Source organism: Erythrolamprus reginae, chromosome 3 (assembly GCF_031021105.1).
Source record: "Erythrolamprus reginae isolate rEryReg1 chromosome 3, rEryReg1.hap1, whole genome shotgun sequence".
NCBI lineage: Eukaryota > Metazoa > Chordata > Lepidosauria > Squamata > Dipsadidae > Erythrolamprus > Erythrolamprus reginae.
Window position 1 is genome coordinate 175493522 of NC_091952.1, and position 119398 is coordinate 175612919.

General features: G+C 40.1%; 1 protein-coding gene across 3 annotated transcripts; it reads left to right on the top strand.

The window, feature by feature from the left end:
* The first annotated feature begins 52690 nt into the window (after positions 1–52690).
* On the top strand, positions 52691–118163 carry DSP (desmoplakin). 3 transcript variants are annotated; one of them, XM_070747220.1, is made up of 24 exons: positions 52691–53652; positions 65715–65817; positions 71226–71374; positions 73238–73409; positions 78190–78318; positions 80157–80207; positions 82150–82311; positions 85118–85222; positions 86316–86411; positions 87262–87387; positions 89428–89580; positions 91391–91545; positions 93541–93667; positions 94931–95135; positions 96569–96741; positions 98816–98982; positions 100317–100455; positions 101272–101465; positions 102207–102369; positions 103917–104000; positions 105898–106005; positions 107063–107161; positions 108597–110891; positions 114355–118163. In XM_070747220.1, the coding sequence occupies exons 1-24, from the start codon at positions 53447–53449 to the stop codon at positions 117538–117540; spliced, it is 8547 nt and encodes a 2848-aa protein (XP_070603321.1). In that variant the 5' UTR covers positions 52691–53446; the 3' UTR covers positions 117541–118163. The 3 variants fall into 3 exon arrangements, with proteins under 3 accessions (XP_070603321.1, XP_070603322.1, XP_070603323.1); XM_070747221.1 differs by having other exon boundaries at positions 108597–109562; XM_070747222.1 differs by having other exon boundaries at positions 108597–109094.
* The last annotated feature ends 1235 nt before the right edge of the window (positions 118164–119398 follow it).

Sequence of the window (119398 nt, forward strand, 5' to 3'; positions counted from 1 at the left end):
ATAAAAAAAGTCAAACAAATCCTCCCAACAACAACCCAGTTCTATACAGTGGGCAGGTTCTCTGTGATGAGAAAGAGAAAGCTGTTTGAATTCTTGCCAACTCCCCATGGGAAGGACTACTGTGGGTGCAGGCATAACTGCAGGCACTCGTGCTACCAAGCAATCCACTGCAATTGCATTGCAAAGTAGAATCAGTGATGTGCCCATTATCTGCAAAACCGTTTAAGCCACTTTTCTCTCCTGGGAAGACCTGGGGAACCTAAGAAGTGAAGTGAGAAGAGGTCACTCCAATAGAAAAACCAAAATGCAACAAAGAAATAGGCACCTTCTTCCATTTGTGGTGGACTTGCCCCAAGGCAAAAGGATTTTGGGGGGAAAAATCATAAGTGGCTATTGGAGATAACCAAAACAGATATAGAATTTACTCTGGAATATACGCTCCTAGGAATAAGAACGAAAAAATATCCCCCCAAAATACAATATATAATTACCCATGTAATCACGTCTGCACAAATATCCTATGCACAATCCTGGAAAAACAAAAAGATCCTGCCAGAAAACAACACCATAGAAAAAATTTACAGATATGCGGATATGGATAGGATGACTATGGAGATTAAGGGAACTAGCAACTCAGAGTATTACGAAATTTGGAATTTTGGGTACGATTGGATTGGTAACAAAGGTAAAGATAGGAATAAAATGTGAATGGATTTATTAAAAGGAATATATAAACATGTAATGTAACATATGTATCTATAAAAAGTGATATAAGAATGTAACAAACATGAAATCCGCATAGAGATGTATTAAATTATCGAAATGTCATTTTTAAAAATTTGGAAAAATTAAACATTATTATTATTATGTCAAAACAACACAGCAAACGAGATCACTGCTGGATTTCATATTTCATCACCAGTCGGGCGCTTCCCAAGCACCTAGGACTGCATGATGTAGCGGCGAATTATGTTTCTCGATCCCAGTAAAGCGGCATTTTGCAATTGACAGATGGAGATTTTGTCAATTCCGATGGTTTTCAAATGTCCACTGAGATCCTTTGGCACTGCGCCCAGCATGCCAATTACCACTGGGATCACTTTCACTGGCTCATGCCAGAGTCGTTGCAATTCGATTTTTAGATCTTCGTATTTCACTAATTTCTCTAGCTGCTTCTCCTCAATTCTGCTGTCCCCTGGGATTACGATGTTGATGATCCATACTTTCTTTTTCTCCACAATCAGGATGTCTGGTGTGTTATGCTTCAGAATTCAGTCAGTCTGAAGTCGGAAGTAGTTTTGCTTGCTCATTTTCGATCACTTTTTCGGGCTTATGATCCCACTAGTTCTTTGATTAGATTAGATTTATTGGATTTATATGCCGCCCCTCTCCGAAAAAAGTCTTTGCCACTGGTAAATGGTAGTTCCGGCACAGGTTCCAGTGGATCATCTGTGCCACAGCATCATGTCTATGCTTGTAGTCAGTCTGTGCGATCTTTTTGCAGCAGCTGAGTATGTGATCGATTGTTTCATCTGTTTCTTTACAGAGTCTGCACTTTGGATCGTCTGTTTTCAATTTTTCAATTCTGGCTTTGACAGCATTTGTTCTAATGGTCTGTTCTTGTGCCGCCAGTATTAGTCCTTCTGTCTCCTTTTTGAGTGTTCCACTTGTAAGCTATGACCAGTTGTTGTTGTTGTTGTTGTTGTTGTTGTTATTATTATTATTATTATTATTATTATTATTATTATTATTATTATTTTAAAAAAGAAAAACCAAGCTTCACAAGCTTTGAAGACCTTCACAACTGAAATGGTAAAATAGATTTCTTGCAGCTTGGGATATATTCACACCTGAGAAATTTAATCAAGGCGGCTGCTGAATTCATAAGACACCAAAACCTAGAGGTCCGGAGGTGATTCTGGAGGGGTGCAGAATCAAGAGAACCCTTCTAGAGCCCCCACTGCTCATACTTTTAATCAAGCAGCTGTTCTGAGGACTGCATGCAATGGTTTTACTAATAGCCTTTCCCCCATCTGCAATGTTTCACTCACAGTTTCATCAGAACACCAGGTGTAGGTGTGCCCCAAGCTATGTTAATTGCTTTGAATTAAAATTGCTGCCTAAGTAGTTTTGGGCAATACCAGAAGAGCTGGTACAGCAGCTCTGGACAAGGCGTGCCCTGTATCATGCTTATCCTATGGCCTGTGAAGACTCTGATTCATGAAAAGCATTCTGCTGCACCAGGGCTGGTTGAAAATAACTTTGAAAATCCAGGTAATATTGTAATCTTGGAAACAAAAGAATTAAAGGTTCGCTTTGCCTAAGTGGGCCCTGCACATACTTGATAATGTTTTTTGCTATGTCCTCATCTCATCCCTAGTTTTAATAGTGAGGAGCTTAAAGGTGACCATAGAAATTGCAGTGTCCTTTTCTCCCAGCATAATATTTACTACAGATAGGAATCTGATATGCTGACAGAGATTAGGATCTGGTAAGATCCCGTGGCTGCTATTCACACAGTCTTCCCTGCTGAGAACGCAGCAGCGACAGCCGTCGTGGAACTTCCAAGATTCGCCCAAGTTCCTTCAACACTCCGTGGCTTGCATTGGCTGCCGATCAGTTTCTGGTCACAATTCAAAGTGTTGGTCATGACCTTTAAAGCCCTACATGGCATTGGACCAGATTACCTCCGGAACCGCCTGGTACCGCATGAATCCCAGCGACCAATAAGGTCCCACAGAGTTGGCCTTCTCCGGGTCCCATCAACTAAACAATGTCGTTTGGCGGGCCCCAGGGGAAGAGCCCTCTCTGTGGTGGCCCCGGCCCTCTGGAACCAGCTCCCCCCCGGAGAGTAGAACTGCCCCCATCCTCCCTGTCTTTCGTAAACTATTCAAGACTCACTTATGCCGCCAGGCATGGGGGAGTTGAGATATTCCTTCACCCTAGGCCATTACAAGTTATGCATGGTATGTTTGTGTGTGTTTGGTTTTATAATAAGGGTTTTTAGTTTTATTAATTGGATTGTTACATGCTGTTTTTTAATCATTGTTGTTAGCCGCCCCGAGTCTACGGAGAGGGGTGGCATACAAATCCAATAAATAAATAAACAAACAAACAAACAAGCAAACAAACAAACAAACAAACAAATAAATAAACAATAAATAAATAAATAAATAAATAAATAAATAAATAAATAAATAAATAAAGTGGCCACTGCTTTCCATGTCTGCTTTAGCATGGACTACAGGAGGATTGAACCTTTGGCTTCTTATAAACCCAGGTTAGAACACTATTATCTGTTTGTTTTTTAAAAAGCACACTGTTTTAGCACTTTCCTGGAACAGCAGTAGACATGTCTTTATACATCAGGAAAGAGTGCTAGTCCTGGGCTGCATAGAAGATTGGTTCTCACCAGAAAAGATGAGTGGATTGTGCCAGCTGCATATTGCTAATTCTGTCACCATTGGTTACGTTATAATTTCCTATGTTTTCTTCTGAAGGTATTTGATGCAGATTGTTTTTTAAAGAGACTTTGTTCATTACTTCTGAAGTCTCACGCATGAGCACTGCAACTGCTACCCTGACTAGTTAACAAAAACCATTACCACGAATCATGGTTACTTTCTTAAGGTATCTTGCCCCCGGTAGGAGGGAATCACAGCATTTTGCCTAGTCTGTTCCACTGATGTCAAGGCTCTCTATGTTTGCTCTAATCCAGTGGTTCTCAACCTTTCTAATGCCGCGACTCCTTAATAAAGTTCCTCATGCTGTGGTGACCCCCAACCATAAGTCTAGCACCAATTCTCCCAACGGAGCTTTAAGCTGATTGGTAGGAAGGTCAGTGGGACACCCCCACTGTAAACACCTGATTGGTCGGATTGTAAAAATATGTTCCAAGGCGCCAGAATAGAAGCTTTAGTTCCTAACACCATGGGAAATTTGTCTTAGGCCACCCCTGTGAAATGGTTGTTTGACCCCCAAAGGGCCCCAACCCCCAGGTTGAGAACCATTGCTCTAGTCTTTTCTCTTTTTACAATTTTGAGTTTCCCAAGAGACATGTCTCTTAATATTCCCTTGTCCCAATTTGGTATAACTTTGTACAACATAGGCAACCTCTTTCGTCATGGGTACTATCAATTGTTGGCCTTCTGGAAGGCTTTCCTCTAACAACGTCATAAAAATCTTGACTACTAAAAAACTAGTCTTTGCTCTTCTCTGGTAGCTTGTAGGCTACCATCAAGCCTGGAGGGTCTGCTGTTGGTATTCATATCTGAGTCATGTTGAGTTATTGTCATAAAGTGTTCTGGTGAGACATCTTTAGCTCTTCCCTATTATTACCTGACTGCATTGTCTTGAAAGGAAGCTTATAATTCACTGAGACAAGGCTGGCCCAAGGCATTTTGCTACCTGAAGGAAAGAAGCAAAAATCATCTACTCTAAAAGTAGATTAATACTTAAGTGCGATCAAAGTGTTTTGGGACGTGAAGCAGGAAATTCTCTCCTAGGCAATCTTTTCCTTCTTAGTATTAAAAATGGAATAATAATATTGACTCTTGATCCATCAGATGGAAAATCAATAGTAAGCGCCTCCATTTTGCCTTTTGACTCTTCCAAAAGAAACAATAATTTATTACATGATGGTTTAATGTAAATGTTATCTGAAATATTTGTGGTTAATTGCACGCTGTAGGAGGTTACTGTACCATCTAATGATAGGCCACTGTTTCTTGAGTCCGTAGCCTTGGCTACTGTAGATTTTGTACCTTGTTTGTATAGGTCTGAGGCTGACCCAATAAGGCATTAACCTGTATTGAGAAAGTTTTGTTATTACAGTAAATATTGACAAGTAGATGCTATATCCCATCAACACCAACAAACCCAGGAAATTATTTTCAAATGTAGACACACCAAGATCTTTTTCTGAGCGATCTGGTGCAATAAGAAGGTAGGTTGAAAAAGAACCCTATTTTTATAACTATTTCTGAGACCAGTTTAAAGTAATGGTTCAAAGTCTTAACTACCTTGTGTTCTGACGGGCTCTCTTGATAGAAGCCTCCCGAAAATTCAAAGATACAAATTTCAGACACACACACAGGTTTGAAAATTCTTTTTGTATTGCAAAGAGCACTCTTCCCAAAACAACCAGGTAGTCTGTACAATGTCCCTTAAGCAGTCATTAAGTACTTAGCCAACAGCTGTGGAGAAACTTCACACCACTTCCTCCTCCCAGGAAGGGAGACACACACACACACACACACACACACACACTGCTCTGCTTTGGTTTCAAAGGCGTGAAAAAGCAACAAAGTCCAGCACACAAGATTCCTGACGAAACTGCAACAGATATTCTTCCACAATGGCCAAACCCACATGCTGCTATTTATAGCAGCAGCCCTAATTACTGGAGCCCCACCCAAACACAGGTGGCCTTCCTTATTTCCTGTAATATGTTCTTACTTGGTCTCTTCTATGCATACTTCTGTGCTTGCGTGGGTCCAACATGTCATCATCTGAAGCTATAGAAGATAAGGAAGATTGACTGCCTTGGCTGTGTGCCAAGCCAAGTCACTCCCACCTTCTTCTTCGTCCGAGGAACCTAAACTCTGATCTGATTCTGTCGGCAATAACACAGGCCTGTGACATGTTGAATTTTCCCCTGCATCCACCTCCCCATTCCCTGGGGCAGGAGCTGGGCCAGAGCCAACCACAACACCTTGGGACCACCTTCCCTCACAAACCACCTTCTTCCATATGTATGTATCCATCAGATATCACAGATTTGCAAAGAAGTGAGAAAAGCATTAAAAAACCTTAGCAAATACGTAGGCAGGAACTCAAAACCATGACAAACCCTTCAGAAGAAACAAAGAAATTTAAAATAAAATTTTAATTTATTTTAAAATAAAAAAAACTATGTAGAAAAAAAATACATTTAGTGTGTTAAAGGATAACGCATTTCCGCCATAATTCTATGCAAAGAACTCAAATTCACACAAACATCTCAAGTGACAATTGTGTTCATCACAAAGGTATCAGAAAACAGCTGTTTTTAATGAGAAAATTCTATGTTCATATATTGTACCTAAACGATAACTTACATAACCATCATTTCTTAAAGAAATCACACTGATTCGATTCACACAATACACTGATGTAAACAGTTGTTTTCAATACACAACAGCTAGAGTCATACAAATCAAATTATACTAATATAGGTTATGACCTATAAAGCCCTTCATGGCATCGGACCAGAATATCTCCGGGACCACCTTCTGCCGCACGAATCCCAGCGACCAGTTACGTCTCACAGAGTTGGCCTTCTCCGGGTCCCGTCGACTAAACAATGTCATTTGGCGGGACCCAGGGGAAAAGCCTTCTCTGTAGCAGCCCCGACCCTCTGGAACCAACTCCCTCCAGAGATCAGAGTTGCCCCCACCCTCCTCGCCTTTCGTAAGCTCCTTAAAACCCACCTCTGTCATCAGGCATGGGGGAATTGAGACTTTCCCTTCCCCCTAGGCTTATAAAATGTATGCATGGTATGTCTGTGTGTATGTTTGGTTTCTTAAATAAGGGTCTTTTAAATTAATTTAAATATTAGATTTGATACATTTCATTATTGTTGTTAGCCGCCCCGAGTCTACGGAGAGGGGCGGCATACAAATCTAATGAATGAATGAATGAATGAATGAATGAATGAATGAATGAATGAATGAACGAACGAACAAACAAACAAACAAACAAACAAACATTTGAATTAAATCATTTTTTCTCAAACCAAGGCAAACCATTTCCTCTCAAACAACAGTAAACTATTTTAAAAACATATTAAGGTCGATAAAACTGTAAGCGGCAACAATGAAGAGTTTTCCTGTTGGCATTTTCTCCTATTTGCCTCAATGGCAACCTGTGATCAAAAGTAACATTTTGACATATTTAATTAGAACCGGGACTAATTTTAAAGTAAAGCTCAGAAGCTCAGGCATATTTGCCTTCATGTATTTTGAAAGGGCCACTTAGCTTACAATGTGCGATCTCTGCTTTTCTTTGTTTATGTAGTAAAGGTCAAAGAGAAGGGGCTAAAGAGATAAAGCAGCCTCATTTATGAGTGAATCCCAGGATAATCCTACACACTTTTTTTTTTTTTTTGGCAATCTGACATATTACTCATTTCGTCTAAAGAAGTTCACATTACTTTGAAAATGCAGCTGCCCTTCAGTTAAAAAAAACACACCAAAAACACCCAACAGGCTGGCTCACCCAAGGCAACGTAATTAAGTACGCTACCGAATCTAGCATTTAATTCTTTAGAAGTCAACATCGCACAGTCAAGAAATAAAAATAATCAGCAGATTCATTCTCTGAAAATAGTTTGTGCAACATATTGCTAAGAGGTCTATTGATCATGTTCACCCATCATGTTCAAAGAGGACCTTGACATCTAATATGTTTTGGGGTGTCCATGATGTGTCCGCAGGTGGCCGGTAATATAGATATGGTAATATGGGCACGAAATGTTCTGCCACATGTTGGGCAGAGGTGTGTGGGCACCATGGTAAGAGGTCGACAGACATTCTCAATCATCCATGTCATGGTTGTCCCCAAAGATGCTTTCATTCAAAAAAAAAAAGCAACTGGGCTTTTTTCTTTGAAACTGTTTTGCTTCTCATCGTAGGAAAAAAAAGTTATTGGATGAAACGCGAAATGTTTTCAAAAGGAAAACAAAGTCCAGTTGCCTTTAGGGAAAAGTATCTTTGAGACATATTGGCAAGATGGTATGCTTGGTGTTGAAAATAAGATATTCCACACGTAGCATTGGTAATAAAGGCATGCTTTTGTTCCCATTTGCTTCATTTCAGGAAATGTGAAGACTCAGAAGTGCAGCTTGGATGCTGATGGACCAGCATAAACAACTCAAGGCAGCAGTGGGTGTCACTTACATTTGTTAAGGGTTTGGAATTGTAAACGCACTTGCGTGTGACACTTCTGCACGTTATTTATTATTATTATTACTATTATTACTATTATTACTATTATTACTATTATTATTATTATTATTATTATTATTATTATTATTATTATTATTATTATTATGTCAATACAACACAGCAAACGAGATCACTATGCTGGATTACATATTTCATCACCAGTCGGGCATGATGTAGCGGCAAATTATGTTTGCTGATTCCAGTAAAGCGGCCTTTTGCAATTGACAGATGGAGATTTTGTCAATTCTGATGGTTTTTAAATGTCCGCTGAGATCCTTTGGCACTGCGCCCAGTGTGCCAAGTACCACTGGGATCACTTTCACTGGCTTATGCCAGAGTCGTTGCAGCTCAATTTTTAGATCTTCGTATTTCAGTAATTTTTCTAGCTGCTTCTCCTCAATTCTGCTGTCCCCTGGGATTGCGATGTTGATGATCCATACTTTCTTTTTCTCCACAATCACAATGTCTGGTGTGTTATGCTTCAGAATTCGGTCAGTCTGAAGTCGGAAGTCCCACAGTAGTTTTGCTTGCTCATTTTCAACCACTTTTTCGGGCTTATGATCCTACCAGTTCTTTGCCACTGGTAAATGGTAGTTCCAGCACAAGTTCTGGTGGATCATCTGTGCCACAGCATCATGTCTATGCTTGTAGTCAGTCTGTGTGATCTTTTTGCAGCAGCTGAGTATGTGTTCGATTGTTTCATCAGTTTCTTTACAGAGTCTGCACTTTGGATCGTCTGTTGATTTTTCAATTCTGGCTTTGACAGCATTGGTTCTAATGGCCTGTTCTTGTGCTGCCAGTATTAGCCCTTCTGTCTCCTTTTTGAGTGTTCCACTTGTAAGCCATGACCAGGTCTTTTTTAATTTTTTTAAATTATTATTATTATTATTATTATTTATTATTATTATTATTATTATTATTATTATTATTATTATTAATTAGATTTGTATGCCGCCCCTCTCCGTAGACTCGGGGAGGCTCACAGCAACAGTAAAAACAATGTACAATAACAAATCTAATAATTAAAATATCTAAAAACCCCTTTTAAAAGCAAGACATACACACAAACATACCATGCATAAACTATATAGGCCCGGGAGAGATGTCTCAATTCCCCCATGCCTGACGGCAGAGGTGGGTTTTGAGGAGTTTACGAAAGGCAAGGAGGGTGGAGGCAATCCTAATCTCCGGGGGGAGCTGGTTCCAGAGGGTCGGGGCTGCCATAGAGAAGGCTCTTCCCCTGGGTCTTGCCAGACGACATTGTTTAGTCGACATTAGCACATCAGGGGTGGATTCCACTACTGGTGTGCTGTGTGCACGGCTTCAGTCAGAGGAACTGATATATCCTTAGCTGCCTTTGATTTTATGGATGGTGTGTTTGGGCTGTATGACTGTTTTTAATAGGGTTTTTTAAAAGACTGTTTTAACATTGGATTTGTATATGATGTTTTATTGTTGTGAGCCGCTCCGAGTCCTCAGAGAGGGGCGGCATACAAATCTAATAAATTGTTGTTATTATTATTAATTATTACCTCACGTGCGTGCTACGTCCCAGCCTGTTTCTGCTTCTGCGCATGCACAAGTAACAAAATTTTGTGAGGGGACGCATGTGTGCGAGATTTCAGTGATATTTTTGCTTCTGTGCATGCGCTGAAGCAAAAACCCACCAACATCTCTCTCGCGCACGAGCCTCTGCACAAAATTTTGCTTTTTGTGCATGCACAGAAGCAAAAACACACCGGGATGCGTGCACGCGCAAGATAACTGAAGGAGCGCACGCAGCACAGCGATCGCTACCGTTGCAGCATCCTTTACCATATGGGTAGCAAACTGCTGCTGCCACAGAGCATCTGTGATGATGTCCGGGTGGGTAGGCGGAGCCTCCTACCACCACCACTACCTGTTCGCACAAACTGGGCGAACCGGTAGTAACCCACCATTGATTCAAGGGAGAGAGAGCAAGCAGTGTGGGGACCAGGCAGACTGGATGATTGTTGAAAGCATGTACAGATAGGCAGAGCCATCTGGTTTTGCTGCTCAATACAGTGTTCCGGTGAGGACATTCATTCATTCATCTCCAGCCTCGGTTCTGATGAAATCATTTAAGAGAACTCTCTGTAGTTTGTGGCTCAATCCATGCAGTTTGTTAAGCCTGGTTGGTTTTCATAAAGAGTCAGGGTGGAACAGTGGTTAGAGTGCAGCACCGCAGGCTACTTCAGTTAACTGCTAGCTATAGTTCAGCAGTTCAAATCTCACCACCGGCTCAAGATTGGCTCAGCCTTCTATAATAATAATAATAATAATAATAATAATAATAATAATAATAATAATAATAATAATAATAATAATAATAATAATAAATAATAATAATAATAATAATAATAATAATAATTTATTAGATTTGTATGCCGCCCCTCTCCGAAGACTCGGGGTGGCTCACAACAATGATAAAAACAATATTATACTGGCACAAATCTAATATTAAAAAACCCCTAAAAACCCTATGATAATTAAAAACCAAACAGCACATACATACCAAACATAAATTATAATAAACCTGGGGGAAAGGTGTCTAAAATCCCCCATGCCTGGCGGTATAGGTGGGTCTTAAGTAGTTTACGGAAGACAAGGAGGGTGGGAGCAGTTCTAATCTCCGGGGGGAGTTGATTCCAGAGGGCCGGGGCCGCCACAGAGAAGGCTCTTCCCCTGGGGCCCGCCAGATGACATTGTTTAATCGATGGGACCTGGAGAAGGCCAACTCTGTGGGACCTTATCGGCCGCTGGGATTCGTGCGGTAGCAGGCAGTGGATAAAATGAGGACTCAGATTGTTGGGGGCAATATGCTGATTCCATAAACCACTTAAAGAAGGCTGTAAAAGCATTTTGAAGCAGTCCGAAAGTCTAAATGCTATAATGACTTGAACAAGCTACCATGTCTAGGTTTACACATTGCCTTAAACCAGTGGTTCTCATCCTTTCTAATGCTGCGACCCCTTAATACCTTTCCTCATGTCTGAGTCTAGTCTAGTTATTCTTGTGAGCCGCCCCGAGTCTTCGGAGAGGGGCAGCATACAAATCTAATAAATTATTATTATTATTATTATTATTATTATTATTATTATTAATTCCCCAAACAGAGCTTTAAACTGATTGGCAGGAAGGTCAGAAGGACACCTCCACTGTAAATGCCTGATTGGTCAGATTGTAAACATATGTTCCAAGATGCCAGAATAGAAGCTTTCGTTCCTTACAGCATGGGAAATTTGTCTTTTCCCATGGTCTTAGGCCACCTCTGTGAAATGTTTGTTCGACCCCCAGGTTGAGAACCACTGCCTTAAACAAACAACAAGCCAACCAAATAGGCCAATGTGATGAAGTATGATGATAAGGTGAAATGAAATAATTTAAATCAAATCCATCCCCACCAAAAATTCTCAATTAATGTAAAGTAATGTGTATTTTTCTTATGCAATGGGTTAGATCAGAGCCCTCCAACTTTGGCAACTTTAAGACTTGTGGACTTCAACTCCCAGAATTCCTCTGCCAGCTTTGCTGGCAGAGGAATTCTGGGAGTTGAAGTCCACAAGTCTTAAAGTTGCCAAGGTTGGAGACCCCTGAGTTAGATAACCATATGCAGATTGATCCGCCTGTGTATTCTGTTTTAACAATTTTCACTAGCTGCCTTAAAACCATGTGGAACTTGAGAACAGGCAGACCTCAACAAGAAACAAACTGCAACTGGGTATGGAAAAAAATGTTCACATTTTGTGTTGGAAGAAAGAGCCCAGACATTTGTCTGTATTCTCTGTATCTCTACGGTATGTAGCTCAGCTGTGGGAACTGCAGAGATAAGAAGCTGCTGAAAGCTACAGCAGCAAAGAGAAGGGCTGGGAGCTGCTCTTTGTTTGGAATGAGGGTGTGGCCCTGGAAGGAGTCCAATGCCAGGGATAGGAATTGCAAGACACTGAGATCACCAGACCGAGGAGACTTCTATCTGTGTTCTCCTTAGATCTTATTATGAATGATCCTGACCATTTGCTTCCCACAAGTGATGGGCTCCTACAGGAACGGTCAGTTCCGGTAGCAAAATTTGGAGCTCCACCCCAGAGCACCCAATTTGCACGGAAAGATGTTGAAACAAAATGCATAAGCCACGCCCACAGTGTGGTAGTAAAAATTTTGGTAGCCTATCACTGCTTCTCTCCAAACATGAAATCAGTGATGGGCAGCAGCTGGTGCGGTTAGGTGCTCCATCCTGGTAAGAAACTCTGGGATTCATGTGCAGCTGTGCGCCCCCAACACACGCATGCGCAGCCCCGCATAATGTTGTGATTCCGTCTGAGGCCCCTCAGGGAACGGCTGATCCTCTGCCGGCTTCCTGCTCAGAGGGGGAGGATGAGGAAGAGGAGGTTCAGGCAGACGGGGAGGAGGAATCTCAGGCTGAGGGAGAGGGAGGACAGCCAGAGTCCCCCGAGGGGGAGCTCTCCCCAGCAAGCAGCCTGGATTCCTTAGATGAAAATGCACAAGCAATCATCGATCTCCGGCAGAGAAGAGCAACACAATGAAGGGGACAATTAGCCAGGTACTTTCAGCACTAAAGAGGCAACAGCTGGGTCTGGGTGTGGTGCTCTCTGGAAAGGCTGAAAAGGCAGACCCACCCTTCCTGGCTTGTGGAGTATTATCTTTGGGAGTCCTGGGACCTGGCTGTGATCTTTGGCGTCTTGGAATTCTGGTTTGTGACTTTGAATACTGAAACCTTGGGGGGAAAAGGTGTGGGTCTTATTCTCTACAGTGGTGGGTGTGCCAGCAAGAAGTCTGCTGTATTGTCTGGCCGTCAGGACTCTGCTGTGAAGTCTCATAGCCTGCCTGTTGGGAAGAACAGGTTTTTCCCTGTGTTTATTTTTCAAACTATAAAGTGCCTTTGTTTTTACCAGCATGTCTGGCTGTTTTTTCCAGTTGGTGTTGAAGTCTGGGGGCACCCAGACAGAACACATAATATTTGGCTTCTGCTCATGTGTAGGAAGCAAAATCTTGTGTGAGGAACCTCCCGCAAGTGAGATTTTGGTGATTTTTGCCAATTTTCTGCTTTTGCACATGCCGGAAACAAAAATATTGTCAAAAATCACCAAGATTTGATTTGATTTGATTTGATTTGATTTGATTTGATTTGATTTGATTTGATTTGATTTGATTTGATTTGATTTGATTTGATTTGATTTGATTTGATTTGATTTGATTTGATTTGATTTGATTTGATTTGATTTGATTTGATTTGATTTGATTTGATTTGATTTTTATGCTGCCCTTCTCCTTATATTCAGGGCAGCTTACATGTTAGCAGTAGCACTTTTTAACAGAGCCAGCATATTGCCCCCACAATCCGGGTCCTCATTTTACCCACCTCGGAAGGATGGAAGGCTGAGTCAACCTTGAGCCGGTGATGAGATTTGAACCGCTGACCTACAGATCTACAGTCAGTTTCAGTAGCCTGCAGTACAGCACTCTACCTGCTGCGCCACCCTGGCTTTCGCTCATGCAAGCATCCTCACACAGGATTTCGCTTGCTGCACATGCACATAAGGCAAAACTCACGCCGATGGGCACCCGTGCCCGTGATGGCCAAGAGGGGCCCACCAGTAGTACCATAGATGATTGGCCCTTCACTGCATGAAATGAACCTGTTATCAGCTCTCCTGTTCCTTCTTGGAGTTGGAGTAGAAGACTTCCAAGCTCCTTTCCAATTCTGTTAGCCATGGTGGCGCAGAGGTTAGAATGTAGTATTAAAGGCTAATTCTGTTGACTGTCAGGATTTCAATCCTCACCAGCTCAAAACTTTCACCCTCCTGAGGCAGGTAAAGTGAGGACCCAGAGTAGTGATGGCATACCTGTGGCATGCAGAGCCATATCTGCTGGCACACGAGCTGTTGCCATAGCTCAGCTCCAGCACCTGCCAGCTGATTTTCGGCTTGCGTGAAGGCTCTCAGAGAGCCTTTTCACTTCCAGAGGGCCTCCAGGAGGTGGAGGAGGGCACTTTCACCCACCCCAGACTCCAGGGAACAATCTGGAGCCTGGGGAGGATGAAAAACGGGCCTACCAGGCCAGCGGTGGGTTCCTACTGATGAGGTCTGGTGCGCCGCTCTGCTAATGGCCCGCCTATTGTGCAATTTTGGTGCAACAGCTTTGGTGATGTCTTTGTCAGTCCGTGCATAATGCCATCTTTCCCTCCCCCTAATTTTGGGTGGTGTTTTGGTTCTCTGAGCATGCACAGAAGGAAAATCATCCCTCTACACCAGTGGTCCCCAACGTTTTTTCCACCAGGGACCAGTTTCAGCAAGACAATTTTTCTATGGCCCAGTGGGGGCGGAAAGGGGCGTGGTTGAGGGCGGGATTAAGCATGGGGGTGCTGGTCCTCCCCGCCCCTCTTTCCCGCCATCGTCCTGTGGCCGGCAGAACCTGCCTCCCCAGGCCTCTTGCCCGGCGGGAGGCGAAGCGCTGGAGGGAGGGGGTGGCGGCATGAGGGCCGGCAGCTGCTGACTCCATGGACCGGTGCAACATGCCCCGCGGCCCGGTACTGGTCCGCGGCCCGGTGGTTGGGGACCCCTGCTCTACACCTTTGTGGAAGCAAAATCTTGCTAGGGGATGTATATGCAAGTGTAGCAAGCATGCACATGCACGAAATGTCACAATGCACATGTAGTGCACCAGTAGAAAGGTAAAAGGAACCCAGTCCTGTACCAGGCCCACTGGAAGTCAAGAAGCGGCCCGTTTCCTGCTTCCAGAGGGCTTCTGGGGGCAGGGGAGTTGTTTTCACCCTCCCCAGGTATTGAATTATGGGTGTGGGAACTCACGCGTGTGCGATAACACACACACACATGTGCTTTCCGCATCCAAGGAAAAAAAGTTTTGCCATCACTGACCCAAAGTCTTGGGAGCAATATGCTGTGAAGCGGTATACAGGTGCTATTGCTATTCTGTTATTCTCTCGCTGACGATCCTTCAAATCTTATTATCATATATGGTGGGGTTGTGAAAAAGTTAAAATTTATTGCGATAGAATTAAGGGGTGGTTAGAAGAAATTTTAGACAAGAAACTAGAGAAAAAAACAGAACCTTTTTTACTGGGAATAGCAAGGGAGAAATTTGAAAAAACAGCAATTATATTTGATCCTGCATATAACTACAGCTGCGAGATTAACTTTTGCACAATCATGGAAAAATAATGATTTATCAAAAGAAGCAGAGATTATCGAAAAAATAATGTCGTGTGTTGAAATGGATAAATTAACACAGGAATTAAAAAACAGAGATGACTCAAACTACTATAAACGCTGGGATAAGTTTTATCATTGGATGGGGAAATATGGTGTGTGTGTGGGAAAGATACATGATCAGAACAACAGAACAAACGATTGACAAGTAAGAAAATTAAAATACCCGGGAAAAAGGGGGAAATAGTTAAGATCTTTTTGAGAGAATACTAATGAATAAGCATAAAATAAGTATTACGAGAAATGTAAAACAGATCTGCCATGTAATATCCAATGTTTTAAAATGTTTTTTGTTTGTATTATATGTTTGTAAATAAAAAGTTATATTAAAAAAAAGCCTATGGGGTCTGTTGTGGTTAGCTCTGGCCCAGCTCCTGCCCCAAGGAATGTGGAGGTGGATGTGGGAGAAACATCCACATGCCGCAGGCCTGTTTTGCTCCCGATGGAATCTGCCGATGAAGCCTCCTCTGACCAAGGAAGCGTGAGTGACAGGGAAGAGGGGAGTTTGGCAGACAGCGCAGGAGGAGATCAATCATCTGTATCATCCTTGGATTCTGAACAAGAATTAATGACACATCCACGCATGCGTAGAGTGATGCATAGGAGACAACAACTGAAGGATTATTACAAGAGAAAATGAGGCCACCTGTGGTTGGGTGGAGCTGCTGTAAATTAGTGCTACAGATAAAAGTGCAACCTGGTGTTTTAGCCTCATGGCAATTTATCTGATTCATTGTTTCGTTAAGATCGTGGTTTTTGTGCTGTTCAAGATTGTGTGTGGACTCTCTGTACTTTAGAATTGGACTCAATTTCCCAGTTATTGGGTGAGCAATTGGACTGCATTTAACCTGTGCCTTGTGTGTACCAGAAAATCCATTTGACATTTTAAAAGGGAGCTGTTTCTGTTTTCCTGTTTATAAAAACGTTTGGGTTTTCCTTTTATCGTGTGGTGTGTGTCTTCCTGGACTAATTACTCTGTAATTACGGGCGGTTGAAACACACCGGCAGAACAGTGTCAAGCTGGTGCAGATGTTGGTGATAAATCAACGGCTTGCCACACTAATCTATAGAAGGCTTGATGTTTATGGGAACTTGGGAGGGGTGATTTTCATGAAGGAACAGATGCAGACACAAAGCATTCTTTTGAGTGGTTCAAGGACATCCTATGCCCTCCCACCTGGGTGGAAGCGGAAGGAGGACTGACCATGCTGGTACAATCTGAGTGGGCAACATGACAAGTTTGTGGGTGGGGGCAATGAAGGGCTACCAAAAATTTTACTTCTACACTGTGGGCGTGGCTTATGCAGGATGCTCTGCATTTTCTTTCAACATCTTTCAGTGCAAACTGGGTGCTCTGGGGTGGAGCTCCATTTTCACTACCCCACTGCCTTCCCCCCCATCTGGGCAGCAGCCCACCCCTGGGTGGGGGACAAGGGATGTGAACTTTCAACTGGGTGGAAAACTCAGATTCAGGTTTCCCAGTGCCAGGATGGCTCCAGAAATAAATTGGAACTTTGAAGAGTATTTTGACTTGGACTCTGATTTAGCTTGGATGCTACCTGGGACCTTGACATATGGAATGAACCAAGTACACTGAAGCAGTTGAGTTTGGAAGCTGATTAACTTCTTCTTCAAGTTTGGGGCTTCCGGATATATATTGGATAGAATGACAATAAGACACCACTGACTGGGAAATATTGGCGGTGCAACCCAAGATAGCAATACACTGAAATTTCCTGATGCTGTCTTTATTCAAGCTAAGTTCACATATCATAGTAAAGTATTATTTGTTTAGGTTTTGTCTATTGTATTGTACTAATCCATATATTTAAAAGTCATGATTATGACTTAGTTTTGTTTATTTAATAAACCATGATTAAAAAACTGGCGCCACCTGGATTTTTGTAGCTCAGATCAGGGCTGGGCCATTGCTTAATGGTTTACTGAATAAACAGAATGAAGCCACAATCCCTCATTAATAAATATATGGATTAGTATAATATATAACCTGTTTCACAATTGCCAATAGTTAGAGATAATGAGCCACGGTGGCGCAGTGGTTAGAGTGCAGCACTGCAAGCTACTTGTGCTTATCACTGGCTGCCAGAAGTTTGGCAGATCAAATCTCACCAGGCTGAAGGTTGACCTCCATCCTTCTAAGGTTGGTAAAATGAGGACCCAGATTGTTGGGGAAAATATGCTGACTCTGTAAATCACTTAGAGAAGATTATAAAGCACTAGGAAGCAGTATATAAGTCTAAGTGCCGTTGCTATTGCTATAAGCAATGTACACAATTGGTTTGCAATTGGTTTGCAATTATTTTCAACTGCCTTTCAGATAATCCTATATTTATGACTATAATGAGATCAGAATTTCCATTGCTAAACAAGACAGTCATTAAGTGAGTCACGCCCAATTTTATGACCTTTTTTTGCCATGGCTGTTAAGTGCAGGGCCGCCGATAGGCCAGTACTACCGGTAGTGGCGTCAGGGGCCCAGCCAAATTGAAAAATGGGGAGCCCCAGCGCCCGCCAAAAACTCTCCAATCCCGATTGCGATGGGGAAAAGCGCGCCAAGGCGAGCGAAAGGACCAGAGACACCTCGCCGACCGCGGCCCGCACCTCCCTTCCCACCCCCGCAAGGAAAGAAGGCAGGGAGGCCAGCAGACAGGCAGTGAGCCCCGATGCAGCCGCGGAAGTAGGAGCCACCACGGGGGTGGCTCGGCCTCAGCCCTCCGGAAGCCAAGCCGCGCTGCTGGGGAAGCACAATTGGGGAAGCCGGGAGAGGGCTGAGCCCGGCCGGCTTCTCCGATGGCCTTCTGTCCCCCCGAGGATTGCGAGGGCAAGAGAGCCGCGCCTTTCGGCCTCCAGTGGTGCTGGGCCGGGGGTTTGGGGGGGGGGCTGTGAACACCGCCCACCGCCCGGAGCCAATGGCTTCTTTTTGACGGGCGCCGGCTTACTTGCTCGCCTTCCTGCTGCTGGCGTTGGGAGCAGGTAAGCGCTCGTGGGCGGCCGCCCTGGGGTGGAGGGTGGGAAGGCGGAGGCAAGTGGAGATCCCGGTCCCTCTTTTCATGCATCCGCTCAGTGAGCCTTTCTTTGGAGTTGCCTTTCTTTCTTTCTTTCTTTCTTTCTTTCTTTCTTTCTTTTTCTTTCTTTCTCTCTTGCTCTTTCATTCTTTTTCTTTTTCTTGCTTTCTTTCTTTCTCTTTCTTTCTCTCCTTCCTTCCCTCCCTCCATTTCTTTCATTCCCCCTCTCTTTTATTTCTCTTTCATTCTCTTTCTCTTTCTTTCTTTCTTTCTTGCTCTTTTTCTTTCTCTCTTTTACCTTCCCTCCCTACATTTCTTCTTTTCTTTCTCCTTCCTACTTTCTTTCCTCCCTCCCTTCCTTCAGTCCTTCCTCTCTTACTCTCCCCTTTCATAACTTTCATTGCTTCCTTCCTCTGTTCCTGTCCCTTCCCCCTTTCTTTCTTTCTTTCTTTCCTTCCGTCCTCCTTCCATTTCTTGCTTTCCTTCTCCTTCCTCCCTTCTTTCCTCCCTCCCTCCCTTCTTTCACTCCTTCCTCTCTTACTCTCCCCTTTCACACCTTTCCATGCTTCTTTTGCGCCCTTCCTCTGTTCTGCCCCTTCCCTCTTTCCTTCCTTCCTTCCCACCCTCCGTCCATTCATTCACCCATTCCTCTCTTAATCACCCCTTTTACCCTTCCTTCCTTCCTTCCTTCCTTCCTTCCTCCTTCCTTCCTTCCTTCATAGCTCGCCCTCGCCTTTCTTCCCTTCCTTCCAGATGGGAGTGCCCCCTCAAGACACCCGCCTGACTGCTGGTGCCCTGCTTTTTCTCTCCCCTCGTCCTTTCCAGCTCCTCGCCGGTGGCTGCTGGGTGTGGGATCCCCCTCCCCTCCCCTCGCTAGAAAGCACATGGTTTTGTCAACAAGGCCTCTTCCAAGAAGGGAGAAGTGCCAAGGAGCCGTAAATAAGCCACGCTCCGCCTGATCAATGCCAGGAGGCTCTTTCTTTCCCTCGCCGCTCCCGCTTCTTTCTTTCTCCTGGACGAGTCCACACAATCGGCTTAACCCAGTTCCTGAAATAGTCTATGGCAGTGCTTCCCAACCTTGACAACTTGAAGATATCTGGACTTAAACTCCCAGAATTCCCCAGCCAGCATTCGCTGGCTGGGGAATTCTGGGAGTTGAAGTCCAGATAGCTTCAAGTTGCCAAGGGTGGGAAACACTGGCCTATTGGACTGCCCCGTTTGGCGTAAAGTGGGAAATGATCCCTGGGGGATGGAGTAGCTCGGCGACTTAAAGTAGTTTTAAAATGGCGGGGGGGGGGGCAGACACTTAGGCTGTATGGGGCCCCAAAATTTTTGATGGTGGCCCTGGTTAAGTGAATCCCAATAATTAAATGAACCATACAATTGTTAAGCAAATCTGACTTCCCCCATTGACTTTGCTTGTGAGAAGGTTGTAAGTAACTTTAATATGCTAGGTTTAAATTTATATAAATATATAAATATTTTATTGTCATTGTCAATACAATGAATTGGACCCAGAGACCATACCCACCACACATAATAACCAGAACTAAAATAAAATAAAATCCCCCACCCATCACAAATCCCCCACCCTGAACCACCCAAATATCTGCACAACAGACCAAGTAATACTGTCCAACAGCTCACTGATGGTGACCCTTTAGTTCATTATTAAGTGCGAGTACAGTTCTGGGATAAAAAGTATTCACGAAACGTGTGGTCCGAGTTCTAGTTGTTCTGTACCTTCTGCCAGAAGGCAACAGTTCAACAAGATTGTAAGCAGGATGAGAAGAGTTTCTGAGAACGTTATGCACCTTCCTAGAACAACGAGATGCGAAGATATCATCCAGGGCAAGTAGTTGGAACCCAATGATATTCTGGGCAGTTCTAATGATTCTCTGCAGAGTTTTTTTCTACAGAGCTGCTCCCATACCATGCAAGATACTAGGACAGCAGTAGATGCTGAGATAGATTTATCTTCCTGAGCATTCTCAGGAAGTACAGCCTCTTTTGTGCCTTCTTCACAAGCCTGTTGACATTCACAGTCCATGAGAGGTCCTCTGAGATATAAGTGCCCAGAAATTTAGGCCATTATTCAAAGGTACAGTAGTCCTAATCCTCTTATCCACAAAGTTAATATGATTATTCGGACACCCTTTAGTAGTGGGAGGAAGACAACAGGTGCTGATTTTTGATCTGATAAATATATACTATTTAATTCTACATTACCCCCTTCATCCTTTACTGAGGGATTCCTTTCACTCCAAATTAGAGGGCAGAATAAAGACAAAAAGAAGCTCATCTCAGTTAAAAGATTATTTAATAAATGCATCATTTCACATCCTGTTTTCAAGTATCCTTCCAGAATCCTTCCAGAATTCCACTGAATACTGTGAATACTGTGAATACTGTGAATACTGTGAATACTGTGAATACTGTGAATACTGTGAATACTGGCACAGAATGCCAGTATTCACATGGCCTGCCATACATTCATTTCTAGCAGAGCACTTTATGGGGTTTTTAATTCAAGTGTGACGCTCCATGCTTCAACAAAAAAAATGTTCATATTTCTCTATGAACATGTTTTCCGTGTTTCATGCTCTACCCTATGGTGTATTGGGTTTCTTTAAAAAAAATTTTTTTAAATTAATTTTTCTTTAAGACAAACACAACAAACAACATTTAACATTTAAAGGAGCTAGCATTGCCCCGCTAAGCACAGAGGTCTTACTAATACAGAAAAGAAGACTAATTGTAATTTATATCAATACAGAAAGATAATTCATGGTATACTACTATATTATAACATCTACTTCGGTATTTCCACTTTAACATTATAATTAAAATTATTGGAGTCAATTCGTAATACTAAAAAATTTTCCATAAAATTTCTTCATATACTACTATAATGTAACATCTACTTCTATATTTCCATTTTAACAATATAATTAAGATAATTAGAATCAATTGATAAGACAAAAAAACTTATCCTTAAGGTTTCTTAATATACTACTATACTATAACAGCTACTTCAACATTTTCGTTATGGTTAAAATAATTGAAATCAATTAATAAGGTTAGAAACTTATCCATAAAATTTCAATGTATTATTTATTCAATTTAATAAATTTAAATTTTCTAGAGTTTATTGGTTTTTAATGGATTTAATCTTGGTTGGTTTCCGAGTCTCCGGAGAGGGGCAGCACACAAATCTAATAAACAAACAAACAAACAAATAAATGAATACATTTAATATTTTAATGCTGCACGTGGCCCACGGTTGCTTGACGAAGATGTGTGACGTATACATTTAATAAATAGAAAAAGATAAAAGAATCTCTGTGGGTTTTATTCCACTAGTCATTGCCAACTGTTGGAAGTGATGTTCACCTCCGTTTCAAGGCCACTGAGCAGTGTTATCCTAAGACATTTCCACAGTCAGCATGACAGCATCGGCTGTTGCTACCTTCTCACCAAAGCAGTATTTGTTTATCTACTTCCATTTGCATGCTTCAGAGCTGCTAAGTTGGGTCTCAAACCTGTTTTGTCGAGCTCTCTGGTAGAATCCTCCCAAAAATGCACAGATACAATTTCAGACACACACACGTTTGAAAATTCAAAACAATGTTCTTTATACCGAAAATGCAAATAAACAGAGCACTCTTTTTGTATAGCAAAGAGCACTTGTCTTCAAACAAATTGGTAATTTGTACAAGTCCCTTATCAGTTCTGTGATACTTAGCTTGCAGCTGTGAGGCAATTCACAGTCCTTCTTTCACAAAGTGAAACACACTTTGCTCTGGGTTAGTTTCAAAGCGGGGGAAAATCAGCACACAAAGATCAAAGTCAGTAAAGCAGTCACGAAACACAACGATCAGATAATCCTCCACAATGGCCAAACCCACAGGCTGCTATTTATAGCAGCCTCACTAATTACCACAGCCCCACCCAACCACAGGTGGCCTCATTTTCTTTGATAATAATCTCTCAGTTGTTGTTGCCTATGTATCGCTCTCCCCATGGGTGGCTGTATCATTAACTCTTGTTCTGAATCCAAGGAGGAGCTAGATAATTGATCTCCTTCTGAGCTGTCTGCCACACTCTCCTCCTCCCTGTCACTCGTGTCTTCTTGGTCAGATGAGCCTTCATCATCAGATTCCACCGGGGGCAAAACAGGCCTGCAGCATGTGGATGTCTCCCCCACATCCACAGTCCTTGGGGCAGGAGCTGGGCCAGAGCTAACCACAACAAAACCTAAGTTGTCATCTTTCTTAACCAATGAGACACCACGACACCACTCAAATTTAAACAATAATAATGACTTTTTGTCATGTCATGGCTAAAAGGGTATGATTAAAAAAAAGTCAAAAGGGTGCCTACAACAGTGTTATTGAAGCCTTTTCTGTTTTTATATGCACACAGGGAGACTTGATCAGAGTTTTGTGGTTGCCATTTTTTTTTACCACACTCTGCAAGCACCCCCAAGTGACATCCTTTACTATGGTAGTCTTGGATTTAGACCATTGTTCAAAGATGCAGTAGGGCTTGCAGAGGGATCAGGAATAAGATTTTAGGAAGCTGATGCTCTTCCTTTTCCTTGGCAAATGGGATAAATTAAGCAATAATATGCCGCTAGCTGAAGTTCACACTCTTTGCCAGAAAGAAGTAGAGATTATTATTATTATTATTTATTGGATTTGTATGCCGCCCCTCTCCGCAGACTCGGGGCGGCTAACAACAGCAGTAAAACAGTACAACAAAATTCAATACTAAAAAAACAGTTAAAAACCCATTATATAAAAACCAATCATACATACAAACATACCATACATAAAATTGTGAAGGCCTAGGGGGAAAGTGTATCTTAGTTCTCCCATGCCTGGCGGCAGAGGTGGGTTTTAAGCAGCTTACGAAAGGCAAGGAGGGTGGGGGCAATTCTAATCTCTGGGGGGAGTTGGTTCCAGAGGGTCGGGGCCGCCACAGAGAAGGCTGTTCCCCTGGGTCCCGCCAAGCGACGTTGTTTGGTTGACAGGACCTGGAGAAGACCCACTCTGTGGGACCTAACTGGTCGCTGGGATTCGTGCGGCAGAAGGCGGTCCCTGAGATATTCTGGATATTATGAAACATACACAGACACAAACATAACACTTGTGTGTGATATATGTCTCTAATATAGTAGACCACAAATGGAAACCTATGGTTTCTTACTTGGCTTGTTTTTGCTTGTTTGTTTAAATTACACGGCTGCCCAAGTTGCAAATAGAGTGTCAAGCCGAAGCCATCATTTGGAGTTAGAGACTTTGGCCTGCCACAGTAGACTAGTATTATGGGAACTGGGTGGGTATAGTTGCATGGGAGGGTAAGTTACTAGCCACAACAAATTCCTTTCTTAGAGTCCAAGGTCATCTTTGTTCTGCATCAGCAGATGTAAGGAGGAAATCAGTGAAATCCCTGCACTTGGACTGGTTCTTGTGATGTATCTGAGGGTGTGGGGATGGGGGATTAACCTTAACCTGGGTGGGGAACTGGAAGAAAGTTAGTATTGGAATGGCAACAGCGTGATCAACATGGCTCTGGTAATAAATTGAATTTTGGATGAGAAAATTGTACTGGAATCTGATTTATTTCTGAGATGCTATTTGGGGCACTGGCATAGAGATTTTGAGCAGCTGACCTTGGATTCAAAAGACAAACAATAAACATAAAAAACCCTACAACATCAACCAACCAATGATTCCCGATGGAATCTGCCGACGAAGCCTCCTCTGACCAAGGAAGCGTGAGTGACAGGGAAGAAGGAAGTTTGGCAGACAGCCCAGGAGGAGATCAATCATCTGTATCATCCTTGGATTCTGAACAAGAATTAATGACACATCCACGCATGCGTAGCGGGATGCATAGGAGACAACAACTGAAGGATTATTACAATAGAAAATGAGGCTACCTGTGGTTGGATGGGGCTGCTGTAATTAGTGCTACAGATAAAAGTGCAACCTGGTGTTTTAGCTTCATGGCAGTTTATCTGATTCATTGTTTCATCAAGATTGTGGTTTTTGTGCTGTTCAAGATTGTGTGTGGACTCTCTGGACTTTAGAATTGGACTCAATTTCCCAGTTATTGGGTGAGCATTTGGATTGCATTTAACCTGTGCCTTGGGTATACCAGAAAATCCCTTTGACATTTAAAAAGGGAGCTGTTTCTGTTTTTCTGTTTATAAAAACTTTTGGGTTTTCCTTTTATCGTGTGGTGTGTGTCTTCCTGGACTAATTACCCTGTAATTACGGGCAGTTGAAACACGCTGGCAGAACAGTGTCAAGCTGGTGCAGATGTTGGTGATAAATTAATGGCTTGCCACACTAACTGTAGAAGGCCTGATGTTTATGGGAACTTGGGAGGGGTGATTTTCATGAGGGAACAGATGCAGACACAAAGCCATGTTGGTACAATCTGAGTGGGCAACATGACAAGTTTGTGGGTGGGGGCAGTGAAGGGCTACCAAAATTTTTACTACCACACTGTGGGCGTGGCTTATGTGGGACGCCCTGCATTTTCTTTCAACATCTTCGGTCCCACAGAGTGGGCCTCCTCCGGGTCCCGTCAACTAAACAATGCCGGTTGGCGGGCCCCAGGGGGAGAGCCTTCTCTGTGGCGGCACCGGCCCTCTGGAACCAACTCCCCCCGGAGATCAGAACTGCCCCTACTCTTCCTGCCTTCCGTAAACTCCTCAAAACCCACCTTTGCCGTCAGGCATGGGGAAACTAAACATCTCCCCCTGGGCACATTGAAGTTATATATGGTATGTCTGTATGTGTGTATGTTAGTACAGGGGATTTTCTTAAACTTATAATATTTTAATTAATTGGATTGTATTGGATTGTTTTTCACTTGTTGTGAGCCGCCCCGAGTCTTCGGAGAGGGGCGGCATACAAATCCAAATAATAAATAAATAAATAAATAAATAAATCTTTCAGTGCAAATTGGGTGCTCTGGGGTGGAGCTCCATTTTTGATACCCCACTGCATCCACCCACCCCTGGGCCAATCATATTGATATCTCTAAAAGAACTTCAAGAGGGGCTCATCCAGGAATTTGAGGGATACCAGGTTTTCAAGGGCCAGGGTCATCTGAATCTTGCCTCTCTACTCATAATAACATGCTGAAAATGTAAACGAAATATCTAAGAAGGATTAATGTAGAAATCAGATTATGAAGAGACTTCATGCCACATGCTATTTATCAAGATATTGTTTTGGAAAGAACTTTGTATTTGTATTTGTATTTATTTAGATTTGTATGCCGGCCCTCTCCGCAGACTCGGGGCGGCTCTCTTTAACACTTCTCTGATATGAATACATGTTTGGGTATGCTGTGGGGTGCCCATAACCAAACAGGCAAATGCATTTTTGACCAATTGTAGCTTTTAGATGTCTTCAAGAGCAGCTCTGTACAGAATATATTGCAATAATCCAAGCATGAAAATGAGTCTGAACGGGAATTCCTGAGTCAGGAATGTGATCAAGATTGTGCAAAGGCTGCCCATAGTCACTTTCATGTATGTGATTGGCTGCTATTCAAATATGATGAATGAATGAATGGCTCTCTTGACCAAGGCTGCCAATTACTCTTCAAGTAGGAACCAATGAGTCCAAGAGGACCTCTAAGGTGCACACTAATCCCATCTGAGGAAGTAAGTTCCCATCCAGAATTAAACATGGAAAGTCCCCAGATCTGTTTGCTTGCATGTGGAGGAGAGGTCAAAATTCACAGCCACTTGCCATCTGTTCTTTCCCGTCCAGATAAAGAGTCCAGATCTCATTTCCTCCAGGATCCCCTGCAATTATAAAGCAGTTTCCAAATGGCTTCCTTAGAAAGGGAAGGCTGAAGACAGGAGGAAAATTGTCCAATATCCAGGTAAAGTTTCTTCAGAAGGAACTAGACCAGAGGTGTTAAACTCTATTTCATTGAGGGCTGCATCAGGGTTTTGTTTGATATTGGTGGGGCATGGCCATGGGTGTGGCCAGCTTGACACTCATGTCCGAGGTGCCTTTGGTAGCCCTAGCACTCTGCCGGTGAAAATGGAGTCGGGAAGGATGCATGCAGCCCTCCCAAGCTCCATTTTCGCCTGCAGAGGGTTGCAGGAGGTTGTCGCAGCTGCAAACAGAGTTCAAGAGGGCTGCCTTTTTCATTGGCAGAGGCACCGTGGGTCGGTCCTTCATTGTTTGTGTTGTGGTTGGCTCTGGGCCAGCTCCTGCCCCAAGGACTGTGGGGGTGGATGTGGGTGAATCCTCCCAGTGTCAGAGGCCAGTTTTACTGCCGACTGCTTCGGCAGTGAATGTGAAATGGGATCCTCAGAGGGGGTCAGGGCAGACAGCCCATTAGGGAGTAATTCATCATCATCATTATCCTCACTGGATTCAAATGAAGAGACATTCATTGATGTATGCAGCCGCAGGGCAATGACTAGGAAAGAGCAACTGCATCAATACTTCAGGAGATGAGGGAGTTCACCTATGGTTGGGTATGGTTTGAATAATTGGGGCTGCTGTTAAATTGGCAGCGTTCTGGCCTCTGAGTGTGGAAGTTTATCCGTTCGGTGAAAGAGGAAGTGGCTTTCATCTCAGGATTCTCCAAGGACTCTCTTTGCATTGATACCAGGACTCTGAAACTAAACCATAGTTGAAAACGTTTGAAGGAGAGTGGTTGTGACGTCTTCACAGCTGCTTGTTAATTGCTTTGTGTTTGTTTCTTGTTTTTCACTGCATGCAAGTCTGTTGCTTTGAAGGTGAGCCCTTTGACTACCAAAAGGGTGTTTTGCTTCTATTTTACTTTCAATAAAAACAGTGTTCTTGACTTTTCATGTGTGTGTGTGTCTTACTTTCTACCTTTGCAGTTCACTGGGGGCTCGTGCTGTGAGCCTGGCAGAACAGTTTCCAGCGTGGCCCTGCAGGCCAGATCTAAGCATCCCGCAGGTGGATTTGGCCAGCAGGCCCTGAGTTTGAAACCCTGAGCTAGACCATTTTCTGTTTAAAACCAACATAACCTGCTCTGTCCCTTGTAAATGCAATCACCATTTTAAAACGGAGGGCAGGGAAAAATAATTGTAGGACTCAGTTGCAATTTCCAACCTTTGCATGATATGGGAAATCTACAATTCACTCTTGAAGTTTGCTACTGCTGTTACTCTAAAGCAGGAGTAGGCAATGTGGACTTCAACTCCCAGAATTCCTGAGACAATCATGCTACCTCAGGAATTCTGGGAGTTGAAGTCCACATGTCATAGAAGCTGCCTACCCCTGCTCTAAAGCAACTGTTAAGGAACATATGTCTAATCTGTTTTTCCAGTTCATGTTCCTGACCTTTGACCTCCTAAAATTGGGTTGGCCTGTGAAACAGAGGTCAACACACAATTAATAAAGGCAGGTGTTTTATTGTATCTACACATTAACAGCTTTTGATGAGAAGAGAGGTTTGGTGTGGAAAATATCATGGGACGAGGGAAATAAATGCTCCCTTCTCCAGCTGTTCTGGGCAAGACCTCCCACAACTATTGTAAAAGTTAAAAGAAATCTTAACAGTTAGTTCATAAAGTCACAGAAGAGGCCAGGGGGCCAGCGGACACAATTCTTACCAGTAGCAGCTGCAATGTAGCACCAAGCCAAATGGGAATAGTTCCACTCCCCACCCCTCCCAAAATGAAAGACACTGCAGGCACAATAGTGTGGCCTTTCTTTCCAGAACTTTCTAGAACAATGATGGCAGAATTTATGGCACAGGTGCTACAAATGGCACGCCAAGCCATATCTGCTGGCACGTGAGCCGTTGCCCTAGCTAAGCTCCAAAGTGGATGTGTGTGCCGGCCAGCTGATTTTTGGCTTGCACAGAGGCTCTGGGAGGGCGTTTTTGGCTTCCAGAGAGCCTCCGGAAAGATGGGGGCGGGTGTTCTTACTCCCCCCCAGCTCCAGGAAAGCCTTTGGAGCCTGAGGAGGGCGAAACATGAGCCTACTGGGCCCACCAGAAGTTGGGAAACCGGCCATTTCCAGCCTCCAGAAGGCCTCTGGGGGTATGTGGGAAGCTGTTTTTGCCCTCCCCAAGCATTGAATAATGGGTGTGGGCACTTGCGCATGTAAAATAGCATGTGCACACCCTCTTTTGGCATCCAAGGAAAAAAAAGTTCCCCATAACCGTTCTAGAACTTTTTTTTTGTCCTCCCTTGCGGTAGCTATTTTACATCCATATACACAAGTGCTTGTTTCATTGGTTGCAGCTGGATGGGGAAGCAGGGGACTCAAAACCTTTGAACATCTTAAATTATTACTGGGATAATTCAGAGCTTTGCTCAGTCATTCAAAATAGGCCTGGAAAACATCAGAGGAGCTCCATTCAAGGTGTAAAACCAAATGTCACATGATTTGATCAATTTTACAAATCTTAATCCACCTTCCTTACCTTTTGTGTATGTCCTTAATCCTTTTACATCTTATATTTAATAGTATACATACATTTTTAAAAATTTATTTCATTAACATAATACATTTTCTAAGTAATAACAAAAACATTTGCAAGGTATCTGTTACTTTTTCCTTTTTGTACTGATACTTTGTATTGTATATTTTTAAGTTCTCTTTTGAATTCATTCATGCCATTTATTCCATATTCGTTTCGATTCGTTAATTTTATTTCCCTTAATTGAATTTGTAATTTCATCCATTTCTACACATGTGTATATTTTATCTATTATTAAATTTTCTGTTGGAGTCTGTTTGTTTTTAACTTTGATCATTCCCCTCGCATGCTCCAGCCTTTCTAATCAAAGAGAGGAAGATTTTTACTGGAGAGCAGAAAAGTTGATTTATCTCAGATACAATATCAAAATAGGGACTTTCACCCCGGAAGTAGCCAAGGCTAACATAGCCTTGGCTATAACCCAGCATGACATAGGTTTCTTTCCTCAATTGGCTGTTGCTCATGTCCTTGATTTTTCTGTTTGGTTTACTGGTGAATAATAACAGAGGCCAGAAACTTTGAAACAGTCTTTGAGAAATACCTCTGCATATTTAATTTTCTCTGTGCCAGAGAGCAAACATTTGTCCTTGAGTTGGATAAGCTAGTCATTCTATGGACATTAAAGAACAAGTGCCAATATAGGGTCCTAAAATGAGCTGCTGTAAAAGGACATGACATACCCCCACACCAGAGGGGCTACCCCTCCCTGAACACCCATACACCCCTTCCCCCTTCAGAACTGAACTGGAATGCAAAGTCTCAATATTTGTTTCTTATGTGAGTGTGACCGATTTTTTTTTTAAAAAAACAATGGTTGGACTTTTATACTTTTAAAGTTATGCAGTACAGTGTTCCCTTGATTTTCGCGGGTTCAAACTTCGCGAAAAGTCTATACCACGGTTTTTCAAAAATATTAATTAAAAAATACTTCGCGGTTTTCCCCCCTATACCACGTTTTTTCCCGTCCAATAACGTCATATGTCATCACCAAACTTTTATCCACCTTTAATAAAAAAAATGTAAAATAAACTTTAATAAATAAACATGGTGAGTAATAATCTAAATGGTTGCTAAGGGAATGGGAAATTGTAATTTAGGGGTTTAAAGTGTTAAGGGAAGGCTTGTGATACTGTTCATAGCCAAAAATAGTGTATTTACTTCCGCATCTCTACTTCGCGGAAATTCGACTTTCGCGGGCGGTTTTGGAACGCATCCCCCGCGAAAATCGAGGGAACACTGTATACTTTTTAGCAAGAAAATTGCAAGAACCCTCTTTGCAGGAGTGAATGCAAAGAGGTGTAAAAAGAAAACAAATCAAGACTTGTACATTCAAAACCCTTGTTAAATGTGCATTGCATAGTTGCGGTTGCTATCTTGTGTTTTTTTTTTCCAGCCCCTATTTCAGCGACATGACAAAGGTGACATGACAAACATTTTGGGTCAGACTCCTGACAACAATTCTTCTCCCTGTTTGTATTACCAAAGAAACTGCGAATGAGCAAAAATGCAAGATATGTATGATCCTGCACCACCCAAAACATAAAATGGATTCTCACCGTCTATATCACTATGTGATTGTTGTCGTCTTCAGAATTGTGGTTTGTGGCAACACGAAAGAGAGTGCAACTTGCAAAATGTTATAAGATTGCCACACAATGCAATTGTATTCCAACCATTGCATAAAGTGATCTTTGGACAATCAAACTTCATTTTCAAGGTGCAAGTGCAGAACGTGTCTGTGATTGCAATCTCCAAAATGAGTGTACTACCGGTATCAGCGATTGTGTGAAAACAGTGTTTGCATTTTTGTGAACAAAAACTGCATTGAATTACCATTGTATATGTACAGAATTGTTTCTCTTTTGTTCAGGGAAGAGGGGGCAGTGATGCACTAGCAGGGTTAAATTAGACATTTTTGACTAGCCAAGCCTAAAATGTTTGCTATTTCTGCTCTGCTTGCAGACTTTCTTTTACACCTGGCCTACTTATTGGAGTTTCCTGGCCTTAATTCATTTTATGGATTAGGTGCGGTAATTCAGTGTTTCCCAACCTTGGCAACTTAAAGATATCTGGACTTCAACTCCCAGAATTCCCCAGCCAGCATTCGCTGGCTGGGGAATTCTGGGAGTTGAAGTCCAAATATCTTCAAGTTGCCAAGGTTGGGAAACACTGCGGTAATCCCTATATTGTTCAAGTGGGGACAAAATGAATTCATTTTGTAATGCAACATTCATATCACTCCTTTACTTAGACGTATTCCATTATATTTAATAGGAACTGTAAATGTGTGTAGCAACTATAGCAATAGCGCTTAGACTTGATATACTGCTTCATAATGCTTTTATAGCCCTCTCTAAGCGGTTTACAGAGTCAGCATGTTGTCTCTAACAATCTGGGTCCTCATCTCAGAAGGATGGAAGCAGGGGTGGCCTACTCCCTGGACGATGGGGGGACGCGGGGGGAACGCAGTGGGGTAGTGAAAATGGATCCATCCCAGAGCACCGAATTTGCACTGAAAGATGGTGAAAGAAAATGCATGTGTTAACTATCTGTAAAGGGTATTGATTATATATGAACATTGATATGGAAGCCGTTAGGAGAGATCTGAAACGTTTCAGCCTATTCAATACGAGATACTAGAATTTGGAACAGCTTAAACGGGGTTTTAGCTAATAGTATATTTGTATAGCATTAAAAAATTGGGCAGCTAATTTTATCCAGATGTCAAAAGTGAAGGTGGCAGCATTTGGCTTGTATATTATAACTCCCTGAAATTGATTTAATGTAAAACAATTTGATGTTGCTGTTATAATTTTTATTGTACTATGATTGGAGAGAAAACATTTAAAAAATTATTTGCCGACGAAAGAAAATGCAGGGCATCCTGCATAAGTCGCGCCCACAGTGTGGTAGTAAAAATTTTGGTAGACCTTCACTGGATGGAAGGTTGAGTCAACCTTGAGTCGGTGAGATTTGAACTGCTGAACTGTAGCTAGCAGTCAGCTGAACTAGCCTGCAGTACTACACTCTAACCACTGCACCACCTTGGCTCTTTTATAAGTATAGGTGTCCTTTAAAATATTTAAAGACACTGATCAACTCCAGACAGAGTGATCCAATGGGAAAGGAATGAGGAGTTATTACTAAAATGTCTGGAGGGGATAAGGTTACTTACCCCTCTCCCCGCCCAAAGACAAGATTGCAGCCTCAGTCCACAATGTGGACTAAGGTTAGTTTTTTTCTTTGTAATTATCTGACAGGATTCCCCTTTATACTCAGACACATATAAAATAGCTGAAAATGACCAAATTATCCTTTTAAAGTCAACTATATTAAAAACACAGTTTACTGCATAAGCAACTATTTTGTGTCTTCATATGTTAAACTATCAAATTATTTAAAACCAGACTGTCTGAGCTTACATTAAATTGACACATATTTCTTTTATGAGATTTCTATTCTACCTTTCTTTTGTATGCAGTTGTGCCTCTACTTGAGAACTTAATTTGTTCCACGACCAGGTTCTTAAGTAGAAAGGTTTGTAAGTAGAAGCAGTTTTTCCCATAGCAATCAAGGTAAAAACAAATAATGTGTGCAAACCCATTAGGAAAGAAATAAAAGCTTGGAATTTGGGTGGGAGGAGGAGGAGGGAGAAAAGGAGGAGGATGTTGCAGAAGGAAGAAGGTGAGGTGAGGGGAATAAAAAAAAATCCAAAACTTTAAGGCTTTTTTAAAAAAAGAGGGACTTAGACTACATAAACCTTCCAATATAAGACACTTTTATACAGATGACCTATAGTCCCCTTACCCCATCATGCCAAATTCCGACCAGATGAAATACAGACATCGGATGAAAAGGACAGCACAGGAAGGTTTAAAAAACCTAATTTCCCACGATCTTGTCCCCATTGTAATCCTTGGTATCTATAGCCTGTTTATTTCAGAATTCATGCAAATCCAGTCCTAATTTAAAGAGGAGACTCACTTTTTTTGGGGGGGGGGGGAGAAATGCTTTTGATAGGTATATATTTCACTATTGAATGCTAAATTGATTATCTTTTCCCCACCTTAACATTTTCAAATGCTCTAGGCTGAAATGTTTATTTTTAGATCATCCCTCCACTCAATGTTAATCAGAGGCAAAAATCTTGATGACCTCCAGATGTTTTCTGGCTATTAGCAAGCCAAATGGAGCAATGGGATAAACTTTTGGACATCTGGCATTCTTCGAAATGCCTACTCTTGACTTAAAGGGCTGGTCAAATAAAAACAATAGGAATGTGCTTGGGTTTTTTTTTTAAAAACATGCCTTGCTCCTTTACCTAATTTAATGTACATGATGCAAAGAAGAACACAAATCACCCACCCATTAAAAAAAGGAGACATTAAAAAAATTGCTCCAGGGACCTTAAGTGGATCTGGAACTGGTTTTTCTCAAACTCAAATTTTGGAGAAATATTTCCTTGATAGGTACCACTATGCTGTAGCCATATAGACATTTTGTAATGGTAAATTCATGCAGCTGTTCCTTCCTGAAAATATTTATGCATGTTTTTATTTTTATTATTATTATTATTATTATTATTATTATTATTATTATTATTATTATTATTTCAATTTCTAGGCTACTCAGGAAGACACCTTACAACATAAAAATAAATACATAGACATAGCATATTAGAAATCAAAGTTAAAACTAAACCAATTCAAAGCCCTAAAATCCATTAAAAATATTAAAATTCAATTTAAGCGACCCTAAAAACCCATGTCTTAAAAACCATTCAGTCTCATTCATCCATATCTCAATCATAACATGGGCTGGAGCAGAATATCTATGTTCGACAGCCCAAGGCCTGCCAGCAAAGATATGTCTTTAGTATTTTCCGAAAGGCCGGGAAAGTGGGAGCAGTGCGAATCTCTGGGGGGAGTTGATTTCAAAGTGCTGGAGCCACCACAGAGAAGGCTCTTCTCCTAGGACCCACCAGCCGGCATTGCTTGGCTGATGGAAGCTGGAAAAGGCCAACTCTTTGGGCCCTGACCGGCCGCTGGGATACATGAGGCAAGAGACTGTCCTGTAGGTAATCTGGTTCTAAGCCATGTAGGCAGCGGTGGGCTACGAGTCGGAACGCTAAATTGCGCTTGCTGCTGCGGCTCATAAGTTCTTGTGGGACCAGCGCGATTGTGCTGCTGCACCTGTGAAGGTAGCAAAATTGTGCACGGAGCCGGAGATAAAACCTCGCTGAAACACGGGCACAATTTTGCTACCTCGACAGGTGCAGCAGCAAGATCCCGCTGATCCCGCAAGAACTTATGAGCCACCACGGCGAATGCAATTTAATGTTCCGGCTCATATAGGGCTTTATAGAGGGCTGAATATAGGGCTTTATAGAGTAACAATCAACACTTTAAATTGTGTTCAGAGACTAATCGGAAGCCATTGCAGCTCATGGAGTGATGTCAAAACATGGGCATACCTAGAAAGGCCCATGACAGCTTGTGCAATTTCCGAACGTTCTCTGATTTTTAAATCTCTGCAATATCCTACAAATTTCTCTCACTCCTCCAATAGCTTCCATGTGTTGTCTCAAAATTAGTGCCACTCATCTTGAAACTATCTCTTTGTTGTTCTTGAAGCCTGTGATTTTTCTTTAAAGCTGCAGAGTTTAACCTCAAGAGTTCTGTGGGTGTGGGTGTCTTTGATGTTGCTCCACCCTGCTTAATTTCTTGATGTTCCTCACTTGCTTTTCATTCCTTTCCCTTTCCCAAGATTGGTGTTCAGAGGTGGGAGGAGGCATAACCTACAGGGAAGACAGATTACTCTTGTAAAATGAAAGTTTCCACTTTATATAATTTAAAAACTTGGTGGGCTTTGCTTTCACCCCAGCTATCTGCTGTTTCTTTGCATGGCTGTGCAAAGAAGACATTCATAATTTTTTCAGAGTTTGAAATATTTCAACAACAGCCTAGGCAAAGTATCATTGTGTTTTGTTGCTGTCTCTTTTGTCAATTGCTTGCACCCTTGGGGGTCTGTATGGCTTATGGTATATCACACTTTTCCAGATTCTTTCTTTGTTCACACTCTTGTGCCTTCGTAAAACTTCATTGAAGACCACATCTTTTCTATCTGCAACTTCTCGTGGATTGAATAAAACTTTGGATCTGAATGTGCAGATTGGAGACACACAAAGAAACCCATTCCGAAGTTAGCTGCTTCCAACTTTGAATTCCATGATGTTTATCAATTTAAAAAAGACACACCTGACATCTAATTAAAACTGGGAAGTTGCCCAGAATCAACTGGCAAGGTGATGCGACTCAAGACTGGGAATTATCTACCCCGTGTTACAAATGAGTTCAAAGCACAGCTTTGATCTTGAATCTTTAAGCTACAGTAGCAATATTGACAACATGTGAATGCATTATAACAGAAACTGCTGGCACACTTTGATTAGGATATGTTTAAGTGGTAAAGTTATGGATGAAACTGTTTTAACAAAAAAAAGTAATTAAGACTTTTATGCAGCAAAGAGAAGGGGAAAAAAACCCAGAAGCACTGGCACTCCTTAGGGCAGGACCCATAGCTTAGCTATCCAAGTACTCTAGGTGTGACTCATTAATACTTGTTTTAAAAAAGACACACCTCTTAGAAACAAGCTCTGAATGCCAAACAGAAAATTGCTTGTCTGAAGAAATGTAATTCCTGTTACAACTAGCAAGCTAGGAGGATCCTTGCACAGGTTTGACTAGTGCACCAATTGCAACCCTACTTGAATCAAGAGGCTCTTCTCACAGTCACTCATGCCCTTATCACCTCACGGCTGGACTATTGCAATGCGGTCTACATCAGGCTACCCCTGAAGAGTGTTTGGAGACTACATTTGGTCCAGAATGCAGCTGCATGAGCTGTTGTGGGTGCCCCTAGATCAGCGGCCCCCAAACTACGGCCCATGGGCCGTATGCAGCCCGCTGAGGTCATTTATCCAGCCCATGGGTGAGTGACACAACACAGTGTTCCACCTAATTTTCTATGAATAAATTGCTGTATTTTGTTAGTAACTAATATCAATCATCAAAAAAGTTGCAAAAGATTTTTTTTCTAATTTTTTCATCCAGTTACATTCATTTTCTTTTAATTAAATTCCCTCCTTAATGTTCCTTCAAAAAGTACACCTATTATATTTCTAACTTATTAACCATTATGCCAAAGTGCTTCCTTCTTTCTTTATACATTTTCTATAAGCCAATGTTAACAAAAGAAAATTAAAAACAAAACATAAACATATATGAATTTCAGACTTCTTCCCCCCCTTTAAATAGTACATTCCCATTTTGTTTTTTACTTTAAAATAAGGTATGTGCAGTGTGCATAGGGATTTGTTCATAGTTTTTTTTTTATAGTCCGGCCCTCCAACAGTCTGAGGGACAGTGAACTGGCGGCCTGTGTAAAATGTTTGGGGACCCCTGCCCTAGATACACTCACACTACACCAATTCTTCACGAGTTGCATTGGCTTCCTATAGGTCTCCAGTTACAATTCAAGGTGTTGGTTATTACCAGTGAAGGGCTACCAAAAGTTTTACTACCACACGGTGGGCGTGGCTTATGCAGGATGCCCTGTATTTTTTTTCAACATCTTTAAGTGCAAATTGGGTGCTCTGGGGTGGAGCTCCATTTTCGCTACCCCACTGCGTTCCCCCCACCGTCCAGGCAGTAGCCCACCCCTGGTTATTACCTTTAAAGCCCTACATGGCTCAGGGCCAGAGTATCTCCAAGACCGCTTTCTACTACATATCTCCCAGTGACCGGTAAAAGCCTTCTTCAAGTCCCATAGCTAAACAATGTCGGCTGGCAGAGGAGAGCCTTCTCTGTGGTGGCCCCGATTCTCTGGAATCAGCTACCTCCTGAGATCCATCCACACTACTCCAACCCTATTGGCCTTCCAGAAAGCTGTAAAGACCTGTCTTTTCCAACAGGCCTGGGACCATTGATCTTGGGGGGATGATTAGTGAGGTCAGCCCATGAATGCATGGATGACTGTAACTATTTTAAATTGAAACGTCTTTTTTATTGATATACTGTATACCTGTTTTTGTTGTGAGCCGCCCTGAGTTCCTAGGGAGCTGGGCAGCATAGAAATTTAAATAAATAAACAAATAAACTCTGTGGATCCCTGACAGTAAAGCATATGCACCATTTACAGAAAGTTCACCATGAATGAGTTACACACTATGTTTTGTTCTGACAAAGACACCTGATAAGGAAGCCGAATCTTGGATCAAATAGCTTTTTTCCCCGTGCATGTGGCTCTTTCTTGAATGGGTTATTCATCTGCATGGGAGGAGCAGATTTTCCTGAATGGGCAGTTCTCCTACAGGAGTGGAATAGGAGGGGAGATGAATAGTTGCAACAAAACCACAGTTTTTGCCTTGAGAATGAGAAAGTATAGAAGGGACCAGAACAGGGAGTTGGCTGAAGAAAGAGCCCTTGGGCTACAACAACTAATGCCTCTCTACTACATACCTTTCTGATTCTAGCAGTATCATTTGAGCACAGCTTTATTGATGTCTATCTCAGCAAGATGAGGAGAGTACTGTAGTTGTACTCGGTACAAATACAAGAAATGTAGCAGGTATGACTTGGTCACATTTTGTTGGACTGACCACAACTTGAACCTCTAAATAGAGGTTCCTTGGCTACATTAATTTTAAAAGGCGAAGTTTTATTAGTGGTCAGATATACAGTAGTACCTCGTGATACGAACCCCTCATCATACAAACTTTTGGAGATACAAACCCGGAGTTCGGAAAATTTTTGCCTCTTCTTACGAACTTTGCCTTACGAACCCGCCACCCGAACGCCGAACCTGGAAGTTCGGCAAAAGTTTGGGTTTGGCGTTCGGGTTCGGGAGGCCGCCGAGAAGTGCCGCCGCTCGGCTGTCACCTTCGTAGAAGAGCCACGGAGCTGTCAGCCAGTCGGGAGGCTCAAATGGAGGTGGGGAATCCCAATAGGGAATTCCATGGGCGGAACTTTGACGTCACGGAGACGTCCTTCCTGGCCGGCCGAAACGTGGACTCCAGGAAGGACGTCTTCGTGACATCAAAGCTCTGCCCATGGAATTCCCTATTGGGATTCCCCACCTCCGTTTGAGCCTCCTGACTGGCCGACAGCTCCGCGGCTCTTCTGCAAAGGTGACAGCCGGGCGGCGGAGCTTCTCAGCGTTCTCCCAAACTCGAACCCCAAACCTGAACTTTTGCCAAACCTCCGGGTTCGGCATTCGGGAAAACGCCGAGAAGCGCCCGGCTGTTTCAAAAGGTAACAGCCGGGCGGCGGCGCCCAGCAGAGTGCCGTTTTTGCAATTTTTTTTTGCTTGCACACATTAATTGATTTTACATTGTTTCCTATGGGAAACATTTTCAAATAGAACCTCCTCCCAAAACTAATTAAGTTCATAAGATGAGGTATCACTGTATTGCAGCATTGCATAGACAGAACTGAGAATCATGCGCCAAAATCTATTAAGTTCTACTTCCCCTCCCCTTAACTCAGTGGTGGACAGCCACTTACCACACTACCCAGATGGTCTTCAGCAACCAGTGCAGCCATGCACGCTCCTGGCACGTGCATATGCGCACCCCATGTGAGATTTGGCTTCTGTGCATGTGCATCAAGCCAAATCTCACATGATTTTGGCTATTTTCAGCAATATTGTTGCTTCCCCACATGTGCAGAAGCAAAAACAAATGGCAAAAATGATGAAATCTCATGAGTGCAAGCAAGATTTCTGCTATTTTCACAGGTATTTTTGCTTCCGCGCATGTCGGTTGTGCCATTCCCGGGCCATTTCTGCTACCCAGATGGCTTCCCCCCACGTGGGGGGAGGAGACCATGACTGCCTTAATTGTCTCTGATTGCCCACCTCAATGTAAGCAATCATGTCCATGCAAGATGTTTTCATAATGGTCAGTCCAAGAGCAGCTGGTATGTGGCTCCCCCCTCCTTCCAGCTGAGTGACCTTGAGGCAGCATCTCCAGAAGGTACAGAATCTACTTTCGATTTCCCAATCATTACACTTATCAGTGTAATTGGGGTGCAATGTGTTTAAGTGATGCCTTAATTTATTTGGCTTCATGCTGTCCTCTGCCAACATTTTTAGACACAGCAAACATACCGGTCTTTCTTCGTCTCTCACCATAATCACAGTAAAGCCAAACGCTACATGTGCTTCACCATATTTCCTTGTCTTAGCTTTTGGGAAACTTACATTTGTCTCATTATCTCCATCTCTCTCCTCCTTTCTTTTCATCCCTGTTAAATATTTTTCCATAGTGTCTCTTAAAGGCTTGTTATCTGCACTTCATATTTCTTGCTCTGTGATGTGTGCTATTGTTCGGTGCAAAAATATTCACTTTCCCTGGGGTCATGCGCACCCTGGCCCACCCATCTATTTGAAAAGCACTGCTTTGTAGTATTATAAATTCTGCAATCTTTGCTTTTTTGCTAAGCCTCTAGTCATGGCAAATAATTAACTATTCCGAAAGAAAAGTCTTTGGGTCCAAATAGTTGTTGTCTAATAATTTATATAGGCTTTTTTCCAAGTTGCCCTCGAATTTATTTTCTCACGTTGAATAAGAAAGAGCACAAGGGTAATTCAGTTAAATCAGTCTAAAAGTCAAATTTTATTCTCTCTTTCAAAACAGCAATGTCTGGCTTACTTGCAGACAATTTCCAATGTATATTTTTAATGCTGGCTTGAATGCTGCTTTCATCCACTTCTTGACAACTTTTTGTAGATATTAATTGCAATTTCTATGCATTAATCAATTAATCAGGAAAGGGGAGAAGAGAGAAGGAGGCCTATCCATCAGTCTGAAGTAGTCCCTAGACCAGGGGTGTCAAACTCGTAGCATCATGCACTGGCCATACCCACCTGTGTTTTAGCGAAGGGAGGGGAAGTCACATAACGATGTGACAGGCTATTTGCTCATACCACCAATGAAATGGTTGGTGAATCACATGAAACGCCTTGAAAATGTCATGCATTTGGGTAGTAAATGAAGGCAATGTCATGGAAACAGAAAACCAAAAAGGATATGTTTGTTCCATCATTAGATGCAAGCTGGGAAAGCCTAAAAATAAATGATGCTATACTGTTGAGAGATATAATGAGTGTTAGCTTCTTCTCCCACCACCAGTAATTTGGTAGTTTTTTTGTTAAAAAGAGGGGAAATTATTATTATTATTATTATTATTATTATTATTACTATTATTATTATTATTATTGTTGTTGTTGTTATTTATTAGATTTGTATGCCATCCCTCTCCGTGGACTCAGGGCGGCTAACAACAATTATAAAAACTGCATGTAACAATCCAATACTAAAACAACTAAAAAACCCTTATTTATAAAACCAAACATACATACAAACATACCATGCATAAATTGTAGAGGCCTAGAGGGAAAGAATATCTCAGTTCCCCCATGCCTGATGGCAGAGGTGGGTTTTAAGGAGCTTATTGAAGGCAAGGAGGGTGGGGGCAATTTTAATCTCTGGGGGGAGTTGGTTCCAGAGGGGCGGGGCCGCCACAGAGAAGGCTCCTCCCCTGGGTCCCGCCAAATGACATTGTTTAGTTGACGGGACTCGGAGAAGGCCAACTCTGTGGGACCTAACTGGTCGCTGGGATTCGTGCGGCAGAAATATCTTGCTATTGCTACTTAGCAAGTTCAAGAAATGAGGTTTTAAAATCTGTTACACTCACACTCCAGGAGAAATGGGCATTTTTATGTTTCTGTTGAGGACGATAAGCCCTTGTCCTCTTTCTCAACTCTGAAGCAGTGTGATACATCTGGGGAGAGCCTCTGAAATCAATGAGAGGAGATGTAGTAAGGCTCATGGACTATACCTGGAAGATATAAAGAACCAATACATTGAAAGTGAGCTATTGCCCCTCAAAAAGATAATTTTAATAAAAGTCTTCTGCAAACAAAATGGCAGCCTCTCAAGATGGCTTTGTGCTGTTTTGTTCTATTTTGCAAGGTTTTCTCAGGGGCTATTTGAATGCAATTGCATATTTGACTTTAGTGTCTTGCATGAATCCACATACTGTACTACTGGTTCTTTCTGTTTGCTTCAACACAATCGGGTGCTTCAAATTCCTAGAAAAAAAAATTTAAGAGAGAAATTTGTAAGAAAAACAGCCAGGTTAAAATCATGTAAACAAGAAGCAGCACTTAGACTTCAGCTTAATCCTATAAACACAGCATGGTCAGTTCCCATGAGGAAAGGGAATTACTTTCTTAAAGCATCCTATAGCAGTGGTTCTCAACCTTACCAATGCCGTGAGCCCTTAATACAGTTCCTCATGTTGTGATGACCCCCAACCATAAGTGTAGCGTCAATTCTCCCAACAGCTTTAACCCGATTGGCAGGAAGATCAGAGGGACACCCCCCACCATAAACACCTGATTGGTCGGATTGTAAAAATATGTTCCAAGGTGCCAGAATAGAAGCTTTAGTTCCTAACCCCATGGGAAATTTGTCTTTTCCCATAGTCTTAGGCCACCCCTGTGAAATGATCATTTGACCCCCCAATGGGGTCCCGACCCCCAGGTTGAGAACCACTGCTATAGAGTTTAATCACTATACCCACTGTTTTAATTTAGCTACAGATATTGGTGCTGCTGCGACAGTCTATTACAGAAATGACATTAAAATTGTAACAGATATAAGTTGAGGATTATAGATTTAGACTATGAGAAATGACTGGACCCAGCCCATAATTTTTTAAACTCTTGTTCAATGCCCCAGCATGCTGAAGGGATCAGATGCTTAGCAATACATAGTGAGTCACCATTATATGTCAGCTACTACTATTAGATTTATTGTTAATACTAATTAACAATTAATACTAATCGAGCCATGTTTTGCATGCTTACAGTACTGAGTTTTAAGAATAATGTTGGCAACCTTCTGCTGCACGAATCCCAGCGACTGATTAGGTCCCACAGAGTTGGCCTTCTCCAAGTCCAGTCCACAAAACAATGCCGTCTGGCGGGACCCAGGGGAAGAGCCTTCTCTGTGGCGGCCCCGACCCTCTGGAATCAACTCGCCCCAGAGATTAGGACTGCCTCCACTCTCCTTGCCTTTCGTAAACTCCTAAAAACCCACCTTTGCCGCCAGGCATGGGGAAATTGATTCCCCTCGACCGCTCCATTTTATGTGTGGTTTGTTTGGGTTGTATGAGTGTTTTTAAATCAATGGTTTTAACTGTTTTCCTGTTTTAATCATTGGATTTGTATTTTGTTTTCTTGTTGTGAGCCGCTCCGAGTCTTCGGAGAGGGACAGCATACAAATCTAATAAATAAATAAATAAAATAAATAAACAAACCTAAGTTTTAAAGGTACCTATTTAATTTCTTTAAAGCCTGGTAGGCTTTGCTTTTTTGGGAGTTTAATACAAGTTTAATACAAGGGGCGTGCATAAGTGCACCAGTGTGCCTTCCGTCCCCTGTCCAATTGTCTCTCCTTATCTCATTTATCTTTTCTTCCTTTCAAATTTGTTCACCTATACTTTTATATCTTTTCTCCTATTCTTTTCTTTAGTTATATTACTACATATCTATTCTCTTAAATGTTTATTAGGTATTGGACTAAATAAATATAAATAAATAAATAAATAAATAAAAACATTGCTTGCATGTAGGAATTGTTCCTAAATCTATCATCAATAACAGAGAAGACTTGCAAGAAAGCACCAAATAAAGCAAGGAATTTAACTGCAAATATGGTAATTATGTTCCCTGTCTCACTGCTGAAAGGCTCAGTTGTGATATAAGTAACCATGCAGCTTTGAGAAAAAGTGTCTGCTGCGTTGCTGTACTCCACCTGAAGCAAAATGGCTAAGCATTTCAAGTTTTTCAGCTGAACTGTCAATCAGGTCTGGCAGGCTTTAAGCATGATCTGCCCCACCCTCTGTGAGAAACATTTCTGGATGTTTCGTTGAAGCATGTTGAGACTTAACCTCTGCAAAATGGAATTATTGTTGGTGGGAAACTGACAACGCTGGATGATTTGTGGCCAATCTTAGATAACATTATATGGTTCCTGGGGAACCGACATCCAACAAACCAACTAGACACTAAAAGTGCAGTGGACATGAGACACCTAATTTGTTTGAGATATCTATGGCTTAGTAATAAGGCTTATGTTTCTGAGAAAAATGCCCCAGGTACAGCATCTAGCATTTCCAAAGAGATCTGGAGAACCTCTGTACAAATCATGCTTCTGTAGGCCAGCGTATAGTATATGGGCTAATTTAAGTTCATGATTTGCCTATGTTATCTCATTTGAGCCTACCGCACAGGATTATTATTTTTATTATTATTTATTGGATTTGTATGCCGCCCCTCTCCATAGATTCAGGGCAGCTAACAACAGTGATAAAAAACAGCATATAATAATCCAATATTAAAACAACTAAAAAATCCCTTATTGCAAAACCAAACATATATACAAACATACCATGCATAAATTGTAAAGGCCTAGGGGGAAAGAGTATCTCAGTTCCCCCATGCCTGACGGCAAAGGTGGGTTTTAAGAAGCTTACGAAAGGCGAGGAGGGTGGGGGCAATTCTAATCTCTCGGGGGGGAGTTGGTTCCAGAGGGCCGGGGCCGCCACAGAGAAGGCTCTTCCCCTGGGTCCCGCCAAACGACATTGTTTAGTTGACGGGACCCGGAGAAGACCCATTCTGTGGGACCTAACTGGTCGCTGGGATTCGTGCAGCAGAAGGCGGTCCCGGAGATAATCTGGTCCGGTGCCATGAAGGATTGTTGTGGAGAAGAATGGGAGGATAGACTATGTGCACCAAGAAGAACATAACTCTTAAGAAACAAACAAAAAATGTGTAGTTTTATTGGACTTAAACAGTGGTTTGGCTATAAGACAGTTTCCATTGTTTGGTACCCAATTCAAATGTTAAAACCCTAGTTTTAGATCCTCAAAGGACTTTTTTTTTCAGATCAACTGGTTTTCCCATGTTTTGGGATTAGCCCAGGGGTTTAAGGTCCAGTATAGCTCTTTCTCTGTCCACCTCTAAATTCCATGATGCCTCAAAATTGAAGCCACTCACGTCACCACCTGTCTAGTTGGTTTGTTGGATAGTTATTTAGAGGATTTTTTTTGGATTGCTATGTACTGTATATCCTAAGACTATAATTTATAATTTTATCATTTGAGTTTATAGTTTGTAATGAGCTATGAATTGTAAAAAGTGCTGTTTGTGATTAGTATTGTTATTCTGTTAAATATAATTGCAATTTCAAGATTCATTGTGAGAATAATTCCAGGAGTCCAGAATAATAAAAGGGAAAAAAACTTTATTTGAAACGAAATCAATATGCCTATCGAGACCAGAGAGACCACGTAAAATGTCCATGTCTCTCTAGGGTAACTAATCAGTACAGAATACAGCATTTTTATACATTTCTCACTTCCATTTTCCACACCCCTATTTCATCCCATTTTCGGGGTGTTGCCTTCATGATTCAGCACTTTCTCTGTTCGTTGTCCATTGCCCTTTTTGGGTATACAGTGTTCCCTCGATTTTCGAGGGTTTGAACTTCGCAAAAAGTCTATACCACGGTTTTTCAAAAATATTAATTAAAAAATACTTCATGTTTTTCCCCCCCTATACCATGGTTTTTCCCACCCGATGACATCATATGTCATCGCCAAACTTTTGGCTGCCTTTAATAAATATTTTTTTAAATAAACTTTAATAAATAAACATGGTGAGTAATAATCTAAATGGTGGCTAAGGGAATGGGAAATTGTAATTTAGGGGTTTAAAGTGTTACTGTTGTGATACTGTTCATAGCCAAAAATAGTGTACAGTGGTACCTCATCTTACGAACGCCTCTTCTAACGATCTTTTCAAGATACAAACCCGGTGTTTAAGATTATTTTGCCTCTTCTTCCGAACTATTTCCACCTTACGAACCCAAGCAGCTGCTGCTGGGATGAAGGGGTTTCTTTTTTTCCCCTTTTTTGAAGAAAGAAAAGGGAGGGGCTGCTTGGAGTAGGAAAGATTTTGCAGAGAACAACGTGCTTGCAAAGGCACTGAAAGGGTGTCTTTTTAAGAAAGAAAAGGGAGGGGCAGCTTGGAGGAAAGATGTTGCAGAGAACAACGTGCTTGCAAAGGCACTGAAAGGGTGGCTTTTGAATTAAAAAAAGGGAGGGGCGCCCCCCTTGCCTTTCTTCCTTCCCATTCACCCTTTAGCCTAGCCTTGCTTCTTCCACCCGCCCCCTTTCGCTGCTCCTCCCTGCCCTCTGTTCGCCTCCCTTCTAAAGTTTGGGATTTTCCTGAAGGATTTGCAGGCATTATTTGCTTTTACATTGATTCCTATGGGAAACATTGTTTATCTTACGAACATTTCACCTTACGAACCTCCTCCTGGAACCAATTAAGTTTGTATGATGAGGTACCACTGTATTTACTTCCGCATCTCTACTTCGCGGAAATTCAACTTTCACGGGCGGTCTCAGAACACATCCCCCATGAAAATCGAGGGAACACTGTACACTACCTCCCTCAGCTTCTTGGGATTTTCCAGGACCATTAATCATTCATATCCATTTTTTTTTCCAAATCAGATGTGAACACACACATATTGTAAGTATTTTCAGAGCAGAAATGGCAGAAGCAGAAAAATCAAAGAAAAAATATAGACAATATAGTGTGGAATATCTGAAGTATGGATTTATACCAGCACCGTCAAACCAGCAGCTGCCACAGTGCCTACTATATGAAAAAGTATTTTCTAATGAGGCAATGAAGCATTCTAGACCAGTGTTTCCCAACCTTGGCAACTTGAAGATATTTGGACTTCAACTCCCAGAATTCCCCAGCCAGCAAATGCTGGCTGGGGAATTCTGGGAGTTGAAGTCCAAATATCTTCAAGTTGCCAAGGTTGGGAAACACTGGTCTAGACTGAATGAATATTTGAAGAAGGCACATCTTGACAAGACAGACAAGAACCTAACTTTTTTTCATTTGTCACTTTGTGACAAATTTCAAAAGTGCCCAACATTGTCATGCATGTTTTACAATGCTTCCCAAGAAAACACTGATGGTTTGCGTGCATCATACAACATTTCATTGCTGGTTGCTAAGTCTGGAAAGCCACATACTATTGGTGAAGAACTCATCTTTCCAGCCATAGTGAGGTTCTCAGTACTGTTTTGCATAACTCGCCCCCTGATAAAATTAAGACAATTCCTCTCAGCAACAATTCAGTACAAAGACAGATAATGAAATGGCTGAGAATATGGGAGATGTATTGTGCAGCATACTACACACAACAGACTTTGCATTTACAGCTGGATGAATCAACTTTGCCAGGCAATGAATCTTTGCTTCTTGCTGATGTGCACTTTATTAAAGATGAAAGTTTGACAAGAGTTGTTATTTGTGAGCCAACTAAAAATAGATACTAAAGGGGAGTCAGTATTTCATGTTGTTGAGCATTTTTTCCAAAGACCAGGAAATTTCACTTACCAAGATACTTGCTTGTGCAACTGATGGAGTACCATCAATGACTGGTCGTTACCATGGATGTGTTGCTTACTTGGAAAAAGCAGTGCCAAATGTCTTTACCATTCACTGTGTCATTCATCCCTGACATCTGGTTGCAAAAAACCTCAGTGATTGCTTACACAAGTCATTACACACTGTCATTACTGCAGTGAACAAAATTAAAGTACAAGCTCTCAATGATCGATTATTCCAAGAGCTCTGTGAATTGTCTGAGCATTGTGAAGATTTTGATCATTTGCTGCTTCATACAGAAGTTTATTATTATTATTATTATTATTATTATTATTATTATTATTATTATTATTATTAATTTATTTATTGGATTTGTATGCCGCCCCTCTCTGCAGACTTGGGGCGGCTAACAACAGTGGTAAAACAACATGAACAATCCAATTAATAAAAACAGAAGGCAACTGCATGAGATGCTTTTATAATCTTTTTGACACTGTTGTGGAGTTTTTTGTAGACAAGAATGCTTTGCTCAGCGATAAATTCAAAGATATTCAGGCATAACATTGCTTATTTATCAGAACTCTTTGCAAAGTTCAGTGAAGTGAATTTGCATATGCATGGAAATGAGGTCAATCTTATTAAGGCTAAATCTATCATTTCTAAGTTTATTTCAAAGTTAACTCTATTCAAGTGCAATATAGGCTGTCAGGAACTATACCAATTTCTCTTCATGCTTGTCTGAACATGAAGAAAAAGGTGGGATACAAGATGATGATCTGCAGGTTTTTTGTGACCATTTGGACAAGCTGCATAAAGTGATATCTGAGCGATATCAGGATCTTATTTTGATGGAAATTCCAGATTGGATGACAAATTCATTTTCAGAATTTACTAAGGAAGATGGGGTAGTGGAGGAACAACTAATAGAGCTGCAAAATGACATTGAGCTGAAGCTAAAGTGTATGCCAAGAGTTTTGGTTACAGAAGGAAATTTCTGATTGCTATCCTGCACTATGGGCAGTAGTTAAGAAGCTCCTTGTTGCATTTCCAACATTATATTTGGTGGGACATGGTTTCAGTGTGGTCATCCAAAGAAATCAACTCCTGATTACTGAACATGGTGATTTAAGACTCCTGCTAAGTGACTTAAAACCAGACATTGGAAAACTGGTATCACTTCATCAAGCCCATATCACGGTCAGAATTTCCTGAAAAGTGAAGGAGTTACTACATTTTATAGAGTTTACTAAGTTACTAAGGTTCTTGATAAATATCAGACTTTGAAAACATAGATCATGTTCAACAATTTTGTTGAATTAACAAAAGATTTTTAAATTGGATTTTGAATAAATGTGCAATTTTACCATTACTATGTTCCTTAGTGGGTTGTGCAAACCACTATTCCGAACAATACTATTTATGGGGCATTGCAATATTGGAGGGAGGGGCATTGAGGATGAGTTTGGGGGCAGTGGACTGAAAATGTTTGGGAACCAATGCTTTAGAATAACTTTGGAAAAGCAATAGCATTTAGACTTATATGCCTCTTTACAGCCCTCTAAGCAGTTTACAGAGCCAGCATATTGCCCTGGACATTTTGGCCCTTCATTTTACTGACCTCATAAGGATAGAAGGCTGAGTCAATCTTGAGCCGTCAGAATAAAACTCGTAACAGCAAGTAGCAAGTCAGGAATTTGCAATACAGCATTCAAACCATTGTACCACCACAGCTCTTAGTCCTCATTTACTAACCACTTATTCAGCAACTGTTCAGTTATGAGAGCACTGGAAAAAGAGAAGCTGTGATTCCTGAAGTTGTGATCAACACAGCATCCCTGTGCATGATTGTGATTCAGGCACTTGGTGAGATCATCCAAGGGCATGGGGTGAGGTATCATCAATATGCCGATGATACCCAGTTATACATCTCCACCCCATGTCCAGTCAACGAAGCAGTGGAAGTGATGTGCCGGTGCCTGGAGGATGTTGGGGCCTGGATGGGTGTCAACAAACTCAAACTCAACCCAGACAAGACGGAGTGGCTGTGGGTCCTGCCTCCCAAGGACAATCCCATCTGTCCGTCCATTACCCTGGGGGGGAGAATCATTGATCCCCCTCAGAGAGGGTTCGCAACTTGGGCGTCCTCCTCGATCCACAGCTCACATTAGAAAAACACCTTTCAGCTGTGGCGAGGGGGGCGTTCGCCCAGGTTCGCCTGGTGCACCAGTTGAGACCCTATTTGGACAGGGAGTCACTACTCACAGTCACTCATGCCCTCATCACCTCGAGGCTCGACTACTGTAACGCTCTCTACATGGGGCTACCTTTGAAAAGTGTTCGGAAACTTCAGATCGTGCAGAATGCAGCTGTGAGAGCAATCATGGGCTTTCCCAAATATGCCCATGTTTCTCCAACACTCCGCAGTCTGCATTGGTTGCCAATCAGTTTCCGGTCACAATTCAAAGTGTTAGTTATGACCTATAAAGCCCTTCATGGCACCGGGCCAGAATATCTCAGGGACTGCCTTCTGCCGCACGAATCCCAGCGACCAGTTAGGTCCCACAGAGTGGGTCTTCTCCGGGTCCCGTCAACCAATGTCGCTTGGCGGGACCCAGAGGAAGAGCCTTCTCTGTGGCGGCCCCGACCCTCTGGAACCAACTCCCCCCCATCATAAGCTAGCAAAGCCATGTGATGTTTCACTTTATGAGTGTCTCAGGTAGCAAGAGAGTTCCTAATCCCAATTAAAATGGTCTTGTCATAGAGAAGGTTAGAGGGCCAACAGAAGTAAGAAAAAGAAGTATTTCATACAAATCTGTAACTTGTGTGCAAATGTCTGCAAAAGTTTGTGCAGAAGCTCTACTTGTGTACCTCCTTTTCATTTTAAACAGGTATTATACAATTTATCCTATACTACAGGTAGTCCTCAACTTACAATAGTTCATTTAGTGACTGTTTGAAGTTACAATACTGAAAAAAAGGGACTTATGACCATTTTTCACACTTATGACCATTGCAGCATCCCCATGGTCACATGATTTACATTTGGATGCTTGACAACTAACTCACGTTTATGATGGTTGAGCATCCCAGAGTAATGTGATCTTTTATTGCGACCTTCTGACAAGCAAAGTCAACCAGATTCATTTAACAACAAGTCAACAATTTAAGAATTGCTGTGATTCACTTAACAAATGTGGCAAGAAAAGTCGTAGCATGGGATAAAACTCACTTAATATTAAAGGTTGTTGCAAAATCATAACCAGAAGCACACACAGATGACTGATTCAATTGGATTCAATAATTTCTTTATAAACATAATAATATACTATACTGTATTTACAATGCCACAAGTAGAATTCTTCTTCAATCAGTTACAGATAAACACAAGCAGGAGAGCTAGTTTCATTTCAGCGGAGTTCAGAGTGAGAGAGTACAGAGTGGAGACTGGAGACACACCCAGCCTTAAGCTTAAGTATTCAGTTTTGATTCTCTGCACAGATTCGGAAGTGGTTAGCTCCTATTGGCTGATTCAGTGGCTAAGCCTATTCATTGACTAAACCTGTTAAGATGGCTCTCCCAGTTCATGAATATCTTATCATTTAACAAATTTCTCACGGAACATAAATGTTGGGCTCAATTGTGGTCATAAAGTGAGGACTACTTACATCCTATTTCAATTATCCCCCTCCAAGTGAACATAGGAGCTAATATGATGATTCTCAGAATTGTCTATGAAAACACTAATGAAAAAGTCAGTCACAAATAATTGCTAACTTCAAAATACTACAAGTTTCTACTGTAGTGCTTTGAAAAACTCAGGGTTAATAGATCACATACATCACTAATGTAGCTCATAATGTCAACATTTGCATTGCATCACTAGCATGTCTTATCTTGTTTCAGCTAACTTGTTTCAGTTGGATTTTCTTTGTTTGTTCTGCATAGAAAAGCCTGTCAAAAAATAATGTAATTAGACAATCTTGAGTAAGGCCCCAGACTGTCATAGAGGGCAGTTACTGATCTAATTAAAAGATTTACCTTTTCATTCATTTATCAAATTACCAGTAGTTTATAAACATTTGCTACCTAGAAAAGCAAAAAATTGACTTTAGAAGTTTTCTATATTACTTGGAGTGGTATAAAAATATCAGTTATAAATAAATTTAACTTACAAAATAAGTTTTGTTCTAAGCTACTTTGAAATATAATTATATGGACTGCAGCGTGTATAAAAAGGTTAATATTACAAAATTTCCATATATTCAGTTCTAATTAAGACCTCCTGTTGATCTAAGGCCATATTTCCTTCCAATTCTTTAATGTTATTTTCAGATTTAGATTATGGAAAAAGCATGAGAAGTCGTTCTTCCAAAAGAATTGTTTTCCTGATTTTTAAAACACTTAAGTCGGGTTAATGCAATAGCAGTAATTCTTGTGTGGGAAAATAATTAGTTAAATTAAAATAAAAAATCCAGATTGGTGTTGGTCAAAAGGGGGTGAATCAATTAATTAGGATTTTGGCTTATGAAATAAAGAATAATTTGGAATTATGTGTATGCAATATTGAAAGGTATATACATGTTAAAATTGTAAAAATTGTATGTAAAGGTGGAGAAAAAAAAACTTTCTTGAAAAAAAAGTCCCGACTAGTTTTATTTCACATGACGTTTTACTGCTTAGTATGAACTCACAGGTTTCAACAAACAAATGTTTATAGTTCTTGCAAATTTTTTATAACAGAATGAAAACTGGGCAACCAAAAAGCCTTCCAATCTGGAAGTGCCTTTGTTTAGTTAAGCCCAAGCTCTGTTGTAAATTGCAAGGAAATGACCCTGAGGCCCTTTACCTTTTATTGTGAAGCACAAACACTTGAACAGCAGCATTGTATCCCTTATATTTACATCCCTTTCTGGTCCCGCATATTTAATGGAAACAGAGAGGACGTTCTCTATTAAAAAATCAAAGCATAAAGGTGTCACTCAAGAAAATATTGACAGCAGCTACTTCCTAGATCCACATTCCTGTGGCCTCCAATGTGATCGTTGCGACCTGAGGCACGGTTGGAGAATCTGTAGCAACATAAAAACACCGCGGACACGTGTTCGTGCGGGGGGGGGGGGAGGTTGTGTGGATGCGACTCCCCCGTTTCCACTGTGAGGGGAGCTGGCTAGACGGAGGTTCATAATAATCCCGCTCCCTTCCTTGTGAAGCGGACGGGAATTTTCTCCATACCCCAGTCCCCAACTTTGGGTTGGGGATAAAAAACGCGCGCCAAAGAGCACGACCCACTCCGGCCGGAAGGCCAAATGATATAGCCAAGTGCTCGGCGGAGCCATTCTTCTCCCACCCTCAGCCGGAAGAGTCCCTGCTTTACGTAGCCTTTCTCCCGTGGGAGTCCAGCGCTCCTCTCACTTGGCCCTCCCAGCCAGACTCCTTTGTTGTGGTAGTCAAGGGCAGAAGGCCTTGACGACAGAAAAGCCCGCCCAGAATCCTTTGGGAGTTGGGCGGCATATAAGTCTAACTAACTTAACTAATTTAACCAACCAACTAACTCACTCACTCAATATCCAAATAATAAATAAATAAACACACACATACAAATATGCATACGTACAAACATACACACATACATATGTATACATGAAAGGAATGGAAGGCAGGAAGAAAGAAAGAAAGGAAAGAAAGTAAGAAAAAAAAGAAAGAAGAAAGAAAGAAAGAAAGAAAGAGGAAGGAAGGAAAGAAGGAAAGAAAGAAAGAGGAAATAAGGAAAGAAAAAAAGGAAGGAAGAAAAAGGAAGGAAGGGAGAAAGAAAAAGGAAGGAAGGAAAGATAGAAAGAAAAGAAAGGAAGAAAGGAAGAGGAAATAAGGAAAGAATGAAAGAAAAAGGAACAAAATAAAGAAAGAAAAAGGAAGGAAGGAAAGAACGAAAGAACGAAAAAGGAAGGAAAGAAAGGAAGAAAGATAAAAGGAAGGAAGGAAAGATAGAAAGAAAAGAAAGACAAAGAAAGAGGAAAGAAGGAAAGAAAGAAAAGAAAAAAGGAACAAAAGAAAGAAAGAAAGAAAAAGGGAGGAAGGAAAGAAAGAAAAAGGAAAGAAAGAAAGGAAGGAAGAGGAAGGAAGGAAAGAAAGAAAAAGGAAGGAAGGAAAGAAAGAAAGAAAGAAAGAAAGAAAGAAAGAAAGAAAGAAAGAAAGAAAGAAAGAGGAAATTAGGAAAGAAAGAAAGAAAGGAAAAGGAAGGAAAAGGAAGGAAAGAAAGAAAGAAAGAAAGAAAGGCCACCGGGCGCGCGGGGTGGGGAGTCTTAAACGAAAGCGGAGGACGTAGCAGCGCGCGGGGCGTTGGCTTCCACCTCAAGTCTTCGGAGTTGGGTAAGCCAGGTAAAAGGCGCAGAGGCGGCGGCCCAGGAGCCTCTCTGTCTCTTTCCCCGGCACCTCTAGTTTTACGTCTCTAGCTCGACGGACGGGAGGGGAAGAAGGGTGGAGAGAGAGAGAGAGAGAGAGAGAGAGAGAGTGGCAAGAGGACCGGAATGAACCGAAGGGCGGGGGTTCCACGCCCAGGCTTGTTCCTTCAAAAAGAATTCTCAAACTTTGCGCCTCCGTCCTTCCTTTGCCTGTAGGGAGGAGACTGGCTGATCTCCTCCTCTTCCTCCTTCGCCGCCGCCGCCACCACCACCAGCAACGCCGCCGCTTGGTTTTTCTTCTCACCTGGACGCTGCTGCTTTGAACGCCGCTGGGACCTGCCTTCTCTTTCTTTCTCCCCCTTCCGCGAACGCCGAGGCTTTTAGCTTCCTTCTCCTTTGTATTGAGCCTCCCCCTCCCACTTTTTGTATACCTGTCCCGGCTCCCCCCCCGACCCCCCCCCCCCGTTTTCAGACCAGCTGCGTCTCTTTGGGTATTCCTTAAAAGGGAACTATTTTGGGAGTGTTTTTCGCGCTTGTTTGCTTTGCCCAGAAGTGGGGAGAAAGAAAGAAAGAGAAAGAAAGAAAGAAAGGAGAAAAGAAAAAGGCAACTAGAATCCAGCGCTTCTCCAGGATCGCTCTTTTCAGTGCCGTCGTTGCCGTGTGAATGCTTTTCTTGTGATCCTTCTCCGAGGCTTGAGCTACAACAACAGCTTGTCGAGATGAGTATCAATGGATCCCATCCCAGGCTCAACACCTTGGGCAGGATGGTCCGAGCGGAGTCCGGCCCGGATATGCGCTACGATATGAACTCCCATATGATGATGGGAGGAGGCGGAGGAGGAGGCGGTGGTAGCAGCAGCCATACTCATAAAATGTACTACGTCCAGAAAAGCTACGTCGGGGACATCAACTCGGAAGGATATACGTAAGTTGCAAAACAGTATCCCGCGTTCCTACCTCCTGGTGTATACCTGTGTTTAGATCCTTCCTTCCTTCCTTCCTTCCTTCCTTCCTTCCTTCCTTCCTTCCTTCCTTCCTTCCTTCCTTCCTTCCTTCCTGCCTGCCTGCCTGCCTGCCTGCCTGCCTGCCTTCCTGCCTTCCTTTCTTTCTTTCTTTCTCCCTCCTTTCTTTCTTTCTCCTTCCTTCCTTCCTTCCTTCCTTCCTTCCTCTATGCAAATAAATAGAGTCGCGCTGTTAAGGAGGAAGGGACACGGGCAAGCTCTAGTTGCTTCCTGAAATATAAATTACTCTGCTTGATTAAGCTGTATATCTGTGTGTAGAAAGAAGATCTAGTTGCAGTTCGTTGTATCCTCCTTTACGCAACTCCTCCTCTTACGGAGAAGTTGCTCTGCAGTTTGATTTAAGAGAATGGGGAATATACCTTTAAAAAAAAAGCTCAGGACAAGAGTTCAGAGGTCTTCTGGTTGCAACTTTTGATAATATAATGGCTCCTGGCAGGCTGTAGTTTTGGGTTATGGGCAATTGAATTGTACTTCTGCATTTGAATTGTAAGATAAAGGGGAGCTCAGATGGATGATTCACCCAGCAGTACAGTACCTTATGGGATTAAAAGGAATAGTTTTAACTTGGTGGAGAGCAGTAAGTTTTCTGATGAGTAGTGTCCTTTTTGCTTGCAGCCTTGCAGGATTACTATTCTTTTGACAATGGAGTTGCTGCAGCCTTTATGTCAAACACCTGACTCATTTTACCAAGTTTAAGGCCGGGAAAAATTGTTTTGTGCTTTCAAGAGAGTCCTACAAAAGAATAATTCCACTCTTGTTGATCCACTGAGAAATATTTTAAAAAATTGTTTGCATCCTTGAATCTGGAAGGAGTTGGGCAGCTTAGAAATTTAACAAACAAATAAACAAACAAGGGTAACATTGCTTCACATGCCTTATTTTCCTGTTCTGGAGACAGCATGCTGGCTAGGAAGCTGCCTGCAATTATAAACCATGTATAATTGAAAAGATACACAATACAGACTGTATTTCAAAGGAACCTATCTTATTTAGCAGGAACAGTTGTTGACCTTGGCTCTTCCTTGACTGTACACTTTGAACATGTTATTCTCTCTAGACAGTTATTATATGATCACACGGAGCATTTACATGCACATGAGAAAGGGCAAGCATGTGTGGTATGCTTGCGCATGTATAAGTAACATATATGTCAAGTACAGTATATGAGATTCTGTCTGATTTCGGGGGCCCAAAATCTAGAAAAAGATTAAGTAGCCCATTTGTCTGGTTTATGTACTATTTATTTCACTTGGTTAGCAGGGCTTGTTCTCACTGGTATGACATATTGGCAGAACTAGCAAGTAATACTAAAGATTAAAAACTGACTGCCTTTATAGAAGTGTGAATCTTGGCTCTGCTTTTCCAGATTAGTAGTTGACCATCAGAGTTTCTTTTCCGAACCACCATCTTTTTTGTTTGATAGGGCTCAGTAGATTTTTTTTTTCTTTCTTTCTGTGAATATCAAAATTGGAAAGTTTCTTTTAGCTCCTTCCATTTTGTATCCTGTCTATATCATAGCATTGCTGTGGTTTATTATGTGATTTGCTACTCTACAGTGTTGATAAAGTATTAAAGGAAGTTAAGAATGTTGATTCTTAATTCCAATTGTGTGAACCACTAAAACACAAATTTACAAAGTCCACTTTAAAAGAGACCTATTTACATTTCAAAATTTAATCTTCCCTTTGTGGATGGCATACATTCAAAGGCAACTGATAAAACATGCTTGTTTTTAATCTCTTACTGTGCTTAATGTTTGGGAAGAAATTCCTTTCTCAGACCTCCCTCCATGGAACTGGGTGTGGACAATTTACTATGTAGAGTCTAGGTTTATTAATTTAACATATATTATCTTTCACTAAATACTTACCTTGGTATTCATTGATAGTATGGTTATTGACAGTACTCTCTTTTGATTATGTTTGAGCATATTCAGACCTTGTAGAAACCTTAGTTTTGGTGTAGTTGTTAAGATATCAGGTTAGAAACTGGGAGGGGGAGTGATTTGTGATTTCTACTGCCATTTTAGGCACAAAGCCAGCTGAATGACCTTGGGCTAGTGACTAGTCATTCTCTCAGTTTTAAAAAGGAGGCGATAGCAACTTCTGAAAAACTGCAGGAACTAGTCCTGGCAGTTGTCAGGAGTCACTGACTTGAAGGCACACTCAAACACACACAATTAACTTTAGTTAATCATCATTGGTAATAACCCTATCATTGGTACAATAATATTTATGGCCGTGCTCTATATTTAATACTCTTCAGAGTGTTAACCCAACCTAGGTTGGAAACTATTATGCAGAAACATTCAGCAAAATCAGTACATTTTATAAACCTACAGCTCCATGGATTCAGAATAAGTAGAGATTTAATAGATTTAATATCCTTCTAGTTTCAGATACAGTAGAGAAAAGTTTTCTGTGCTGAATTTCTGTCATTTAATTGTTTTAAAAACAAAAAAGCTCTGCAGAAATTGTGTGAATTAAATTAAAATTAGATCACAGAAGTTAAGAATGAAGGCAGTACATCTGATAGAGAAACCATTTTAAAAAATGCAATATGAACTACTTTTTCATGCAATAATGAATGAAATTGCTTAGGTCTGTACAGTGATATAGTCTCATTTCAGATGTTAATATTTACATACATATTTTTATTTCTGATTAGCTTCTTAATTTTCCTAAGTGTCTTTTTGCCTACAGCAATATCAGTATGTAATTTTTGTTATTGTGTTCATCTTCTCTTTCTTCAATTCTTAGGAATGTATCACACTTGAACATTAGGCATTTACAAATAGTTGTAACATTTAAGAAAGTTTGCATATTGAAATATAGCAGTATTGGCACATATATTTCTGAATGCAAACTATTTCTTCATCAAAGTTTCGGCAGACTTGCCTGTGAGGCTAAGGTCTGGTTTTTTAAAATTTTTGTCTATTTTTGGTTGTTCATCTTTCACCTTGTAACTTACTGAAATGACAATGCCAGCCTCTCCCACCTCCAAGGATTGAGTAAGCTGTCTGTTCTCAGCTTCTCAGTTGTGGGAATCTAGGAATAAGTTGGTTTCTGTAGCAGTTTCATTGATAAGGAATGCAGAATGCAAATGGAATGGCCAGTGATTAACTCCACACTTTGCTTCTCACCAGCCAATGCTCCTTTATCAGTCTTTTTCTTTTCCCTCTCATTTGTAAAGCATTTTATCTCAGAGAAGGCACTATCTAGCTTGCTTTCTCCAGTATCAAACATGAGGAATGGATGGTGTGCACGTTTTTCCCTTCCTCTCTCTTCTCCTGTAATTGTGTTTCCGTTTTCTTTTCCTTGTGTAGAGCAGGAAATACAACAGAAGTCCCTAAACTCAGCCAACTTTAAGACTTGTGGACTTCAATTCCCAGAATTCTCCAACCACCATAGTTGGGAATTGAAGTCCACAGGTCTTGAAAGTTCCCAAGTTTGAAGACCTCTGGAGTACAAGCTTCCTTCCAGGCAACATTGCCTATCTCTCCTTACCTATATCAACTCTTAGAAGCAAACAAACAAACAAACAAACAAACAAACAAACAAACAAACAAACAAACAAAATTTGCTAATAGAATCAATTTCCATTGATGGAATCAAGAGGAAGGTTATTGTTTCTTCTCAGTTACTGTTTTTTGTGTTTGTCTACTAAAATCTCATATCAAGCCCTCTGGGAGATTCTGAGATTCTCCAAAGGAGGAGGCAGAAGAAATTTAGTATCACCTAAATAGAATTTTTTTTCAAGCACTATTGGATGTTGCTTTTTGAAATTCTTACATTTACATATGCAAAGTAATTTTCATATCACTTATTAAGTGTGGAGAAGTAGTGGTAAGATTTAATTTGGGTTTAAATTTGGGCTGCGTTTGTTTCAAAAACATAATTTCTAATTCCTTAATGTATCAATCTTTAAATTAAGGTAACAATTATTATAAGGCAAGGCTGTCTTTTAAATGTCTTTTATATATTTCTGCATTTAAATCTATCAGTGAACTTACTTGCAGAGACAAGTAGAATACAGGTAGCGTCTGTACAGTCATACAAAGACTAGAATTACAGCTTCATTTTTTTTATAAAAAAACCCTTGTTATTTCTTATTTCCAAAGACTTGTTCTTGGGGCAAGGCAGGGTAGGGCAAGGCAGGGCATTGCAGATTATGTGAACAAATGCAAGCAGTATGTTTGTTAATGAAAATGACTGCTACACCATCACAATTCCAAGATGAGAATAAGGAGCGTCCCATAATACCATGACTAATGAAAAGATCACTTGATAAAAAAACAGCATGCAACCTGATTGCCAAGCATAATCAGATAGAAAGAGCTAATAATTGTAAGTGGTAGGGGAGACTAAAAGCAATTAAAAAGTAAATAAAGAACTAGAGTATTTCAGCTTTTCATTTTAAAAAATGGTAACGCTACTTTACCCTTTTTTGAGACAGTTAGGAGGTAAGTGAGATATCGTGTAGTTTGGTGTGCAGAATTGGCACATCTGAGCAAGTACAGATGCCATACTCCAATAACTGTTGGACAATTGAGTTGTCCAAGTGGCACATTACAAAATGAATGGTTGCTATGCAAAGAAGTCATGCCCAGTTATTAGTCTGCTGAGGGTAGACCATGGTTAACGGGTCAAAGGTTGTCATGGCAAAAATTCACCAAAAGTTTCAAAATGATACTGGTTTAATATTATTTTGGTGCTAATCTTGGCTAATATTAGAAGGTTCTGAGTCTGTTTTAATTTCCTTCTGAGCCCCAGGTCATTGCTTAATTCTGATTGAATCTATACTGCTCAAAAAAATAAAGGGAACACTTAAACAACAGAATATAACTCCAAGTAAATCAAACTTCTGTGAAATCAAACTGTCCACTTAGGAAGCAACCCTAATTGACAATCAATTTCATTTTGTTATCAGCACATTCAACTTTGTACAGAATAAAGTATTCAATGACAATATTTCATTGAGTGTTCCCTTTACTTTTTTGAGCAGTATATTTTTATCGGCTCATTCCCGCCTTTTGTTACCCTTACTGAGTGCTTCAGCTAGCAGTTTCTGTTGGAATATTATATGGATGCAGAATGTATATTGCATCCTGCTTCTGCTAATTAGAAAATTAACCTATAAAATAATAATGTCTCAACATAATTATACCATCATTTTCATGAGCATACGATTATTTTTTTTCCTTTCAAAATGCTTAACAGTTGCTTCTATGATTGTAAGTTCTTAATATGGGAATAGTGCTATTAAGCAATCTGCTTTGGCAATCTTAGGATCTGGATAATGCCATCTTGCATTTGTGAAAGGAAGCAAGGTTCAACCTCTTTACCGCAAATTCAGAATTCTGTTTGCGATAATGGAATGGATGGCAATGTAGGAAACTTAATAAATATAATGAGACAATTAATATATACACATAAACTATGATAATAAATACAGTATAGAATGATTCCAAAATTGAGGCTGATTTTATTTCATATTTGCATATGCATGGTAACAAACTTAAATTTAAAAGAACAAACCAAGAATAAGCATAAGAAAACAGTTATAAGCTATAAAAGGATGTTCACGTCTTGTAGGAAATGGGGTGAAGAAGGTCTTTGCTTGGTATTGAAATGACAGTCAAGTAAAATATTGAGACTGTGCTTTTAGACGGCTTTCTACAGCCAACCGGTGGCACTTCCTAAAATTAATGTTTTGCCTTCAGGCTTTTGAGTAAATTACATGTTCACCTCTATCCATTTATCTTTCTTGATGCCGCCTCTTATTCTTTTGGCTAGTACTGTAATATAGATGATAATGCGATTTGGAAGAATAGCTTGTAAGTTGTAATGAGATGGCTGCTGTATAATTTGCAAAATATGATGAAAATATTAAAAAAATATTAAAATATGTTAAACGTTTTTGTATTAAAGTGATGGTAGATGAAATGATAGCAGATCCACAACAGGTGCTACACCTGCAGCATTTATCACTTGATGTTTATTCTTTAATAAATGCAGTATCTAAGCCCAGATGCTTTCTCTGGATAAAATTGTTCTGATTGACTGAGGCTGAAGATTCATTCAAGACGTTTTCTGTTTTTAAAAAAATCCAATGCTTTGCAGTTGTTTGGAATGACCGCAGTTCCCAACTTCCGTCATTCATTTAGTACAATTGAACCTTTATTTTTAAGCCACAATATCATGTAGCTTAACAATACAAATGAATATGGTGGCTAACAGGCTGAATTAGATATGGAAAGTAAATACTTTCTTAAAAATTAGAGAACTTTTTTGTGATAGCGGGAAAGTTTATTTATTAGAGTCAGTGACCTATTCATAAAACACATTGCATATCAAAAAATATTAATTAGGTGAAAGTATCAAACTGCTACATATCTTGTGCATTGCATGACAAAATTTGGCTACACTTAATGCAGTGCAGTCATTGGAATCTGAAAATAAGAGGTTGTAATAAAAGTATTCAGAATGACTAGGGAAGATAGTAGAATATAAAGCTAATGGCTCATAGTGTCAGTGTATAACAAGACAAATTTGATGTTTTCAATGGTTCCTTTACATGGGTATAGTCTTGATTTGAATAAGGTAGTCTTGATTTGAATAGCATAGTCTTGATTTGAATCCCCTCTAAAACCACTGAGGAGAGTTCAACAAACACGCCAATGTTAACATTCACCTTGGTAAATTAGTTTCTAGCATGTATGAAAACTGCATAGAACAGTGATGGTGAACCTTTTTTCCCTCCGGTGCCAAAAGAGCGTGGGTGTGCACTGTCGCAAATTTGTGACTGCCCATATCCAAAATTCAATGCCTGGGGAGGACGAAAACAGTTTTCCCCACCCTCCAGAGACCCACTGGAGGCCTGAAACGGCCTGTTTCCCAACTTCTGGTGGGTCCAGTAGGATCGTGTTTTGCCTTCCCTAGGCTTCAAAGGCTTCCCTGGAGCCAGGGAGGGTAAAAACACCCTCTCCCATCCCTCTAGAGGTTTCCTGGAAGTCAAAAACACCCTCCCAGAGCCTCTGTGCAAGCCAAAAATCAGCTGGCCAGCACACACATGCACGTTGGAGCTGAGCAAGGGCAACAGCTCGTGTGCCAGCAAATATGGCTCTGTGTGCCACCTGTGGCACCCCTGCCATAGGTTTGCCATCACTGGCATAAAAATATGTTTTTAGAGAGGAGCTTCAGGTCTGAAGCACTGCCTGGTTGCTTCTACTGTACACTTATGCCTAGCACCGTGATGGTGTTGCTCTGTGTCAGGTCATGTGCAGGTGATTTTCAACTTTGGGGGATGGCATTTTTGTCCTCTGGAGGCTTGAGGAGGCTTTCCTGGAGCCCCCAGAGTGGGAAAAATGGCCCAATGGGCAAATGGGAAGTTTGCAAAAAACAGATTTCCAGTTTTTCCATTGGGCCTTTTTTCGCACTCCGGGAGTTACAGGGAAGCCTCTTGAAGTCTCCAGAGAGTGAAAAATGGCCCAATGGGCAAACCAGGAATCCGTTTTTTTAAACTTTTGGTTTGTCCACTGTGCCATTTTTCACCATATCCAGGCGTCGGGAGTCAGGAGGCTTTAGTGAAGTCGGTGCACATGCGTGGGGTGTGTATGTGTGTGTTAGTGGGGTTTTTTGCGTGCATAGGGCGAGAGCATGGGTGTGGGCACATTCATGTGTGCTAGCGTGTGCACACACATCCTTTTGGCACTGGAGCCACAAAAAGTTCACCATCACTGCCCTAGCATGTATATTTTTATTTTTAAAAAAGAGCAGCAGTTTTTAATTTATTGCCTTGGCTCAAAGGAAGTGAAATTATCAGAAAGGATTATAGGCATTAGATCTGCCAGGGAGAAGAAAAGTTTAATTCGGTATGTGTACCCAGGTATTGGAATTAATCTTACTGACCCCAGTCTATATTTGAAATACAATACAAGACTTAAAATGTTGCCTGAAAGAACTTAGTCTGAATCTCTCCCAAGGTGGCAGACGAAATACAGTGGTATGTCTACTTAAGAACTTAATTCGTTCCATGACCAGGTTGTTAAGTAGAAAAGTTTGTAAGTAGAAGCAATTTTTCCCATAGGAAAAGCAAATGTAATGCGTGAAAACCCATTAGAAAAGAAATAAAAGCTCGGAATTTGGGTGGGAGGAGGAAGAGGAGGAGGAGGACAGTCACTGCTGAAGGAAGAAGGTGAAGTGAGGGGAATCAAAAAAATCCAAAACTTTAAGGCTTTAAAAAAATAGGGGGACTCTGTGGGGACAAGGAAGAGCACGCGCTTCCCATACACCCGGCGCAAGGCTGCCTCCCATACACTGCGCCAGAGAGAGAAACCCAGGGGGAATGGCAGGAAACTGGCCAGGCCTTCATGCCGCATTCAAATTTCCTGGGAAATTTTTCTTGGCTTGGGTTCTTAAATAGAAAATGTTTCTTAAGAAGAGGCAAAAAAGTCTTGAACACCTGGTTCTTACCTAGAAAAATTCTTAAGTAGAGGCGTTCTTAAGTAGAGGTACCACTGTACAGTATATGGATCTAATTGGATACAAAATAATAATTCTTTCTTCGTCTTGGACTGAGTGTTTTTGGAATGAAGTGGGATTATACAGTGTTCTCTTGTGAAAGAATGTTTGCTGGGTCATAGCAGACCTTTGGGCTTTTTGCATTATTTGATCCATATACAGTATATGCATTCTACATGCGGTTGTGGCATGAAACGCAATACACTTTAATGAGCAAAGGATCTTCTCAATTGGATGATTACTTTCCAAACGTATTTTTTAGGGTTCTTATCACAACCCAGCATCTTGGATTAATATAGTGAATTTCTAGGGTTTTTGAGTGACAGTATTCAGCCAGGACCTGCAATGCTCTTTTTAAGTTACTATATAAGTTTGGGCAAACTTATATAGTAACTTAAGTAACGTATGTAAGAGAATTGCTATATATTTTTCTTCCAGGTGCAAGGCACTTTCCTGCATTAAATGTTTTAATAACAAATTCTTCCATTTGGGAGGTGCCTGAGCCTGTTTGAGAGCTTCTGATCTTACTATGGAAGTTCTACATGGTTCGTCATTTGGAGCGCCTCGCCTACATTCAGCTAGTGCTGACTTGCAATTCAGGATGACTGTATTGTGGAAAAGCAGTGTGCTTTGTTCTTTGAGTACAACAAAATACCTGTTTTAAGTAAAAGAACTAGTGTCTTTTTGCCAGTGTTACTGTACTACATAAAATTCTACTTCATTTAGCTTTTCTAAATAAAAATTTAGAATGGTATCCAAAATATATATTTTTAAGTTTCCTAGCTGGGAATAATATTCCAGTGGATAATTCCAAAGGATGGCACTCTTGTAAATATGCTGTTCTATTTACCTCCATTGCTTCATAAAGCCTCAGAAAAAGATGAATATTATTCCACCATTTGCATATATAACAATTGTACCATACAATTGTACCATACGGTAGAATGAATCTGAAGGTAGGCGCCACAGATGGGTGAATTTCAGACACAGAACTACAACTACCTGTACCTACAAATTTGACTAGGTCACCTCGCAGTCAAAGCCAGTTTACCTTGGAAATGGGACACAATAAAACTCTCTTCATGTTATTTTATTCTGTATTAATATGTACATTCCTCTCGAAAATATTTTAAATTATGTTGTGCCATTCAAAGTCTTCAGATCACAACTTTCTGGATGGTGCTTTGGTCTCTTAATATAGCTTATCTTAATTGGAGTCCCTTAAGCTCTCTGGATCTTAATTCTCAGAATTCCCTAGCTAACATGGCTACTGGCAAGGAATTCTGGCAAAAGAAAATTGCTGGCTTATATATTACCTTTTTACTTGCTGAATAGGCAAGGTTTTCATTTTTAGAAAATAATGAATGAAAGAAAAAATTCTCATGAAAGGATCTCTACTACTTGACTGTTTCACTAGCAAATGAAATCCAAAACAATGTCAGCTTATTTTGCAAGCTTGCATGGGGTGTGTTCAGTGTTGGCAAATTTCTGTTGCCTGTTTTTTATAACCAAACAAATTAGAATAGAGCTTTAGTCTCTTATATACAAAGTATCCTCGCCAAAAGTTCAGTTATCAGAGTCTGGAAAGGCAGTTGGATTTTGGAGATTGCTTAAGATAAATTTCCAGATGAGATTCATAATATATATTTTTTTAACGTTGAGATTTCATAGATCTGCTCTGATCTTCCATCATATGACCTGAGGCTTATAATACACCTATTTTGTCCCTGATATTTAGGGGACATACGTACCCAGAAGAGAGTATTTGAACACATGGCCAAACCAAAAATTCATTTGCAGTAGTGGAACAAATGGAACCTTTCCCCTACCTTACCCTTTCCTAACATGTTTTCAGGAGAAAACTGTATAGCTGGGAGTAGGAAATCTTTGTGTTGATAAACTGCAAATTATTCAAGAATCTGAAAGTATATATAAAATGTGTCTTCCATCAGGGCCTGGTGTGCGCTTTGGATGGTGTAACCTTGAAGTTGGAATATCTTCATTTTTTTTTTGATTAAGTACATATTGTTTTATGTATAGCTTTAATTGAGTTAATTGGGAATGAGTAACAAGATAAAAGGAAGAAACTAAGAAGATATATACAGTATATATATATACCTTCATTTTCAACTCAGTAAAAATATTTTACATACATACATACATACAATTGCTGCCAACCTGCCTTCCATTGAGGACCTGTTTACTGCACGAGTCAAAAAGAGGGCGGGGAAAATATTTAATGACCCCTCACATCCCGGGCACAAATTGTTTCAACTCCTACCCTCAAAACGTCGCTACAGAGCACTGCACACCAAGACAACTAGACACAAGAACAGTTTTTTTCTGAACGCCATCACTCTGCTAAACAAATAATTCCCTCAACACTGTCAGACTTTCTACTAAATCTGCACTTCTATTCTACTAGTTTTTCTCATCATTCCTATCACCCATTTCCTCCCATGTTGACTGTATGGCTGTAATTTGTTGCTTATATCCTAAAACTTTTATTAATATTGCTTCTTCATTGCTTATTTGACCCCTATGACAATCATTAAGTGTTGTACCACATGATTCTTGGCAAATGTATATTTTATTTTATGTACGCTGAGAGCATATGCACCAAGACAAATTCCTTGTGTGTCCAATCACACTTGGCCAATAAAATTCTATTCTATTCTATTCTATATACATATGTACATATATGTACATACATACACACACACATACATACATATGCAATAAATCATACATACATACATACATACATACATACATACATACATACATACATATAATGAGAAGCAAGAGTTCCAGACAAAATGTTCACAAAAATGTGACTTAGTAGTAGTAGTATTGATTGCTGGAAATATTCTGGGAGTGCTTTCCAAAATGAAGCTTTTAGGAAGAGGGGCAAAGAAAACTATATTTTGTATTAGGGATTTAGCTGTGCTATCACACCCTAGTTGTGTGTCACACACACACACAACTAATACTTAACACAGTTTTCTTCAACACAACATTCTCCAGAGTCTAATTCCTTGCAATTATCTTGCTACATTAACTGACCAAGTAAGAGTTAAAGTTCAATGCATCGTAAAGATGCCGATTCAATGGTAAAAGCTGTTTTAAGAACTTTCTCTTAAATTTTCATCATCATTCCTATGGATTTGATTTACTGAAAAAAAAAATCCAATTCACAACAGGTTAGCTGCTGCTGCTGCTGTGGCATGTTCCCACAGTAGTTTCACAGAGTGCAAACTCAGCATTGTAATACCACAAAAAGGAGTGACCCAAGTATCGTCACGATCTTTCTGAAGTCGAGCAGGTTACAACACTTTAATTTAAATAAGGTGTGTTGTGTTCTTTTGGAAAAACACATTTATAATTAATGGTTGATTTCAACAGTGTAATTGGTATTCTCTTTCTCACTCTTGCCATTTCAGTCAAAATGGAACTGCTACAATGTCCCGGCGTCAGAATACCATCCAGGACCTTCTGCAAGCTTGCTCGGATTGCCTCATGCGCGCTGAACTCATAGTGCAACCTGTAAGTTGGGAGGCAGTGTTGCTTCACTATTTGTAATAATAAGTGAACAGTGGCATATATTGCAGAAAGTACATCAACATGTTAATAGAAACATAGAAACATAGAAGACTCACGGCAGAAAAAGACCTCATGGTCCATCTAGTCTGCCCTTATACTATTTCCTGTATTTTATCTTACAATGGATATATGTTTATCCCAGGCATGTTTAAATTCAGTTACTGTGGATTCAGTTACCAACCACGTGTGCTGGAAGTTTGTTCAGTTACCAACCACGTCTGCTGGAAGTTTGTTCCAAGGATCTACTACTCTTTCAGTGAAATAATATTTTCTCACGTTGCTTTTGATCTTTCCCCCAACTAACTTAACATTATAACATTATCCCCCAACTAACTTAACTAATAAGGATGCATAAAATGATAGAACACTTGCTTTTGTAGTGAAAACGTTTACAGGTTCGTTTTTACACAGAGAGTAGCCAAATCTTGCCCTGCTCATTTTAGGTTTTAAAAGGATCATGAATAATACCAATGGGAATTGTATTACCTTGGTGTATTACTACCAGTCAAATAGGTCACAAATAGAGAAATAGGCCAGGTTCATATATTGGTTATGTAGCATAACACACAAAGTGGTCAACAATGCTCCTGTGTTACTTCATGCTTGCAAAACAATGGAAACTGCAGTTTAATGTTTCCAAATGTAAAATAATGCACTTGGGGAAAAGGAATCCTCAATCTGAGTATTGCATTGGCAGTTCTGTGTTAGCAAAAACTTCAGAAGAGAAGGATTTAGGGGTAGTGATTTCTGACAGTCTCAAAATGGGTGAGCAGTGTGGTCGGGCAGTAGGAAAAGCAAGTAGGATGCTTGGCTGCATAGCTAGAGGTATAACAAACAGGAAGAGGGAGATTGTGATCCCCTTACATATAGCGCTGGTGAGACCACATTTGGAATACTGTGTTCAGTTCTGGAGACCTCACCAAAGACGGGTTACAAGAATGGTGGAAGGTCTTAAGCATAAAACGTATCAGGAAAGACTTAATGAACTCAATCTGTATAGTCTGGAGGACAGAAGGAAAAGGGGGGAAATGATCGAAACATTTAAATATGTTAAAGGGTTAAATAAGGTTCAGGAGGGAAGTGTTTTTAATAGGAAAGTGAACACAAGAACAAGGGGACACAATCTGAAGATAGTTGGGGGAAAGATCAAAAGCAACATGAGAAAATATTATTTTACTGAAAGAGTAGTAAATCCTTGGAACAAACTTCCAGCAGACGTGGTTGGTAAATCCACAGTAACTGAATTTAAACATGCCTGGGATAAACATATATCCATTGTAAGATATAATACAGGAAATAGTATAAGGGCCATGAGATCTTTTTCTGCCGTCAGTCTTCTATGTTTCTAAAACCAGTCACAAATTATTTAACTATTGAACTGTTTCCTATGTTAAACATTATTTTTTTCTAGATTCCCACATTAAACATACCAATTTGTCATGGCATATACCGGTACATATATTTATCTTTTGATATCCCTCTTAAGAAAGAAGAGTAATTTTATTCAATACCTGTTTATTCCTATAGAGATACATCAATAAAAATTTTAGGCGTGGCTTCTTTTTTGAAACCTCCCTTCATTGTATACAGAATCGTTTTTCCATATCTCAGCTTCTTTTCTTTGCTCCCTGAATTCGCTGTTCTGCCAATTAGCATTTCGAAGAGAATGGAGAAAGAGCAAGAGAAGAAGGGTGGAGGAAAAGGGGATGGGGGAGAGAGAGGATGAGAATAAAAAACTTATGTAGAAAAGCTAAATATGACCCAGTGGTCAAAAGCAATCTTGTACAGATCATCCCTGATTTACAACAGTTCATTTAGTGACTGTTTGAAGTTACAACAGTGTTTTAAAAAAGCGAATTACAGTGATACCTTGTCTTACAAACTTAATTGGTTCCAAGACGAGGTTTGTAAGATGAAAAGTTTGTAAGACAAAACAATGTTTTCCATAGGAATCAATGGAAAAGCGATTAATGCGTGCAAGCCCAAAACTCACCCCTTTTGCCAGCTGAAGCACCCGTTTTTGTGCTGCTGGGATTGCCCTGAGGCTCCCCTCCATGGGAAACCCCACCTCCGGACTTCTGTTGCCAGTAAAGCGCCCATTTTTGCACTGCTGGGATTCCCTTGAAGCATCGCAAAAACACGGAAGTCCGGAAGTGGTGTTTCCCATGGAGGGGAGCCTCAGGGGAATCCCAGTAGCGCAAAAACGGGTGCTTCGCTGGCAACAGAAGTCTGAAGGCGGGGCATCCCAGGGGTGGTGGTTTGGGTTTGTAAGGTGAAAATAGTTTGGAAGAAGAGGCAAAAGTATCTTAAACCCCGGGTTTGTATCTTGAAAAGTTTGTATGACGAGGGATTTGTAAGACGAGGTATTACTGTACTACCATTTTTCACACTTATGATCATTGCAGCAGCCCCGTGCATACGTGATCAAAATTTGGATGTTTGCCAATTGATTCATATTTATGACGGTTGCAATGTCCAAGGATCATGTGATCACCTTTTGCAACTTTCTGACAAGCAGATTCATTGGAGAAGCCACACTCATTTAACTACTGGGTTTCTAACTTAATAACTGCAGTGATTCGATTAGTAACTGTAACTTGACTTGCAAAATAAGTCATAAAATGGGATATAACTCACTTAACAAATGACTCACTTAGCAACAGAAATTTTGGACTCAATTGTGATTGTAAGTCAAGGATTTCCTGTATAAAACATTGTTTCCAGTCTGCTACTGTATTTACTAATAATTCACAATATTCACATTTTCATACAGCATTAGCTACATACTGCCTTGAGTTTTTCATTTTCTCCATACAAACCCAAGATCACTTTCCTAATCAGTCCTTGCTAGCTTCAGGCTATCTATATATTTATGAAGTTAAGATTGGAGTAAAATATTACAAGGGTGGCGACTTTACAACTTGTGGACCACAAGTTGTTAAATTGTGATATTACCCACTCTTCCTCTTTACATTGTGCTACCTTTAATTGGTTTCAATGTCTTCAAATAACAAGTGTAGCATTAAGGAATTTCAGAAAGAAATGTTGAAAAGCTTGATCCAATTTATTACACAAAATACTGATCGTTTGCTGGGCATGATTTATAAATTATATTAATAAAGTATTGCTCAAATTCTGAACAAGTTAATGATTGCCTAATTGAATGAATACTGAACATGAATATAGTTACAGACATACAATGATGGGGATTTCCATGGAAAAAGAATGTTACATTGACTTCAAAATTTATACTTAGAATTGGTTTTCTATTGTCAAATTTTACCATTGTCAAATCACTTTAGTTTTGATTGCTGAAATGAATAATTACTTTTCTTGAAAAATGTCGGACACAAATCATAATTGGAACCCTTTTTCGGAGGCAATGGCGTGCCATTGATTGATACACCCTGGAACAGAACAAATTTTGAAGATTGCAATCCAATTCCAAGCAGAGATATTTTTATTAAATTTTACCAAATCAGTATATACTAAAACATACTGAAACAGCATTATATATGTTATCAGCTGCAGAAAGTTTATATGCCGTTTATTTTAAAAAAAGTTAATTCCTTTGGAAGAATCAGAAATGAAACACTGTAAGTATGCCTCGTTGTCTAAAATAGGTTTGGGGTTTTGTTTTGGTTTTTTAAAAATGATGTGGAGTTCATTTGGAATTGAACACTGTTCTTGCATAATAATTGCATGCATGGAATTGTGTTGCAATCAAAATGTTGATTCTTTTAAAATATGTGATAAAGAATTGAAAAGGAATAAAAAAGATAGGCAACATTTATGCAGCTTTATACTTGCTTGTACTGAATTATTTTTGTCATTTTGGAAACACACCCAACACCCAAATACACATTTGGAGCCTTTTGCTATCTATTAGTTTCTGATCTTATATGCATATTTTGGAAAGTAGATTATTTAGTGCAAATGTCAGTAGATGTAGTTGTCCAAATTCTGTTCGAAGACATGTAAAAGATGTTATTGTAGTCTTTTATTTTTCAGTACTACAGTGATCCCTCGATTAGCGCGGGGGTTACGTTCCAAGACCTCCCGCGCTAATCGATTTTCCGTGTTATAGTGGTGCGGAAGTAAAAACACCATCTGCGCATGCGCGCCCTTTTTTTTCCATGGCTGCACATGCGCAGATGGTGGAGTTTGCGTGTGGGCAGCGGGGAAGACCCAGGGAAGGTTCCTTTGGCCGCCCAACAGCTGATCTGCTCCGCAGCGCGGAAGCAGCGAGGAGCCGAAGATGGAGTTTCCCCATTGCCCAGGCAAACCCCATCTTCGGCTCCTCGCTGCTGCCGTGCTGCAGAGCAGATCAGCTGTTGGGCGGCCAAAGGAACCTTCCCTGGGTCTTCCTGCTGCCCAGGCAAAGGGGAAACCCCAAGAGAGCCAAAAGAGCACCGGGCCGGTTGGTTCCCAACCAAAAGAGTTTACCCCGATTGTCCTCGGTGGGGGAAAACAGCGCGTCGCCAGGCTCCCCATCTTCAAGAGAGGCGTGACGGCTAGCCAGGATCCACGCAGAAAAGGTGCGCGCTCCCAGCCGCTGCGCCCCGCTTGGAGAGCAGCGGCGAGCAGAGCACAGAAGACGACGAGGCTTTCGAGGGCTCCAAGGCGGGCGGCGGCGCGTCCTTCGAGCACGCCGGCGGCGACCCCAAGCTGAAGGCGGCCACCACACACACACACACCGACGCCGCCATCCACCCCGCCGGGTTCCCCGCTTGCTACCTCTTCGCCTTCTCCCGCCTCCGAGGCCGACCAGCCCAAGCCGCAACAGACACACACACACATACACGCACTCCCTCTCTCGCGCTCACACAGACGCACTCAGACAGAAAAGAAAAAAAAATCCCCAAAAGAGAGGGACAAGAGGCAGGCACAAAGCGGGGGCACAAGGGGAGCTGCCCGGCAGAGGTTGCTTTTTTTCTTCTCGTGGGCAAGTGGAGGGGGGAAGAGAGAAGGAAAGAGAGAGAAGGAAAGAAAGAGATGAGAGAGGGAGGAAGAGAGTGTGAGAGAGGAAGAAAGAGAGAGAGAAATGTAAAAAAAAGGGGAGAAAAAAAGAGAAATGAGAAAATGATTGAAGCAGAGAATGACAGGAAAGAAAGAGAAAGAGACAGAGAAGTGACTCTTGGTGATGACGTATGACGTCATCGGGTGGGAAAAACCGTGGTATAGCAAAAAAAACGTGGAGTATTTTTTAATTAATATTTTTTTAAAAACCGTGTTGTAGCGTTTCGCACTAATCGAGACCGTGCTAATCGAGGGATCACTGTAATGCTAAATTGATCTGTGTCTCTCTGTGTGTTGATAGGATGGTTTATGCTTTCTTTTAATTGCTTTAGGAACTGAAGTATGGAGATGGTATCCAAATTAGCAAGAACCGAGAACTGGAGGAGTGCTTTGGTCAGGCAGGTGACCACATGGACATCCTTGAAGGGTTGATCAGAGAAATGAGACAAATGGGACAGCCATGTGATCTCTACCAAAAAAGGTATATTTGTAGTATGATCAGGGTATTGTAGTAACCTCTGTCACATTGAATAAACAAGTAGATGAATATGGATGAATACATATGGATATAGGAGTTATTTTAGGTGATGTACATCTAGAATTATGTGATGCAACCTTTATTTTTCTAGATCGGGATGCCAAAACCTGTAGGCTGGATTCAGGCCACAGTGTGCTTAGATCTGTGGGACCCTGGGAAAAGTGAAGGACTGACCCATGGTGCCTCTATCAGTGAAAACAGGCTCCTAATCTCCATTTTCAGCTGGGCCTCCTGTAAGCCTCTGCCAGCAAAAATGGAGCTCGGGAAGGCAGCATGCTCCGTTTTTTGCTGGCAGAAGATTATAGGAGGCCATTCCAGCCAAAAGCTGAGATTGGGAGCCTTTTTTCACTGGCAGAGGCACCATGGGCAACCACAGGTGCTCTTGACACAAGTGACATCAAGCTGGCTATACCGCCTCCCCTGAGATCAAACACAACCCTGATGCGGCCTTCAATAAAATTGAGTTTGACACCCCTATGCTAGATGAATAGTAAATAATTCAGATCTCATCTAATATCAGCCTTTATGGATAGAAAACACAGCTAGATAAACTAAACCTACTTAATCATAAGGCTATATTAATAGAATGTTGCAAGTCTGAATGGTACAAAGTTCCCTCCACTACTTTTAACAGTTTCATCAATTAGGACACTGATCCTTCCTAAGTTTCTTTCTCTGACCATTAAGTTCCTAGGGGATCCTCCGTCTCTTGTCTGGTCATTTCCTGGGCAAGTTCTCTTTCTCTTACCCTCTAAGGTCATCCCCACAGTATTATATTTGTGTGAATATCAACACTTGGGTAAGACATGATGAAATGTCTTTCACTGATGTTATAAATGTTATAAATGTTTATGAAGCTGTGCCTCAAATGAACTTATAAGATTATATCTGTTCATCTTCACTTTGATAAAAGGCATGGGTACCAAAATGTAAACTAAATAGAAATTTAAATAAATTAAAAAAGGTGTCAACTAATTACCAGCAGAGGCAAAGAAACTGTATTTATTACAATAGCTCTTAAGCATTCATAAATGTCATTAGTAGAGTTAATTTTTAATCTAAGAACCAACATGTTAATAAAGTTGGTAATTAATGTATTTTTTTTCAGTAGGCACCATGGAGAAGGCTCTGTTCCACCCAATATTCTTTATGAATTCTTCAATAATGAATTATTATTCTCTTAATTATTTCAAGCTTCTTGCTATGGTAGCTCAGAACCTGAAAGTTCAACCCTCCCTTACAACTAGTGTTGGGCAAACCAAACTTGCAAAGTTCGGGTTCATGCCGAACTTTGTAGTGTTTGGCATGCCAAACCAGGAACCCGAACTTTTAAAAAAGTTTGGGTAAAGTTCGGCGTTTGCTTGAACACCACAAAATGCTGCCCCCCGGTGGAGAGTGGGGAATTCCATCGTGGGATTTCCCACCTCCTTTTGCTTGCAGCGCTGCAAGCAAAAGTAGGTGGGGAATCCCAGAATGGGATTCCGGGGGCGGGGCTTTGACATCACGGAGACTACTTCCTGGCCGGCCGAAACAGGGAGGAAGGAGTCTCCGTGACGTCAAAGCCCCGCCCCCAGAATCCCATTGTGGGATTCCCCACTTACTTTTGCTTGCAGTGCCACTGCGGCATCCTTTTCTGTAAAAATAAAAGAAAGCAAAAGGAGGTGGAGAATTCCCCACCTCCTTGTTTATTTTTACAGAAAAGGACGCTGCAGCGGCTTGCTGCTGCTTGGGTTTGCGTTCAGGTTCACCCAACACTACTTACAACCTTTGATATTTTTTCCCCTCACTGTTACATATTTTCTTTAGACTGCTTCAACTTCAAGAGCAAATGCGTGCCCTCTACAAGGCCATCAGTGTACCTCGGGTCCGAAGGGCTAGTTCCAAAGGTGGTGGTTACAGCTCCCAGAGTGCTTCAGGTTGGGATGAATACACTAGGCGTGTCACCAGTGAATGTCTGAACTGGATGAGACAGCAGAAGGTAAACTTGAATGAATATAGAAGGACTGGCAGAGCCAGGGGAGGAGTTAAAAGAGGCATCAGTTTAGAATCCTTATGTAGGCACAAGTGAGCTTAGTCAACTCCCCTCCCCTTTAAATGTTATTAACTCTTATCTAACTCTAACCAGGCACTGACTGTTAGTTGAGAAGATTCCTGTGTATTGGCTTTTAGCAATAAATCAGTTAACTTAAACCTTCATGGTGCATGATACTGAATATTAAGAAAGGCTTATCAGAATGTCTTAATCAAAAAGCTTGCTTTTCACAGTGCGTGTATGAAAAGTAAATTAACAATCATTATTCAATTCTGGTCAAGATTGGAAGTAGCTGAATATGGAATCTCTGGTCAAGTACAAACGGGAAGAGGGAAGGAAGTAGATAAATTAGATGGTGTAAAGAAAGAAAGTTAGTACTGTATGTATGTATGTCAAGAAACTGCAGAGAAGCTCAGAGAAGGAGGGACTTCTGATAAGAAAGAAATAACAGAAACTCTTCTGGAATGATTACAACATAGTGGAAGAAGAAAAATAATTTAAAAATGCAGTGTTACAAAGAAAAGGTGACTTAGTTCATAGTAATTTCCTAAAAGATACTGATTGCTTAGAAACTGCCTCTCTGGTCCAAGGTAGAAATCTGCTAAAATAAAACATTAGATTTAAGTAAATATGATATTTTTGATAATCTGAATAATCTTTACAGGAGAGGTAGTAGTAAAACATTGATTTTCTTGTTTCTGCTTTGTTAAGAAATAGATTCTGCCAGTCCTAGCGTTCTGATATAATTATAGTTCTCTTGAACTTGGAGTCATCTTGAACTTGGAGTCATCTGTGTTAGCAAAAACATCAGAAGAGAAGGATTTAGGGGTAGTGATTTCTGACAGTCTCAAAATGGGTGAGCAGTGTGCTCGGGCAGTAGGAAAAGCAAGTAGGATGCTTGGCTGCATAGCTAGAGGTATAACAAGCAGGAAGAGGGGGATTATGATCCTGCTATATAGAGTGCTGGTGAGACCACATTTGGAATACTGTGTTCAGTTCTGGAGACCTCACCTACAAAAAGATATTGACAAAATTGAACGGGTCCAAAGGTGGAAGGTCTTAAGCAAAAAACGTATCAGGAAAGACTTAATGAACTCAATCTGTATAGTCTGGAGGATAGAAGGAAAAGGGGGGACATGATCGAAACATTTAAATATGTTAAAGAGTTAAATAAGGTTTAGGAGGGAAGTGTTTTTAATAGGAAAGTGAACACAAGAACAAGGGGTACAATCTGAAGTTAGTTGGGGGAAAGATCAAAAGCAACGTGAGAAAATATTATTTTACTGAAAGAGTAGTAGATCCTTGGAACAAACTTCCAGCAGACGTCATTGGTAAATCCACAGTAACTGAATTTAAACATGCCTGGGATAAACATATATCCATTGTAAGATAAAATACAGGAAATAGTATAAGGGCAGACTAGATGGACCATGAGGTCTTTTTCTGCCGTCAGACTTCTATGTTTCTATGTTTCTATGTTTCTATTTATGTAGTAGCTGGAGATAGGGAAATAAGTGTCCCCACACTATTCTGAAATCTCTTTAATGAAAGGATTCTTGCATTAATTCATCTGTGTAAAACTCTACCATTTGCTCTCCTTACATTTTTATAAAGATACTCTTGCTGAAGGTGAATAAAAAACACCACAGTTTCAACTTTGTGTATGAGAGATAATTTTCATCTGAAATTTAATGTGGGAAGGAAACATTGATACTTAAGAAAAATCTTCCTCTTCCCTTAAAAATTTTGAGAAAAAAATATGGGGAAATTTATTTCACAATTTATTGGAGCATTTCCCATCTTGTAGCAAAAGGAGACTTTTGCTTTTCCTAGTGTTTGGAAGCCTGTTATAAATAGGCATTTTGAGCCAGTCGCATTTAGCTTCCTTATCTTATCTTATACTGACCTCTCTGGCTTAATATTCTGTCTGCAAAGCTCAGCTCCAGTGAGCCAAAGCAATACTTTCTCTTGTAAACAATGCATGGGAAATTATTTCCTGTAGTCCCAGCAAGCTTGCTAGTGTTTAGTTTTATTTTCCAGTTGGTCTGCAGATAGAAGACCTTTGAGCTAAGCACCTGGATCAGGTTTCTCTGGGAGGAATAGAAGCTGGAATGGAGCCACCCTTTTGTAGTTCTGCAGTGATGCTTGTTTTAACTTGCTACTACTTTGACTAAAACAAAATTGAAAAGAAGGCGAAAGTCCTATGTAACTTTCAGGAGGCTAATAACCTCAATGGGCATTGCTTGTTGGAATTGTTCTAGCATGAGTTCAGCACAGGTGTGGCTCAAGAGGGTGAATATTACACTACTGGCATGATGTCTCATAAATATCTTTTTTTTTACAAGTCCTTGTATCATTCTAGAACAGCATCTCCTAAATGGCCTCCAAATACAGTGGTACCTCATGATACAAACCCCTCGTCTTACGAACAACCCGAGATACGAACCTGGGGTTCAGAAATTTTTTGCCTCTTCTTACAAACTTTTTCCTTCTTACGAACCCGCTGCCGCCGCGAAACCCCGCCACCCGGCTGTTGCTTTTTGAAACATCCGGGGGGCTTCTCAGCGTCCTCCTGAACCCGAACGCCAAACCCGAACTTCCGGGTTCGGCGTTCAGGAGGCCGCCGAGAAGCCCCCCGGCTGTTTTAAAAGATGACAGCCAGGTGGCGGGGCTTCCCAGCAGCCTCCCGAACGCCGAACCTGGAAGTTCGGCAAAAGTTTGGGTTCGGGAGGCCGGGGGGGGGGGGGGGGGGGGGGCTTCTCGGCGGCCTCCCGAACGCCGAACCTGGAAGTTCGGGTTTGGCGTTCGGGTTCAGGAGGACGCTGGGAAGCCCCCCAGCTGTTTGAAAAGGTGACAGCCGGGCAGCGGCGGTTTTTTGCGGGTTTTTTTCGTTGCACATATTAATTGATTTTACATTGTTTCCTATGGGAAACAATGTTTCGTCTTACGAACTTTTCATCTTACGAACCTCCCCCTGGAACCAATTATGTTCGTAAGACGAGGTATTACTGTATAAATTATGGAAAAAGAATATATATCTACCTTTGGATTTCTTAAAATATTTGCATACCTTTGAAAGTGAATGATATCAAAACTTCCTGTGGTCATATCAATACATTAAAGGAGTCTATTAGGGCCAATGATTCTTTTGAATAAATAAAATGATCAAATAAGTGATAAGAAAGTTACCATTCTCTATTTCTGTGATTTAAAGTAAGAAATAACTTTCTGGGGTTCATGAAGTTCTCTAGTTCTTTACGGAACAATCAATCAAAATATATGACATTGACCTGAATCTAATACTGATCCAAATCAACTACATAACTACCTTTAATTGATACCCATCAGTTTAGAAAAACTGACAAAACAATTTCTAACATTTTGGAGCAACACATAGCTACAATAAGGACATAGTCTTGAAATGGAGATAAATTGGGCAGTGGCAAATCTTTTAAAGTTTGACTCTTTCTTCAAACGAAGAGCATAAAACCACTCAGGAAATCACCAAAACAAAAAATAATATCCAATGATTGCAATCCTCTCCTTACTCTTGCTAAAGCCAGTGTTAAAGCCAGATCAAAAAGGTTCTCATTAAAATGATGGTTATGGGAGTGTAGAAGCCATTGCTTATTAAAAACATGGATGCCCATCTCAATGAAGTTGATCCTCATGAAGTTTTGATAATATTCGGCAGCAAAGTTTTGCAGAAATTCAGAAAATCTAAAGGGGTATTTGTTTTTTCAGAACTGTGTTTCTTGTTCTCACAAGCAAAGTCAAAATAACTGAAGAATTATTGGAATAATTGTTCTCATACTAGTTAGATCTTTGATTTCTTGGATGGCATTGGAAATGGAAGCATACGACCAGAGAGAAACAACCTAGAGACAAGGAGAAATTTCCTGACAGTTAGAACAATTAATTTGTGGGGAAAACTTGCCTACAGAAGTTGTGAATTCTCTAACACTAGAAGTCCACCCAGGTCCCTTCCCCCAACTCTGCTATTCTGTTCTGTTCCTATAGCATGGTGTTTCTCAACTGCTCCAACTTTAAAACAGGAGTATCAAACCTGATAGAATCATGGGCTTTATTGTGATGTATTGGGATTGTTTTTGCCCTTGTGGAGCCAGATGGGTGTGACCTGCACGGTTTGGATTTGGCCCACGTGTTTTATGCCCCCTACTTTAAGTTGTGTGGCTTTCAACTCCCAGAATTCCTTCTTGCCAGTGTGCTGAACTCTTTAAGTATCGGAGGTTGAGAAAAGCTGTTGGAGCAAAAAAATCCTGAACACCCAGCTCTTATCTAGAAAAGTTTGTAAGTAGAGGCGTTTGTAGGTAGAGGTACCACTGTAGTTCCTGCTGCCACTTCCTATTGTCTGATATCACCCAGGTGTGAATGAAAGAGATAAGGCTCCTGCAATGAAAACAAAGAAATAATTCCTGTAATGAAACTTCCTGGCTATGTAACGTAGAGGCACGTGGCTAGAGAGTCTGATCCTATTTTCTTGCCTGCAAAAGGAAAACACTAAAATGTTATTACAAAACAGGAGAATAAAAGGCATCACTTTACATTCAAAGAACAAATTGTAACTAACAACTCTGTTAGCACAAGCACTGACAGCAGGAGGTTAGGGGATCAAATTCAATTTGGAAAGTAATTACAGGATTTATATAATTTTGGGTTGGTGCATTTATGAATGAATTACCAATTAATACACTTTTCTTTTCAGACTGAAATGGAGTTAGTGAAATGGGGATTTGATGCTACAGCCATTGAGCAGCAAATCGCTGAGCATAGAAGATTCCATAATTCTATTGGAGACTATCGTTGGCACTTGGATAAAGTGAAAACTGATCTGGTAGGTTACTATGTGTGTTTCTTTTTTTAGACTGTTGACTGTATATATTATTATCAAGTGCCTATTATTGCTAACTTATTTAACAATAGATATTGCTAAAATCAAACTCTTCACTTTTGAGAAAAAACTATAGCTTCTTTACCATCGCCATTCCTCACACACAAATGATGATGCATACTTTTTTCTGCCTATTACTTTTTTATATTAAACAAGAAGTTGGAGATTAATGCAAAAGGGGTGCAGAATCAACATTAGACCTTCTGGTATCCTTCCAAATTATACGCATCATTCTCTGCTCTATTCTTCCCAGTTCCACTCTCTTGGATTCTCATTGGCTTGATGGATAAATTGAATGGTGTTCTAAAAAATATTTTTGTTGCATTCACACATGGCCATTGGATAGTCCGATGTTGGTTGGATTTAAAAAAACACACATGGTATACAGTAATCAAGTCTGGATAACCACAGATTTCCAATCCCATGTCTTGCATTTAACACAGCACTCATCTGTATTTTCTTGTAAAGTGATGTTCCCTCTTTTATAATAAAATGTGTTGGTTATGTCCTATAAAGCCCTACATGGCATAGGACCAGACTATCTCTGAGACCGCCTTCTGCCGCATGAATCTCAGCGTCTGGTGAGGTCCCACAGAGTTGGTCTCCTTAGTGTCCCGTCGACCAAACAATGCCGGTTGGCGGGACCTAGGGGAAGAACCTTCTCTGTGGGGGCCACGGCCCTCTGGAATCAGCTCCCCCCAGAAATTCGCGCCGCCCCCACCTTCCTTGCCTTCCAAAAGAGTTTAAAAACACATCTTTGCTGCCAGGCCTTCGGACATTAGATCTCCCCAGTGACCAAAGAATGTTGTCAGTGGGATTTGTTGAATGAATGCAAATGAATGTTTTAAGTTAGAATTTAAAAAAAATCTTTTTAGTATATTAATTGGATAAATTGTATTGTTATGTGTTTTGGTATATGCTGTGAGCCGCCCCGAGTCCTTGGAGAGGGGCGGCATACAAATCCAATAAATGGATGGATGGATGGATGGATGGATGGATAGATAGATGATAGATAGATGATAGATAGAAGATAGATAGATAGATAGATAGATAGATAGATAGATAGATAGATAGATGATAGATGATAGATGATAGATGATAGATGATAGATGGATGGATGGATGGATGGATGATAGATAGATAGATAGATGATAGATAGATAGATAGATAGATAGATGATAGACAGACAGACAGACAGACAGACAGATGATAGATAGATAGATAGTTAGATAGATAGATAGATAGATAGATAGATAGATAGAAAGAAAGATAGATAGATTAGATAGATAGATAGATAGATAGATAGTTAGATAGATAGATAGATAGATAGAAAGAAAGAAAGATAGATTAGATAGATAGATAGATAGATAGATAGATAGACAGACAGACAGATGATAGATAGATAGATAGATAGATAGATAGATAGATAGATAGATAGTTAGTTAGATAGATAGATAGTTAGATAGATAGATAGATAGATAGATAGATAGATAGATAGACAGACAGATGATAGATAGATAGTTAGATAGATAGATAGATAGATAGATAGACAGACAGATGATAGATAGATAGATAGATAGATAGATAGTTAGATAGATAGATAGATAGATAGACAGACAGATGATAGATAGATAGATAGATAGATAGATAGATAGATAGATAGATAGATAGTGTCCCAAATACTACTGCCTTAGGTTCTGTTGTCTTAAGAGGAAATCCACAATTTCCATCTGCTTTCCTTGTTTGCTAGACACATGTTTTCTTTATTCTTTATTTAACAGCGTGAGAAGGCTGCTGTTCATCAGCTGGAAGAAGAATATGAATATCTCTTGGTAAGCTATTTTTTTACATTTTATTCTTAAAACACATTTTTGCCTAGTTTTTAAGGTAAAGTTTCAGCATCAAGTTTGCATTTAAGTTTAAGCAGAAAGGAAAATCCATACATTTTTCTCACACGATGTGTGATTCCAAAACCATGGCATCATTTGCCTTCCATAGAAATATTGGAGTTGAGTAGGAATACAATGTTAGATATATTTTTCCTTCTCTGCAGTTCAGCAGTGGGAGCAATTATGCATGCTGAAAATATCCAATTTATTCCCTTTTGGAAAGAAGAGCTATGTACAAATGAAAATTACAATTGCTTTTTCTTTCATCAAAAATAAAAAAATGGTTTTAGAAATATACTCTGTTTCATTATTTGCCACCTTATAAGTGATAGTTTAGCAAATGTAATGCTAGAGTAAAATGTATTCCAGTGTCTGTTATTTATATTTCTTAGCCAAAGCTAATTTTCCCTGCCTATTGTGAGATAAAATGGAGGAGGAGGACAACATCTATATGTCCCTATGTTTCTTAGTGAAAGACATAAAGCAAATGCAATGAAAATCAGTTTCATGGTAGAATGGAACCTTTTTAAACAGAAATCTGCATTTTGTTAGTGCTTCCAGACAAAAATGTTTGCCTTTTCTTTTAAAAACAAATAAACAAACTTCAAAAATTATATACTATAACAAGTCCAGTCAGTCATTTTATTTCAATCACTGATCTGCAAAACAAATATTGAGTATTGAGCCGGGGTGGCGCAGCAGGTAGAGTGCTGTACTGCAGGCCACTGATGCTGACTTGTAGATCTGAAGGTCAGCGGTTCAAATCTCATCACCAGCTCAAGGTTGACTCAGCCTTCCATCCTTCTGAGGTGGGTAAAATGAGGACCCGGATTGTGGGGGCAATAGCCTAGCTCTGTTAAAAAAAGTGCTATTGCTAACATGTTGTAAGCCGCCCTGAGTCTAAGGAGAAGGGCGGCATAAAAATTGAATGAATGAATGAATGAATGAATAAATAAATATATTTGTGTCAGGCGTGAGGAAAATCCCGTTTAACTCATTTGCATTGGTTTTATAATAGGGTTTTTTAGTTGTTTTTTATTATTGGATTGTACATGTTGTTTTTATTGTTGCTCTTAGCCGCCCCGAGTCTATGGAGAGGGGCGGCATACAAATCCAATAAATTATTATTATTATTATTAATTATTATTTATTATAAATACAGCAACTCTGTATCTAAAGTCTGGTAGCAATACTTGTTGAAATTTCTACCTGGCAACTTGTGCTATTTTGGAGAGATGGACCAGATTTTTTATTTTTCTTGTTAAAATGTCAAGAATTTACGGTCAGGACATGACCGGGGTATTTCAAGCATCTTGGCCATTTGTTTTTTAGTGTGTGATACCCTGTTTTCCCGATAGTAAGACACCCCCGATTGTAAGACGTATCGGGGGTTTTAGGGGGGTCGGCTAATATAAGCCGTACCCCGAAAGTAAGACATGTCTTACTTTCGGGGAAACACGGGGTATTGCCGCCTCCGTCTCATCTAGCTGGACCTGGAGAGCGAGAAGGCGGCGAGGGTGAGGAAGGTGCTTGGGAGCGGCACGGCGGGGAAAGCAGCAGGGGCGGGGGCCGCCTCCCTCCCTCCTTCCTTCCCAGCTGGCAGCGCACTCCGGGCCTCGCCGGCCGGCTCCCTCCCCATCTGTCTATGTCTTTTTCTGACTCCAGCACGCACCGTTTTTTCCAATATAAGACATACCCCGAAAGTAAGACATAGTGGGGCTTTTGGGGGTAAAAAGAAAGTAAGACACTATCTTACTTTCGGGGAAACACGGTAGCTTCATTGCTTTCCCACCCCCCCACCCCATTTTCTATACTATGTCTTTATACTCTTATGCTTTGATCATTCAATGAAAAGTCTTACTGTTTCCTTGATGCTGTTTTGTAGAGGTTTTCCTTTGAAAGAATGGATCAGCTGCGCCAGCTGCAGAACATCATCCAAGCCACTAGTAGGGAAATCATGTGGATCAATGACTGTGAGGAGGAGGAACTTCTTTACGATTGGAGTGACAGGAACACTGACATTGCAAGGAAACAAGAAGCCTTCTCTGTGAGTTAATGATACCCACAAATGAAACCCATTCCAAGTATTCACTGTTCGGTTGTTTTTCCTTTTGAAAGATTGCAAACTATGTTGTCTTTTAAAATGCAGAATATGCAGAAAGCTGGCATTAGTAGAAGTTTTAAATTCTGCCATACTTCAAAAAGTTTCACTAGTTTCAAGTTGCAAACTATTTTGTCTTTTAAAATGTCTTAGAAGAACTTGAAAGATTAAAGATAAATAAGGCAATGGGTCCAGATGGCATCCATCCCAGAGTTCTTAAAGAACTCAGATCTGTCATTGCTACCCCCCTGACTGATTTGTTTAACCAATCCCTGTTAACAGGAGATGTTCCTGAGGATTGGAGAATGGCCAGTGTTGTGCCTATCCACAAGAAGGGCAGTAGAGAAGAAGCTGGAAACTACAGGCCAGTTAGCTTGACATCAGTTGTAGTTAAAATGATGGAGACTCTACTCAAAAAGAGGATAAATCAGCATCTAAAAAACAATAACTTATTGGACCCAAATCAGCATGGCTTTACTGAAGGCAAATCGTGTCAGACTAATCTCATTGAGTTCTTTGACTATGTCACAAAGGTGTTGGATCAAGGTGGTGCCGTGGATATTGCCTATCTGGACTTCAGCAAAGCCTTTGATACGGTTCCACATAAAGAGCTGATAGATAAATTAGTGAAGATTGGACTTAATCCCTGGATAGTTCAGTGGATTTCAAGCTGGCTGAAGCATAGACATCAGAGAGTTATTGTTAATGGCGAGTATTCTGAGCAGAGACAGGTTACAAGTGGTGTGCCACAAGGGTCTGTTCTGGGTCCTATTCTTTTTAATATGTTTGTGAGTGACATAGGGGAAGGTTTGGTAGGGAAGGTTTGCCTATTTGCCGATGACTCTAAAGTGTGCAATAGGGTTGATATTCCTGGAGGGGTCTGTAATATGGTAAATGATTTAGCGTTACTAGATAAATGGTCAAAGCAATGGAAACTGCAGTTTAATGTTTCCAAATGTAAAATAATGCACTTGGGGAAAAGGAATCCTAAATCTGAGTATTGCATTGGCAGTTCTGTGTTAGCAAAAACTTCAGAAGAGAAGGATTTAGGGGTAGTGATTTCTGACAGTCTCAAAATGGGTGAGCAGTGTGGTCGGGCGGTAGGAAAGGCAAGTAGGATGCTTGGCTGCATAGCTAGAGGTATAACAAGCAGGAAGAGGGAGATTGTGATCCCCTTATATAGAGCGCTGGTGAGACCACATTTGGAGTACTGTGTTCAGTTCTGGAGACCTCACCTACAAAAAGATATTGACAAAATTGAACGGGTCCAAAGACGAGCTACAAGAATGGTGGAAGGTCTGAAGTATAAAACGTATCAGGAAAGACTTAATGAACTCAATCTGTATAGTCTGGAAGACAGAAGGAAAAGGGGGGACATGATCGAAACATTTAAATATGTTAAAGGGTTAAATAGGGTTCAGGAGGGAAGTGTTTTTAACAGGAAAGTGAACACAAGAACAAGGGGACACAATCTGAAGTTAGTTGGGGGAAAGATCAAAGGCAACATGAGAAAGTATTATTTTACTGAAAGAGTAGTAGATCCTTGGAACAAACTTCCAGCAGACGTGGTTGGTAAATCCACAGTAACCGAATTTAAACATGCCTGGGATAAACATATATCCATTGTAAGATAAAATACAGGAAATAGTAAAAGGGCAGACTAGATGGACCATGGGGTCTTTTTCTGCCATCAGTCTTCTATGTTTCTATGTTTCTAAAATGCAGAATATGAAAGCTATATTAGTAGAAGTTTTAAATTCTGCCATACTTCAAAAAGTTTCACTAGTTTCAAGTTGCAAACTATTTTGTCTTTTAAAATGCAGAATATGAAAGCTATATTAGTAGAAGTTTTAAATTCTGCCATACTTCAAAAAGTTTCGCTAGTTTCAAGTTGCAAACTATTTTGTCTTTTAAAATGCAGAATATAAAAGCTGGCATTAGTAGAAGTTTTAAATTCTGCCATACTTCAAAAGGTTTCACTAGTTTCAAGTTGCAAACTATTTTGTCTTCTAAAATGCAGAATATAAAAGCTGGCATTAGTAGAAGTTTTAAATTCTGCAATACTTCAAAAAGTTTCACTAGTTTCAAGATGGAAAACTTATTTAGCCACTCTCAGAATTTATAAGAAAAGGAGTGTGACGATTGATACTTCCTTTTTACACACTTCTCTCAGAAAATATGTTCTTTCTAGCATTGGGGAATGGCAAGTCTTCTCTTTCTTTTAGGCTAGATGAAAAAAATTAGGAGAGGAAATTATCAATCTGGGAAACAGCATAAATCCATTCAACTTTATTGTCCATGCAAGTGCGATGGTCATATTGAGGCTTTAATTTTTAAATTAAAATTCCATTTGGAACTTCCCTTCTAATGTTAGGAGAAATTGGACACAGGCATTCAACCTCAAAATAGAAGGGACATCACAGTGAAATAAAAGAAAGCCAATTGGAGGAAATGAGAACAGTGAAGGGGAGACAGGAATAAGTCCTAAGCATATGCTTGGAGACAGATCGGATGCAGTTTATAGATGAACATAATTGATAGATATGGGTGATATTTTGAGTGCTTATTTCAACCAAAGTGTTCCTGTGGGTCATAAAGAAGAAATTGTCCGCTGGGATTGCAAACAGACAAGTCTTACAACACAATTATATAAATACTAAACTTAATAAATACTAAATTTATCATTATTTATGTAGATCTCCTTTTTTCCTATTGAAACTGAGTTTAAATCCAAATCCTTGCCTACTTACAGAAACGCATGAGCCAGCTGGAAGTTAAAGAAAAGGAACTCAACAAACTTAAGCAAGAATGCGATCAGTTGGTGCTCAGTCAGCACCCTGCTTCTGACAAAATTGAGGTATGTTTTCAACTTCCTATGTTTTTATCCTGACACTATTTTTGGAACAAGATGACATTTCATTGAAGCGAAAGCGGGTAATGAAGTCTTGTACGCGGAATTGTATTATCAGACAGCCTCTTCCGATCATCAAGTAATCTTGAAAATATGCAAAGCTAAATGCAAATATGAGGGGCCCAGACCTAATTTTCAAAAGCAAACTTTGGAATCAGCTACTGTAATAAAAATGTTAACCCATTAAATGATAATCAACAGGGATCCTTAATGTTGGGCCATTTTGGATTTGTGGCGGAGGCTTACATCCTCCACATTTGTTTGTTTATTTATTTATTTGTTTATTCATTCATTCATTCATTTATTGGATTTGTATGCCACCCCTCTCCGTAGACTTGGGGCGGCTAACAACAATGATAAAAACAGCATGTAACAATCCAATCCAATACTAAAATAACTAAAAAAAAACCTTATTATAAAAACCAAACATACATACAGACATACCATGCGTAAATTGTAAAGGCGTAGGGGGAAAGAATATCTCAGTTCCCCCATGCCTGGCGGCAGAGGTGGGTTTTAAGAAGCTTACGAAAGGCAAGGAGGGTGGGGGCAATTCTAATCTCTGGGGGGAGTTGGTTCCAGAGGGCAGGGGCTGCCACAGATAAGGCTCTTCCCCTGGGTCCCACCAAATGACATTGTTTAGTTGACGGGACCCGGAGAAGGCCCACTCTGTGGGACCTAACTGGTCGCTGGGATTCGTGCAGCAGAAGGCGGTCCCTGAGACCAAATAGAAAGGGTAAGATGAACAATAGGATAATAATGCTCCAAAAAAAGAGACATTTTCCTTTGCACATTCTGGTTTTCATTGCTTTTCCTCAGTCAGGCTTCTATGAGCAAAGTTAGGAGAGAAGGACAAGTCAGATATTATTAGTAGGCAAAGCAGAAATTTGGACATGGATGTAGACTTGATTTTTGACTCTTGGTCCCTTCCAGCTAGGGTAGATAGTTTTGAAGATGAAAAAATGAGTCCCTAGCAGAAAAATAGATCAAATTGCATTATCAGAATTCAGAACCAATGGCAATTTGTTTAAACGTACAGGCTTATATGGATACATTACAAACTCAGTGGAGTTGGATTCTTCAGATCACCAAGTGCATTGATGTTCATCTCAAGGAAAATGCAGCCTACTTTCAGGTATGTATTGGTGTACAGAAGGAATACATAATTTATAAAAATACTTTTTATCATTTAACCCTATATTGGCTCTGGGTAGTTGGAAAAATACAGATAAATTAGATTCCAACCAATAATTGTGCGTACTAACTTTTTTAGCATAAGCATTTTAAATTTTGCTAGTGGTAATGAGGACTTGTGGAGTAAAGCATTTAAAGATAGATCCCATTCTTAAAGATTATACAGTGGTACCTTGAAACTCAGCTGCTTTGAAACTTCCCACAAATTTGGTATGCAACACATTTTGATGTGAAAATTTTATCCAGGAACTCATTATTTGTTTGGTACTCAACACACAAGCTAGAATTCATTGGTGTCTACTGCCTTGTGACTCCCTACATTATTCCTTATAGGAAAAAAAATGTTTACTACTCATCATTATTAGTATTCAACATGTCTCCTAGAACCAATTCACAATGAGTACTGAAGTACCACTGTATATAGAATAGAATAGAATTTTATTGGCCAAGTGTGATTGGACACACAAGGAATTTGTCTTGGTGCATATGCTCTCAGCGTACATAAAATAAAATATACATTTGTCAAGAATCATGTGGTACGACACTTAATGATTGTCATATAGATTGTCTTCAGTAACCTCCTTATTATGTATTATATTTATATACATCTATATTCTTGAGAGAGCAGTGTATTGACATTCTTAACTGTTGCATTTTATATAGGGCATCCCAAAAGTCTTAATGCAGTTTTAATGTACGTTGCCGTAAGACTTTTGGGACACCCTGTATACCCCATGAAAACCCAAAATTTGAAAGAGACTATTAAATGTGCTTGCTTGTTCTATGTGTAGTTTTTTGAGGAAGCCCAGGCTACTGAGAACTACTTGAAGAGCTTACAAGATACCATCAGGAAGAGGTTCATCTGTGATAAAAATATGTCTTTGCAAGTTCTGCTGGAGCAGATTAAAGAATTAGAGGTATGGATGCAACTGTCTGTTATTGTATCACAAACTCTCCTAGGCTCAGAAATCTTTATAGGTAGTCCTCAACTTATGATGGCAATTCAGCCCAGAATTTCTGTCTCTCAGGGATGCAATCGAAGTCAGTGAACGGCTGTTCTTCTTACTTTTTACCAGAGCTCCCTTGAAGACTGCTGCAGGTGCGCGCGTGCCCATCGGTTGCACCCATGCCCGCCGGTGCAAGATTTGGCTTGCTGCGCATACACAGAAGCCAAATCTCACATGGGCGCATAGGGGGAACGCAGGTATGCACGCATCCGGGATTTTCCTACCGGATCCGCACACCTGGGGGCACCAGCTGCTGTCTGCTACTGATCGAAGGGCAACTGCACCATTTGGCATTGGCAGTCATAGTTGCCATCATTAACTTGATCCAACAATTCATTCATTCATTCATTCATTCATTCATTCATTCATTCATTCATTCATTCATTCATTCATTCATTCATTCTCATTCCAAAGCTATTCTGGTCTTGATTTGCAAGCTGCAGAGGTACAGCACAATGCAACCTCTGTGTTCACACAAGCGTTTTCCCAGGCAGTTTAATATTTCATGCTGTTTTTTGCTGAGGGGTTTGGGGTGGGTGGGTGGAAAAACAACAATCTGTGTCTTTTCTCTGCCAGATTTGAACCTGTATGTGTTGCAATAAAACTCTGGAAGATAGATAGATGTTATATTGATGGATGGATGGATGGATGGATGGATGGATGGATGGATGGATGGACAGATGGACGAATGGACAGACAGACAGAGAGACAAGAGATATAGATGATATATAAGATGATATTGGTAGATGATAGATGATAGATATATCAGGAAAGGGAAGGAAGAAATAATAATAATAATAATAATAATAATAATAATAATAATAATAATCATTATCATTATCTATCTATCTATCTATCTATCTATCTATCTATCTATCTATCTATCTATCTATCTATCTATCTATCTATCTATCTATTAGATTTGTATGCTGCCCCTCTCTGTAGACTCGGGGCGGCTCGCAACATACAATAGAACAATTGTTGGGCAAGGTAACTTCCTGCTGGTTTCCCATAACCAAATCAGTAGGGAAGCCGGCAGGAAGTTGCAAGTCCCAGGTTGGCAGGCATGTTAGTGGCAGATAGGGAAAGAGAGCAAAGGGGGTGCATGATGTTGCAGGGGAGGGTTGGTGAGGTTGCGAGGAGGTATGTGAGAGATGCAGGTTAGGGAGGGGATGCCAGGATACAAGGAAGGCTTGGAGAGGTGCTGCAGAGATGTGTGAATGGGTCACTGTTGCATGAGCGCAGGGGGGCTAAGACAGGATGCATGGATAAGGCACACTTTCTCCGGTGACTTTTCACTCTCCCTGTTGGATTCCTCACTGACTTCCTTGGGAAACTGGCAGGGAAGATTATAAAAGGCAATCATGTGATTGTGAGTCATTGCATCCTGTTATAAATGTGAACTAGTTGCCAAGCGCAATAGATTGTGATAGTGTGACCATGAGGGTGCATGGATGGCCAGAACTCTGAAAATCGGTTCTAACCATGGTTTGTTCAGTGCCATTGCTGTTTAGCAACTATTTGCACTTTACAATGGTGATGAAACAGTGCTGATCTATAAAGCAAAACAAAACTGAAGTAAGATCACAAGCACAGCTGCAGTTTCCCTTAGTGAATTTAGTTTCACTTCACTTAGCAACTGAGTTGCCCATCCCAATTATGGTCGCTAAATGAGGGCTACCTGTGGCTTTCCCTATTCCATCACACTATATTCATATGAAAGATTCTGTGTTTGAAAGGAAATAAGAGTAGTACCGTCTTAATCATACATTGATAACACAGTCACGGAACAATAAAAATAATATGTTTGATTAAAAGTTTGTTTTGTTAGAATTGTCAATGAAATACAGATATCTATCTATAATTTCAATTAAAATCCAATTTGACACAATAACAGTGACCGTTGGTGTTTAAATAAAGTTATTAATCACAACTTTTTTTCCCTTCTAGACTGAGCGAGAGAAAATCCTGGAATATAAGAGGCAGGTGCAAAATTTGGTGAATAAGTCGAAGAAGATAGTACAGTTGAAACCCCGTAACCCTGATTATAAGTCCAATAAGGCCATCATGCTCAAGGCTCTGTGTGACTATAAACAAGATCTGGTAAGAATCTCATTATTACAGTTCCTTGTGTTAATGCCACATAGAACGTTCTGTGGGGTAAATATATTTTTATGGCAGAAGCCTTCCATCATCACGAGATCGGCAAAATGAGGACCCAGACTGATGGGGGGTACTTATGCTGACTCTGTAAACTACTTAGAGAGGGTTGTTAAGTGCTGTGAAGCGGTATATAAATCTAGGTGCTATAGCTATTACTGTATTTTTTGGAGTATAAAATGCACCGGAATATAAGATGCACCTTAGTTTTTAGGAGGAAAATAGGGGAGGAAATCTGTTTACCTGGTATTCCTTTGGCTAGTGTCCTTTGGGTCAACTTCAGCACATTATTTTATCCCCCGGTTAGTTAGGGCTTTAAAAAAACTTATTCATGGAGAGTAACAATGAAAGAGCTTGCAAGCCAGTTAGAGCTGGGTTCATCATTAGCACCTGGAAAGAAATCGTCAGAGCAAGTAGAGCAATGGAAAAAACCCTGCAAAGACTTAGGGCTTGGAAAACATTCTTCTTCGCAGAGAGTAACAATGAAAGAGCTTGCAAGCTGGTAAATTCTGAGAACACTGTTAGCACCTCGTTACCACTGGAAAAAAACATTCAGAGCAAATAAAACAATTAAAAAACCCCTATAAAGACCAGGTTTGGAAAACATTCCTCACAGAGAGTAACAATGAAAGAGTTTGCAAGTCGGTAAGAGCTGGAAACATGATTAGCACCTGGTTCGGGCTGGAAAGAATCATTTGGGGCAAGTTAGACCAATGGAAACCCCCCCCCCCCCCCCCTGCAAAGACAGGGTTTGGAAAACATTCTTGGAAAACATTCTTCGCAGAGAGTAACAATGAAGGAACTTGGGAACATTAATAGAACCTGGTTAGGGCTAGAAAGAAACATTTGGAGCAAGTAAAGCAATGAAAAAAAAATCTATAAAGACAGGGTTTGGAAAACATTCCTCATAGAGAGTAACAATGAAAGAGCTTGAAACCCCATGGTTTCAAGCTGGGAACATTGTTAACACCTGGTTAGAGCTAGAAATAAACTTATTTGAAGCAAGTTAGAACAATGAAAAAACCCCTGCAAAGACTTAGGGCTTGGAAACATTCTTCGCAGAGGGAAACAATGAAAGAGCCTGCAAGATAAGAGCTGGAAAGATCATTAGCAGCTAGTTGGGGGGGGGGGAGATACATTCAGAGTAAAAGACCCACCCAAATTATCAGTCTCTTTTAGGGAGGAAAAAGGTGCGTCTTATACACCCCAAAATACGGTAATTATGTGACCTAAGTGCAACTTCTGTCCTTATAAACATCATACAGAATGTTTAAAAAATGGTAAAACTGAATCTTCGTGCAGAAATGTAACATCATAGATACCTCTTAGCAAATTCTAGTGGTTGATGGAGAGTCATTTGTATAAATGAACTAAGTGTTGTAGAGTAAACAAGGATGCATTGAGTAGTACATTGTTGTGTTCAACATTAACTATGATACTGGAAAATGACTAAGAGTGTAAAATATATTATAGTAATGTAATTTTATCAGATCTGTCTAAAAACTTTTTTGCAAGTCTTCTATAATCCTATGCTAAGTGCAAACAATCAAGCCTTAAATCTAGACCTGAAAAAGCTATGATCTTTGAGTTGTTTCAGAGCTACTGTTATGTTCACTGTTAGCCATACTGATGGGATTTGGAGGGGCTGAATGTTACTCCATTTAAATCCTTAAAAAAATGCTGAAAGTTGGGGAAAAAATAAGGAGTTGTAGTTTATTTTCAGCTGCAGTCATTTTTCTTTTTTTCCCCATAGAAAACAATGCGCAAAGGAGATGAGTGCATTTTAAAAGACAACAGCGAACGTAGCAAATGGCATGTGACCGGACCAGGTGGGCTAGATATGCTAGTGCCTTCTGTTAGTCTTATTATCCCACCTCCAAACCCGTTAGCTGTGGATCTGGCAACCAAGTAAGTTACCAATTAGTGCTTGAACTATAATGCAAGACTCCCTAGTGACAATCCCAACCTTTTTCTCATCAAAAGCCAATGAGAAAAATACTGATTTTGTCTTGGGTGGGAAAACCTGCTTTAGAAGTATTCTTTGAAAATTTGCAGTCATAAGTACCTGCTAATTTTATAAATAAAAGGCTGTGTTTTTCAGTTAGAATGGGAAATGTTAAAGCCATTTACTAAGAAATATACAATAGTTCAGTATATTCATCCATTTCTCACATCGGGGAGATCTGGAGCACTGTTTCTGGATTCAAACATGTTTTATAAAGGGGTGTGAATATTACCCACATTCATTCAACTTTGTAGTTCTTGAATTATGAGCAAGTGCTTTCCCAGTAGTTACAAGAATGCAGAATTAATACAAGACCTGTGCAATTTTGTGCCATACTGCATCGACACTTCTCCTTGTCTTACCTGTCATTAAGCAAAATCAAAAGAGATGCTCAAGTACTCTGCCTGAGCAGAAATCTTTTCTGATATTGGAAGGACGCTGTTGGAGAAACTAAGCAGCATATTATCTGGCATTGCTTGCCAGAGTTGGGTTTATGGTGTTGGAGGAGCTGTTCCTGATTATATGTCATGTCCCTTGCAAGAATAAAGCAGTATGGTTGCTTTCCTCAAAGAATGAGGGTGCCATACTTCTGTTTCAAATGAGTGCTTTTCTCGAACCTCTATCAAAGCAAAGCTCCTCTTCAAGGTGTTGTAATATATCCTCTTGGCATTCCAGATAATAAGGATTGAGGATGGGGTAGTTAGGGAGCAGTTTGGCTTATGGGATTCTTATGCATCTCTAACCCTGTCTTCAATCTCTTTGTAGGCATAGTAGGTACGGTGCATATGTAAAATATAATTTTGGTTACAGTGTTCCCTCGATTTTCGCGGGTTCAAACTTCGCAAAGAGCCTATACCACAGTTTTTCAAAAAACATTAATTAAAAAAATACTTTGCGGGTTTTTTTTTCTATACCACGGTTTTTCCTGCCCGATGACATCATACGTCATCGCCAAACTAATAATTTTTGCAAATAAATAACAAAAAAATAATTATTGTTAATAAATAATTATGTTTATAAATATCAGGATCATTAAGTGTTTTATTCAATGGTGAGTACCAGTAATAATGGTGAGTAAATGGTTGTTAAGGGAATGGGAAATGGTAATTTAGGGGTTTAAAGTGTTAAGGGAAGGCTTGTGATACTATCCATAGCCAAAAATGGTGTATTTACTTCCGCATCTCTACTTCGCGGAAATTCGACTTTCGTGGGCGGTCTCAGAACGCAAAAATCGAGGGAACTCTGTATAAGTAAATCAATACAGTTCAGATTCTGTAATAAATAAATAAATAATTTAACAAATAAATAAAAAATACTGTTTAGTATTTATTTATTTGTTAAATTTATTTGAGGGGCTGCCCCAAAGGCTTGTGTCTTGAATGAATCCAACATGGATGTTTCTGTTTTCAGACACGTTCCCACCTTTCTTTTAGTACACATTTCAGAAATTGTTACAATTGGAGCAGAGTATAATTTTATCTGTAACCCTGAATATCTATCCAGCCAGCCAGCCAGCCATCTAGCCATCTGTTTAAAAATCCACCATCCCAAATAATAATAAATATAATATAAATATGAGAAACAATTGACTTTTATAATTGAAAAATATTTAGCGTTTTACGTGGGGGGAGGGATCCCAAGACACCCAATTATTTATTTATTGATTGATTGATTTGATTTAATTTGTTTTTATTTGATTTGATTTGATTTGAATGCCGCCCCTCTCCGAAGACTCGGGGCGGCTAACAACAATAAAAAAGACAATGTAAACAAATCTAATATTAAAAATAATCTTAAAAAACCCAATTTAAAGAACCAATCATACATACAAACATACCATGTATAAATTCTATAAGCCTGCATTCTGAATGTAAATAACCCTTTCGTTTACTCTTTAGAATTGAACAGTACTATGATGCGATTATGGCTCTCTGGAATCAACTTTACATCAACATGAAGAGCTTGGTGTCTTGGCATTATTGTATGATTGATGTTGAGAAAATCAGGGCTATGACTATTGCTAAGGTGGGCATCATATGTTATGGAGTTGTTATGATATACATATATCTAGCAATTTTCTTTCTGGACAGGAGAGCCATACATATGTATCTAATTTTGAAAAACTGATGGTTGAAGTTTCAATTGTGCCATTGTTGAGTCTATGCAGATGTGTGTGTGTGTGCAGTTTGACAAACAATAAGTTCAGTGTGATAGGCTAAGAAAAAAATAAATCTGTGCTTGATATTCTGATATTCAATAGAGCTTGTATTCATTCCATACTTCTTTATTGCTGGGCAATGCTTTTCAACAATGCAACAACGGAGTTTGTATGCGAATTCCTGTTGCACTCAGGTAGGGCTGGAATGTTGTCCCATCAGCTCTCCACATTATCTGCACACCTGGGCCAAGTTGTCTATCATTCCTAAGAGACACTGAGCAACAGGAGCAGGCTTTTGGGCTGAGGGGTTGTGAAAGTAAAACTGAACTCTGCTCTGTTCAGTTATATAAAGTTCAGGTCTAAGCCATTGGCTTTTTAAGATGATAGAAGGAGTTTATTGAGTCCCATTCTGTGGAACCAGGTTTTAAAAATCAGGATGGCTTTAGTGGCAACCTGATGGAAGCTCATTCCTTTTTACACAGGCATCAATATTGCAGGGTTTCCATTGCATGACTGCAACGTTTTTGGCCTCCCCTGTAGTTCATTGTGGTCTGATTTATGGTGAAATTGTCAGTACAGATACAGTGAATTTCAGCTAATCGAATATATCAACTTTCCCTAACCTCATGACTGCTGGATGTAATTACAGATCTCACCATCCCCAAACAGCTTGCCCTCTGGCATAGAAGGTTTGGGACTACTGTACTGAAGAATCTGCTTCAATGCTTTGCCAAAACCATTTTTCGATACTTTGAACTGACTTAATATATCACAATTCAAGCATTCCTGATTTTTAAAAGACTGCCTGCCTTTTCTCCGCCCTTGTCTATACTGATAACTTAGCTCTTAATTTTGCAAGCAGTCCTGTATCTAACTGACACAAAATTTCTGTGTCCTCTTATCTGAACATTCTATAGTCTCTAGTTTAGACACTTCATACTAACCTACATGTTTAAGCCATTGTCATTTTTCGTCCCGTCCCGTCCCCAAGCATTCACCTCCCTGCTCTCTTGAATCATTTCCTCTGATCTACAGGATTCAATTATAGCAATGCAGTAAGTAGAGATATACGTATCATCAATATGTTTGGGTTGCTTTTCCTGAAATTATTTGTAATCATTTTTTTGCAGCTGAAGACAATGCGCAAAGAAGATTATCAAAGAATAATTGCTGACTTGGAGATCCATTACCAAGAGTTTATCAGGAACAGCCAAGGCTCAGAGATGTTTGGTGATGATGATAAGAGGACCATGCAGACTCAGATCACTGATGCTCAAAAGCATTACCAGACATTGGTCATCCAGCTTCCGCGGGTACAGCCAGCACCTCCCCCAGGTTAGTGATGTAATAAATACAGTGTTCCCTCGATTTTCGCGGGTTTGCACTTTGCGAAAAGTCTATACCACGGTTTTTCAAAAATATTAATTAAAAAATACTTCGCGGTTTTTCCCCCTATACCACGGTTTTTCCCACCTGATGACATCATATGTCATCGCCAAACTTTTGTCTGCCTTTAATAAATATTTTTTAAAAATAAACTTTTAAAATAAACACAGTGAGTAATAATCTAAATGGTTGCTAAGGGGATGGGAAATTGCAATTTAGGGGTTTAAAGTGTTAAGGGAATGCTTGTGATACTGTTCATAGCCAAAAATAGTGTATTTACTTCAGCATCTCTACTTTGCGGAAATTTGACTTTCGCGGGCGGTCTCGGAACCCATCCCCTGCGAAAATCGAGGGAACACTGTAGTTGTAAATGTTGTAATATTTCACATCTACTGGTGACTCACTAATCCAGTCAAAGACCATCTGCTAGATATGCATTTTCCTGAGGTTGCCTCTGTTTGGGGTTGAGAAATATTGAGAAAGTCATTGACAACTTTCCTGTCCTCACAGGCCTTGCAGCAGAGTGGTGGTCTGGCCCCTTTATATTGTTTTGCTGTTATATATTTTACCTTTGGGAACCTTCTTATTTTTTTTTAAAATGTTCTTATTTTTTTAAAGATAGGATTCCCAGAGTCATCGGAGGTCGAGTGACCTCTTCATTGTGTTAAGTAAGATTACGTAAACTTGCTAAAGGTTTGTTAGGCTACAGTGTATAATTAGAGAGCAGACTACAACTTGGAGTATCATAGCTTAGGCAGGTGTGGGCTTCACAAAAGGCCTCATGTAGCGGTTGGCTACTAGCTAAATCGGGCTCGCCGTCACGGCTCATAAGGGCTTGTGGGGCCAGAGCAATTCTGCTTCTGCACCTGTGGAGGTAGCAAAATCGCGCATGGAGCCACAGGTGCACCCATGTTTTGGCAGGTGCACCTGCGGCTCCGTGCATGATTTTGCTACCTCCGCAGGTGCAGAAGCAAAATTGCGCTAGTCGCGCAAGCACTCACGAGCCACGGCAGTGAGCCCAATTTAGCGTTCTGGCTAGTAGCCCACCGCTGGCTTCATGCAAAATGCCTTGTCAATTAAAGCATTTCCAGGGATGGAATGCTGGCAATGGTAGGAAAATATATTTTAATTCTATGTGGTGCCATTGCACATCCACCTAATGTTTTCTCTTGCATTTTTTGAATGATATAGAAGGACAAGGATATTCAGCATACTGTCCAAATTATACCTAGTAGCTTTTCCAAGCCATACTGCTGATGAAAATGGGATGCTTGTCTTATTATCCATATATTCAAATGTATTTCAAAACAGATTTTTTTCCCCAGTGTAAAATTTGTTAATTCCAGTTTCTCTCCCCCCCCAATTTTTCTCCCAATTCCCAGTAACTACAGTTATAACTGTAGAAACAGAAAAGCAGGAGGCATGGTTGCTCATGGAACTGCAGAAACTTCGTCGCCAGATTGAAAACTGCGAGTTCAGGATGGTGCAGCGGACTCCCTTCCAGTTAGATCAAGGGGCCTCTCATAATTTGTCTGTTCGAATCAGTGAATTAGAGGTACATGTGATTTGCAATCAATAAATTTACTCTTCTTATACTCTTCTTTACATTTGACATACAGTGGTACCTCATGATACGAACCCCTCGTCATACGAACTTTTCAAGATACGAACCCAGGGTTCGGAATTTTTTTGCCTCTTCTTACGAACTTTTTTCACCTTACGAACCTGCCGCCGGGATGCCCCACCTCCAGACTTGAGTTCCTCCCGTTTTTTCCCACCCTGTCCTGCCCCCTTCTCCCCTCTGGATCTCCATGGGTTTCCTCCGTTTTTCTCCACTCTTTCCTGCCCTATTCTCCCCTCTGGATCTCCATGGGTTTCCTCCATTTTTCTCCACTCTTTCCTGCCCCATTCTCCCCTCTGGATCTCCATGGGTTTCCTCCGTTTTTCTGCACTCTTTCCTGCCCCCTTCTCCCCTCTGGATCTCCATGGGTTTCCTCCGTTTTTCTGCACTCTTTCCTGCCCCCTTCTCCCCTCTGGATCTCCATGGGTTTCCTCCGTTTTTCTGCACTCTTTCCTGCCCCCTTCTCCAATCTGGATCTCCATGGGTTTCCTCCGTTTTTCTGCACTCTTTCCTGCCCCCTTCTCCCCTCTGGATCTCCATGGGTTTCCTCCATTTTTCTCCACTCTTTCCTGCCCCATTCTCCCCTCTGGATCTCCATGGGTTTTCTCCGTTTTTCTCCACTCTTTCCTGCCCCATTCTCCCCTCTGGATCTCCATGGGTTTCCTCCATTTTTCTCCACTCTTTCCTGCCCCATTCTCCCCTCTGGATCTCCATGGGTTTCCCTCCCCCCACTCCGTTCGCCTCAGCTTCGTCTGCCGGCAGCTTTTTTTTTTTAAAGCCTTAATGTTTTGGATTTTCCTAATCGGCTTGCACGCATTATTGGCTTTTCCATTGATTCCTATGGGAAACATTGTTTCATCTTACGAACTTTTCACCTTACGAACCTCGTCCTGGAACCAATTAAGTTCGTAAGATGAGGTATTACTGTATTTTAAGGGCCCACATTTACAATGCGATACTACTGAAGTTAGTGGGCATGGGATTGTGGGTAGTCCTCAAGTTATTACTGTGATGGACCCTGCGCATGAGAGTCGTAAGTCATGATGGTTGTTAAGTGAGTGATCACATGGGCCTTCCCTTACTCCTTCTCTCCTTGGTGTAATTGTTGAGCAGAGCGCTGGGTGCTTGGGAGACCTAGTGTAGGCCCAGACCTGCCTTCCCAAGTGTCTCTCACCCCTTGACGTACCTCGTGTGCTGCTTCCTTCCCCTTTGAATTCCTGCTGACATTGAGTCTGCTCCTCACCTCCACTTTGAAGTGGACATTGGGGCTACTTCCCATATCCTTCTCCCCACACTGATTGCATACTTAACTTTGGAAGATCTCTGGAGCTCTACAGGGAAGGGAGAACAGACCACTCTGCTTCATAGCATCCTTAGACTATACTCTATCCTGGAAATGGGTGCCATTTTTAGTGAAAATGTGACACAATTCTATATACATTGGTTACAGTATTGTTCAGGGAGAAGCGGTGCTAGATGCTTTGTTTTGCTCTGTGTGCATATGTGTGTGTTGAAGTTAGTGTTGATCCCTTGCAGCTGCCTGGAGAAGTTCCTGAAATTTTCTTGCATTTAGTTTCTTGCATTTTTAGTTAGAACCAAAGAGCGAGTTTCAGATTATTTTTCTGAATACAAGAAATGTGCGTACATGCAAATTTTTAAAGTTTGTTGTAAAATAAAACCAGAAGCACACACAGATGAATGATTCAGCTGGATTCATTAGCTTCTTTACACATATTAACATAAATTTACAATACCATTAGCAGAGTTCTTCTTCAATGTAGCAACAGTTAAAAGTAAAACACAAGCAGCTTCTAGTGCAGAGTGGAGACTGGAGCCACACCCAGCCTTAAGCTTAAATTCCAGTTTCGATTCCCTGCACAGATTCAGAAGTAGTTAGCACCTATTGGCTGGCTGGGTTGCTATGCCTATTCATTGGCTGATCTTATTACCACTGGCTCTCCCACTTCATGAATGTTCTAACACAAATGATACTTGCTTTTCTTTTCAGAATATACAAATTGAATCCCAGTCAATGGCAGACGGTCTCAACAGGCAAAAAGATTACCTTCCAAATTTTAGAGGCTCTGAAAAGTATCACTATTTGCAGTCTGAAATCAGTGCTTTGTTTCAGAAGTTGGAAAATATTAATGGGGTTTCTGCTTGCTACCTGGACAGGTAATCAAAATGTCAAAGACTGTTGGTTAACTGTATTCTAGAAACCTGCTTTATTTTTACCTAACGAAGCATATATTTTAAGAGGATTGAAAGCCTTCAAATATTCTAAATTGATAATATTCTGTAGAAAAAGAGAAAGAATAAAGTATGTTTACTATTGCCTGCTCCAAGACAGGTAACTTATCAGGGGACTTGTATTATCCCTGCCTAACACACAAAGTTCCACTGTGGCTAAAATAGGGAAGGGGAAAACCATGTAATTGGCTTATTAGTAAATAAATAACTTATGTTTTGCAATAAGGTGACTCATGTTTTTCAAAAATAGGCCCATTTCTTATATACCATATTTTTCGGAATATAAGACATACTGGAGTATAAGACATACTGGAGTATAAGACATAGTTTATAAGACATACTGGAGTATAAGACATACTTAGAATATAAGACATACTGGAGTATAAGACATACTGGAATATAAGACATACTGGAGTATAAGATGCACCTTAGTTTTGGGGGAGGAAAAAAATCTACTTACCAGGTATTCGTCTGGGTAGTGTCCTTAGTCTGGTCAGCCTCAACACATTATTTTATACCCTGGTTAGGGTTGGGGAAAAAATCTTCAGAGGGGGAGTAGCAATGAAAACTAGCCTGCAAAGACTTAGGGCTGAGAAAAAACGACTTCAGAGTAGCAATGAAAAAATCCCGCAAGCCTGGAAGATCATAAACACCTTATTAGGGCTGAAAAAAACTTTTTTGGAGGGAGTAACAATGAAAACAAGCCTGCAAACCGGGAAGATCCTTAGCACCTGGTTAAGGCTGGGGGGGAAAGCTTTGAAAAAGCTACATTCGGAGTATAAGACACACCCAAATTTTCAGCCTCTTTTGGGGTGGGTGGGAAAGGTGTGTGTTATATTTTGAAAAATAGGGTACCTATATGCATAAAAATGGTTTTGCATACAGAATAATGGACTTAATTTTCCTTGTCCTGCCTTAGATCAGGATACTTGTTTGCTCTTTCTTAGCCTTTCCGATGTTTTCAGAAGTTGATGGTACACTATATATTAACATAGAAGAACAGAATGAAGTGTACAGCTTTCCAGTCAAGGGAGCAAACAGTATTCTGCAACATGTAGACACCAAGCATTTGTATGAAGAGGAAAGCAAACAAACATTTAGCAGTGTGAGAATAAGTGAATTGGGGGCATGTGAAATAATCTTTTTCTAGTGGAGTCTTGGGCTAAGGTGGTACTAAATCTAATAATACTAAATATTAGTAAAGCTAAATTCTAAATCTTTTTTTAGTACTTGATTTCTTTACGTCCCTGTTCTTGCAGCTTAAATGCCCTGCGATCACTGCTTCAGGCAATTCTGCAGACAGATGATGTGATTCGGGTATTCGAAATTAGGCTTACAGAAGAGGACACTCTTTCTTTGGACCCAGATAAAGTAGAAGCCTATCGAGTTTGCCTAAAGGTGCGAAAGTAAAAGATGGTTTGTCTTTTCTTTTCTTCAAATGTGGGATTGGATTATGGGTTACACAAAGTGATGAATTGAACTTTATTTAGTGAGTATAGCTAAGGTAACCACTAATTGTCAATGGGAGAAAACCACTACTGCCACTTATATAACTTTGTGGTACATTGTATCCTATGTCCTATATACTTTATAACTTTACACACTAAGTATACTTAGTACAATGTAAGAAAGCTTACATTAAACCAAAAAAAAAAAAAGAACAAAAGTTGGGGAAACCAGTGTCCAGTTTCAGACTTGCTTGTGAATTGAAGAATTAATAGGACAACACGAACTGTTCATTTCACAAGTAAATCTAAAATTGGACATTGGTTTCCCCAACTTTTTCTATTTTTTTCTTTGCATCCTTATCTCACTACTATAGCCATTTTCCTTGAGAACTGTGAGCACCATTCAATCTGCTGGTAGACAATTTGCACAGCGAATTATGACTAAACTATTCAAATTGTCTTTGCATAATTAATTACCCCAATTAATTATTTGTTCAGTATATCATATTTAAACAAACCATAGCCTCATGTGATACATGACATTGAAAAGTCAAATGTTATAATTAGACTGTATAATAAAAATACAATCCATTTAAGATTTAGTCTATATCTTTATAGTGCTTCCTCCAAATTATCAAATGTAGAAACCTAATCAGATGCAAGGTGTGCTGCTAGTTTTTAAGTTGTTCAGGATTTTTAAAATATTTGTTGATATTTTAGATGCTTAAATAATTTATTTTTTTCTTTTTTGCCTGTATTTTTGCAGAAAATGAAAGCAGATCTTAGTATGAAGAAGTCTTTGCTTGGTACTTTGGAAGCCGAGCTGCAGAAGGCTCTCCAGGTTCACTCACAATCTTCTCAAACGTACCCTCACTATGACTTAGATCTTGGAAAATTTGCTGATAGAGTCAGCCAACTAAGAGACCGTTGGCAAAGGCTGGAAAAACAGCTGGATGACAGGTTTGTTTTTTGAAGCAGTGTGTTTGGTTTTCTCATAATGGCATCATTGCTTTGTGGTGAAATTTACACTCGCTGTAAATACAAGCAAGATTGCAAGTTCTAGTGAAAGAACTTTCTTTTTAATTAGATTCTGCTCTTTCTTGCAAATAGGTTTTCTGGAAAAGTGATTTTTAGGGTACTTTACATATAAATCACTGTCTTAAATTCAATCCTGTAGTATTTGTATATAATCCTTTCTGGCTGATAGAGGTAAAAATAACGATTGTTGTCATGATAGCTGAATGTGCACTTTCATATCAGCTAGTCATGTTTTTAGTTGCATTTATGGAACTATATTAAACTTAAAAATAGTGTTGCACATATTGCTGCAGGCCCTATTACATACTCTTTTTTGTAAATGCATTGCTATATGATTGCATTCTTTGCAATTGTGGCTTAACTGAGATTAACCGGCATTACAAGATAAGCAAAGGCTGTGAATTTAGAGGTGTCAGAAAAAGTAAATTGGATATTCTAATTCTTAGAGAAGGGACTATGGTTCAATGGTAGGAAATACTTTGTTTTTATTGTGTTTTATATATACGACCATAGAGATGATCACTGGCATCATCAATGCAAATGTAGTTCTTGGGTAGCAGACCTGTTAGAAACTAATAGAAAGGACCTTTAGTTCCCTTCTCCTGTCATAGAAATCAGCATCAATCAATTGATCAATCCATATTTGTTGCCCCCACCTCCCAGATCGTGGGATTTAGAAAAACAGGTGAAGCAGCTGAGAGTCTATCGGGAACTTTACCAGGCTTTGAATAAATGGATCTGTGATACCAAGCGCCGACAGGACACCATTGAAGTCATGAAATTGGGAGATGTTGGTACTGTCATGAGATACCTGCAGGAGCAAAAGGTATTGTTTTGCCTTAAATACACCAAGCTGATCTTCAGAACTATATTATGGCTTGAGTTTGTAATTCATCCTAATGTATATTGGTATGTTAGTAAGAGCTCATCATATCTTAAAATCAGACTTCAATCTAATTGGCCAAATACAGTGGTACCTCTACTTATGAACTTAATTCATTCCGTGACCAGTTTCTTAAGTAGAAAAGTTTGTAAAAATTTTCCCATAGGATTCAATGTAGAATCAAATAATGCATGCGATTGGGGAAACCACAGGGAGGGTGGAGGCCCTGTTTCCTCCCAGGAGATTCCTAGAGAGGCCCCACGGAGGCTTCTCCCTGCCTTTTCCAGCCTTGTTTCCTCTCAGAAGATGATGATGATGATTATTATTATTGTTATTATTAATTAAATTTGTATGCCGCCCCTCTCCGTGGACTCGGGGTGGCTCACAGCGGTAATAGAAAACAATGTACAATACAAATCTAATATTTAATATTTAAAAACTAAAAACCCATAATTTAAAAAAACATACACACAACATACCATACATAAACTATATAGGCCTCGGGAAGATAGCCCAATTTGCGGACCCTCTCTAAGGGGGTCAGTAATTCCCCCCCCCCAGGGTAATGGACGGAAAGATGGAATTATCCTTGGAAGGCAAAACCCACAGCCACTCTGTCTTATCAGGGTTGAGTTTGAGTCTGTTGACACCCATCCAGACCCCAACAGCCTCCAGGCACCAGCACATCACTTCCACTGCTTCATTGACTGGACATGGGGTGGAGATGTACTGCTGGTACCTCACCCCATGCCCCTGGATGATCTCGCCCAGCAGTTTCATGTAGATATTAAATAGCAGGGGGGAGAGGACCGATCCCTGAGGCACCCCACAAGGGAGAAGCCTAGAGGTCGACCTCTGACCCACCACTAACACCGACTGCGACCGACCGGAGAAGTAGGAGAAGAACCACTGAAGGACAGTGCCTCCTACTCCCAACCCCTCCAGCCAGCGCAGATACCATGGTCGATGGTATCAAAAGCCAATGAGAGGTCAAGATTCCTAGAGAGGCCCCCACAGAAGCTTCTCCCTGCCTTTTATGGCCTTTTTTCCTCCCAGTAGATTCCTAGAGAGGCCCCACGGAGGCTTCTCCCTGCCTTTTCTGGCCTTTTTTCCTCCCAGGAGATTCCTAGAGAGGCCCCACAGAGGCTTCTCCCTGCCTTTTCCGGTTATAGTTTCGGAGGCTCAGGTTTGTAAGTGGAAAATGGTTCTTGAGAAGAGGCAAAAAAAATCTTGAACACCCGGTTCCTATCTAGAAAAGTTCGTAAGTAGAGGTGTTCTTAGGTAGAGGTATCACTGTATACAATATGCCAAAATTTTCTCATAACTTGGGCTTCTTTAGATATTTGACCACCAGTTATAATAAGCTATTCTAAACATTCTCACTATCACTGTATCTTCGAGGATCCAGCTATACAGATGGATAGATGCTTGCCTTACTCTTTAGATTTCTAAAAAAATGATTAAAATTAATTCATTTCTCTCCTTGCCAGAACTTACACAGTGAAATTACAGGCAAGCGCGACAGAGTAGAAGAAGTGATCAAGAACGCAGAAGTGTGCTCACTTGCAATCAAGGTAAAGATACTCAAACTGTTTTTCTCAGAATATGTTTTCACAACAATGGTTTAAGTGCGGTTTGTGCACATTGTGAAATGAATAAATCTCTGTAATAAATAGGAACAAGAGGAAAGACTTCTCTTTGACCCTCTATTCTCCGCCTCTGCTTCAAATCTGCTTCAGTGTTAGTACAATGGCTTTCTCCTCCCATTACTACTACTATCAGATCTTATTTCATTAGCAGACAGACACCATTATCTCCACCTTTAATCTGATAATAACTACTTACTAGAAATAAAACTAAGTGCAATTTCAATGGGCTATCTAAATAAATGATTCAGCTTACATGACATTTTATTCTGTTGCATGATTCTACTTTGGCTTGTTTTTGTTTGAACATGGTAGACCAGTTTTCAACAATATTTGATTTACATAACATGATTCATGAATGGTCATGCATGATTCGTTTGGGATTTCTTCATTTATTTAGAAATATTTATTTAGAAACATAGAAGACTGACGGCAGAAAAAGACCTTATGGTCCATCTAGTCTGCCCTTATACTATTTCCTGTATTTTATCTTACAATGGATATATGTTTATCCCAGGCATATTTAAATTCAGTTACTGTGGATTTACCAACCACGTCTGCTGGAAGTTTGTTCCAAGGATCTACTACTCTTTCAGTGAAATAATATTTTCTCACATTGCTTTTGATCTTTCCCCCAACTAACTTCAGATTGTGTCCGCTTGTTCTTGTGTTCACTTTCCTATTAAAAACACTTCCCTCCTTGACCTTATTTAACCCTTTAACATATTTAAATGTTTCGATCATGTCCCCCCTTTTCCTTCTGTCCTCCAGACTATACAGATTGAGTTCATTAAGTCTTTCCTGATACATTTTATGCTTAAGACCTTCCACCATTCTTGTAGCCCGTCTTTGGACCCGTTCAATTTTGTCAATATCTTTTTGTAGGTGAGGTCTCCAGAACTGAACACAGTATTCCAAATGTGGTCTCACCAGCGCTCTACATAAGGCAATCACAATCTCCCTCTTCCTGCTTGTTATACCTCTAGCTATGCAGCCAAGCATCCTACTTGCTTTTCCTACTGCCAGACCACACTGCTCACCCATTTTGAGACTGTCAGAAATCACTACCCCTAAATCCTTCTCTTCTGAAGTTTTTGCTAACACAGAACTGCCAATGCAATACTCAGATTGAGGATTCCTTTTCCCCAAGTGCATTATTTTGCATTTGGAAACATTAAACTGCAGGTGCCTTGCTAATACCTACACTTTGCTTTTGTGTTTTGTCTAAGCCTTTAACCAACTTATCTAGGAACAGTGCACGAGCAGTAAAACTAAAACCTTACAAAAACAAAAGAAAAAAAATAGGAAGGAATCACAATTACTTTGCATGTCTTCAAGACTAACTGTGTTGACTTATTTGAAAACAATGGTTTTAGACAAAACATGGCTTAGCACAATAGGATTGACTCAACTACACGGACATTTAAATAAGAGATCCATCAAATCAATCAGCCCTGTCTTTTTCATGCTTTTCTGGTATATTTTAGAACAGGTAACAGGAGACTGAAAACTTCCTTTTTAATTCCTTTTGACATTATTGTAAAATCAAACTATTTCAGAAACATTTTCATAACTTGACTGTTTAAACACACATATAAATTAATGACCTGTGTCTATCCAACTGTTTCTACTTAGGTATCGCTATATATTGTTGATGTAAAAAACAATCCTTATTTGGGCTAATTTCTTCCAGCTTCAGTCTGTTCTGGTTCACTGTATTCATTTTCCATAGGCTTTGAAATATATTGTGGTTTTTTAAAAAAAATAATCCTGAAATTCACAGTAGGAAATATTGTACACTAATACAAATGCTTTGTGCTTATAGGATTATGAACTCCAGGCTGCAGCTTATAGTTCAGGACTAGAAACCTTGTTGAACATTCCTGTTAAGAGGAGCATGGTTCAGTCTCCTTCAGGCCTTATTCTACAAGAGGTACAAGTTATTTGCAATTTCAGCAATGTGATGGGAATTGTGGAGTCTGGGAGATCATATATAGTACAGGACCACTACTTTCTCATAATAATTGTCCCTGATTTAGGACAATTATTATACAAATTTAAGATAAGGCAATTTTGTTTTATGAGAATCAAAAATCTGTTCAAATAAGCTAAAACAATATTTGGGATAGTATACTTTAATATACTTTTCTCTCAGTATTTAGTAGTAGTAGATTCATGAATTTTGATACAATTTTTAAGTAAATGAACAATATTAAAGTGATAAAAGCAAGTTTGATTAAGATAATTAAGATTTGTTCAGTTTGGTTTAGCTTGTTAAATGGGATCCGTATATTTTTTATTAATATTTTATTGATTTTTATAATATAAAACACACACAACGTATAACATATAACATGTGCTCAGTGATCCCACCACCAGACAATCAATCATAACCCACCACCAGTTTGGGGGTATTTCTTGTATAAATCATTTAAACCCAAGAGTGAGCGAAAAATTAAATGGGGTCCATAGAGATGAATATTAAAAGTATTTTTTTTTGTTTAGCCTTAATTTACCAAGAAATATAATAATGCCATAAATAATGAATTTATATGTTTATATTTGTTTTTTATAATTTTAATTGATAAAATTAGGTATAAGGTGTAAGGGTTCTTAGTCTGTTTTGAGATTTGTACTAAGAGGGAAGAGGGAACTATGGCTTTGACATTAAGATTATAAGATGCTAAAGATATTCTTTTTATCAATAGTTTAAGGTATATTAATGATGGACTTAATTAGACTTTAATGGAGTTTATCTGGATGATGAAATTGGAAAGAATGGAATAAGGGGTATGATGGTAACTGAAATTAAATAGATGGGATTTAAGAATGTATAATTTGATTATATAAGATTTACTAACCCAGGACTATTTTATTATAACAAAATAGAAGGTATATTGTTTTTTGTATGTCATGATGTGGAGGAAAAAATTAAAAAAAATATTTGAAAAAATATTTTTTTTTTTCTCTCTTCTTCCATTCTTAATCAGGCTGGAGACATTCATTCCCGATACATTGAGCTTCTTACAAAAGCAGGAGATTATTACAAGTTCTTGAATGAAATGTTAAACCACTTGGAAGATATAAAGGTAATTTCTCTTTGGTCATGTAGCTTTTGTGAATTTTACAGTACCTGAAAATATTAAACGCTTCATAGTAAACTTTAGATTAGTAGTAATGCCTTGCTGTAATGATAAAAAAAATCCCAACACTCTTAGAATATTACTTTGTTGATTTTTGTTGTTGTTATAGTTAATATTGAATATTCAGATTGGAGATATAATCTAGTCAAATGGTAGAACCATGTGATAAAGATCTTTGCAAAACCCGCTTTCCATGATCGGCTAGTATACACATTTGGTGTAACCACAATCCTGATATTGTGTGAATGGTATCCCATTGTATCTATAAGACAACAGTGCGTGGAAAAATAAAACTAGTTCTCCTACAGAGTCTTTGTGTGTAAATGCAGCTTTAATAAAACAATGCTCACCTTGAAAAAACTAAAAGGCTAGTGTGTTAAGAAAAGAATACAGAGGAACTTCTCCTAAATAATTTTATATTATATCTATATTGTTAATATTGTTAATATTATTATTATTATTATTATTATTATTATTATTATTATTATTATTAATTAGATTTGTATGCGGCCCCTCTCCGAAGACTCAGGGCAGCTCACAACAGTAATAAAAACAATATAGTAGTAGAACAAATCTAATATTAAAAAAACATATAAAACCCTATCATTATTTAAAAAACCAAACAGCACATTCATACCAAACATAAAACAAAGTATAAAAAAGCCTGGGGGAAAGGTGTCTCAACTCCCCCATGCCTGACGGTATGAGTGAGTCTTGAGTAGTTTACGAAAGACAAGGAGGGTGGGGGCAGTTCTAATCTCCAGGGGGAGTTGGTTCCAGAGGGCCGGGGCTGCCACAGAGAAGGCTCTTCCCCTGGGGCCCGCCAAACAACACTGTTTAGTCGACGGGACCTGGAGAAGGCCAACTCTGTGGGACCTTATCGGTCACTGGGATTCGTGCAGTAGCAGGCGGTTCCGGAGGTACTCTGGTCCAATGCCTTGTAGGACTTTAAATGTCATGACCAACACTTTGAATTGTGACTGGAAACCGATCGGCAGCCAATGCAAGCCACGGAGTGTTGAAGAAACGTGGGCGAATCTTGGAAGCCCCACGATGGCTCTCGCGGCTGTGTTCTGCACGATCTGAAGTTTCCGAACACTTTTCAAAGGTAGCCCCATGTAGAGAGCGTTGCAGTAATCGAACCTCGAGGTGATGAAGGCGTGAGTGACTGTGAGCAATGACTCCCTATCCAGATAGGGCCGCAACTGGTGGACCAGGCGAATCTGGGCAAACGCCCTCCTCGCCACAGCCGAAAGATGATGTTCCAATGTCAGCTGTGGATTGAATAATAATATATGTGCAACTTTTTGCTTCCTCTTTTGCAATGTTGTGCATTGTTTTGCATGAAATTGATCAAACTGTCTTTCTCTCAATTCTGCAGATGAAAAGCACCAGAATAGAACTACTGGAAGAAGAACTGAGATTAGCCAAAGATGCCAATTGTGATAGCAACAACAAGCACAAGTTCCTGGAACAAAACCTGCAGAAGTATCAGGTGGAATGTTCTCAGCTCAAAGCTAAATTCATAAGTTTGGAAGAAATCAAGAGACAAGTCGAGATGGATGGCAGTACAGCCAAGCAAAACCTAGACAAATGCTATGGGCAAATAAAAGATCTGAATGATAGGATAACAAGGCTGACTTATGAGATTGAAGATGAGAAGAGAAAAAGAAAGCTGTTGGAAGACAGATATGACCAGCAGAAGTCAGATTTTGATCAATTGCAGAAGAAAAGGCACAATGAAAAAGAAACCCTTGGTTGGCAAAAGATAGAATCAGAGAAAATCATCAAAGAGAAGGAGTATGAGATAGAAAAGTTAAGGGTTCTTCTCCAGGACGAGGGGACACGGAAGAGGGAATGTGAAAATGAGCTGGCTAAGGTAAGAAACCAGTGTAATGAGGAGATGAGTAATATAAAGAACAAGTATGAAACAGAGATTAATATTAAGAAGACCACCATTCATCAGATAGCTTCACAGAAAGAAGATGAAGGCAAGAATCTCCGCACTCAGATCGATCGGTTGCAGAGAGAGAATAGAGACCTGAAGGAAGAGATTGTGAGGCTCAATGCGTCCATCTTGGACACGACAGAGCAGCGAAGAAGGGCAGAAGAAAATGTCCTTCAGCAGAAGGCCTGTGGCTCAGAGGTGATACAGCAGAAACAACAGATAGAATTGGAACTGAAACAGATCATCCAGCTGCGTAACGATGACAATGCAAGATACAAGCAAGCCCTTGAAGATGCATCTTGCACCATCCACGAAAAAGTCAAGGAGCTTGAAAGGTTAAAGATTCAACTGCAGGAAGAAGCTAAAAGCCGATGGGAACTTGAAAATGAGCTGGCTAAGGTAAGGAACAGTTATGATGAGGAAATTATTAGTTTAAAGAACAAGTATGAAACTGAGATTAATATCACAAAGACCACAATCAATCAGGTGACTGTGAAAAAAGAAGAGGAAGCCTGTAGTTACAGAGCCCAGCTGGACAATGCTGTAAGAGAAAATAGGAACTTGTGTGAGGAGATTAGGAGGCTGAAGAACACGCTAAGTCAGACAACAGAGAACCTTAGAAAAGTAGAAGAAAACGTCCACCAGCAAAAAGCAATTGGCTCCGAGATCTCACAGAAGAAACAACATCTCGAAAAAGAGTTGAAACAGACTGTTCAGAAATTCACAGAGGAGATTGCACATTACAAGCAGTCCCTCGACGAAGCAGGAAGAACGCTTAAGGAGAAAAATAAAGAGATTGAAAAAAACAGAAAATTGTTAGATGCAGAAATATGTCAAAGGAAGTCCGTGGAGGAAGAAAATATCCGCTTGCAAAGGATCCAGTATGACCTGGAGAAAGCTAACATCAATGCAACAGAAACCATTAGCAGGTTAAAAGTTCAAGAGCAGGAGTTGGGGCGCCTAAAAAGTGAATACGAAAGGCTGGCGCAAGACAAGAAAGGGAAAGACCAAGAGGGCACGAGGCTCCAGGGCACCATAAAAGAATTGCAGCATCAAAAGCACAAGCTGGAAGAGGAACTGAACAGGCAGTCTAGAATTGCGGCTGATGAAACTTCCAAAAGGAAAAATGCAGAGGAAGAATTGGACGCTATGAGGAGAACTTTGAGAGATCAGGCGGTTAAAATCACTAATCTCACTCAGCAGGTGGAAGAGATCTCTATTGTGAAGAAACGGAGCGAAGATGACTTGAGGCACCAAAGGGATGTGCTAGATGGCCAGATGAGAGATAAGCAGCGGTTCATGGAGGACATAAGGAAATACACTTCCGAGGTTGAAGCTTTGCGTCGCCAGCTGGTTCAAGAACAGGAGAATTTAAAACAGGCCCATATTCGCAACGAGCACTTGCAGAAGGCTATTGAAGACAAGAGCAAGAGCCTCAATGAGTGCAAGATAGAAATTGAGAGACTTCAGTGTCTTACTGAGAATCTGACCAAAGAACACTTGATGCTAGAGGAAGAGTTGCGAAATATAAGGTTGGAGTATGATGATCTAAGAAGGGGCAGATGTGAAGTGGATGAGGAAAAAAATGCCACGATTCTTGACCTAAAGAATCAACTACAAACAAGCAACAAGCATGGCCTGGAACTTCAGGGTGTGATAAATGGTTTGCAGAAAGAAAGGGAAAATTTGAGACAGGAAATTGAAAAATTCCAAAAGCAGGCTCTGGAGGTATTCACAAATATTTGATCACACCTTTATTCACCTTCAGATTCTGTAATTTTAACACCCAGTGCATTTTCAGTCAATGAATACTGAATGTGTGTGCATCTTAATTTTGACCAATCTTTCCTTCCCCTGCTCTTTTAATTGGATTTAATTGGATTTAATTGGATCAAGGCCCCTTCTGGGAATAAGTTCAAGTGAGATATAAAACACAATTAGACGGCAGTGAATTCCTCAATTTAAAGGAATTTATTTCTTTCCCTATTCTGAAGGAAAGATGGAGCATCTGCCCTACTTCAGTTAATCCACTTGGTCCTATTTCCCATAACTTTATAGACGATGTCTACCTTTATACTGATTTTGTTTTTGTGGTTCTCTTTGGTTTTTTTTAAACAAAAACATTTCGACTTTGAAATAAAATATCTTAAAGGTTCCTCTGTTGAACATACTATGCCTTTAAAAGTTGTTGCAACAGAGTGTATCTGTAGTTCATTTGCTTTCCATTTCATCCCCCAAATGCCTATCTCCATAGATTCTTCACTCGTACTTTCTCCGAGTTGCTGGGCATGATGAGATACATAATATATAACTCATGCAGTTACATGTTGAAGTGTGACCTGAACAGCTTTGCTTTCCTGTTCTTTACATGAGCATATGTGTGTCCATGGTCATCTAATCATACATAAAATATATGCAAATGCACACACATCGCATGCTCATTTTAATAAGTATACAATATAGAGATAACATTGCTATTATTTCTCTTATCTGTTGTCCCGCTAATGTATATATGCCTCTATTTAAAAACATATATACATGTTTAAGAACATCAATGTATAGCTTGCTATACATGTTATCCATTTTAAATAGGCAGGGTAGAATCCAGCATAGACCTACATACCTAAATATGCCTCATGTTGCATAGTGGTCTTTGGCCTTTTTCAATTAAGTCTTAATTTTTAAATCGGATCACATATTCCCCAATTACTTTTTTCCACTATCTTTCTTTGGTTTTTGAAACATTGATGCAACACTGTTATTTATGCCCCTACACTGATTATTAAGAGCAATCTTCCATGTATCGCTAAAGTGCAAGTTTAGGAATAATTTTATATTAACAGTTCTGTTGTTCTGTTTGTAAAAAGTCACACTTGTACTGTTCGGGTCGTATATGACCCGGACCAAAAAAGATTTATTTTAGATACTTAAATTTGGTCTTTTTGAAAACTTTTTTCACTGGGATACTAATTTGAACTTTTCTGAACACAATGAAAGTAAAATTGAGATGAAAAAATTAATGCTTATATTTTTAATTTGCTCATAAAAGCCCGCCACTAGCATTTTTGTGAAATGTTTTCAATTTATAGATAGTTTAGCCTGCAAACTGCATACAATTTTGCTATATTTAGTGTTGGATTACTAGTTTGAACATTTCTGAACGTAATGAAATGAAAAGTGAACTGAAAAAAATTGATGCTTATTTGTTTATTTTGCTCATAAAAGCCCCCCCCCTCCATTTTTCCCAAGCATTTAATTTATATATATATTTAGGCTCCTAATTCCAAATATTGTCAATACCTTTGGCATTGATATACTAAAATGAACATTTCTGAACATAATGAAATGAAAGTTGAATTGAAAAAATTGATGGTTATTTGTTTATTTTGCTCAGAAAAGCCCCCCACCAGGCTGTGCTCAATTTTTTCAGTTTATATACAAATTATGCTGTGAATTCAAAATTACATACTTTCTGAGTGAAATAAAAATATAAGCATCAATTAGAAATCTTAGGGAATATTTTTCTGATGGTCAGCAATGTTCAATTTAGTAAATCAATGCCTAGGGTATTAAAAATATTTTGGATTTGGAGCTAAAAAAAAGTAAAGTGAAACTGATTGCACACAGCTGTGGTGGGGGAGGCCCTATTTCTCAGCAAAATAAACAAATAAGCATCATTTTTTTCAGTTCAATTTTAATATCATTATGTCCAGAAATGTTCAAACTAGTAATCAAATGCAAAAAGCTTTAATAATATTTTGAATTTGGAGCCTGAAATATATATAAATTGAAAGAATTGCACACAGCGGGGGGGCGCTTTTATGAGCAAAATAAAAGGATAAACATCATTTTTTCAGTTCAATTTTCATATCATTGTGTTCAGAAAAGTTCAAACTAGTAATCTAATGCAAAAAGTTTTCAAAAAAAGTTGGAACTGGCAGGCTAGAAAAAATTTAAAGTGAAAATGATTGCACACAGCCATGTGAGGGGAGGCCCTATTTCTGAGCAAAACCCCCCCAATAAGCATAACTTTTTTCAGTTCATTTCCATTTTTCTAATGATCAGGGATGTTCAAAATAGTGATCCAATGCAAAAAGGTTTTTAAAAAGTTTGAACTGGATCTAGATGAAAATGAACAAAATTGCACAAAAACGCTAGGAGTGGGCTTTTATGAGCAAAATGAACAAATAAGCATTAATTGTTTCATTTCAATTTTCCTTTCATTGTATTCAGAAAAGTTCAAATTAGTATCCCAGTGAAAAAAGTTTTCAAAAAGACCAAATTTAAGTACCTAAAGTAAACCTTTTTTTTGTCTGGGTCATATACGACCCGAACAGAACAAGTGTGACTTTTTTTGCTCAGCAAAAACTAACACCCCCCCCCCCCCCAAAAAAAATACTCATAGAAAGAACCCCTAAACTGACGCAAAGTCATGGAATTTCAAGTTTCAGATATACAGGGTAAATGTTTTACAGGATCTCAAACTTGGCTTCGGGTCACATACGACCCGAAGAGAACAGCAGAAAATTCAGTTGACAATTCCTTTGAAATATTTTATTACAATTTGTTGTTCAAGAATTTTTTTTATCTCTTTCAACAAATCTAATTTTATCAAAGGGGGGGAAAAAAAGTAACCCAGTCACTGCTAAAACATTAAATAAAGACATTGCAATTTATATTTTATATTGTAAGAGGTTAAAAAGGAAGCACTAAATGCTAGGAGAATATTCTATATTCCAAATTAAGACTTCTCATTCTTAAAATGAGTTTAAGAAATTGACAATTCTCTCCTGAAGATGTTTATTCAGAACAATACTGCTGATTGCACTAAGTTTTTTTTTTAAGTAATAGTAGGAAAGTTCAGCTGCAGACACATGTGCTGTTACTTGTTAGAAGTCTCATTAACATAAGGATACAAACTTCTGCACAAGTTTGTAGAGAAATGAGATTTAATATTCTTATTTATAACAAAACTACCTAATCCATTTAATTTTTTTAAAAATGAAACATTTCCATCAATAAACCAATCCATAGTAAAACAGACACAAAACTGTGTAAAATACAGTGCTACATTACTCAGGACTGCACTTATCCACTACTCTTAAGGTGGTGGTTAAACTGTAGATAATACTGGATGTTAGCCCAACCATTAATTTTGTTCCTATTTCTTTTCTTCCTTCTTTTTTTAAAGGCAACCCACAGGATTCAAGAATCCAAAAGCCAGTGTAACCATATCATGCAAGAACGAGAAACCCTGCTAGTGAAAATAAAAACCTTGGAACAAGACAAAGCGAGATTGCTTAGGTTAGAGGAAGATCTGAATCGTACCAAAGGCATGTTGGAATCAGACTCTCGCTTGAAAGCACGGCTGGAAAATGAGAAGCAGCAGATACTGAATGACTTAAATCAGTGGAAAAGCCAATATTCCCGGAAGGAAGAGACAACCAGGAAACTGGAGTGTGAGCGAGACAAGAGTGAGAGGGAGAAAAGTGCCTTGATGATAGAAGTCGAAAGGCTGCAGGCAGAGATCAAAAGGATTGAAGAAAGGTATCGATGCCGTTTAGAAGAGACAAGTAGGAAGAGCCAAGCAGAGATAGATGCAGAGCGGTTGAGGTTGCAGAAGGAAATAGACAAATTAAAAAAACGTCATGGGTCCCATAGAAGCACCCAGACTGAAGAAGACTTGATGATTGATGCTTCTAAATTGCTTTTCAGTGGTTTGCGGAAAAAAATCACGGCACTACAGCTGCATGAGTGTCAGCTGATAGACAAATGCACCTTGGATAAGTTGTTGAGAGGACAGAAGTCAGTGGAGGAAGTTGCTGCTGATCTTGAGCCTTACCTTAGAGGAGCTGGGGCCATAGCCGGTGCTTCTCTTAACACCAGAGAGAAGTATTCTCTGGTGGAGGCCAAACGTAAACAACTTCTTACTCCAGAGAACACAATCCTGCTTCTGGAGGCCCAGGCAGCCACTGGAGGAGTAATTGATCCCCATCGGAATGAATTATTGAGTGTGGACAGTGCTGTAGCCAGAGACCTGATTGATTTTGATGACAGAGAACAAATCTACATGGCTGAAAAGGCTATCACTGGGTTTAAAGACCCCTTCTCGGGAAAAACAATGTGTGTTGCAGAAGCCATCAAGAAAAATTTGGTTGACAGAGAGACTGGGATGCGTCTCCTTGAAGCCCAGATAGCTTCAGGAGGAATTGTTGACCCTATCAACAGCATCTTCTTGCCAAAGGACATTGCTTTATCCCGTGGGCTGATCGATCGAGATTTGTATAGAGCTTTGAATAATCCATCAAAGCCCTTAATTGATCCTCAAAGTAAGAATGCCATCAGCTACATGAAGCTCCGAGAAAAATGTAGAATTGAACCACACACAGGTTTACTTCTCCTTCCTGTGCAAAAGAGAAGCATGTCCTTCCAAGGGATCAGAAAGCTCATCACCGTTTCTGAATTGGTTGATTCTGGCATAATTCGGGAGTCAACAGCCAATGAATTGGAAACTGGAGTAATCACGGTGGAAGAAGTCACTGACCGAATCAAAGATTTCCTGCAGGGTTCCAGTTGCATAGCTGGTATTTATAATGAGGCCACTGGAGAGAAGCTTGGTGTTTATCAGGCCATGAAAATAGGCTTGGTGAGACCAGGCACAGCTCTTGAGCTTTTGGAAGCTCAGGCAGCTACTGGGTTTATTGTGGACCCAGTCAATAATTTAAGGCTTCCTGTGGAAGAAGCTTACAAGAGAGGCCTTGTTGGGATAGAATTTAAAGAAAAACTTCTGTCTGCCGAAAGAGCAGTCACTGGGTACAAAGATCCAGAAACGGGAAATATCATCTCCTTGTTCCAAGCGATGAACAAGGAACTCATTGAGAAAGGCCATGGTGTTCGTTTGCTGGAGGCTCAGATTGCCACCGGTGGAATCATTGATCCTAAGGAAAGCCATCGTTTGCCGGTGCACACAGCTTATCAACGAGGCTACTTTAATGAAGAACTGAATGATATTCTCACTGATCCTAATGATGATACCAAGGGATTTTTCGATCCCAACACAGAAGAAAATTTGACCTACTTGCAACTGAAGGGGAGATGTAAAATAGACGAATTAACTGGGCTCTGTTTATTGCCACTAAGAGAGAAGAAGAAGGTGGTGCAGACCTCGCAGAAAAACACACTCCGGAAACGTAGGGTTGTCATTGTAGATCCCGACACAAGTAAAGAAATGTCAGTCCAGGAGGCCTATAATAAAGGCCTCATAGATTATAGTACTTACCTGGAGCTTTCAGACCAGGAATGTGAATGGGAAGAAATCACGACCACTGGATCAGATGGGAGCACGAGAGTTGTGCTCGTAGATAGGAAAACGGGCCACCAATATGACATTGAAGATTCCATCGATAAAGGTCTTGTCGATAGGAAATTTTTTGAACAGTACCGTTCTGGATCGTTAAGCCTCACACAGTTTGCAGACATGATTGCTAGTCGAAATGGAGGTGACGAAGTCTTCAAACATGAATCTGTTATTCGGTCTCCTACTGTGCTGAGTGTCAAGAGTTCTTCCATCTTGCTAAAAAGCAGTTCCGGCTCCTTTTCTGATTCCCCAGAAGAAGCCACTCCCATTGCCGCCATCTTCGACACGGAAAATTTGGAAAAGATCTCCATTCCAGAAGCCGTGCAACGGGGGATTGTTGATACCATCACCGCCCAACGTTTGCTCGAAGCCCAGGCTTGTACAGGAGGTATCATATGCCCTACCACCGGCCAGCGCCTTTCCCTCCAGGACGCGGTTGCCCAGGGCATCATTGACCATGAGATGGCTACACGGCTGAAGCCAGCTCAGAAAGCCTTCCTTGGCTTTGAAGGCATCAAGGGGAGGAAGAAAATGTCGGCAGCAGAAGCAGTGAAGGAGAAGTGGTTGCCTTATGAGGCCGGTCAACGCTTCCTCGAATTCCAGTTCATCACAGGAGGCCTTGTTGACCCCGAAGTACACGGGAGAATAAGTACAGAGGAAGCTATTAGGAAAGGATTGATCGATGGCCGGACTTCCCAAAGGTTGCAAGATATAGGCAACTATGCAAAGATTTTGACCTGCCCCAAAACAAAGCTGAAGATCTCCTACAGAGACGCAATAAACCGCTCGATGGTGGAAGACCAAAGTGGGCTCAGATTGCTTGAAGCATCTTCTGTTTCATCCAAAGGCATATCCAGCCCATATAACGTCTCTTCAGCACCAGGGTCGCGCTCGGGGTCGCGCTCGGGATCGCGCTCGGGATCACGCAGTGGATCAAGGAGAGGAAGTTTTGATGCTGGCACAAGTTCATATTCTTATTCCTACACAGCTGTCAGCAGCAGCAGCAGTCTTGGGCGCTAGGCATTCATTGGTGTATCTAACTTTTGTTCTATATGTCTGCTTGTTTAAAGAAAAGAAAACAAAAAGATCAAATATACATACACACATGGGCTGGCGGTAAATACTGCTAAGGTAGTTGCTTGGGTGAAATAGCTAAGCTACAGCATAGAAATGTAAACCCAAATACAAGCTGCAAAAATGCTTTCTGGAAGGAGGGAATGCTATATTTTTTCCTTTTTTTAAAAAAAGTGTCTAATTTGGCTCGTGAATATGGTTTGTAAATTCTAAGAAAGCAACACCTGCCTCTGCAAACAGATGTTGCATTTTGCCTTTTCATTGTTGTTTTATTACTCATGTGCCGCTGCAGAATATTAGCCTAGCATCCACGTTTTTGTATCATTTGTCAGGTTTTTTTAAAAGCCACTTTCCCTTTCGCGCAGTAAATGTTTCGCTGCGTAATGATAACAGCCTCCAACTGATGTTATACTTTATTGGATTGTGCTACTTTTCTCAGTCATTTCAGCTTTATTTGGAGTCAACAATGTTTCCTGTTTCTGTGGCTTGTTTTTCCATGTAACACCATAAAGGCCTGACTACATGAACTTAATTATTCTTGCAATAAAAGTGTAACCATTTTTAACTCACTTGTATCAACATGTTTAATTTTCGTATCTTTCTGGACTACTTGGCAGTGTTGAGTAGTAAATACTTTGTATTGGAGATTTCTTCCATCCAGCAGACAGATATACAATCTGCCCTGATAGCTGAAGCCGAGAGCAGGGATCTCCATTCTTGGCAGTTTTAAGCCTGGCATACTTCAAATCCAAGAATTCTGGAATTTGAAGTCCACCAGGCTTAAAGTTGCCAAGGTTCGAGACCCCTGGCCTAGAGATAAGTACTTTCCTTACACTTTAATGAAGAACAAGTTAAAGAAAGTGACATATGACTTTCATTGGCTTGATTTCTCCTCCCTCCAAACATGATGGATGGTAGGAAAAAAATAACCACTATTTGCTCTTCTTAACAGTGTTCCCTCTAATTTTTTTTTGGGGGGGGGCGGAAAAGTATAGTGTCTGAGCGGCAGTCCCTTCGGGAATGGGCGGCACAGAAATAATGAAATAATAAACAAACAAATAAATAAACAAACAAACAAATGAATAAATAAAAAACCCACCCTGTTTTGCCTCAGAGAATTTCAAAATAAAATACTGTACTGTGTGTCTATAACAGTGAGCTCATAATAGGGCAACTCTATCAATATCAAAATGCCACTTAAATAGTTGAGCTAGTTTCAAACTAGATTTTGATTTTCTTTCTCTCTTCCTTACTCCCATTCTTTTTCTTTCTCTTTTCCTTCCTCTCTTTTTTCTATCTGTTTCTCTCTCTTCCTCTCTTCCTCTCTCTCTCCTTCCCTCTCACTCTTTCCCTCGGCTTCTGGGCAGGTTTGGAAAACTCTGAGTTGATGATGATTTTTAAGTGAGCGATTGCTCACTGCTCAGCTTAGAGGGAACTATGCTTCTTAACACATGAGACAAATCTATAGTGTAGGCAAGTCCTTTGAAGTGGGTGGGTAGGTGGAATCCCCATCTGTCAAATTACCCAATAGGTCATAAAGTAACCTCGCTGGTAGGTCACAGATGCAGAGGGCCATAGCATGAATGAGCAACTGATAATGAACAAGCTCCATCTTCAACTACTGCTACAAGGAAATCTCAGGGTTATCAGGAAACATTTGTGACTAGCAGAACTAGGAAGTAGCCCATTCCAGATAGTGGCATAACAGGCAGAGACATGCTACTTGCACACCTCCACAAAATATGAACAACTGAGAAATCTATTGTCAGCAGAATAATGACCAATTCGGTAACATCTACTTGCC

Coding starts and splice junctions, on each gene's coding strand:
- DSP (XM_070747220.1), top strand. CDS start 53,447: ATGAGTATCAATGGATCCCATCCCAGGCTCAACACCTTGGGCAGGATG. Junction 93,668..94,930: donor GGGCTATGACTATTGCTAAG/GTGGGCATCATA, acceptor ATTTTTTTGCAG/CTGAAGACAATGCGCAAAGA. Junction 101,466..102,206: donor GAAAAACAGCTGGATGACAG/GTTTGTTTTTTG, acceptor CCCACCTCCCAG/ATCGTGGGATTTAGAAAAAC.